Consider the following 130,573-nt stretch of genomic DNA (forward strand, 5'->3'; position numbering starts at 1 on the left):
TTTATACATTATTTAATAGTTTATAAAGATGACTATTAAATAATGTATAAATACCTTAGTTAACATGAACACCATTAGTAAATGATTACCAGACACAATAGTTAACTGTTAATTAAGGTTTAGTTAATGCTTATTAAGCATTAACTAACCCTTAACTTAGTGACCCTTATTGTAAAGTGTTACCGAAAAGGTAATATATTCAAAATATACCAGACTCTGTTCAATAGACAATAAAAAATATTTAAAAATGTGTCCTTTCTGTTTTCATATATAGTGAAGGAAGAACAACAATTTACTGTTACTTTGAAGCCCCAGGTAACAGAATCAAATGTCATTTATGTACAGAACAGAATCAAATGTATTTTGGACTTAATTTGTGGCACACGCAAATATGGATGTGAACTGTTTTTGTGCAAGAACAACAAAGCTGAGAACAAATTCTGCCGACAGGTTGAGCTGAGGCTCCACTGTGAGGCAAGCACACAAAACCACTCAAGTCAAGGTAAGCTAAGGCTCCGGAAGCTCCAAAAAACCTTTGAAATGTAGCTCTAAACCGAGCACAGCCTCCGCTCCAGAAGCTCACATGGCCTCTCCGGAGGTTTTTTAGCTCCATGGCAGGCGAGGCGGAGACAGGATTCCGCTCCAGAAGCAGCACACACACCGAGCCACTCTGAGATTTAGCTCTATAGCAGACAGGCTGAAGGCAGAGATTCTACTGCAGAAGCACAACAAAGCCACTCTGGGGTTTTAGCTCTGTGGCATGGCAGACTGAAGGCGGAGATTTAACACACAGAGGCACTCCAGGCAGGCGGTGTCAGGCAGACAGATCAGAGAGGGGGAGAGAGGAGACACCATTAATACCACAGATGGAAAAGTCTGAGAGCAACTCCAGTCACACTGGTTGTCACGCTGCAGAGACGACCAGACGCAAGGCAGGACAGAGGGAGAGGTGCGAAGAGAGAGAGAGAGAGGGAGAGTTTGACTTCTGATGTTCATTAATGGGAAACACTTTACAATAAGGGTACATTAAGGGTTAGTTAATGCTTAATAAGCATTAACTAACCCTTAATTAACAGTTAACGAATGTGTCTAGTAATCATTTACTAATGGTGTTCATGTTAACTAAGGTATTAATTTATACATTATTTAAGTCATCTTTATAAACTATTAAATAATGTATAAACCTTAGTTAACATGAACACCATTAGTAAATTACACATTAGTTAACTGTTAAGCAAGGATTAGTTAATGCTTATTAAGCATTAACTAACCCTTATTAAACATTAACTAACCCTGAACTTAGTGACCCTTATTGTAATGTTACCCATTAATGAAACCTTTTTTTCTTGAAAATAGCAAACAATAGATACATGTATGAAGAGATGAAATGTAATGAAATGAAACATGAGATGAATGAAGAAAGCAAGAGCAGGAAGAGAGTAGAGAAGAGAGATACCAATAGAATAGATATTTGAAGGTTAAAGAAAATGATATATGCTATATACAGTATGTACAGTATGTATATTATATAGACTATAGATTGCATCTTGAAGACATTTCGGTCTGGTTTTAGAACAATGCACAGCACAAAGACTGTGCTCATTAAGATAGTAAATTATGTTCTTATGGCAGAAGATTTCGGTGTTCTTCTAGAGTTCTATTTTCATCCTTCTTCTTCTTCTTCTTCTTCTTCATCCTTGACACTACAGATCAAAACATCTTAACTGATCACCTGCATTGTTATGAGGGACACAACACTAAATTGGATCAGCTCATATCCTTCTTGCAGAGCCTTCAAATTGGAAACTGGACATCCTCAACAGACATACCTGTGGTGTTCCGCAAGGTTCAATTTTAGGTCCCTTCCTTTTTTTTTAAAATTTACATGCTCCCTCTTGGCCACACTGCCCATAGACACAATATCTCCCTCCACTGCTATGCTAATAATATGCATCTCAACCTACCCTTGAAATCCAGAAAGTCAGATAGCGTTGGATGTCGCAGAATTTGAATGAAAGCAAATAATAAACTTTATTGGTAAAGCACTTTTACGAATACAAGTTAATAGGAAATAGTATTATTTGGCCCTCATTACACCATAAATTTGATTCAAGATGAACTTGGCACTATATCAGCTAATATAAAGCCAGCTGTCAGAAACTTAGGAGTCATCTTTGAAGCTGACATTACCTTTGATGCCCGAGCAAAGTCCTGTTTTGTTCAGTTAAGAACCTTATCTAAAATTAAGCTGTTTTCATCATTCAGCAATCTGGACTTTTATTTCCTCTCACCCAGACGACTGCAACTCTCTTTATTGCTGCCTAAATCAAAAGCCTCCAGTGTCTCCAGCCTGTACAGAATGCAGCAGCCAGGATTTTAACTGGTGCTGACAGAAGAAATCACATCACCCTAATTCTGGCGTCACTTCAGTGCTTACCTGCTAGTTTCACAATTGATTATAAGATTGCTTTAAAGGCACAAATAGCTTTGGCCCGAACATATATCTCTGTGCTTCTTAACCCCGTTAGAGCCTCAGTGCAAACTGAGATCCTTGAGCAAGGGACCTTTGGTAATTCCTAAATCTAGACTTAAGACTAAAGGAGACTGGGCCTTCTGTTCATTTTTTCAAATCTAGATTTAAGACTAAAGGAGATTAGATCTTCTGGTCACTTTTAAATCTAGACTGAAGACTAAAGGACATTGGGCCTTCTGGTCATGTTTAAATCCAGATTTGAGACTAAAAGAGACTAGATCTTCCAGTCATGTTTAAATCTAGTCTTAAGACTAAAGGACATTGGGCCTTCTGGTCATGTTTAAATCCAGACTTAAGACTAAAGGACATCGGGCCTTCTGGTCATGTTTAAATCTAGACTTAAGACTAAAGGACATTGGGCCTTCTGGTCATGTTTAAATCCAGATTTAAGACTAAAGGAGACTAGATCTTCCAGTCATGTTTAAATCTAGTCTTAAGACCAAAGGACATCGGGCCTTCTGGTCATGTTTAAATCCAGACTTAAGACTAAAGGACATCGGGCCTTCTGGTCATGTTTAAATCCAGACTTAAGACTAAAGGAGACTAGATCTTCCGGTCATGCTTAAATCTTGTCTTAAGACTAAAGGACATCGAGCCTTCTGGTCATTCCTAAATCTAGATTTAAGACTAAAGGAGACCGTCTGGTCATTTTTAAATCCAGGCTGGCAGAGTCAGTGTCATCTTTGAAATGACTTCTTAAGACCTATTTATACAGATGTGCTTTTATGTAATGATGTTAGCCTTTCTACTGTTGTTCCACTGTATTGGTTTGTTGGTTCCTCATCATCCCGTAACCAAAGTTTGTATATCCCACCCCCACTCTTAAGGTCTTCGTTTACACCACTCTTCTCTTCCTTGCTTGTGTAATCCGTGTCCCCGTGTCTTTTGTTTGTCTTGGTTGTGAAGCTGCTTTTTTAAACTCGGCTCTTTAAACCTTCTTCCAGCTCGCAATAAATGGTTTTTGCACCGATTTTGAGTTTTCAAATCTATAATTCTCCAGCTCCAGCACCTGAACCAAGCCTTATACCAGGTGAGCAGTATGTTCTCTTCAGTTTAAATTTGGTTTTAAAAAAAGTGCTGTGCAAAATAAGACTGTTATTCCACAATATTGGCCTTTTGGGTATAATTTTACCTCCTGCCTCCCCACCTCATTTGTCACCTCCAATTTGTTTCTGCTACTGTGTTCTTTTACCTTGACTGTGAAGCACTTGGTAAATGACGCCATGCACATAGATATTTAGAGCTACGTATATGGTATTTATATGTAGGAGTATCTGTGAGAGAAAATGTGTCTTTCTCTCACACACACTGCTGCACACGCACACACACACACACAGTCACCCGCCAGAAAGCCTCTGTGTCCCACAGTCAGACAGGAGGAAGCCTGAGCGTCAGCAACCTACCACTGTCATGACCATAAACGGCAGCCCTGGAAACTGTTGGTTTGATTACATCACAACTTACACTCCGAACGCAACTCCCTCCAACAAACTCTCTCTTTACCTTACCGGAAAGACCAGCAGTTTCCATGGGAACAGGACCGAACCGAGAGAGAAAGAGAAAAATAAAGAGACAGAGAGAGAGAGAGAGGGAGGGAGAGAGGGAGGGAGAGAGGGATTCAGAGAAGGAGCGAGGGATGGAAGTTGGGGGAGGCGAGAGAAGGGTTAGCTTACAGAAAAAAAGAGAGAGAGAAAAAGAGAAAAGCGAGGAAACGGGCCTGTTGTTTTGTTTTTGCTTTTCATCCCGGAAGGTAACGTGGCCTCAGATGGAGGTGAGATGGGGGGGGGGTCGTCAGCACATGGGAGAGGGTGAAGTGCGAGTGGGAGGGCGAGAGAGAGAGAGAGAGAGAGAGAGATGTATAATTAAGAGGCAGAATAAGAAAGAATGGGGCCACAGTACGGACTGGCGCTCTGGGTCCGCGTGATCCATCCAGGGTGAAATTATGATGTTTGGTAAGAGAGAGTCCCTGAATGCCCAATCAACCCCTCAGAGCCCTTCTCCCTAGAGAATACAGCGGTGCCTGGCAAGGCTCGGTAAACAGCACGGAGAAAGATAACTCAATCTGCATGAACGACGGTCACAGCGGAGCTACATGCGTGAGGCGGTTGCTATGGCATGCTGTTCCCTCTGCAGCGACTGGGTAAAGATGAGGTGCCACATGAACGACCCCTCATCCATATGAAGCACAGAAATGATGCATATAGATGCATATGGCTGCTAAGAAATTAGATTCATTTGCCAGAGTTTTTTTGCCATGATTAGACTGCCACTGTCTTAATTGTTTAAACCCAGACTGAGCTTAATTTCCTTTTTAGGTGTAACCTTAAGTTGATTCAAAGGTAAAAAAAAAAACCCAACTTTTTCTGTATCTACATCAATGTCACGCATTGTCATGAATATACTTTTTTTTTTTTTTATTACAGACAAATAATACACATAACACACATGACAATATGATGACATGACAATATATCCTCACAAAAAAATAAAAAAAAGTAAACAAAAATAAAAAAGACAAAATCAAAATAATAGGATCCCTTCAGTAATTCAAATAATTAGATTGACAGTACCAGTACATTTAGAAACTGAAATATACATGTGACAGCTAGAGCGTATTTAGAGTTTTATATAGTCCCACTCTTCACTAGAGCAAATTTTTTCCCATTTCATATTCTGTTGTGCTACTTTGTAGTGGTTTGTAGCAATTATTTTTTCCAAAAGAAATTGGCTTTGCACTGTATTTTTTTAAGAAACTTAGATTCAGATTAGTTCTTGATTGAACAGAATAATTTTATTATCTGGGGACAGTTTTTCAAAATATTCAATTTTTTGCTGATTTTCATTTCAGATATAGAATTTCTATGTTGAATGATGCGTTTTAACCTGAGATGCCATTTTGCACCACCATTAAAAATGTGGATATTTCAGTCAAGTACAGACACTCTTTGGAAATGCTGTTGCCCCACTACTGGCTTCGTTTACAAAGTGAATAACTGGATTAAACCATTTTTTTAATACTTGGAGCTGTTTGAGCTTTTTGCTATACAAGTATACTGACAGTATGTGACAGATAAACATGGGTTTTGGTTTGTTGACGGTGGTGTTAAATCAGAGGTGAAAGAAGAGCAGGGGAAAGTTCTCAATGTCAATGTCATTGGTGGAGTTCTCGCATACCCAAAATGCCACCGATGTGGCAAGTACAAGCTATAGTAGAATGCTTGCGACAACACAAGTAGTAATGAAAATTGGCATCTTGCTGTGCTTTAGGAGCAAACAGTGGAGGCTGCATGGATTTCTTCAAATATATCAGTGGTACAGGGATAGACAAAGAGTAATGAGATAAAGGAGAACCCAACCCAAAGCTCTACAACTACTGGCAATGTAATTCTGGGTCCATTCCCTTGATTGGTGTATTTTTCTTATTCCTGTGGATAACTGGCCAAATGTAGATGATGTGACGTCACATCGAGGCATTTCCAGCGGAGATACAGTGGAATTTAATATCAGATTTTTTTGTAACTATCTAAAACCTCAGCGGTAAACGTCAGGTTTTGGTGTCAGTCCCTCAGAATCAAAGAGCGAGGGCTTCTTTCTAGAGTCGCCATTTTGCACCAAGAGACGTTCAACAATCACACAGGGAGAAATCCATCGTAGAAGAGGAGAGAGAGCAATTTCTCTACTGGTGTTAGCCTCAATTGACCAGAATGCAATGCAGCCACAAGGCAAGGCATTTTGAGTAAGGGGCTTGGCCACGATCCTAGACAAGCTAGTAGGCCAGCTAGCTATATTTTTATGCCCATATGCCCACCTTTGATAAACAACAACAAGTTTGCACCCCATTTCGCGAAACGTATGAAATCACTAACTGAAGTAGAAGTAGACAAGGCAGGTCGAGGGAAAGTGGGTACCCCAAAAAGAGTAAATTACAACACTTCATCACAAAATCACTCCTGGAATGCATTGAAGATCACAGATTGAAGATATCTAACAGTAGTATCCAAGGGTGGAGTTTTCCTTTAAAGTAATAGTTCACCCAAAAATGAAAGTTCTGTCATCATCTACTCACCCTCATGCCAGTTGAAACACAGGTGAAGTTTGTCCATATAACACACAGGGAGGCTGCCAGCACAACTCCATAGCAGCCTTCTCCAAAACAACTGAAGTCAGTGGGGACCAGTTCTTCAGAGTTCCAAAAAGACCTACAGTATATTTACACCATCATTTAGTGCAAATCTTAACTACAGCTGATTGACTTGCAACAAATAATGGTGTATAGGTCTTTCTATTCACAGTGTGATTGGCTGTTTTTGTTTTGGAACTCTAAAGAACAGGTCCCCATTGACTTCAGTTGTTTTGGAGAAGGCTGCTACCAAGTTGTGCTGCGACCTCCCTGTAAGTTATATGGACAAATTTCACCTGTGTCTCATTTGGCACGAGGGTGAGTAGATGATGACAGAATTTTTCATTTTTGGGTGAACTATTCCTTTAATATTGCTGATAAAAAAAAGATGTGAAAATCAGCCTGCAGACATTCATCAGGCACGAACACGAACAGCCTGTTGTGCTTGCCGCAGAAGTCAGAAGGTTTATCTTTAGAAAGTCTCTCTTTTGCTCTGCCGTGACGCCATGGAGGCGCTGCCCATGGCAACGGTCGCCGTGCCCACCGCCTATCACGGTGACCGACCGGGTGCGCGCTCGCTGCTAGGTAATTGTCCCACCGCTCGCGATTACATATGGTGTCGACACGCACACGCACACGCACACGACTGATGCACCCTTGATGAAGCCTTGAGACGGAAAGGAAAAGAAAGGGAAGCAGCAGAAGGGGTTTTTAAAAACGAGGACCTGTAAGGGAACACGTCAATAATCTACTCTCTTTTCAGACTGTCTCTCTCAGATCTCTCCCGGTTTACCTTGCCTCTTGGTGCCTCTCTCTCTCTCTTTCTTGCCTGACCTCATGCTCCGCTTCTTTCTCTGCAAATCTGTGTGTGTATACAGCATTTGTGTGTGTGTGTGTGTGTGTGTGTTCATGGACAAAGTGAGGATTGGAAGAAAGGGAGTTGTGCGGGTGGAGGCGACATTTGCAAAGCTGAAGGGAGCGTGCATGTGCAAGTGTGTGTGTGTGTGTGTGAGAGAGAGAGCGTGCACGTGGGCGCGCACGTCTCGAAAACAGCAGTGACAGGCAGCTACGTGGTTGTCACGGCAACCGAAGCCCTCCCTAAACCTCCCCCTTGTAGTCTTCTCTTTCATTCAATCCTCTCTTGCTCATCCTCTCGTTCTGTACTCTTTTCTGTCCTTTTTTGCCCTTGCATGTATGCAGAATGTGTGTGTGTGTGCGAGTGTGTGTGTGTGTCTGTGTCCTCACACGCCTCTGCTTCCTCTGTGTACCCACTGTGCTGAGCTAACAGGGAGGAAAGAGACAAGGAAAGATGGAGAGAGAGAGAGAGTGTGTGTGTGTGTGTGTGTGAGAGAGAGAGAGAGAGAGAGAGAGAGAGAGAGGGGAGAGGAAACAGAAATAAATTGCAGCGCTGACCTATATTCTTGAATCCCGCAACCAGACAGTTCAGCGGCACAGATGTTCTCCAATCCCCATGTTCCTAAAAGACTTGGCCATGAAATCCAGCCACAACACCCAACTGTATGGATCTGAGTCGCTCTAATTGTGCCTGTGTGTCCTTATGTGTACCGCGTACTTCACGCATCAACAGTCACATTTACTTGCTGTCTGTCTGTGTGTGTGTGTGTGTGTGTGTGTGTGCGCTATTGCAGTATATATGGGAGGATACGAGGACCAAGTTAGATTAGGTACAATCTCGGAACCCATCGTCTATCGGTCTGGCGACGATTAGACTCTGGGGGCGACGGCCAATATTTCGGGGTTTCTTGACTTGAGAAAGACACGAGAATGGAGTCGGAGTCGAGAGACGACATCTCATATGCAGATATCTGTTTCTAGAGATTAGCCGAAATGTCGTCCGGACCGAAAACACCTACAGAAAGTATCGATGTTTGTGTATCGTGTGGAGAAACGTAGACGTCGTCACTCAACTCCCGACTCCATTCTCGCGTCTCAAGTTGCTAATCGGACTGTGAACAAGAGGAGGAAGAGGAAGTCTTGGTCCCGGATGTCCGCTGGCTACACCGGAAACCCCCGAAATATTGGCCGTCGCCCCCCCCCCCAGAGTCTAATCGTCGTCAGACCGATAGACGATGGGTTCCGAGATTGGATTATGTAGAATAGGTCATATAGATTGTCTGGGAGATTCTCAGCAGGTAAAGCGGTCTAGTCTGACTTCCGGTCTCTATCAAACCAGTGGAGCATGAAGTTGTGTACAATAGCTTAGACCAGTGTTTCTCAACGTGGGGTCCGGGGACCACCAGGGGTCCTTGAGGGGGTTCCAGGGGGTCCCCAGCAAGTTGATAAATTGTTAAACTTCAGCATTATTTCATTTACAAGAGGTTAACACAATTAGAGAATGCAGAAGAATGACTATTTTGATCATAGTTTCACTGTTATCTATCTACCTACAATACAGATAGTCATGGAATTCTGGACAGAATCATATCTGACATAGATATGATAATAAAATAAAAATATTAATAATATAATAATAATATAATAATAAAAATAAAATAAAAATATTCTCAGATTTGGGTCTGAGAGACAAAATCTCATCAAATGGGGGTCTGTGGTTCTAATGTGTGCTAAGTTAGCGGTCCTTGATATGAAAAAGGTTGAGAATCACTGGCTTAGACTATAAACTTCTAACATTAGCTAAGCTGTCGCTAACCATCTGATCAGACGTTTTATTGACCTACTATTTAGCTTATTCATTCATTAGTTCATATCAAGGTAAGAATATTTCGATCTCAAATATTGTAGCCTATGTGGCTTTCAAATTCATTTTTGATCCACCATGGAACAGGAAGCCGAAGTTGATGTCACATCCGTCAACCGTATATCAGTGTATATTTCATATAAGCAATATGGCTTTAATCGTAGTAAGCATCAACTTGGCTTCATTTCACAAAAATCCATTCAGTATTACTTACAAGAATGACAAAAGTAGTTACCAAACTACACTACTAGCCGTTTAGCTAGTCGGAATGCTGTAGCTAGCTAGCTAGAGGTGAAAACTACTTTGCAGTTCTCCATCGTTAACTCTTTTCTGTACGTTTCTTCGCTCTAAAATAACAGAAACATGCAAATCGTCTAAAAGTGTATGCTACACAGTGTGCCGGTGAATCTCAACACCATGAGTTGCTTTGTTTAGTTGCAGTAACGCATACTACTTTGTGGTCAATGGAAAATCATGTTAGCCACTTAGCTGCTAGTCAACCTTCGGCTCCCTATAGTTCTGTGAGTAGAGACTAGGAAGTAAAGAAGAGATGTGGAGAAGAAAGAAGGGCAGGATTAAGAGAAAAGTGATGAACACAGAGAAGATAGGAGGACAAGAATAAAAGGAGAAGAGGAATAAAAGAACACTAAAAGGAGAGGTGAGAATTGGAAAAAATAAAGAGAGAGGGAGAGGAGAGGACGAATAAAACAGGAGGAAACAGAAGAGAGGCCAGGAGAAATTAATGAAAGGGGGAGAGGAGGGGATTACAGTGAGAGGAGACAAGAGGGGAACAAAAGAGTTGAGAGGAGAAATAAAAGGAGACGGCGGAAAGTGGAGACAAATAACCAGAGACGATAAAAAGAGAAGAGCATAAAAGGAGAGAGGAGAAAAATAAAAGGTGAGTAGGTCGGGGACAGAAGAGAGAGAAGAAAAAAAGAGAACATAAAGGAGAATTATGAAGAATATGAGGGAAAAGTGTCAAAGAGGAGAAGAAAAGGAGACGGGAACAGTAGCAGTGGAGGTAAAGAAGGAGAGGTGATAAACCACTGAATAGGGTGAGTTACAATAGTGAGTGAATGAGGGAGAATCTAATTTTCAATAACCACAAGAGCAGTACATTGAAGTCTCTCAATACATATAGGCTACTTACCCTAATATAATAATATAATAATTATTAAATAATACTAAGTCATTACTAAATTACAAAAACAAGTCCAAAATCGTATCTACATGTCAAATTGCAGGAAGTTGCTAACACTTTAGCATACACTATGTTGAGTGATAGGCTTTATGCTAACACTTTAGCGTACACTATGTTGAATGATACTAGGCTCCATGCTAACACTGTAGCATTGGGTGATAGTAGGCTCCATGCTAACACTTTAGCATACACTATGTTGAGTGATACTAGGCTCCATGCTAACACTGTAGCATTGAGTGATAGTACGCTCCATGCTAACACTTTAGCATACACTATGTTGAGTGATAGTAGCCACTAGCATTATCTCAAAAGTGAGAAAATAAGAACTTGTATTAGCTCTAAGGCTAAGTGGTAAGTCATTTTAAATTATATGCAAGTCCGGCGGTTTTGTGTAGGAGAGCAGTAAAATTCACACAAAATATGATACAAAAGTGGGTGTTTCAGGGGCTCTGTTTACATGCAGCAACTCCCACTTGTGGTTGAATCCATTCAACAGCTAAGGTAATGGCGGATATCTGGTAAAGCATGCAACATACTGTTTGAGATTAACTGGTAACACTTTATAATAAGGGTACACTAAGTTAAGGGTTAGTTAATGCTGAATAAGGGTTAGTTAATGCTGAATAAGGGTTAGTTAATGCTGAATAAGGGTTAGTTAATGCTTAATAAGCATTAACTAACCCTTAATTAGCAGTTCATGAATGTGTAATTTACTAATGGTGTTCATGTTAACTAAGGTATTAATTTATACATTAATAGTTTATAAAGATGACTATTAAATAATGTATAAATTAATACCTTAGTTAACATGAGCACCATTAGTAAATGGTTACAGACACATTAGTTAACTGTTAATTAAGCATTAACTAACCCTTAATTAATATACCCTTATTGTAAAGTGTTACCGATTAACTATGACTCAAAATGGGCATCCTGGTGGCTCACATGTCATCCCTCTCTCTCTCCCAATCTTTCGTGTCTCAACTTCTGTCTAATAGGTTAAAAATGCAAAAAGAAAACAAAAATCTTAAGAAAGAAAAACCCAAACATTATGACTCAAAATAGTGTATGCTGAAGTGTTAGCATGGAGCACCAGAGCCAATGATCTACCGGGGACACACAGGTGATTTTGGTGTTTATGTTCTCATCACTTAATGTTGAAATTGATTATCTCCCCAAAGCTTGCTGTATTCCTTTAAGGTTAGAATCAGTTTTAGGTTAGGGTAAGGATTAAGTTTATGCATAGTGTTAAGGGATAAGTAGGAGGTAAGTGTTAGGGAATAATAACACAATAACACAAATGTGTGTGTGTGTGTGTGTGTGTGTGTGTGTGTGTGTGTGTGTGTGTCCATCCAGACGCGTGATTTGTTTTTATCACTATTTACATTTAAATTATAAAGCGCCTGTGTATAGAAGTGGAAGATTTGCTTATGCCTCTCTAATCTGAGAACAATAGCATGGCAGACATCCGCTCTGTGAGAGAGAGACAGAGAGAGACAGAGAGAGAGAGAGAGAGAGACAGAGAGAGAGAGAGAGAGAGAGAGAGAGAGAGAGAGAGAGAGAGAGAGTGATGGGGTTGCTGAGTAATTGCTTTGCACCTCTGATGGGTGAGTGAACTCCCAGGCAGGAGATTACACCCAACATCGTGAAAGGAGCCACTGGTTCACCTTTTAATCTGGTGTGTGTGTGTGTGTGTGTGTGTGTGTGTATGCGAACATGCACATTTGTGTGTTTGTGTAGGTGTGAAATGTGTGTGTTTATCTACATGTATGTGTATGTGCGTGTGTCCGTGTGTGTGTATATACACATCGGCCAGGCCTATATGTGTGTATGTGTAGAAAAGAGTAAAACTGTATGTATTTTGTGTCTATGTATGTAACTATGGGCATGTTTGCCACTCCAGTTTTTTTTTAAGTCAGCTCAGCCAATCAGCAGCCATGTAACACTCAAATTTAGTCATATCGGCCAATCGGAAGTCATGTAACACCCGCCTGTAGTCAGCTCAGCCAATCAGCAGTCATGTAAAACTACACTGTAGTCAGCTCAGCCATTCAGCAGTCATGTAACACTATTATGTAATCAACTCAGCCAATCAGCAGCCATGTAACACTCAAATGTAATCAGCTCAGCCAATCAGAAGTCAAGTCATTTTTTAACCTTATCTCCATATATTGGTCCTCACTAATACATGCTGTGAGACGGCACCATGTCTGTCTACTCGCTCTGTGTCTCGGAGACGGGCTGTGGGTCCCAAAATTCACCTGGCGATGATGTCATCAGCTGGGATTTTTTTTTTTCTTCAAATATACAACAAATTGGCAATGACAGTTCTTTCTATATCACCAGAGTAAGCTGAGTACAGTGCATATGTGTCAAAGACAATCAAAAGGAAATAGAGAAAACAAAAACAAAACAAAGAGAAAAGAAATAGTAAATTAAAGGGGGAAAAAAACAATGAAATTTACCCCTCTAGTGAATTTCTGTAATTCTGGAATAGACTGTAATTCTTGTCAATTTTGTAATACAGAGGTAGAGACAACAGATCATTTAATTTTTCACTGTAATATTACTCACACTAATTTTTGGTCTAATTTGAATTTATGGATTAAATCTAGCATTGAGGTTCTATCACCATTTCTACTAGAAAATGTCAAATTTTGAATGTTTATAGAAGATAGAAATATAGAATTTTTAATGAATAATTGAATTATTTTGGCAAAATATTTTATACACAAATGTAAATATTGCAAAACACAACCCTGTTTAACAGCCTTTAAAAACAAATTAGAAACATTTTCCAAATCTCTAAAATGTATGAAAAGCATGAATGCCCAAAAATTACACTTTGTATTTGCGAAGTATAAAGTAATTTAACCCCTGGAATGTATACATTAGCGTATACATTCCATTATGTATTAGTGAGGACCAATATATGGAGATAAGGTTAAAAAATGCCAAAGTGTTCCTTTAACATTGGTTGCTTTGCTAAATGAGCCTGCTGGCTAGTTAGCTAGCTAACAGCTTGTTCAGAGTGTTTTGGAGTAGAGACTAGGGCTAAAGACAAGACAGTTTACTGAGTCACAGTAAACTACATTTGGAAACAAATCTACTTCAGCAGACTGTTCACTTTCACTTATTACATTACTGAATTGACCTACACCCACATCACAACAAACTTTTTGAGCTAGCCTCCTGGTTGTTATCGATTTAAACTTGTGCTCAGCCAGTTCTCTAATGCAGTGATTCTCAACCTTTTTCATATCAAGGACCCCCATTTGATGAGACTTTGTCTCTCAAACCCAAATCTGAGAATATATGATATATATATATATATATATGATTTTGTCCAGAATTCCATGACTATCTGTATTGTAGGTAGAGAGATAACAGAGAATCTTTGACCAAAACAGTCATTCTTCTACATTCTCTAATTGCGCCTTGTAAATGAAACTTCTTGTAAATGAAATAATGCTGAAGTCCCCAGACCCCACGTTGAGAACCACTGCTCTAGTGGCACGAGGCTGCTGGGCAATTTGTGACACAGCTGCAAAGCTTCTATTCTATTCTATTCTATTCTATTCTATCCACACAGGCCATATTATTAAGCCGTATAAAGTGCTTTTCGACTCCTAGCATGAGGAAATTTGCAGCCAAGGTCAGCTGGGATGAAACTTATTGGTCAGAGGTGGAGTGTAAATGCTGTATTGATTAAGCACTGATGCTGTATTGGCAGGTTGTATCAATAAGAGGGCAGGAGGACGAGAGGCCCATTGGTCTGACGGACGCATCGTGGGTGACTGATAGATGTACTGATCAAAGGCTTGGTAAAGCACTGGCTTGTACTGTACAGCCAGTTGTCTTTGGGTTGGGGGTAGGATCTAACCTGTCTGTCTGCCTGTTTGTCTGTCTTATCCTGTCTCTGTCTGCCTGCCTGGCTATCGGTCAGCCAGTCTGTCTCTCCACTGGTCTGCTGCCCTGCTAATTTATTCTGACTACTAGACTTGGGCGATATCCAAAATGTTATATTGCAAGACTGTACCGCCAGTATTTTTATTTTATTTATTCTAAATTAGTTTCTAGGCAAAAAAAATGTATCTTACTATTCAAGTATTGGAGGAAACAAAGGTACAGAAGCCAAGAACGGCCGTGTTTGCAATTATTCTTTTTAATGCCGTTATCTCAAGATCACGAGTTAATTATCTCGTTATCGCGAGAAAACGAGCTTTGTTATCTCGAGATAACGAGATAATCAACCCGTTATCACGAGAAAACAAAATGTTGTTTCCTCTTATTACTTATTAATGTTTATCAGAGATCAGGAGTGCCATGCCAGCATGCATAGATGGCGTCTTGACAATTGTAGCAACTGATTTAAGTATCTCGAGACATCGGCCTTTTGTTTTCTCGAGATAACGAGATAAATTAACCCGTTATCTCGAGAAAACGAGCTTTGTTATCTCGAGATAACAAAATAATTAACTCGTGATCTCAAGATAACGGCATTAAAAAAATAATTGCAAGCACGGCCGTTCTTGGCCGTACAAAGGCCATATTTGATACCGTCAAAAATATCGCAGAAATATCACGATATTCGATATTATCGAATGTCGATATTATAGAATATCAGCCCAAGCCTACTGACTACCTGTCTGACTGTGTGTTTATCTGTCTTCCATCAGTTGAGTCATGTAGTGGTAAATAAAAAGGAGGGGAGCGTATCTATGTTCCCAGGGTCCTATGTTTAACCCTAACCCTAACCCATATTGGGATAATACTACTTTCTACTCCAAAGTCAGAAGGATCAGAAGTGCAGTCAAATAACGGTGGATGGCCTGTGCCTAACCTGGATAGCTCTGATAAAAAGCCCTTCTGTTCTGTGAAACAGTTGTGGTCAGAGCTCTGGGTAAACATCTGCACACAACCAACCTAACCCTAACCCTAACTAACCATATTAAGCGAATACAGGGCTGGGGAACATCTTTTTCAGGTTCCCAATATGTGCTATATAGAGCTGGGGAACATAGGACCCTGGGAACATAGGACCTTGGGAACATAGGACCTTGGGAACATAGAACCCTGGGAACATAGGACCCTGGGAACATAGGACCCTGGGAACATAGGACTTTGGGAACATAGGACCTTGGGAACATAGGACCGTGGGAACATAGGACCTTAGGAACATAGGACTTTGGGAACATAGGACCCTGGGAACATAGGACCCTGGGAACATAGGACCATGGGAACATAGGACCGTGGGAACATAGGACCCTGGGAGAGCACATATGTAGAACTGGGGAACATAGGACCTTGGGAACATAGGACCCTGGGAATATAGGAATGACTCCAAAAGGGGAGTATATTATGACCTCAAGTAGGCAAATCACCACCAAAAAAAATAAAAATCAAATCCAGCAAAGCATTAATTTATGCATTTTCCCCTTAAAAGACCCTATCTTCATATCACATAAATCAGCGTTATGCCACTTACTATGATATGAATTTAGGTCGTAAAGGTTTATGTCAGTGTGAAAAGGTAAACTGAGTTTAGGTGGCTTTACCCTCCACTACATCCCATGTCTGTCTGTCTCTCTGTCTGTCTCCCTGCCTATTCACCCAGTCACATTCTAGCGACTACAGCCCACATCGAACAGATTTATTCTTTTCTGTCTGTTTCTTTGATGATTCATTCACTCTGTCTGTCTCTCTTCCGGCCTATTCATTCTGTCACATCTGTCTCTTTTGTCGACATACTAATTACAGGGACTCCAGCCTTTAGTGACAGGTCTCCAGGTCCAGCCCTTGTCAAACTGTCCAACCTCTCATACTCCCCGCTGACAGCTGGATCGGGAACATTGGGACCGATCGCGAGCGACCGAAAAAGGGCAAACACCGGCTATTTGGCGCACAAAGGCCGAGAAAAAAGCAAAAAAGCAAAACGCTTAAAATGAATTCAAAGGCTTTGTTTCTCTGACTAATCAATGCAATCAAAGTACATGTGTCACCTTATACCGTGAGTCGTTGCAATCAAGCAATCTGATTGGTCAACGGTGCGATCCAATGTAATCGCTCTGGGCATAGGGAAGGAATTCAGCATGTAAGAACGACGATCCAGCTACCGGCCTACATCTTACCCTCCTTATATAATATATTAATATATTTTCTGAAGCAAGAAATTAAAGCTGTTTACATTATCTGCAGTATCCATCTTCTTCCAATGAAAAATGTCCCTGCCAACCATCAAGAGAGGAGGATATCTATTACATAAATGGATATCCTCCTCTCGTCTATATCAATATACAGGATCTGCAGTATATTAATGCAGTTTAAAGTCAGAACGAAGATATTTATCTGCTTTATCTGTTCTGCATCTTAACCCCGAAACGACAATTAACATACAGGAAGAGGAGGAAAATCCTGCAAGTTTTACCAGGCAAAATAATCAGTATACAGTGCATTTTGCATTGAAATACCATTTTCAGTGCTATTTAAAGGAATAGTTCACCCAAAAATGAAAATTCTGTCATCATCTACTCACCCTCATGCCAGTTATATGGACAAACTCCACCTGTGTTTCAACTGGCATGAGGGTGAGTAGATGATGACACAATTTTCATCTTTGGGTGAACTATTCCTTTAATGTACAGAATCAGGTATTGCGTGTTCATTTAAAACTTCAAACTTCACTGGATCCGGTTTGTGATTCATCACGAAGCACAGCAGAACTCAGACAGGCATTCAAATGTTATTGTACTCTAATGGTTACCAGCCAGTATGGCGGGAAAGACACTTATTGATTTATCTGCCAAAGACAAATGTTACCAACATGTGGCGCTTTGGCGGGTGCCAGTTTTTGGGGCCCTGCAGACCGCTTCTCTCCCCCCCCCCCCACCCCATTTAAAAACACAAAAACAAAATCCCAGCCGCGTTTTGTGGCTAAATACCCTATCGACTACAGACAAATCCTCCCTATGAGTTCTCGTTCCCACAGATGCGAGCGGCCATATGTTCTGTCGGCGGATGAAGCTGCTGTAAAAAAAAACCAAAAAAACATGAATGAAGGATAAATCTTCCAACCCATTCATGTTGCTGAATGAGGGGAGCAGCCATTTAATCTGCCCCCGGCGTGGCTTGTCTGACCTCTACCTGCACAGGACCAAAGATGGATGAGATGGATGAGAAGGAGAGGCAACTTGACTGCCACTGCTCTCTACGTGCTGTGTGTGTGTGTGTGTGTGTGTGCGTGTGTGTTTGAGTGTGTGGACAGTATGTGTGCGTGAGTGCATGCGATCTCAAGGGGGAGACCACATGAGGCTACATTACAGATGCGGTGGCAATAGGCTCTTACTGGTCTGTGTCGTGATTAACATTAGCCTAGTAAACGCATCTCTTAACATCTGAATAGATGTTCATCGCCCCACACACACACACACACACACACACACACACACACACACACACTCTTCTGCATCACCACCGACCTTCGTCTTGAATTTTAAAGAGACAATCTGTTCTCTCCTATGACGACGGTTTAGACTCTTTCTTTCTTTGTCTCTCTCCCTCTCTCTCTCCCTCTCACACACACACACACATGCACATGCACACACACACACAATGCACTAACCTCCCAAGGGCAAACAGGGGGGAGAGGCACCTGTGGCCCGCCTGATTAACAGCCATTTTACAGAGAAGCACAGAGAGTGAAGGGCTAAGTGTTCTCAACACAGCAGAGCTGAGTATCTTCTGAGAATCCATCCAGGAGTGGACTGTACGTGTGTGTGTGTGTGTGTGTGTGTGTGTGTGTGTGTGTGCACGAGTGTGTATATGTCAACAACAATCCCTCCCTATGTCAGCAACAACCCCTTTGTGAATATAAAGGTCAAGGCCTGAGTATTTTTCTCTCCGTATGCTCTTTCTCGTGCTATACAAACAAGAACATAATATTAAGCACTGTATGTATGTATATGGCCTCCTTATGGCCTCCTAAGCTTGTCTCCTAAAGGCTTAGGTAAGTATCCCAGTGTCAATAGGCAGATATAATAATCAATTATAGCCCTATTGATATATAGCTGTATAGCGGCTGAAAGAATGGCCTCTATGCAGTGAATTGGTCAGGCTTCACTGGATAGATCTCTCTTTGTCTTTGGTCCAAACAGCATTTAGACCATCATGGGACATGAAAACTCCTCTTTGAAACCCAGACTAATGAAATTCGTTTAGGGTTAGCAGCTCTTTAAGGCAGGGTGACCCCCCCCCCCCCCCCCCATACGCCTTTTTCTCTCTCTCTTTCTTACTACAAGTCATTATTCTCATGTCAGCAGATTAGCTTAAATTGCTTTGTGAATGCGTACATGTCTTCCAGAGTGACCATGCGCGGCTTGAAGAACGTCTCCACGACCAGATTGGACCCCCCAGATTGCTTACTGTGCAATCACTATGTTCCCAGTGACTAGCCTTGATCTTTCCTTCTGGAGGAGCGGACCAGATGCACGCCAGAGACACGCCGAGGGAAGTCCGGGTTGGCTGCCGGTTTTGCTGGTTTTCCGACCTTTTTCCCCCCGTACGCCTTCGTCAACACTGACAGAACGGACGGGTGAAATATTGCGAGAAAATCAGGGGCAAAAGTCACGGAATCGCCCCGGTTTCCGAAGAGTTAACCGACCAGGGCCTACAGCTCCGACTGGGGATAGGTAGAGGACCACACTTCGTAGGTATTCTTGAAGGTATTTCTTGAAGGTCTCGGTATTCGGGTGGATGTCTCTGCGGTCTGTCCTGCTGTAAGTCAGCCTCATCCAGCAAGCCGCCAACACTGAGGGGAATCTCCGTCTGGATCGGTGCGGTCTGACTCAGCGGATGTTTCAGAGCGACTTGTACTTCTGGACGCCAGTCAGCTCCGATTGCTGTTTTTTTTTTTTTTTGCTGGATCCTTTTGGCTGCAACCCCCATTTGTGTCTCGCATCTCCACCGATCGCATTGCCGCGGCCCGAACTGATGCAAATGAACGTTAACAGAGGCAGACGCCCGGGGGGCAGTACCCAAGGTCGTCCAGGACAGGCTGGGGGAGTTGAGTTCTACGCATCAGTTCGGTTACCATTTCAAGCAAAGCGTATTTCGTCTTTTCCTTCATCGGTCAGAAATCAGGTTGAGAAAAGTACCTTCTTCCCGGGTAAACAATCGTGGATCATCGCATTTGCTGTCAAACTCTTTGCGGGAATTGTGGATTATCCCACTGTTTATGGACTGAGATTCTGAATAAATAATTGATACCTTCTCACTTAAGATTCTGCTGACACTGTGAACATTTTCGATTTCCCTACTGAACACATTTCCCGTGTTTAACCCGTAATGCACAGCGCTTTCTACAGTTGGGGCGGAACCGCGGTCGGACCGCATCTTCGGTCCAAACAAAGCTCCAGATTCGGTTTGGAAACGTACCGAGAAACCTCCCACTCATCGAGGTCTCGGTCCGATCGCTGTGTTCTCATCTGAACAAACCAACACACCTGAGGAGGAAACCGCTCCAGGGTTTGAAATGACAGCTCCAAACCTACTAGGTGTGATAATGCCCTAAGAGTAGACTGGAACTATTCTAGAAGAAGCAGCCCACAGCATTCCAGAGTTCCGGGTTGTCCGTCTATCCGTCCGTCCCATTCTCGTGAACGCGATATCTCAGGAACGCCTCGAGGGGAATTCTTCAAATTTGGCACAAACGTCCACTTGGACTCAAGGATGAACTGATTCGATTTGGGTGGTCAAAGGTCAAAGGTCAAGGTCACTGTGACCTCACGTCCGTCCCATTCTCATGAACGCGATATCTCAGGGAACGCCTGGAGGGAATATCATTACATCTGGCACAAACGTCCACTCGGACTCAAGGATGAACTGATTAGAATTTGGTGGTCAAAGGTCAAAGTCCAAGGTCACCGTGACCTCACAAAAGACGTTTTTGGGCCATAACTCAAGAATCCATACACTAATTATGACAAAATTTCACACAAATGTCTAATAGGATAAAATGATGAAGTGATGACATTTTATATCCAAAAGTTCAAAGGTCAACTTCACTGTGACATCATAATGTTTTGCTTACCACTGTAGCTGAGATAACGATCTTGGGTCATTCTACAAAAACGGTGGAAGTGCTGTCACTTACTTTTGCAGACACCAAAATCCTTTAAGTTGACCTAATAATCACATTAACTATATATGTTCAATGAATAAAGACTGTCCTTGCAATGATAAAATAAATGCGATTATTTCTAGCTGCTGGTGCTTTATTTGTTTTGAGGAATATCAAAGTTCATGCCCATGCAATTAAAGCGCTAAATGGATGAATAGGGGTAAAACTCCCTACAGTAGCAACCCCCTATTACATGGTGAGATTTTCTTTCTTTACCTCCTGCTTTCCTCCATTGTTGTCGTTACTGTGACTTCCTGCTCTGTCGGCCGCTAGCCTCACCTTGATAGCCACAACCAGCTCACTGCTGGCCACGCCCACACGACACACCCAAATGCTATACGCCCAAAAACATCATTGGAAAGCCAGTTTCAGGCAAATGGGGAATTTAGACATGAACACACAGACTCGATATTGTAGAATATAGTGTAAAAAACAACATATTGCGAGAAGATTTTCCTAAGCTGGTCTCTGAAGAGAAGCCTTTTCTGCTGGTATTGCCTGTATATTGTATAAATCAGTGTTTCTCAGCGTGGGGTCCGGGGACCACCAGGAGTCCATGAGGGGGTTCCAGGGGGTCCACAGGCAAATTGATGAATTGTTAAACTTCAGCATTATTTCATTTACAAGAAGTTAACACAATTAGAAAATGTAGAAGAATGACTGTTTTGATCATAGTTTCACTGTTATATCTCTGGCTACAATACAGATAGTCATGGAATTCTGGACAAAATCATATCTAACAATAAAAAATATTCTCAGATTTGGGTCCGAGACACAAAATCTCATCAAATGGGGGTCTGAGGCCCAAATGTGGACTAAAGTAGGGGTCTTTGATATGAAAAACATTAACCAAGCTAAGAAAGATCGGTGAAAAATAAGCAAAAGAGGAGAACCTAAAAAGACGCATTTCTTCATTAAAACCAACGCATTCCGGCATATCCCTCCATCAAGATTTTGTTGCCTGTATATATTGAAGGCCTCTGTGTTCAGCCCGTCTCTCTCTAACCTGTCTCACCCTCCCTGAGTTTTCTCCTGAGCTGGCCCTGCCGTCCCCACAGTGTCATCTCCTCCCACTGATATGAAAGCACATTCGGGGTCGCTAGGCGATGTAGGGAAGGAAAAAACAGCCGAGATGTTGACGTCCAACTTGCTATTCTCCTGCTGTGAGCCGGTCAGGGCTTTGGTAATGAGAGCCTGGGGACCTGGCTGAGCCCCGGTGTGAGTGTGTGTGTGTGTGTGTGTGTGTGTGTGAGAGAGAGAGAGAGAAAGAGAGAGAGAGAGAGGAGAGTGTGTCTATAATCTTCCTCGAGGACTTTATTGCTCGGTGTGTGTTTGTGTCTGTGTGTGTGCAGCAAGTGTATATGTACATTTGTGTGTGTGTGTATGTGTATAGATATATGTGTGTGTGTGTGTGTGTGTGTGTGTGTGTGTGGGTGTGTGTAGCTGAGGCTCACGGCCTGACAGGCTCAGTCACACGGAGAAACATATTGTGGAGCGAGTGGTAAGCCGATGATAACCATGAACAACCCCCCCCCCCCCCCTCCTCCCTCCTCTCCACCACCCCTCACACCCCACACACACACACACACACACACACCACCCCACCCCTCCCAACCCCTTCTCTCCCTCCATCCTCTCTGCCCCCCCTCCCCCCCTCCCCCCCCTCTCTAATCGGCAGGCTAATTGACTCAGCCAGATTTGGCAACAGGCTTATTAGTGTCATTTCACACAACAAGGAATGACCTACGCAGACGGTGCAGCAGTGACAGTCGAGACCGAGCGCGCCCTGCGACGCTGTGATCACCAGATCCCGTTTCACACACACACACACACACACACACTGCAAAAAAAAAAAAAAAAAAAATTCCCCCTCAGCTGACGCGATAACCTATCGTTTCGTACGAGGGTTCGGGCCGATGCGAGGTTATGAAGGCTTTGATACTGATATTTTTTTTTTTTTTTTTTTTGCAGAATTTCAATATCGTTTTCATGCAGAAAAATTAGTACAGTATTCAGTGTTCAAAATGGCTCATTAGAATCAAGTCGGGTTCAGGGCCTCCCATAGACAATCAAGTGTAGTATTGATCAATTCTACAATACATATGTAAGCAATCAAACTGCATCATATCAGAGGTGGACCACACTGTCTGGACCAGATCTGGTTTTTAATGAAAGGACAATATCTGCCCCATATATCAGTCTTTTTCATATTGCTGTTGCTGTGCATTTAATAAGAACCAGCAGGGATCTCATTGCCTTACCTAGGCCTGCTTGTTTTTAAGCCTTAACTCAACAGTCATGCTGGTTCTCTCATTCTGCCCTTTTCAATCTCTCTCTCCCTCTCCCACACACACGCACAGGCACAAACACATACACACTAACACAGCATCCTGAGGCTGGGGTGAACTTCCCTGGGTAGCTGTGAAATTTAATGGCACCCGCATTGGTGTCATTCAGCAGGCTACCTACAAGTAAGCAAAGTGTGTGTGTGTGTGTGTGTGTGTGTGTGTGTGTGTGTGTGTTTGTCTGGTAAATGAATGGAGCTGCTCCCCAGGGGAAATGCATTGACTATGGTTTTGTCTATTGATTAATCCTTCAAGATTACCCAAATTCTGCTTGATGAGTGTTTGTGCGCGTGCATACGTGTGTGTGTGTGTGTGTGTGTGTGTGTGTGCATGTGCATGACCGCCCTTACCGCTGTGCGCGCTGAACCAGCGGGGTGCGATGTGCAGGGGCAAGGTGTCAGCCAGCGACCCCCGGGACCCCAGATAGAGCACCCCGTCCGTGTGGTGCCCTCCGCCCCCCGTGTCCTGGTAGCCGGTGCCGTGGGGGGCGGCGGTCGTGCCCGCCGACCCCCCTCCGGCTCGGTCCGAGTCCGTCCCTCTGGGGGTGTAGAAGCCGAAGGGCACGGCGGGACTGTGCTCGATGCCCATGCCGGCCACGGAGCTCACCGAGCGGCTCCGCAGGCCCATGGTGCCGCTCGGCCGGTAGTGGCCGAAGTGGGCCGAGGGTGGCACCGCGCTGTCATCCGTCGAGACGCCGGGAAAAGCACCCCGGGGCCGGCCCGCCGTGCTCTGCTTTCCCCCCATCCAAAGCGGGAGGCGAATGGGTGGGGGTTCTCGGCGAAAACAGGCGGGAGGGGGCTCGGCTCGATCCGCAACGGGGTCGAGAGAGCCGACACAGGCTGTCGCCCCCCTCCCCTCGCTCCTGTCTGTCTCTCGGCCTGCCTGTCTGTCTGTCTCGGCAGGCTCGTCAGCTCTGACTCTCCGCAGACGCAACAGCCCGTTTCCCTGCCGAGCGGAACATGAGCCAGCCCCGACGTCTGGATTCACCTCGCCCGCACAGGGGGGAAAAAAACCTCGACACAACCGTGGGGCTCTGGGTGACCGAGTTGAAACGATGCCCGAACCCCCGGAACGACGAGCCGCGGACGTGTCTCACACTCCCCGTTGATCTCCCAGGTAATCGGGACGGGTGTGTGTCACATCAGCGCGAGGCGGGGACGCAGCAGCAGCAACACGTTTATCCCGCCCGGCCCCCGGATCACAGCGAGCGCCGCAATGTTCACTCCGCTGCTCGCGCCTCATCTGATCGCGGACATCGTGACAACTGTTGCTGTCGGTCTGACCGCCGACACGACGGTCTGTCTCGTGAAACGACGCTTGTCTGTCCGGTCCGGTCCGGTAAGGTTTTTCTCCCCCCCCCTTCCCGCAACTCCCGGGCGGTCGTGAATCACCGGAGATCGGGGTCACAGTGAGCCGCTCCCCTGCGCTCTCGGATCGGCGCTCCGCTCCGCTCCTCTCCGCTCTTCTCCGCTCCTGCCGCTGCTGCTGCTGTTGCTGCTGCTGGCTCAGACAATGGAGGCGCCCAGTGCGCAAACTCGGATCATAAATACAGACAGGACAGGAGACAGCGCCGGGGAGAAGGGAGATACAGTTTGTTTGAATTCTCAATCAGGGGGGGGGGGAGTGGGTTTAGAGATTGTCTATAGCTTTATCTTTTCCACAGGGAGGCCTTTAGACGCATGTGGGTTTGCAAGGTGTGGCAGTCCACATATAGGCCTACCTTAGCCCTAAGAGACCAAAATGTCATCTTTTAGTCTTTATCATTGTAATGGGAAGAGCAAAGATCAAGCTAGAACAGGCAGGGATCTATTTGGGAGCCATGTCTACATAGAAAATCACATTTAGAGGAGCAGTTAGGACCAATGTTCCCTTTAAGGATGTGTCATTTTTAACACAGCTGTGATACCTTTCAACATAACCCATAATGTGCTTGTTAGTACCATGTATGCTGTTGTGAAGTAACACATACACACATTATCCCAAAGAAGAGACAGATGTTCAGAGTGACACATCTTACCTATATCTAATCATTTATCACACTGACTAAATAATAATAATATGTGGTCAGTCATTCGTCATTGCTGCACTTTGTCCCCAGAAATTGAGTCTGATTACATAAACACAAAATATACCATATTATGTCATGGGGACTCAAATGGCACCGAATGCTAGGAATGACTCATTTGGAGGTTTTGGTAATAAGTGACATTAGATAAAGGGACTTTGCCATATCTTAAGGTTTAGTGAATTGATACACCAGAGTTTGTTTACTGTTAATCAGGAGGAATGGAGGAACATTGTCTTTTATCATTATCTTCATTAGGCCTGCCTAATGCTGTCAGTACCAAGTTATACACAGATTTGTCCACCATATGTTAAATTATTGGGATTACAGGCTCACATATTTGGCATGGGATTACTTGGTCTAATCCCATACTGTATGTGTGTGTGTGTGTGTGTGTGTGTCCAATTAGGCTGGTTGCTTGGCCTTTTGTTTCCATGCAATAACACACGGTCAATCTTGTGGAGTCCTCTTGGCCTCGCTACCCAATAAGGCAAACTATGGCAAAGTGCTTAACTTCAATAGGCGTTAATATATCCTCCTATAATGACAGCAGGCCTATAAATGGTCTCTGTCTCTTTCTCAGGCACGCACACACACACGCAACAAAGCTGAGTATACAAAAATACTGTGAAGTGGCCCACACACACACACACACACACACAACTGACAGGGAAATACATGCAATCACAGGCTCGCCAGACTTTCAACTATGAAACTGCATAACATAAAAGAGAGAGAGAGAGAGAGAGAGAGAGAGAGAGAGAAAGACCAGGAATTCGGATGTAGAGACACAGCAGCACTAACAAGAGGCTGTACTGTTTTTATTAGTTTCACAATTCATATTCTGCAACAGAAAAATCACAATCGATCCCAGCTTGACTGCATCACATGTAAAATATGATTCAATTCAAATCATGCATTACATTATAAATATAATGTAATATTCAGTTAATACCTACAAGCTGTGAGAAACAAAACTGAAAGGAAAAAAAAACAAACTATTGAGACACAAATGAGTTAACGGCATTATTTTGTCCATCTTCTAATGCGATTCACATGACTGACTAACAGACTGCATTTGTCCTCAGTGACCTGACGGCATGCGGCAGCGACACGCTGCACTGCTGACACCTGCAGGCCGAGCGGGGTACTGCGCCTCCTCCACCGGATGCGATCACACCTACAGGTCGTTTTCTTTGAGGGGAACTAAAGTGAAAGAGTTGACTTGGTTGCATTTGGCGCGTTTAGGTTCACACTGACCGATTGAAAACAAAAGTCACATGACTCACAAGTAGCTGCATCGTGTAATCATGTCAATTCTGGGAAAAGAAATGAATAAAAAAGGAGAAACCCGCAGGCACACAATCACTTTGATTGAAAAGAGCAGAACTGAACGTTGATCAGGAGTTCTATCCAGGTATGCAGGATAATTAAGGAGCTATACTTCCCCTAAAACAAATAAACTCAACATTGTGAAATGCTTCAAGTGTAAAAAAAAAAGTGATTTGAAAACCCAAACTCAGTTCTGTACATCTATAAACAGGATTGTAACCCACGTTTTTCAGGTACAGTCCTCAGTTTACAATTATGAATCATAATTTACATCTATAAAGACAGGCACAGATTGTATTTTACAACTCTGGAAACATTTTATTCACATAAAATATCATATTTTATGTGTATTCTTCTGATTCTGGATCATGAGTAATGCATATTTTATATGCATATATTTACATGTTTTAGGAATGAGGATACAAACAGGCAAAAGTCTCAATGTAAAAAAAATATTCTGTACACCTATGCATCTCCATAAATGGAGATGCAAAATGAGAACTGTCATTCGTAGTCATAACATCATAATAATAACAATATACCATAAGGATTTCATTTGCAAAAATGGCTTACAATCCTGTTTATTACAAAATTGATTTTTTATGATTGAACCATTTCACAATCTTGGGTTTATGTACAATTTGTTTTGGGGTAAATATAGCTCCATATACAGTATAGTATATAGTATAGTTTTGAATGGATATCAGAAAGACATAATCATCAACTTTCCTCAAAGGACATACCTGCCTCAAAATCCTAAATGATGTTACAGTGCATGTGGTTAAAAACAATTGGTCAGGGAGAGAGAAAGCAGGAGCCTAACTAAGAATGTAGTTCCTATGGGTTATATTTCCTCAAGCCGAGATTTAATTAATGTGAATAACAGTAGAAAAATCAATCGAAAGAGCAACTGAATCGAGTTGCTCAAGTCTACTTTGGACTTTTGGCACAGAGCTGCAGCGCGGCTCTTATATCCTCAAATCATGTTATCGTTTAAAAGCTTGGAACACACTACACAAGTCTTATTGTCACTTACTCATGATATGAATTTGAAAATGAGAATAAGATCCATTGGCTATTTAGGGGGGTCAGGGGTCAGATAAAAAGCTTTATATTAGTGTCTTTTCATGAATTCTCACCTCGATTCCATTCAAAACGCATCTCTTAATTAGTACTGTTCTGTGTTTACCTCAAATCCTGTGTGGTTTACCTTCCAGTTCAGTTATGACTTGTGGTGTTGTTGAGCACTGGTACATAAAAAGTTCCAAATTTTTGTGGATCTACACATCATACCATCTTACTGCCTCTCTGGAATCCAATCGACAGAAATCCATCGTAGTCCTCGGGTGTGTCCTTAGTCAGTCGCCCAGAGTGACTATGCTGTCCGTGGCTCTCCTAGGAGTCAGAGGGGTTACAGGACTTTCCCGGGATTCATCAGGTTCTTGGGGTCGAGGGCGTCCTTGAGGCCCTGCATGGCCTCGATGGCCGCGGTGCCCATCTCCTCGCGCAGTAGCGCCTTCTTCCCCAAGCCCACCCCGTGCTCTCCTGTGCACGTCCCGTTCATGGCCAGGGCTCGCCTACGGGGGGGGGGGGGAAGCAAGTTGTGACTTTGTTTTATTGCACCAAAATAACTGAGATAACTGAGGCTCTTAAAGCAAACCCTGCATGTATACTAGGGATGGGGACGATATATCGAAATTCAATATATCGCGATACAATGTGACGATACGTATCGTGGGGCAGAAAAATGAATCGCGATATCAGCTCCGTTTTATTCTGCTGTAGTAAAAAATGTAAGAAAATGAGACGGCTTGACCATCACAATGAATTTTCAATCAACACTTAAAGTTCAGCACCTGGAATCAATATTAGAAAAGTAAAAAAAAAAAAAACAGTATCGGTGCATCACGGAAGAGGAGAGAGAGCTGAGAGTGAGCGAGGTGAATTTGTCTGGGAGAGGTGTGAACAGAGCGGTAAGGATTAGGGAAAGTGGGGGGAAGGATTAGGGGAAGAGAAAAGCGCCGGAGAGTGAATGACAGAAGGAGATAACGAGGAGAAGTCGGGCCCGTCTGCCTGGCTGGGCTCGGGGCGCAAAAATTCACCGGAGCTTGGAGCGTGAACGCCCCTTAAAACACTGGGATTAGTGTTGTCACGATAACGGAAATTTCGATACCAATGCAAGAGATTGAATTCCACAGTGAATTTTTTACAAAAGATACTTTGAACAAATGTGTCCTGCAAGCTGAAATTCCGCTTCAGCATCACCTCTGGAGGACGGAAATTTAAAAGAAGAAGAAGGATAGGATTGGCATCAAACAGTCCACAACGTCTTGAACTGGATCCCAGTCCACCTAAACTGGCTGACCAAACTGGAGCCAAATATGGAACCGACAAAAACCCAACTGACATCAAACCCCCATGTGCTAAAGCTACAAATCTCTCCAAGTAACTATGGTGACACAACGCAGCAAAAGGTCAGAGGTCAGCGGTTCGGGAACCACGCTACCTGGCGAGTCTCTCGGTGAAGAGGTGGACCCTCTGGACCTCGTCCGGGTCGCTGGGGTCCAGCACCATGAGGCAGTGGAAGTTCCCGTCGCCCACGTGGCCCGCTATGGGACCTGAGGGCAGACAGCAGGCACACACTCATCGTCACACTGGAAAACATAGGGTTTGGATGGAAAAGGGGGGATTTCTTAGGTGTTAGCAGGGTATCTTAAAACCTTATGAACGGATTTCCATGAAATGTGGCGGACAAATGTGTCTTGGGCCAAGGAAGATCCAGATCTGGGATTTCCGCCATTAGACGATTATCATTCTTAACCATAACTATGAAACCAACGGAGATAGAGACTTGATTTCAAATCCTAAGGGTATGTTTGCAGGATCAAGAAATCAGTTTAACGTGAAATTGAAGTGATAGGAATGATGCGTTTGTGTGTCACAGCAAATTGGAGAAATGTTCAGCATTGGTGGAGGTTTGCGCTCTCCGAGTGCAAATGTAATGAACAGTAGCTTCTAGTACAGTAGCTAGAAATGTAGCTTGTAATTAGGGCTGAACAATTAATCAAAATTTTATCGAAATCGCAATATGGCCTACTGCAATTTTCAAATCGCAGGAGGCGCAATATTTGTTAAAGGCGAAATGTGTGTCAAAATTGCATTTTAAATGAAATATTGTGGTGCTGCAGAGATGTCCTGGCCTACACATCATATTCTACAGACTTAAGAAAACATCTTTGTTTGGTACAGATCCCCACAAAAATCACACCATAATCATTTTAATATGTTTTTCAATGAAAATGAGAATAATGATGTAAAAATTATCATTCCCTCTAATATCGCAATCATATCGCAATTGCAATATCAGTCAAAATAATCGCAATTAGATATTTTTTCAAAATCGTTCAGCCAATTTAATATCACATCATTCATTAATAAGGTGTTCAACTGCCTAAAATTATTATTATTATTAACACAAATAGATGTTCAGATCACAGATTCACTTGCTGAATTGGAGACTCTCCCAGAGGAAGAAAAGGGAAAGTGACGCACCAATCATTCACATAAAGAGACATTCCCCATATATGACACAATAGTATTGTAGGTGGCATGGTCCCTGATGATGAATCGCCCATAGACATAAAGCATAACTGATGTCTCTACACTCTGCTCACCCGTGAGTCTGTTCTGAATCAGGTCTTCCTTCGTCTCCACTACGATCTGAGGCAGACGAGAGAGAGGGACACACACGTCTGTGGCGTAGGCCTGGGGGACGGACACACACACACACACACACACACACACACAGAGGTAAGGTAAGGTCACAGAATTGGAATTGCATCAAATGGTTGTCTTTTACCATCATTGCACTTTAAAGCGTTCATAAAGTGGGACATAAAATTGCCTCAGGATGGTTATGGGGGTTAGTGTAGCACAGAGATATGAGGCAATCCATATCTATACAGCGTAGTAATTAATTACCCTGTTTTCAGCATTAAAAAGCAGTATGAACAGGACATTTAAGTAGCATCAAGAAACTTGGGCTCTAATGGTATTGAGTTTTCCCCACAGTGAGTAGAGAGAGGTGTAATACTGTGGTTAGCGATAATAATGTAATACTGCCAATTCGCCTTTGCGGAATAGGCCTAATGAACAGTACTACCCATCCCTCACCCAAGGGCAACTTAAAGGAAAAATCCCCCCTCTGATACTTTTACACTGTAAGACATCATCAATCGGTGATGTTCAATGCATTACAGGAGTTATTTTGTGAAGAAATATCAGTGGAGAAATTGGTCTCTCTCCTCTTCTAAGTTAAGAGTTTAGACACTTTAGGGCTATTTTCATATTGGCGTAATGCGGCTAAAGTTGAGATATATTCAACTCGGTGCCCAGGGCAGTGCGCCAAAACGTGCCATGTCCAAAACACATGGCACATAGTTTGAAGAAGAAGTGTGCCACATGCGACCAAACCGTTGAAAATAACTGGAATAAGGCACAGACGCTTTCAAAAAAGTTTCCTATGTGATCACAGCTTGATATAGCTCAAATACAAGAAAAAACAGGAACAGGCTTAGAAATGATTTTAAGAGTAACTAAACCCCAAACCCAAGTATGTGTAAAGCCTGACATCTTAATGGTAAAAGCATGCTACTGAAATCGCCATCTGCTATTGGCTGATCTAATCAACTACACTTGTGGTTTAGTTACTCTTTAAATAACAATAGTATCAAATTTTGTCATTTAGTGGGAAGAAGGGCAATTGTTAAACCAAAATTACTTCGACCTACTCCTATTAAAGTAAATGGGGGAGACACTCCATTACAATATAATTGTATATCTATCCTGCTTAAGATTTGCAAATAGCCAGACTTGCTCACCTTGCAGCCAGGTCTGAGTGCCAGAGCAGCGTACCAGGCGTCATGGCGGGCTTTCCACAAGCGGTCGCGTGTTTCTGCGTCTCGTGCCCATTGGAAATCTGAACCGCGATTGGCCTGAGTGATCTCCTCTACGGAGACAAACACCAAAATGCATGAGTTGTCACACATCATAACGATGCTGTAACCACAAAATCTCCGGGTAGGCTATGTCTGATATGTCTAGTGTAGCATTTTCATTAGGTCCTTGTTGAACTGTCTTACAAGCCTGTGGAAGTTCCTGCTGCTCCTGACGCTAGTTTTCACTGCAGTTGTATTGGAAGATTTGATTTTTCCATTTCACTACAATTCAAATAGCTTGTGGAAGCGTTTGGCTAGCTAGCAGAAGATTCATTTCAAGTTCCCTGGTTTCCTGATAAGGTAAGTCGTGTCGTTTTACAACATTAGATTGTTTAATGTAGGTTTTGCATATTGATTATTTGACTTCTTTGTTGCAAGTTGGCTTAATCCTTTGTTGAGGATGTGACGTTAGCATAGTAGGCCTTGCTAAGTGTATGTTAGCAGTAATGTGGCAGTAGTAGCGAGTACATATTGATTTGATTTGATTTATAACTGTTATATTTCAGGTAGCTTTTTCATCTTCATACCAAACCCTTTGTTGTCTCAATAAGTGGTGTTGCTAAAAGATTAGCATTTGTCTGTATCCATGTCTGTCTTAGAAAAACATACTTGTTACATTTATTTGTGATGCTAACAGCTGACAAGCATGCAACTAGCGCCAAGCTTGGATTTAAAACTTGATAAAAAAGAAACCAAAAAAAAAACATGGCTGGCAACTAGAAACAAATTTCTTCATCCTTTAAAATGTTATTTGTCAGAGATATTCGGTTTTCATCAACAGCAATATTATGCGGCTTCACTTTTTGTTAGAATGTTCCCTCTGCTTTAGCTTGTGACTGAGACACACACACCTGTTGTGTTGACCTGCTCCTCAAGACTCCTCTCGGTACCGTGGAACTCCAGGAAGAGAGTCGGGCTGACGGGGTAGGACAGAGAGTTGAACCTGTTGCACGCATCTATCATCACATCGTCTAGAAACTCTGGAAAACACACACACACACACACACACAGTCACGCACAGGTTTTATCTTTCTTTTATCTTCTACTTCATGCTGAAGTGAGAAGATGACCTGGTTAGCGAGAAATAACCTTTTCACTCATATTCAGATCCCCCCCCGATCCTTGTGTTTTATACACGGGCCAGACTAGTCTCAATGGCCTCAAGATAAATGTGACCCATTCAAAACTTGGAGGGAATCTTGACTGCATACAATGGCAAAACGCAGCTGGTCGAATACAGGTTCTGATGTGATCAGAGATAGGGACTCGAGTCGCATGACTTGGACTGGAGTCACAATTTGAATTGCTTGAGACTTGACTTGATGCATGAAGAGAAGACTTGAGACTTGACTTAGGTTTTGTTGACTTGGGACTTGACTCTGACTTGTACTCTGATGACTTGAAAAGGTTTCTAAAGTCTTGACTTGAGATCTTGTGTTTGTGTAAATGACTTAGATTGAAAGTGATGAGATTTGTTCCAGCAGACGACTGAATTTAAATTCTGTTTTCTGAATTTGTATGGAATGATTGAATTTATTGAAGTTGAAACTGATTATAGAAATCAAACTCATGATGCTCTTACCAAGTTTTTATCCTATTAAAACCATATTGCATTGAAAAGTTTTCTTTAAGATATTAAATTGATACTGGACTCTTGATTTGTTCTGACTTGACTTGGTGTTCTACATTTAGACTTGGGACTTGACTTGAGACTTTTGCCTCAAGAATTGAGACCGACTTGGGACTTTAGCAAAGTTGACTTGGTCACACCTCTGGATGCGATATCTTCCTGCTTGAGTATATACAGATAGATGTGAAAAACAGACACTCAAAATTTTGAGTTTGTTGTTAAAATTGACTTTAAAGGTCTGAAGAAATAGAAAACGTCACGTCCAAGTCCACCATCCACCCTACTGTGCAAGCAGCGGTCTCCACATGTGTGTGGCGGGCGGCCAGTGCTGCCTCGAGCACGCCATGAACAATTCCTCAACTTGCAAAGCTGCAACCTCCATAACGGTTTATGTTTGTTTATCATTTGTCTTGCTGACAAAATAGCATGTAAACGCCACGCTGTTCAGCAGCCGACTTGGAAGTCTCCGATTTTGGACTTTCCCGCGAGCACATGAACGCACCATAATAGTCTTGGCTAAAAAAACGATAATCGTCTAATGGCAGAAATCCCAGATCTGGATCACCACCAAAAAGGAATGAATTGATCCTTGGGCCAAGAGCGATCTGTCCACCACATTTCAGCCCAATCCATTCATTACTTTGAGAAATCTTACTAACAGACAGACAGAGAGACAGACAGAGGTGAAAACATAACGTCCTTCCAACTTCACTGGCGGATCAAACAAATAAACATCCTTTTATGATTCAGCATTGTGGCCTTGTACAGTATATGGCTCTTATTTTCAAGTAGTCCAAATGGTGGACCTGGACATATGGTTTCTGCAGACTTTTTAGTGGATTTTAACAACCTGTTCCAATTGAATGTCTATTTTTCTCAGATTTCGGTCTTAAATATACTGAGGGAGAAAGCCATTGATTGGTTAATGATCGATTCCCTCCGATATGCCCTCCTCACCGATGCGAGCGATGGGCACTCCTGCCTGTAGGACCTGCACGGTGCTGTCCACCGCAGCCTGGACGGAGGGGAAGGAGCAGACGGCCGACACCATGGCTTCTGGGATGCCGTAGAGACGTAACGTTGTCTTGGTGATGATCCCCAGGGTGCCTTCTGAGCCCACAAACAGGTTAGTCAGGTTGTAGCCTGCCGACGTCTTCCTGAGGGACGATGATGTTGTGGAAAGACGTGAACCTGAATTAGAAGCTTTAATGTCTCATTTGGGAACCGGGCTGAAGTAAAAGTTCCATAGTGGGGGCTTGACTGATACGGGTTTTTGAAGTCCAATACCAATATTTATTCAGCCGATATCCAAAATCTTTGAATTTTTGAATTTTCATTAATAAAACATATTAATTAAACAGATTCATGCATACTTGTGTAGAGTCGGATCAAAATACCAAATCAAAAGTTCAGGTTAAGGTCTTCCCATAGACAGCCAGTGTAGTATTGATCAATTCTACAATAAATATGTAAACAATCAAACTGCATCATATCCATCATATCAGAGGTGAACCATACTGACTGGACCAGAACTGATTTTTAATCAATATTGGCCCCATATCATGGCAAAACGATATATCAGCATAAGCCTATTGCATAAAGAATACGGTCCAAAGCTCATCACATTGTACACTCACTGTCCATTTAAAAAATTAAGCAAACAGATTCCTAGCTGTGCTGCCAAATTTTGATTCAGCAATACTTGGGCCATTAAGCAACAACAGAACGCAACTGGCTACCGACAAAAAAAAAATTTTAATCAAAAATTAAGCAGTTCAGCTGAAACTTTAAACAGTTGCTTGCAGTATGGACATTATGTACATGTCTTAATCTTATTTCATTATGAGCTAAATGGCATAACTGAAGCTAGATTTTCTCTCTCCAGACAATAAAGCTTACAGACTTTTTTGACTTTGTTTTTGTGTTAATATGTTTTTGTTGTTAATATGGTTCTTCACTAGAGTTTGAAGTATAAATGAAGTCTAAGTATAAATATCATGTGACGTATAAATATCAGTAGTTCATAGGGTCTTACAGCAAGGAACTGTTTACTTGGGAGAATTGGTTATTAATGAATGTAACAAGCCTACAGGAATACCAAAACTACTGAAAAAGTAATATTAACTCTTTAATAACCAATTAAAGAGTAAATTATGCATGTCAAGGTATACGCCATAATAAGATCCTCTTTCCATCTGCATTGTTGCTGGGGTACCTGGGTCGTCGGCCCTTCCCAGCCGTGTGCACGACCGTCCCGTCAGCCAGCACCACCTCCAGGTTCAGGACGTTTTCTCTCATGGTCCCGTAACGCACTGCGTTGGTGCCGGACGCGCTGGTCGCGGCCATACCACACAGAGACGCGTCGGCTCCGGGGTCTGGGGACGACAACAGCACATCGCTAGCGTTCCTTTAATTATTAAACAGATGGAAGGAAAATAAACATAAGCACAAAATACATATATTCTTACCTAATCCTATACTAGTAATACCGTAGTTCCTCTAATAGTCAATTAAAAGCCGGGTCTCCGATAATGTCCGGGGCCGTGGTCGACACGGACAAATAAAGGCCGGCCCCAAATACAGGCCGGGGAAAAAAAACAAAGGAAAAAACAACGGTGGATACCAGTAAACTCCTGGTGCCTGTTATATAATGTAACTGTAGTTTGTAGTAACGTACAAGTGCCACAAGATGGCAGTATGCCACAAGATGGCTCACCCGGCTGGAGTCTCTGGAGCGCGTTGCAGTAACAAAAAAACGGCTACCTAACGAACCCCGACAGAAGCAGATCAGAAAACAAGGAGGCTTCATACTAAAATATGAGCAAATATACTTATCAAACAGAGGGAATTAGAAATAAAGGCCTGTCTCTAATATAAGCCTGCTTCCAATAAAGGCCTGGTACCCTCTGCAGTTGAGGTAAATAAAGGCCCGGGCCAATATTAGAGGAAATACGGTAATACAGTCACTATATGGAAATCTAATTCTATTTATAGGGAGTGGCTAGAGGTTAGAGCAGCAGGCTTCTGCCCTTAAAGAGTAACTAAACCCCAAACCCAAATCTGTGGTGAAGCCTGACACCTAACGGTGAAAAGTAGGGTACTGAACTGGCCATCTGCTATTGGCTGGTCTTTGTGCCACCTGGAACATTCACTTCAACATTGAGAAAAAGCTTCACATGCATTCTTGATAGATGTGAGAATGCACAAGATTAAATATTGAGAAATGCTTTTTACTGTATGTGACTGACCAACAGGGAAATGGCAAAGTGAAAGATTTCCGCATGCTGGATTGATGCTCCTGGCATACATGACTGAGCAGGTTTTCTCTGAAACATTGCTGAATAAACCACAAAGACAGCATCGGTCCAGTACAAGGGGCTTTTTCATTATCCTCATATCCCCTTTATATCAAACACCTGGTCAGGTCTTTGGATGTGCATGCACTACTTCCTCATTCCAGTCATTGAGGATACTGTTGAGAACCTTGCACGTCACACCCAGGACTTGAGGGAATGGATGGGGATAGAGAAACGTCTATGACGAAATAACATACATCAGTCAGGGTGGAAGTCCCAGTGATAAGCGAGGTCGTCTCCCAACAGGAGGGCGGGGTTCAATCCCCCGTACGGCCATACTTGTCAAAAGTATCCTTCAGGAAGATACTAAAAGGTGCTGCGTGTAGCAGTTTAAAGGGACAATCAGTAATATTTTACTGGCTCTTTGCACAAAATGGCCATAATATTACAGCAGGGGTTCGCAAGTGTTGTTGATCAATGCCAGTCCCTCCACAGTCCGGTCTGTACTCTCTGTTTTGGTGGAAATGATCCACACCCCGCCTTGTGTTCGGAACTTCTTTCAGTTTCATTTGCGCAACCATGGAAGAACCAACTGCAACAAAGCCTCAAAAGCCCAACAAAGCCCGCAATGAGAAAGCCCGCTCCAAAACCAAGTGAACACTGCTGCAGCATTACAAAGGTGGAGACAGCTTAAGGACTCTTCAAGACCGATGTGGAGTTGGCCTTACATTTGTTGGACAGGTAAGCAACCTACGATGTAGCTAACGTTAGCCACACAAGCTACATAGCAAACGTTATCTCCAGTGTTTCCCCTGTAATTTTTTTCGTACAGTGGGGGGCGGGGCTTGTCGCTCTGTCCCCTCCCACACGTCGCTATTTGTCACTTAGATTATGAAGGTGCATCTCAGTAGAAATACATTTGATTTAAAAACATCTTGTGCATTTTCAGCAGCAGCACCATTACTGAATGACTATAGAAACACTACATAAACTTTAGAAAATGCTTTAGCATGGCAGGTCATGATTTTAGCGGCGGTGGCCCGTTACAGTGCAATATATATAGGGGATACACTGGTTAGCTTGCCACAGCTTTGCTGCGCATAAATAAATATCTGTCAAGCAATATGCTCACAAACAAACATGTGGCAAGTAAGTGGCTGAAGGGTATTGAGACTTGGGGAAGACACACATTTGCCGATGTTGTTGTAGCTCCTGTGGCTGCTGTTAGATATTACTGATTGTTCCTTTAAACATCAATATATTGTCAAATTAATTCTGATACCTTGGTACCGTAAAAAACATGAGCTCATGGTAGAGACGATCGGTAGCCTCTATCTCACACCAGTGGTATTGTTAGAGCTAGTGTTTCTCAAACTGAAGAGCACATTTCCTATAAATGACCCTGTAGCTTCCTGTTGCAAAGAGGATGTTGCTACTTCCCCCGCTGGCAGTTGAAGAACAGTGCCCTCTTTCTGTTTTGTGCTGTAAAGCAATCCAGCAGATTTCCCGCCAAATCTGACCTGGTGGCACACGTAAAATGCAGTGTAGAGGATGACAATCTTTTCTGTGATTGTCTTGTCTGTTTAAACTAACGTCTCAAAATTAATTTGGTAATGATTTATCGATGAAAATGATACACATAGCACGTAAGTGGCAGTAGCAACCAAACCTGTTACTTTTTTTTTCAAAATTATATTTATTGTTTTTTTGTTATTTTAAACCTGTTACTTTAACAGTGTTATTACCTTGCTCTACCCACTATGGAAGCCCATTTCCACCAGTGTGATGAAAAAAAAAAGATCCTGTAAGTCATTATAATGAGAAACTTTCTCAAAATAATGACTTAGTATCTCAAAATGAGTTAGTATCTCAAAGATACTAAGTCATTATTTTAAGAAAGTTTCTCATTGTTTTGAGATACTAAGTCATTATTTTGAGAAAATTTCTCATTATTTTGAGATACTAACTCATTGTTTTGAGATACTAAGTCTTTATTTTGAGGAAGTTTCTCACTATTTTGAGATACTAAGTCAAAATATTGAGATACTAAGTTTCTCATTATTTTGAGAAAGTTTCTCATTATTTTGAGATACTAAGTCATTATTTTGAGGAAGTTTCTCATTATTTTGAGATACTAACTCATTATTTTGAGAAAGTTTCTCATTATAATGACTTACAGGACTGGCAGAAATGGGCTTCCATAACCCACCGAGCTACAAAACATCAATGCCACTGACCGACAGGAAACCACAGGCCAGTGTCTCGCAGGTAGGAGTTGAGGGCCTTGCGAGTCACGCCGGGCTCCACCGTCACGTCAAAATCCTCCTGGTGGAGATCCAGAACCTGGTCCATGTTCCTCAGACTGAAGCACACACCACCCTGAGGGGAGGGGGAATAAACTTGTAGACATACAAGTACAAAGGCACACAAATGTATTTTCATACTGCCTACATTTCATAGTTCTGGTGCATTTCCATATGGTACATATTTTTCATTCATGTTTTCTTTAAGTATGTTCTACTGCTGTTATTTTGCACACTTCATACATCCTGGAATTCATATATTTTCATACTTTTCATTCACACACAAACAGAAAGGGCGTCTTCTCTCTCACCTTCAAGGCGCTGACCCCTCCCTCCAGGCCTGTTCCGGTGCCAAAGGGGATGATGGGAAGGTGGTGGTGGTAACAGATCTTGGCCAGGGCGCTGACCTCCTCCACACAGCGAGGAAACAACACCACGTCTGGGGGACGACATCTGGACAGCAGCAAAATCACCCACTTATTATTCTCCATAATGTTTCCACTGTCTGAGCAGCACATTTATCCCATTGTAGAATTCAGTTGGAGAGAGTGTATTCATAGAGGCTTTGCAGTTGCTTCACAAATGTCCTATCAACCACAGATGGCGGCATTGTGGAGGTCCATTTGACAACTGGCTGTGCACAAATACTGTGTAAATATGTAACAACCAGGCTAGAAAAAGAGATACCTGAAAAAGATTGTTATGGTGTGAATACTCTGATGAGGTGGATTTGTTTCCAAATGTAGGTTAATGTGACACAGTAAACTGTCTTGTCTTTAGCTCTAGTCTCTACTCCAAAACACTCTGAGTTGTAGCTTGAGAAGAGTCAGCTCAGTTAACCTGAACAAACTGTTAGCTAGCTGACTAGCCAGCAGGCTCATTTAGCAAAGCAACTGATGTTGTTGTTAACATGTGACTAACTAGCAACTATTAACATTAGCTTGTGCTACATATGTTAGCAAATAAGATGCGTTACAAGAAAAAAGTATGGTTAGCTAACCAGATACTATGTTAGCTAGCTATGATACCCAAATGATACCTAAATGTATCATTCACTTGCCATGTTGTTGTAACTTTTCTTGTTTTCTTTTTTCTATGTGTAGACCTACATACATTATATATACGGTATAGAGTAAATGTACTAAGATACTTTGTGTAATACAATTTTGTGTTGCTTATGTAGTCAGATGACTTATTTCTCAGAACTAATTGGTCATTCGACATTGATTAGTAGTCAAGTCAAGTCAAGTTTATGTATATAGCACAATTCATACACAGGGCAACTCAAAGTGCTTTACATGATTAAAAGAGAGAAATAAAAACAGAGATGGATAAGATAAAAGTAAATAAGTAAAAGTAAGAAAATTAAAAACAAGAAAAGAGTTTCTGAACACTTAAAGTTAGAGTAAGGGCAACATTATAAAATCAGTAAGAGTGTTACAGTATAAAAATCTAAGTTCTGTCAATACAAGTAAATACATACATAAACCGCACGCACGTATTTACATATATTTGGAGTTAAAGTGCTAAGAGTTTAATTATAGGCGATGGAGAACATAAAAGTTTTAAGCCTAGTTTTAAAAGTGGTTACAGTTGGAGCATGTCTAAGATCATTTGGAAGGCTGTTCCAGTTGTATGCGGCATAGTAAGCGAATGCTGCCTCACCATGTTTTGTTCTGACTCTTGGAACGGTTAATAGTCCAGACCCAGCTGTTAGTAGATGAGTTGCACCTGTCTAGACCCATGTTTATTTATTCAGCACTGCAAAGCATATCTGGATACTTACCCTGATGAAGGAAAATTTGTGAAAATACAATAACATATGCATTATGATATATAATTTATACATATTTTGCATCAGAGTTACGCGAGTGGGAATCCCAGGTTCATCTGAGCAGATGAACATGGGATTCTACTTTCCCATATCCTCCACCTTTGAGATCCTGTGGTTGTCTCCTGTCCTAGAACCCTGATTATCATTTCCTTTCTTCTATTGTCACACCACTTGTTGCTGCATAAGTTTCGAATAAAATGCTAATCATAAGAAAACAGTGAGAGAGAGAGGAGAGAGAGGAATAGGCATTAGCACATAACGTCTAACTGACTGGTGTTTGTTATGCAATGAGGGAGAGTGTGTGGCTTTGTGTGACGGAGGGAGAGAGAGAGAGAGAGAGAGAGAGAGAGAGAGAGAGAGAGAGAGAGAGACTGACCTGTGTACAGACTCGTCCTTGCCGTGTTGCTCTCGGACAGCTTCACCCAACAAGACGGCATCCTCACCACATACAGACCTGAACGCAGAGACCACCCTCTGCAGACCAGCACTCTGGACACACACACACACACACACACACACAGGTGGAGAAGGAATCATTAACAGAGAGTGGGGTGGAGAGAGAGAGAGTGAACATTGTACACTGTTGTGAACAGTACACTACAGCTGAATTGAATAGTACACTGAAAAGTAACACCAATATGTTCTAGGTGTGCATCAATATATTGTTGTCATATATTGTTTGGTTTTGCTTACCATAGAGGTTTGGAATGACTAAATTTGGATTCATGGATATGAGATTTTGCTATGAGAATCATCAGATTAGTAATATACCAGTTTTCCCAACTTTTTCACATTAGAGATATGCATTAGTTTGTTGCTGATGTGCTTACTGAACCCAAACAATACATTTTCTGGACAAAGGAGTGAAATCAGAGTCAAAGTTTTCAATCACTAATGTGCACAAGCAGATGTGCGTGTATGGGCACAGTCAGTGTCTGGAGAAATGGTCAGTGTCTGGATAAATGACGCAGTTTCCCGGGTTCAAACGGGTCACAGGGGTCAAACGTGGTCACTTTGTCCCTTATCTTATCTTCCCTTCCACTGGCTTTACTGTATACAGTCTGTACTGTGCATGAGTGAACACACACAACTCCCAACAGTCTCGCGCTGCTGTTGCACTGCATTGGCATTGACTTTGTTGCTTTAGGTTAACTTTCATACTCGTATGAAAGTAGCTAGGCTATTTTAAACTGCACTTACTCTTGCAGTGTCTCCCGTTCTGATGCTGCGACACTGCACGAAAGCAGGCAGGTGAGGCAGCAGGCGCCGGGTCGGTGTCAAGCCGAGCAACATGGTCACCGAACACCGAACTACAAGCAACAAAGCTCAGCTGGCATGACGCTCCCAGCAATTCACCGACTGTTTGACAGCTGAAACGTCGCTAGCGAGAACAAAAACGAGACTTCCGGTATGGTTTTTCAGAATAAAAACCTCAAAAACGTACAAACGTCCACATCACTCAAATATTGACTACAAAAACAAAAAAACAACAAATTAAGAAATAAAATACAACTTCAAATGCACCTCATGTTTTCATAGGGCAATAACGGTTCTATTACTTTGATAAAGTTACCCTTTAGATTTAAATAGAGAACATTTTTGGCTACACCGATGAAACACTACACAGGTAATTTTTCATTTTTACCGCACCTGTCATTGTTGTTGCTTGGATAAGATTTTAATGTGCTTCCGGAGCAGATAAGCAGCTACAGTACAACCAGTGTCAAGCTAGTCACAATAAATAAATAGCAACTTCCGGCCAGAAATCTTCAAAATAAATCCCTTATAGACTATTACGTTGTGACTTTTTTTTTATATATATATATCCACTATCTTGAAAAAGTAGCTTATAATATGACCAATAGCACTAAAGGTTATAGAATGGAAACTCCAATGGCTATGCAAGATGCCACATATGTAGGGCTGCAAAAAGACATAATTTATAAAAAAGAAAATTGAAGGATGTCTACTGTCCTGAAAAGAACTGAAAGCTATTCAAACCTGGCACACATGCCTTACCTCTCTTCAACAGCTTACATCAGTCAGCAGTTGACTCCTTCTCTTATACAATCTGTGCAGAAATGTCTGGTGCTCCATCATTAACTGTGTGATCTTGGTCTGAATATGGGCCATATCTTTAAACTAGCATGCCATGTCAATATCAAAAAATTGATCATTAAAATGAAACTTCACTTGCAGCCTACTAGCCTACAGTTTCACCTGGAAATCTAAGCGCAAAAAGAGAGGAGAGAGGAAATTTCAATTACTGAATACCATCACTAGCTATTTTGTATAACTGAGTGACATAAAGTAGAAATACTGTAGTACTGGCTGAGTGCTTTCTTATAAATAAATTAAAAAAAAAAAAAAAAAAGGCAAATGTTATACTTTTATTTTGAAGTGTACATCGCATTCTTTCCGGCCTTATGCTGGTAAACTCTGGCTATCTTGACGGAGCTTGCAGTAGGACGGCATTACGTCATGCCTCTTTCCTATCAGAGGGTGGCGCTGCAACTCAAGAAACACGAGACGGATTCGAAGTGAAAATACAGTAGGGAAGTTGCAGGCAGAACTGGGAGCCTCTTGTCAACATCTGTGAGACTTTACCATTCCCATTTTTATTGACTCGTAAAGTAAGTTGACTCGCAGGGTGTGATAAAGGCTTACCGAACTAAGCCTACATGTGGTTGTAATGGAGTGTTGTAATAACCTGTTGTTAGCAGATCAAAGTACATACCTGCCCAGCTGTAGTCCCGATACGAGCCGTTCTCGCGTGTGTGGACAGGCTGTAAAATACGCCAAACTCTTGCCAATTTAAAGCGGCCTTGCTTATCGGCTGAAGTACATACCTCATAAAGTATCATTCCAGACCTTTTCTGAATCGTTAGGAGGCACCTCTTGATTCGGCATTAATATAATCCACCAAGTAGTTTTTATTCCAATAGAATATCAACTTTTATTACACCTTATGCCCACAGTCTTCATCCACCGAAATACACCGTGGATGGCGTTAGCGAGCAATGTGAACCGATTCAAAAGTTTAGATTTTCTAGAAATAAAGTGCAGCTTCGTGGATTATCTAGGTGCCGAATTCACCAGAAGACGCTAACGATTCCTAAAAGATCTAAAGTAATCTTCTACCATGTATGTACGTTTCCAGATAAGCAAAGAAACATTAAATTGCCAGATTGTGAACGGAGCTTGGCGTGTGGTTGTCTCTAGAAGAGAGAACTGAGCGTATCTGGACTAAATATACAGTCAGAGATGATTGTTTATGATGACACACGATCCCTGTTGAAATCTTTGCATCTATAAATGTCAAGGAAGTATATTTGTTTCATCAGCCTGTTTATTTTAAACTGTAACTGCCACTTTAACAGTGTATTTGCGTGAGAGGGGCCATGTATCCCATTGACCTCCTGCCAGCTGTGGATTACAGTGACTTGACCTCAGCATCTGAACAGTGCCTCTCTTCTCTGGAGTCAAGACCAGATGGAAATGAATGGTTTCAATCATCACAACCCTCAAAGGTACTTCTCTTTTTCATGCATGATTATGAATATTATTAGTATTATTAGTAGTAGTGGCTTTAGTAGTAGTGTGGTTAAGTCAAGTAGTATAGTCAATTATACACTAATGTCTGAAAATGAATATGCTGATAATGTATTGATGTTAAAATGATACACACTTTAACTTGGAGGTAAAGTTGATCTTTCGGCTCATTAAATAAGTAAGTTGTTTTCATGTTTCATCAGGTGGAGATAACAGGAAACAATGTGAGCCGGTTGCAGTTGTTTGAAGACGATCAACCTGACTGTACTCTCCTGGCGCTACACCCCCCTGATGATCAGACACAAGGTTTGGGAGCTACACACACACACACACACACACACACAAAGACTAATGCTTTTTCTCCTCTACCTTCCAGTGGTGGCCTTGTACCTGCATGGGAAGTGGTGGTGTGTGGACGACGTTTTACGGACAGACAGCACATCCAGGACTGGCCTTGTGCCGGTAATCTTGCTTTGTGTGTGTGTGTGTGTGTGTGTGTGTGTGTGTATGCCAGTGTCACTGCAACTGGTCTTGAAAAGTTTAGAAATTGTACAGCAGGTTAAGATGAGTTGAAGTGTCCCATGATGGTCTAAATGCTGTTTCAGAGGCTTTTCCACCCTGACAAGAATACAATTCTGGAGGAAACACTAAATATGTGGGATTTTCTTTGGCATGAAAATGGTCAAATTTAAAGATATTGAATGTTGGCAAAAAGTACTGTCAAAAACCCATATCAGTCAAACCTTACTATAGAGCAATATGACATTGTTAATAGGGCCTGGGCAATATTACTACTAGTATAAATCATATTGACTGCCAACCAAAATCTTCAAATAAAGTCAAGAAATAACGATTTTACATGATATCCCCTATCGTGTAAAACAGGATTCCCCTTGCCTCTTTGATTATAATATATATTTATTATAGAGTTGGATGGTCTATCTAAACATGGTGAAAGTATCAAAACGCACGGTCACCAACTAAATCCACACAATCCATATTAGTGCAGCGAGCCTCTAAACGAGCCGTTTGGACTTCCGTAACTTTGTGGCGTCACAAAGGTTCGCTCATTATCATTTTTGTAAGAAATAATAGACTAACAAAGTGTTTTTTTCAAAGCGGTTGAGCCGTTGTTACCGGAGAGTTTTCCCTACCTGTAGCTGCTGAGCTGCTGTGTGAGGGGTCGTTAATATTAATTAGCCTTAAAGACACGGCGACAGAAACAGCCTGTTCTTGGTAAGGCTCAGAGAGATGCTGGAAAATGAACGTGGAAAAATGGATTGAGAGTGTTTTTGGTACATGACACCACACACACAGCTTTGAATGGACCTCAAGACATAAAATAATAAATAATAATGGTTCCATTCTAAGTCTCTCTCTCTGTTCTCTCTCTACAGGTGCAGTCGGTGATGGAGAGGGTGATTCTGTTCCTGCTCAGCCAGCTGGTGGACAGGCTGCCGGGGGACGAGGCGCTCTTCTCCCCTCACCCCCGCACCGAGTCCGGGAAGCTGCTGTGGAGAGACGGGGAGGCGGTGGGCTTCTACACCCTCAAGCAGAAAGGTGAGAGGGAGAAGGAGGAGGAGATTAGAATAAGAAAGAGGAAGAGGGGGCGATGATGAAGGAGGAGGCGGAGGAGGAGAAGAGAAATGAGACGGTGGAAGAAGAAGAGGAGGAGGTGGTAGAGGAGAAAGAGGCAGTGGAAGAGGAAGGGGAGGTGGCGGATGAGGAGGACAGGGAGGAAGATTAGAATAAGGAGAAAGTGCAAGAGGAGGAGGAAGAGAAAGAAGATGAGAATACAGATAGGGTGGAAGGAAGAGGAAGAGAAGGAGAAGAAGAGGGTGGAAGGAAGCGGAAGAGGAGGAGAAGGAGGGGTGGAAGGAAGAGGAAGAGAAGGAGAGGGTGGAAGAGGAAGAGAAGAAGAGGAAGAGGGTGGAAGGAAGCGGAAGAGAAGAAGAAGAAGAAGAGGGTGCAAGGAAGAGAAGGAGAGGGTGGAAGAGAAGGAGAGGGTGGAAGGAAAAGAAGGAGAGGGTGGAAGGAAGAGAAGGAGAAGAAGAGGGTGGAAGGACGAGAAGGAGAGGGTGGAACGAAGAAAAGGAGAAGAAGAGGGTGGAAGGACGAGAAGGAGAAGAAGAGGGTGGAAGGAAGAGAAGGAGAGGGTGAATGTTTTTCAGTGATGCGAGGGGGAGAGAGAGTGTGAGGAGCTTGTTTAAAAAAAAAAAAAGGAAAAGCTACGACTCGGGCCGAACGTGACAACAAGCTTTAGAAAAGAGGTGAAAACACAGCTGGCCCGCGTGTGAGGCTGTTTGTTTTTTATCATTATTCATTCTCACGGAAACCTCCACGTAGCACAGGTTAGTTTTCAGGATTGGTGACAGGGTCTGAAATCGCTTATTGCGGGTTTAAATAAAAGCAAAAGTAAGAAGACACTTCAAACCCTCAGCAGCACGTCTACGCTCCGGTTCTTAAGACAACAGAAAGACAGTAAAGGAAAGGCTGTAAATATGTCTCCAGCTGATTTCCATCTGTAGTGAAACCAAAAATCAAAACCAGAGCGCTCTCCTTATCACCGGGAGTCTCGGAAAATCCTCTGCCTCCGGCTCACTGCGGCCAAATGGAGACTCTACACCCCCCCACTGCCTCCTAAGTCCCCAGGCAGCTCAAAACCTAAATTAAAAGTGTATGTTGGATTGAGTTTAAATCGATGAGTCATGTTAGTAACGAGCCCGCGCCTGGGGCCTCTGCTTTTATGCTCAAGGTATTCAGGCTTAATCGAATCTCCATATGTGCAAAATGAACTCAAGCCTCCCTGCTGATGTGTTTGGGGTTCATCTCCGTGTAGCACTGGGGAGTAACAGCTTACACGTATATTAAAAGCACACAACATCGGCCAATAGCAGATTGCAATTGCAACAACATGCTTTTTTTTAACCAGTAGATGTCAGTCCAACCTGAAAAATAGTCACATTAAGGGGAAAAAAGTAATTATAGACATGAATATCATTTTCCATAAGTTTAGATTAAGGTAAACTATTGCTGTAGATGACAATAATAACACTTCATTAATTCCTGCACATTTTTTGGTTTAACTTAAAGCTGCAATAAGGGAAATGTTCGGACCTCTAGAGGACGACGGAAGCCGCAATACATTTGTAAATAACACACAGCAAAGCCACTGCACTACGGAGGCCTACCAAGGACATACATTGCAAAGCACTGTGCATAAAGGCTAATAGCTAAGCTAAACGTACCTATGGAGAAGTTCCCAGACTCACTTAGCAGGTTTACTAGTTTAACAAGTTTACTAGCTTAACAAGTTTACTAACAAGTTTACTAGTTTAACAAGTTTACTAGCTTAACAAGTTTACTAGTTTAACAGGTTCACTAGTTTAACAAGTTTCTATCTTAACAAGTTTACTAACAAGTTTACTAGTTTAACAAGTTTACTAGTTTAACAGGTTTACTAGTTTAACAAGTTTCTAGCTTAACAAGTTTACTAACAAGTTAACTAGTTTAACAAGTTTACTAGCTTAACAAGTTTACTAGTTTAACAGGTTCACTAGTTTAACAAGTTTCTATCTTAACAAGTTTACTAACAAGTTTACTAGTTTAACAAGTTTACTAGTTTAACAAGTTTCTATCTTAACAAGTTTACTAACAAGTTTACTAGTTTAACAAGTTTACTAGTTTAACAGGTTTACTAGTTTAACAAGTTTCTAGCTTAACAAGTTTACTAACAAGTTAACTAGTTTAACAAGTTTACTAGCTTAACAAGTTCACTAGTTTAACAAGTGCTTGCTTCATCGATGCCGTCATTATGAGAATTTTCTTCAGGGATGGGAGGGGTTGAGGGACGCTTTCAAACAGTGAGGGACGAGACAAGCTAGTTTTAAAAAAAAATTGACAACAGGCTTTAGACAAGAGGTGAAAACAGTAACACAGCTGGCTGCTGTGTAAATATTGGTTTATATCATTATGTCTCATTGAAATCTCCACATAGCTAGTTAGTTTCAAGATTGGTTATAAGGGCTGATGTCGCTTATTGCAGGTTTAAAATTTGATTGATTTGGGCGGGAGAGCAACCCATAATCAACTGAAACCAATTGCATGACATCACTCTGTTGAAGCGGACTGCGCTACAGATGGTCATTTCACGCAGGTAATCATGAATGTGTGACGGATCACATTTAATAGAGTATCTGTTTTAGGCAGTTTGTGCGGCCGGTGGACCAGCCAGTGCTACCTGCTGCCCGTCCTGGACACCGTGCTGGTGAGGAGGCGCTGGAGGAGGCGAGGCCTGGGCCTTCACATGCTGGAGGACTTCTGCTCCTCGTTCCCCAGGGAGGAGGTGCTGGGAGTCAGCTCTCCGTTGTCACCCAGCATGGCGGCAGGTCAGTCAAGGCCCTCCTGCGTTCAAAAAACCCATCCATTCGCCTTCGTTCCTTGAATATGCCTTTGACTACATTTAAAGGGGCGCTAACTAATCTATGACTTATACTGATCTCTATCAGCAACTAAGGAATTGCAACATTGACAGATCTCTGGCATCGTTTACAGTGGCCTGTAATTGACATAAACAATGAAGTCACATTTTCACTCATTTTCAAGTAAGCTAGCTAATCAGAGCAGAGATCCAACAGAAACATCTTGTGATGAGGTAATTCATCACCATGCTAAATTTTGGAATAACACGCAGGATCTGAAATTTATGATTGTGTGGAAAATGTTACGAAACAGAGTACATTTCACCTTTAATGACTACAAACTATGACTGTATTTGTAGATATGGTATCATAGTCTGCATACTGCATGATGCTGCATGGCTGTGTTCATTGTGTTTTCATTGTGTAGGAGAGGGTTTTTGTCGGATGGCTATATTTGGGGGAAGAAAGAAAAGCGCGGACATTGGTTTTCTTCACTCTTCACTGCAATGTCAACCACAAACCAAAAATCCAGCAAGGAGTTGTCATCACAAAATGACTTATGGGATGAAAAATGGTTAAGTTTGTTGGTTTTATTTGAAACAAACCTATCATTCCCTAAACTCGACTACTGATGTTTCCTTGTTGGTTATGTCAGTATTCGGTAAGTCCTCGAAATCTGCAACAGCAAACCCCAAGTTCCTCGTCTTTACCAGCTGAAAGTGGAGGTGAATGGTATTTCAACTAGAAAGCTTGCGTTTCCCATGGGATGGGAATGCAGCATCATGGCCTTTACCTTTGCCCTACTCCTTTCTAGAATTCGGGATGTGCGATCAACCTCTCCGTCCTTTGTATGGGAGATGTAGCTGTACAGGTTATGGGCTCATGTCCGCTGTGTGTCCAGTGTGTAGGAGGTTCCTGCAGCAGCACGAGGAACAGCGAGAGCGCCTGTACGAAGTGGAGGCCCCCGGGGGCTGGACCCAACGGCGAAACATCTGGCTCAGCATCCAGCTAGGCCGCTACGCTCAAACAGAAGGTTCTGTTGGCATCCCCCTCTCTCTGCCCTGTCTTTCCTGTCTCTCTCCACTAGTAATACAGAAATGGCAATCTTATAACCTCATTTGACCTCTGTCTTTCCAGGTGTAAATGAGAAGAACTGCACAACATCAGGAGAAACGGTGAAGAATGAAGGAGATGACTCATCTCCAAAGGTGAAGATCTTAATTAATCTTTATGGTTGTTTTAAGTTAAAGGAAAAGTCGACCCTAAAACACTTGGAACACTGTGAAAAAACACTGGATAACTGGCCGTCATGCTGAGATATTTCCAGCAGCTACAACAGATCATCAACATCAGCGGTAAACATCAGGTTTTTGTGTCAGGGCCTCAGAATCAAAGAGCGAGGGCTTCTTTCTAGAGCTGCCATTTTGCACCAAGAGACGTTGAACAATCACACAGGGAGAAATCCATCATAGAAGAGGAGAGAGACCAATTTCTCCACTGACAGGAGCCCCAGTAGACCAGAATGCAGTGCAGCTGCAAGACATGATGTGTTTTGAATAAGGGGTGCAGCTCTGGGAAATGTAGGAAATCACTAATTGAAGATTAAGATAACAAAATACCTCACAGATTGATGATGCATCCAAGGGTGGACGGCAAATGTAAGTGAGTATACTCTCTTCCTCAACATGTTTACTCTGAGGCCAGCTGAATTTCTAACGTTCACGAGGTCAGAAGAGGTCAGAGGTCAGGTGAACCCATAGATCCGACATATCATCTCAGGATTGTGAATCATAAAGTCAATAAAACTTTATTTCTCCGGTCATTGCACCTGCATTACGTATGCAGAAATTCAAACAGTTTCCCTGAGCGTAATCGGTCATCGTGTCGCAATGTAGCAGTGACAACTCTTAGGGTCTTCTCGCTCTCTCTAGGAGCAGTATCGACCGGACGCCGGCTCATTGGAGAACACCTGCGATTTGTCCGGCCAAGTCCAAGTCCCCCTGCTAACAGGCTCTTCTGAGCAGCACACTGAGCCTCGTGACCCAAGCCGAGGAAGGAGCAGGTCGGCCGGAGCGGGATGCAGCCCGGCAGCCCACGCTGAAGATCCGGACCCTGGACCTCCCCGCGGGCAGCCGCGGTCCCCGAACGGAACGCGACGTGCCCGAATGTTTTCTGGCCCGCTGAAATCCAAACACTGCGAGTCTTCGGACCCTCTGAGACCGAGACCACAATCGGAGGAAATGCTCAAAAGTGCCAAACGCGCCAGAAGGACGTTGAGTTAAACGTCGGACACACACGGAGGCCTCGTGTTGTCAGCCGACCCTTAGAGAGAAGCCATGCAGCCAGGGATGTAGTGGAGCAATAAGCCAGTTTTTAACACCTTTTTATTTGTGGAATATAGTTTAACAACCTCTGTAGACTAAATGATTTTTGTTCATATCGGTGGCTGTTTGCCTTATGATGGTAACTGGCAGGAAGCATAGTTTTCCCACCTTTTATTTAGCGCTTTATCACGCCACAGATAAAGCTGGGCTCAATTAGGCTTACTTTATCAAGCCAATCGTGCATGCATTCTGAGGACAGCTAGGGAACAACAAGGGATCAAAAGCATCATGAAATTGGACAGTAGCCCAGCAAGTCTTTCGCAACAGTTGGTATGCATGTTTCATATCTTGACTCATAGGCCATGGTTTTCAGTGTCTTTGAGCATTCTAAATAAGTACAAATAGGCATACATACATACATACATTAAAAAAACCCTTAAGAAATAATGTCCATTGACTGTCAGTATGCATTAATGAGGAAACATATCTATAGGACCATCATGCAAATCACTTTCTAATGTTAAAGATGCAAATATGTTCATCATTGAAATACATAAGTAAAGGGGAACAAGCTGTTATGTGACCACTAAACAGTATTGCTGTTACATCCACACAAGATGCAAGAGCTATTCTCATTCATTTTTAACGACCAGTGTCAAGATTTTACCCAATTTTTGCATGTCGAGGACCAGGTTAAACATTTTAATGAGGTATGCTTATCAGCCTTAGATACTTAAAATCAAAACTCTATCCGCCATCAACCCCATTCCTTGGATAAATGAGGACATCCATAGTCTGAGGAGAGAATGTAGGAGGGCTGGAAAAAAACGGCAGGTCCATTATTTGCGCATGACAGATCTTCTGTCCTCCTTTTACTCCAACATAAAGGATGCATATTTTGCCATCCTCATATCTGTTAATAAGCATAACCCCAGGTTTCTCTTTTCCACCATTAACCATCTGCTCAATGGTAAATCCCTCAAAGACGTCGCTGTAACCGTTTCTCCTCGTCTACTCATCATTGTGAACTCCTCTCTCACCTCCGGCTGTGTTCCAGAATACTTTAAGATGGCTGCTGTCCAGCCCCTGTTAAAGAAACCTGGACTGATCCGTCTTTTCCGCAGAACTTTAGACCAATTTCTAAATTAACCATTCCTGTCCAAAGTCTTGGAGCGAGTTGTAGCAAAGCAGCTTTTGGAGCTAGCTGAAGGCAATAACATATTCGATAAATTCCACTCAGGTTGTTGCCAGCAGCACAGCACTGAAACGGCTCTTCTTAAAGTTTTAAATGATATTTGAATGCATGCAGATGGTGAATGTTGCTGGATTGACCATGCCATTATGGTTGATAGGCTCAAGGATTGGGTATAACCACCCAATCCTTGAGCCTATCAACCATAATCTATATCTCTGGCTCAGCTCTTGAATGGTTAAGGTCATACCTGTCGAACAGAAAATTCACTGTCTCTATTGGAGAGCATGTGTCCTCCAGTGCTTCATTGACCTGTGGAGTGCCCCAGGGTTCAATTCTGGGGCCTATTTTATTCTCTTTATATATGCTTCCCCTGGGCCACATCATTCGCAGCTTTGACCATATTTCCTACCATTGTTACGCCGACGAAACACAGTTGTACATATCCGTTAAGACAAATTACCGCAATAAGATTGCCTAACTGCTATAAAAGTCTGGATGGCTCACAACTTCCTCCAGCTGAACTAAAACAGAGGTTTATCATAGCTCCTAACCATAAATCCAGCTCAAGCAGTCAGCACCTCGGTCCTTTAGCCAGTAATGTCAGGTCATCTTCCAGAAACCTGGGAGTAATTTTTGATTCACAATTAAAATTTGACAAACATCTCAACACCTTGGTTCAGGCGTTTTACTTTCAACTGAGGAACATTAACAAAGTCCGCCCGCTTTTTTCCTCCCAAGACACGGAAAGACTTATCCAGGCATTTATGGCTCGGGTTCGACTGCTGCAATTCCCTTTTCACATGCCGTAGCCAAACTTCCTTGACTCGCTTACAGACAGTTCAAAATGCAGCTGCGTTTTGAACTGTCCTTTTGAACTTTTGTTTTGGCCTCTCTGCATTGCTTACCCGTTAAGTATCGAATTGATTTTATTTTTTTTTCAAACATTTATTAAAACAGGTTCCTTGACAATGCGTCTCACACAGCATGACATAGACACAAATAATATTGGTATATAAAAAAAAAAAAAAAAAACTAAATTAACAATACAAAGACATAAGATAGGAGAAGAGGGGGAGGGATATCCTTCTTTGTATGTTATATATACTTTCACATTCACCCCAAATTATCCAATTAAATGTTTACAGTATGTTTACTTTGCTAGATACATTATAACAGAAGACCATTTTTCTAAATAAATGTCCATCTGGAGTTGTAGTCTCGCCGTTATATTTTCCATACAGTTCACAACCTTAAGTCTTTGGGTCCATTGGTCCAAGGTAGGTGGGTGGGGATTAAGCCAGTTTATTGTAATCATTTTATGGGCTATTAACACAAGAGCTCTGAGCATATTGTATCGAATTGATTTTAAGATTCTTTTAATTACCTACATGGCTCTGCATGGTCTGGCTCCTTGTTTATATCAGTGACCTGCTGATCTCACTAACACCAACTAGACCTCTTAGATCTTCCAACCAAGGGCTCCTTGCTGTCCCAAGGACCAAATTGAAATCCAGAGGTGACTGTGCATTTTCTGTCGTGGCCCCTAAACTCTGGAACAAGCTCCCCACTTCAGTATAAAATGCTACCTCAGTTGAAAGTTTCAAATGAGGTCTCAAAACTCATGTTTTTGCTGTGGCCTTTTATTGAATAATGTGGACTGTTGTGTGATTGTACTGTTGTTGTACAACAGCATTCATTGGTTTGCCCCTATGAATTTGCCTGTTTGCATGTATATGCAGATGTGTATTTTTGTGTATATATATATACAGTATAAATGTGCATATGTGTACGTGTGGGCATGTATGTGCATATGTGTACATATATACATATATTTGTGTATGTGTATCTATGTATGGAATGGATATGATTATATGCACGTATGTATGTATGTATATCTGTGTATGTATGTAGGATATACTTGTATGCATATGTATACTTTTGTATATGTGCATGTATACATATAGATACATACATATCATGTATATTTTACTCTTTTTATTTAGCTTTTATTCTATATTTTCTCTGTTGTACAGCATTTTGTAAGTATTGTTTTGCAGGGTGCTATATAAATAAAGATTTAACAAAGATCCTCTATACACTCCCATGGCAATCCGTCCGTCGGCATGTCGCGTTTCACAAACCGAGCGCATCTTTCTCACGCTCTCGCGTCTAGGAACAGGAAGTCGGTAGAGAAAAATCTTGGAGAAGGGGGAAAGTTCTAAATATTATGAAAAATGAGCCGCATTTATCACAACACGTCCTTACAAAATAAACCAGTACACAATGAGAAAATAGACCGTGTGTGGTCTCCCTCTGCGTATGAAAGGTAGGGGCGCAAATGTGTTTGTTTTGAGGGTGAACGGGGCTGGCGATGGAATGAAAAGATTTTGCTGAAGTCGCCCCGATGCGCTCTGTTCTCTGTTGGATGTGGAGAACGTCACGCCAAAGTCCTCTCAAAAATCTGTCAGGTTAAAGTCGCCTTGCTTCTCCTTAAAGATACACACCTTGTATAACATTACTTAAGACCTTTTACGAATCGATGATGTCTTCTGGCCAATTCGGCAGTGATATGGTTCACCAATTAGCACTTAATTTAAATAAAAATTTAACTTTTAGAGTTGATACACGCTGCTCGTTAACGCCCTCGATGGTGTAGTTCGCGTGTAGGAGCAACACACGAACCAATACTAGAAGTTCAAATTCTATTGGGGAAAAAGTGATGCTTGCTGTGTTGGATGCATGCCGAATTGTAGGATGGATACTAATGATTTAGAAAATATCTTAAGTCCCGTTCTACCAGGTATGCAATTTTGCCGATAAGCAAAGAAGTGTTAAACTGCCCCATTCTTTTAATGGAACGTGGTGTAATTCTCTTATCAGGAAGAGAGAACGGGGTGTATCGGGGCTAGAAGTTGCTGCATGTTTTTCCAACAAGTGAATCAAACATTGGAGGTTGTTTATGTAATATGCATGCATACATATGATTGCGTATAGCTGACACTTTTGCCTCAGTGAGCAGAGAATTTGCAGTGTTGACTAATCACCCAAACTAACTGGTTTTTATTCCTGCCAGTGGCCCAGGGGTTCTTCTAGAGGGAAAGCTGCTGGATGTTTCCAGGCATGCCATTACCGATGTCAACAATGACAAGGTACTGTAGGCCAGTCTACCACAATACAAAATCCAGCCTGATAAATAAGAACTAATCAAGAGCCTGTATCTATGAGTCTGGGCTGGCACTCGTCTCGTCTTGAGATAACCACTGGAACTGATCTGCATGCGGAAGAAAGATCTTTCTTTGAGTTCTCACATTTATTGAAGTTAATGAATACATGCAGCTTCTTTGATCCCTTTATAGTCTGCAACAGGAAAATTGAAATCATTGCTTGATGCCAAAGTTGCAAAGTTCACCATTGTGTGTGTGTGATTTTAACGATCATGAACTAAAATAGTTGAGAACCACTGCATTATAAGTAGAGCTGCAACAATTAATCGATTAGTTGTCAACTATTAAATTAATCGGCAACTATTTTGATAATCGATTAATCGGTTTGAGTAATTTTTTAAGAAAAAAAAAGTCAAAATTCTCTGATTCCAGCTCCTTAAATGTGAATATTTTCTGGTTTCTTTACTCCTCTATGACAGTAAACTGAATATCTTTGGGTTGTGGACAAAACAAGACATTTGAGGACGTCATCTTGGGCTTTGGGAAACACTGATCCACATTTTTCACCATTTTCTGACATTTTATAGACCAAACAACTAATCGATCAATCGAGAAAATAATCGACAGATTAATCGACAATGAAAATAATCGTTAGTTGCAGCCCTAATTATAAGAAGCGTCATACACTGGCAGAGTGAAATTACCTCTAATCTAAAGTTGAATTATGTGCAGCACTGTGTTAGACTGCTATTTTTTATGATAATTATAGTCTCAAAATGAATGTGGTGGTGATTTAATAACAAAATATCAAAGTTAGCATTTTTGACAGAGTCCAGACACAAACACAGACAGACAAACCAGAGACCACACAGTGTGGTTTGCTGTCTTTGGCAGGTCCGTCTCTATGTGTTGTACATCAAGCCCAGCCGTGTCCATCAGCGCAAGTTTGATGCCAGCGGGAAGGAGATGGAGCCAAACTTCAGTGACACCAAAAAGGTCAACACCGGCTACCTAATGTCCTCCTTCAGTGAGTTGATAACAACCGTTAATGTCATCAGAGCTAGACTCGTTTCACTATCAATTCAATCAATCCGAAATGTTGATTTGAACTCAAATTTTACTTGTTCACGATAGAGCATTCCTTCTTTTCATTCATGGCAAACCTTTCATTTAAAAGCGTTTGAATTATGCATTTTTGTTGATTATGTTGTATTGTTTAAATCATTGTGTACTTTACTCATAATGCTATGTGTGATTCCTGTTTTGAGCTTTGGGCATTCTGGGCATTGGACCTAGGCTATATGTAACTTTATATTCATGTTGGGTATGGATTAGAACACACATCCACAACAGCTACAGACCCATTATAAGCACCTCAGTGTTATTTTGTTTAGACAGTCACTACAAAAATGTTTTCGGTAACATTTTGAACTTTTGAAGAAAAACCCACTCACTGAATTGATTGAAGCCAAGTCTGGCAGTTTTGTGTAGGAGATGCTAGGTCAAATTCACGTGAGATATGGCACAAAAGATAGTAACATTATATCCTATGAATACAGCACAGCAGATGAATACCTGAAACACTTCCCAAAATAAACTTGCTACATCAGATATATTGATGATATTTCATTTTTAGGTTTATATGATTTAGGAATTTATGAATCTGCATTTTTTTATTGGTAAAAGGTCAGTCTTTCTACTTTGGATTATGATAGTGGCTACTATGACTCAACATAGTGTATGCTAAAGTGTTAGCATGGAACCTAGTATCACTCAACATTGTGTATGCTAAAGTGTTAGCATGGAGCCTACTATCACTCAACATGGTGCTTATCATGGCTAAATAAATGGGACAATCTCCCAAAACCTAGCCGCAACCTTACCATACATCTAACCACTGAACCAAAAATGGAGAATGTGTTGCAAATGGAGGGAAATGATCTCACTTTTTGGGAAGTGTCCTCACTTCTCCAGTGCTAAACTGGTCCTCATGCCAGTCCTCACAACTTGTAACACAAGCTGACAGTACTTCTGGATGTGTGCGTTTGTCTCCATACACTTAACGTGTGTGTTTTGTCCCCATGCAGAGGTGGAGGCTAAAGGGGAGTCGGACCGCCTCTCTGAGGAGCAGCTGTCGGCGATGGTGAACAAAGCGGAGCTGGTGAAGATGACTGACAAACACCGACCCAGCGGGGCCTTGGCCTTCTGGTACCCGGAGTCAGAGATGGACAAAACGGAGCTGGAGACGGGACAGGATGTGCGCCTGAAGACCCGAGGAAACAGTCCTTTCATCTGTGAGCTTATTCTTCAGATCAGATTGGGCTTTCTTTTGACTTGGCACACCAAGTCTAGTCTGGAGTTCATCGTAGAATGGTGTATGTTTTTTCCGGTCTCCTTCACAGTGACTTTAGTAATCTCAAAGGGGGACATGCTGAGTTCAAACCCTCTCATATTCAGTAGAGGCATTATCTCCTTTGATATTCAATAGCCAGTTTGGGTCGGAGTGGAATGCTTTGGGCTGGGTTTTTTTTGAGTATCTGAGTAATCCACTGCACTGTGTATGGCCTCTACTTGTATCTTTTACACTTTTTTACCCAATACCCATCGTGAGGTGATGTGACTATCGACCACAAGCAAGCGCTACGGTCCCAAGAGCATAGGTTGAAAGTCTTGAGCTTAGACAGATGGCTTCTCTGTGTTATTTGTATTATAGAGTTATGTGTTATGGATGGGAAGTTGATGGGCTGGTTAGGAAGGGTACCATGTAGTGAAAGGGTTTCTGGTCCAATCTTTAGTACCCATAGCGGCCAATACTGCCCAAGTGCCTTGGGGCAAAGGCACATATCCCCCATGTAGTACGTGTACTAAAGGACAGGGATTGAAATTCATCTTACAATAGCTGAACATACTGTGATAGAACTTGGGTAGTTGCTTGGAATATGTACGATTCCTCATACAATATACAGTAAATCATAAATGTTTACTGTATTGTGACTTCTACTGTGACTTTGAACAAATTAGTGGAGATTTTGCACCATTCAAAGGCAAAGCTGCTGTTTCTTTTGCGCTTCCAGTCTCCTTAGCCAAAGTGGACGGAGGCACGGTGACCAAGTGTAACTTTGCCGGAGACGAAAAGGCCGGAGCATCGTGGACGGAGAAGATTATGGCCAAGAAAGCAGACACAGACGGCACTCCGAAGCCTGGAGGAGAAGGGGAGGGAGCCGAGGAGGATGAATGGGTGAGGACCTAAGTAATGCGTACCTGACCTTATACTCCCAATCAAGGCTGGATTGTACATATTTATTCAACCTGTCCTAAATGGATATTAAGTAATCTATGGCCTGTGACACATCTGGCAAATGACAAAGCAGTAGTTGCGTATGTTTGGGTGGGGAGTTTTTGGGCCGGAATGTGAGAATGACTCAATAATTTGCATTAGTTTGCCAGAAAGTAATTATTGAGCTACTGATATTGATCAGCAATCCCCAGTCAAATCCCCACAGATGCTGTATATCAGTGATTCTCAACGTGGGGTCCGGGGACCACCAGGGGTCCTTGAGGGAGTTCCAGGAGGTCCCCAGCAAATTGATGAAGTGTTAAACTTCACCAGTATTTAATTTACAAGAAGTTAACACAATTAGAGAATGTAGAATGACTGTTTTGAGCATAGTACAATACAGATAGTCCTGGAATTCTGGACAAAATCATATCTGACAATAAAAATATTCTCAGATTTGGGTCCAAGAGACAAAATCTCATCAAATGGGGGTCTGTGGCCCCAGTGCACACTACATTAGGGGTCCTTGATATGAAAAAGGCTGAGAATCACTGCTGTATATTATGGCCATTTTGTGCTATGGGACAGTAAAAACCTTACTAACACTACCATACTAATTGGCTCTGCTCTGTTACTTAGTAAAATCGTATTCACTGCAGCCTGGCCAGAGGCAAATGGAACTGCATTCTGAGAGCAAGGAGAGCTAGAGATGAAACGGCAGGTTGGTCAAGAAGGCCACATAATAGTTGGAAGGTTGCTGGTTTGATCTCCACTACTGACACTGAAGTGTCCCTGAGCACTAAAGCCGGGTGCATAACTTCAGCTGGGTGCACACTACACAACTTTAGGCCTGATTTTAGCTGTCCCAGACAAGTTTTTGAGATCTTGAGAGACAAAATCCCCATGTCGCAGCTGGGCTTTGAGCTGTCTCCAGATATGAAGACATTTTGAAACCATGTTTGATTTTGTCTGCAATGATCTTGTAGTGTGGAATCTGTATTATTTAGGCTCAATTTAGCTGTCCCAGACAATATTTTAAGATCAGAGAGAAAATCTCCAGCAGGTCGGAGAAGGCCTGACCCAGTCTTTGAGCCGTCTTGGACATCCAGAGGTTTTTGTCTTCAACGCTCTTGTAGTGCGAGATATGGGAAAGTGTTGGTTTCTCGACAACAGTGAGCAGCAATAGCCAATGAGAGCTCGCTCAGCACTCTTTAGCTCTTTTGATTGGACTTCATTATTTGGGCTTCAGAATTTACCTCCAGCTCTCTGTCCAGAACAGACAACCCCTGCTGGCCGCGCCTCCCCTCCCAAGTTCCGCGTCTAGCCCTTTCGGCACGAGTGCAACCACAGTAAATGCTGTGTGCTCTACCTTCTCCAGCTTCATTTTAGCGCAACCGGGTGGGGGGAAAAAAGTCACGTTTGCCGTTTTGTCTTGGCGAAACAGTGGGGCGGGGTAGCGAGATCCATCGCGACCAAATCCGAGTGAAGAATCTTTGAACGTGAGACCCCGCCGCGACATGCGCCACGTTGTTTATTGCGCGCACCACAAGACAAGAAGCTACAGAAAAGAAGGTTGCTTCATGTGAGTACTACAGAGAGAGAGATTTTAACAGCTGTGTAGTAAGGAAACTCAACCTGCGTGTACATGTGACCCAAGGACAGGTATGGAAAACAAGCTAAATGCTATAACACAACATAACGAGAACTTGCCCGCAAAATCCCAGTGTGGTCGCATCTGTTCTTTAGAATATATACAAAGCAGGTGGTGACTAGGGCTCACTTTTCCCTCTTTTCGTTTGTGTGTCTCCCAGGATGACTGAGGAAGGAATATGACCAAACCCTCTGTGTGATCAGCCTGAACTCCCGGCCCCTGCTTCAGTCCCCCGCTTTGAAATGGTCGAAACTTGGCTCAACTCGTACCATCTGTCTCACGATCGGGCCCCTCGGTCTCACTCCGGGACCAAACCTCTGTTCCAAGTTTGCACCCTGTGGGATCGGAGCCGGATGCCTTCTCTCACTTGGAACCGGACTCTTTGTTTTGCTCTCTGGCTGTGTGGGATTCGATCCAGAGTGTCTCTGCGGAACGGAGAACGCTCGTTTCCTGTCTTATCTTGGCTTGGACCCCTTACAGCGGAACTGGATCTCTAGCTCTAGCTGCTTTTTCTATTGGCTTTTGTCCTCTACTCCTACCTGCTTGCGATTGTCTAAATGTGGTTTGTACCAGGGTGAAAACATGTTACTTAGAACAGTGGTTCCCAACGTGGGATCCGGGGACCACCAGGGGTCCTTGAGGGGGTTCCAGGGGGTCCCCAGCAAATTGATGAATTATTAAACTTCACCATTATTTCATTTACAAGAAGTTAACACAATCAGAGAATGTAGAAGGATCTGTTTTGATCATAGTTTCACTGTTATCTCTCTACCTACTATACAGATAGTCATGGAATTCTGGGCAAAATCATATCTAACAATAAAAATATTCTCAGATTTGGGTTTGAGAGACAAAATCTCGTCAAATGGGGTCCATGACTCTAATGTGTACTAAATTAGGGGTCCTTGATATGAAAAAGTTGAGAATCACTGGGTTATGTAATAGGGACAGCATATCGAAATTCAGTATATCGCAATATATGTGACAATATGTATTGTATTGTATTGTTACTTCTGGATATATACAGTGTACTCTAATGCATTTATACCGATTCTCTTGGCCTGGACCATATTGTATTATAAACATCCTGATCATCTCTTTATCATAGGTAAGATTCAGTAAATCATATGAACTGTGTTGTCTCGACTATGTAAAACAAAAATGACAGTCGACTGGATTAAAGCATTGGTTTCAACGTGGGGTCCGGGGACCACCAGGGGTCCTTGAGGGGGTTGCAGGGGGTCCCCAGCCAATGGATGAATCATTAAACTTCACCATTATTTAATTTACAAGAAGTTAACACAATTAGAGAATGTAGAAAAATGACTGTTTTGATCATAGTTTCACTGTTATCTCTCTACATACAATACAGATAGTCATGGAATTCTGGACAAAATCATATCTAACAATAAAAATATTCTCAGATTTGGGTCCAAGAGACAACATCTCATCAAATGGGGGTCCGTGGCCCTAATGTGGACTAAATTAGGGGTTCTTGATATGAAAAAGGTTGAGAATCAATGGATTAAAGAACACATTCTTAACACAATGTTCATGTTTTATTATTAAAAATAAGAATTTCAGCAACTCAAGAAATCATTTTGGCCCTTGATTATCACATACAATAAGACACACATAGGTATTGTTTCTATAGCTAAATATAACACTTTATTTACGCACTTAATTGTCATCAAACCTGAGAATGTTCTGCCTTTTTGCTCTGACACTGGTCAGTTTTAGCTGTTGCTCACTAAGCATTGATTCCACTAACCTGTGTTCAGTCAGTCTTTTTTCACTCTAAATACTTATTTGCTAGGAAATGTATCTGGCTGGTGAGATTCTCAATCCACCAGCCACTGCAGCCAGTTGACAAAAAGTTATTGATTTTAAGATGATTTTGATAATGAGCACCCACAGGAAGACAATTTCTTGCTTGATTTTTAAAAGGAAAATAAGTTATAATTTCTATACGGTGGATAATGCACAACACATGTATTTTTTAAAACATAAGAACATACTTCATAAAATAGTGCAGCAACTGGGTAGTAGTGAAAACTGAGAAGAATGATCTCAAATCAGATTCACCAGGCATATACGTAAACTGCTGAGTAAAGGTGACTGTTGCTTTGAAAGTGTTTTTTTTTTTTAGATAAATAGTGCACATTGAGTATATAAATAACCTTCACCTTTTAGTCCACTCAAGTCTCAGATGTCACATTTCTGTCACTATATGTCAATATAATATGTCATTCTTTCAGTCGGGTCGATTTCTTTGGCGACGTGACGAATTCTCATTTCGGAGGAGGGATTATTTTTCGGATCCTGGCAAAGTGCGATTCACTCTGGATCCTTTCTGTTTGGTAAGGTGAATTCACTAGAGGGAGGCGTTTCTTAAACATTTTCACCCAAGCAATTGAAATACCCGGGGACACAGAATCCTTAAAAGTACTGGCACTCTTGATATGTGGCGACCCAAAACAATGAAAGTTGTTTTTTTTCTTTTTTCAGGCAGTTTCTCTTTGGAACCACTCCAATACTGTCTGTTTGTTCTCCTTGACCCACTGGATGTTGGCCTGGGTTCGCTCTATGGCCTGTTCCACCGCCTGGCTGGCAGAACCCAGCTCCTCCTCGCTGTGGTCCGCCTGGAAACGCTTCAGCTGCGGACACACAAACAAACACAGCAACAGAGGACATAATGAAGTTAGAGCATCGTAGGTTGGCAGCAGTATTATACCAAACTATAAACTGAGAGGCATGGCTTAGGGTTAACAAAAAGAATAAGAACTCCAGCTATAAAAGGGACTTTGAGATTCAACCAGGATATCTGGGTGTATACAGTATAGTGGGTAATTTGACATGGGTCAATTAAAGGTACGTGACTGGACAGATGGGAGGTTTCCCTTGACATCATTACCCATTAGTAATATCATTCTAATGTAATAAGAAATATAGCATCGATAAATTACCTCCGCGAGTTCAAAGTCTGTTGAGAACCTCTGGGTCACTCCCTCAATCAGTCCACCAAGGGGATTCATGCCTCCTCCGTGACTAGGGGAGGGCAAAGGTATGGGTGGCCACATGTCAGCAGCATGAATGTCGCATTCACAGATGCAGGGCAAAATACAAGAAATGGAATTGCATTGGGTAACATTTTCTGACAAATTTTCATCTTCCATAACGTTTTCTGACAATTTGAATTGCCTTGTGTAATACGGAAGCGTAATGCATTCACTTGAGAAAAAGAAAATTGCCCTGTTTTTCTGAATTAACGAGATAATTATCTCAGAATTCTGAGAAAATTTTTCATGGCAAAAAAAATTCTGCTCTGTTTTTCTGAATTAACAAGATAATTATCTCAGAATTCTGAGAAAAGTTTTCATGGAAAAAAAAAAAATTCCGTAGTGTAACGTTTTCTGACAAAATTGAATTGCACTGTGTAACATTTTCTGACCAAATGTAATTGCATTACGTATTGTTTTCTGACTAAATGTAATTGCATTATGTAACATTTTCTGACAAATTTAATTGCATAGTGTAACGTCTTCTGACAAAAAGGTGACTGTATTTCATTCTGGAAGAACGTTTAGGAAAGGTTTCACACTGATGGAGCCCTGATGGATGAAATGTCTGTTTTTAAATCTCTTCTAATTACGTAATTCCAATGAATCCATACACCACCAGTAAACACAGCTTGGTGTTTGTCAGATGCTCAAACTGCAGCTCCCTCTCTTATAGTTCACCACTATAAATAAACATCAGCCCAGCTACCACATTAATGTCAACGGTCTGACTCCCACTGGGCTCACCCATACTGTAAATGTGTACAGTCAAAGTCCAGTAAAGGCACCCACCAAATGGCATATGTTATGTCAATTGAAACCGTGACACTGACCAATTCCACTTCCTAGTAACAACACAAACATTAAGGATTATTAGAGGAGAGCTGACGGTAAACACTGATTGTATGAGAGGACCTTTGTACCTGATAATGCTGTGTGAGATTTTTATAAGCCACTGTTCATTATATTCTGTTTTTTTACAGCACTGGCTGTTTATTCAAGTGCTCTGATTGCAGGTAACTGCTGTGTCACAAGCCAAACTGGATTCAATGGTAAGCATTTCCAGTAAACACAGCCTGTTTCTTTAAATTTCCAATTTGAGCGCCATATATGGGCTTTATTATTAGCTTTATTATTATTTTAACCATACATATCATTGTCAAATTAAGTGTGATACCTTGGTATAATCACCGTAAACAAATGAGACCATGGTGGAGACGATTGGTAGCCTCTGTCTCACACCAGCGATATTGTTAGTGGTAGCGTTTCTCAAAATTGAGACTACATTTCCCATAATCCCTGTTGCTTCTTGTCCCCTCAGCATCTTTGTCTTTACTGGAGAGGATAAACATGTTAGAAGTGATTTTTCCATCTTCCTTTCGCTCCTTCCACCATCCAAGGTTATTATCGTTAACGAAAACGAAAACGAGGTGTGAAAAAGCATTTTTGTTAACTGAAATAAAAATAAAAACAGTTAGTTTTCGTCTTTGTCAATTTATTTCATGCATGAGCCTAGATGTGGATATGAAATCTATCTTCCAATTTTTTTTTTTTTTTTTAATTTTCTTTTACCTTTTTGAATCTCGCCCCTGACAAATACCCCATATTACAAAAAAAGACTAATAACAACTAAACTAAAACTAAGCATTTTCAAAAATTAAAAACTAAACTAAACTAGCAAACCCACTTTAAAAACGAATTAAAACTGAACTGAAATTGAAAACAAAAAATCAAAATGAAATAAAAATAAAAATAAAAAAAAATAAAAACTAATGAAAAATTCAAAACTATAATAACCTTGCCACCATCTGCCATTGCCAGAAACTCTGAAAGCTTTATCTCCGTTTGCTCTGGAAGAACAGCGCCCTCTTCCTGTTTTGTGCCGTAAAGCAATCCAGCAGATTTCCCGCCAAATCTGACCTGGTGGAGCACAGGTCTTCGCCATCTTGTTTGGATACTGTGATTATACTAATGTCTCAAAATGAACGTGGTAATGATTTATTGATGTTAAAATGCTACATGTAGCACCTTTAAATTTAAGGAGGATGTTTTTTATTTCACTTTAACCCCCTTAAATCTTTTGTTAAGATTCTGCATAGCTTGCATTATCAAGACAAATGCCTGACAGTGCAGGACATACAAGCAGGCAACAATTTGATGCTTTTAGGTAAATTATAGTTTGAGCTCGCATTGGGACCATTACTAGTAGACCAGACTAGACCAGTATAGGCCACAGTTTGCTTTGCCAACAGTGCCAATGAGGCTTAACCACAGCATTCTTTCTAAAAATTTTATCAAAAAAGCTCTGGATGCATCTCATGGACCAGCCCTGGTTTTGTCAGTAAACAACTCGCACAGCATCAACTGTACAAGTAATTAAGTAAACCCTCTCTAATCCACAGCAGCCCACAGGCAGGAGGAGGTCCTCATGTCCCTGTAACATGAGGCGGCATGAACTGCAGTGCTACCCCGCTAGAGAAAACACTGAAACTGTTTCTCAGCTGGCAGCTCATGAGAAGTGGGTCAGGAGACAGGGTCATAGACAAACAATAATCTTGATAAGCAAATATTGGGTTCAGGGTTAGACTAGTGTATTAGTTTTGCTGATATATGAGGCTGATATTGGTCTTTTATTAAATACTGGATATCGGCCAGTCAGGGTCGGCCACCTCTGATATGATGGAGGTTCCTCCCTGATCACAGCTACAGAAAAGCTACCATTGAATAGGTGTGGTGGGTCACCCTGCCTTAAATAGCTGTTAACACTAAAACAATTTAATTATTATGGAAATCAGTGGGTTTCAGTGGAGAGTTTTAGTGTCCCATGATGGTCTAAATGCTGTTTCAGATGCTTTTCCACCCTGACAAGAATGCAATTCTGGGGGAAACACTGACGTGAAAATGGCCAAATTGAAGCATATTGAATATTGGCACAAAATATCAGCAACCAGGAGCTACAATCCAAAAATACTAGTATTGTATTAGCCTTCAAAAACCCGTAGCAAACCAATTTAAGAGGCACTAGAAACAACAAGAACGTCAACCTACTCCTGGCTGAGGTAGGTCCAGTGCGCTCGGACAAAGTTCCAGGCCAGCGCCTGCCCCGCCACATTATCGGCTATGGAGTTGATGGTAGAAACGGTGTCCATCTTCCGTATCTTGGCAGGGTCCAAAGTGTACTCCAGGCATCTGCAAGATAAGGAAGGCACCGGCTGATTTGGTAAATCGTCCTCACTCAGTAAAAACACTGTGGTTGTAAGTCATCTTATCATGGGCGAGTCTGTAGTGAAAGCAGTCGCTACGGAGACTGATAGGAAAAACAACATTGATAATCATTCCGTATAACTCATTAGGTCCAATGGGGAATACAAAGTTAGTTTAGCATTGAATGTTTTGGCTTGGGTCTGTTCCGGGTCTAAAGGTTAATATCAACCATGTGTGAACAGCATGTTACAAAGATGATGTAAACGTCAAGGATCCTGCAGTTTGACAGTGGGTTGATGGTGGCTGGTGTGTCAATGCGTGTCTTGTACAGTATGTACAGTACTGTGCAAAAGTCTTAGGCACCCAAGAGTTTTTATATAAATTGTGTCTTAGATGTTTATTCATTTGTTTTCTGCATTAGTGTGTCAGTAGACTGCTTTTTATAGTACATTTTTCTTAGTCTTAGGGCCTAGTCTTAGGCCCTAAGACTTTTGCACAGTACTGTATGTGACTATCTTCATGCCATAGCTTTGCATAGTATGCAACTGGGAACGCTTAAATCTTGTGTCCGTTATCCAACTCCCGGACTGTTCCATTGGTCTCGCCTTACTAATTTCCCTGATTTGAATGAGGATTCAGTTGAAAATCTTAATTGTGTCGTTTATTTGTTCATGCATTATTATCAGCTACTCCATGATTTGTATTTATTTATAGATATGGCTTCAAAATAGATTTCTGGTGATTTTTGTTTGATCTTTTCTCTGCATTATAATGATAAAAACTACAAGATCAAGTTTGGACTCATTTACACAATTGATGTAAACACTAAAAAGATTTGAGGAACACTGTCATAGATGATAAAATATGCATGTAGATAGATGGAAGAGGCAGTTTATGTGCTTCACCTGTTGAGCAGCCAGATTTTCTTGGTGCAGGTGAGGGCATAACGGAAGTGGTCTCTCTCTGTGGCGAAGGTGGAGCGCTGATACATCTTCCAGACAAACTCCCACTCTTTCTCCCCGCCGGCGGCCACGGCCTGGCAGTAGATGACAAGCCGCAAGTTGGCATGGATGCTGAGAGAAACACACACACACGCACACGCTCAGACACTTAGAGGGTTCCATAGAACACATGCAAACCTATACTGTATATACTGTAAGTCCACATGCAGACGCAGGCACGTGCAAATGCATGGACACACACACACATGCACCCACACACATATTTGTATATGCTGAAGGCACACGCACACATACACACTATATTTTACGAATTGTCACAATGTCTTAGTACTTAAAGCTGCACTAGGCAACTTAGGCACATTGAGACGCTCTTCTCTGTTGCAGCCCCTCTTTGTCATTTAGGCTGATTAGACTGTGTATTTTTCCATACAAAATTTCTTACTTAATAAAAAATCTTGCCTAGTGCATCTTTAAAGATAAGAAGTACAATGCAAAGTGGTCGCAAACAGCCACCAACATTTGAAAAAAAAATTTAAAAAATAAATCACACCTACCTTTACAAAATAATTGCTGGCATGAAACTAAAGCTGTGGAGTATGATTACAGCTATTACAGTGTCTTAAGACCCTTGTTTAAAAGCTGGTAACTCCATTGAGAATATAATCATGTGTTTCCAAAATATTGAGCAGATGAAGATCAGGCAACAACAAGTGTATTTCAAAATGAATATGGATATACGGAGATACGAAATGAAATCCTTGGTATGCAAATAAATGGTGAATGGACAAGAGAGGGGAGAGAAAAGGCATTACGTTATAGGCAAGGCTACATTATGTCCAGTTTACTCAGGAGCAAATACATGTAATGTTTACATTCAAATGATAAATTATACATGCTTATCCGGTAGTGTCCATACCTGCTGTTGGTGTCATTCCGCATCCAGTTGTCAAACATCCTTGTAACCATCGCATGGCATTCTGGGAGCCCCTTAGTACATGCTGTCATTATGGCGTTGATCTGGTTGTGCCTTGGGATGAATCACAATTACATATTATATAAAGGTAGGGGACTAATAGATTACATGTAATGAGGGTTTAATAATCTGACAAATCTGACAAAAAATAGTAACTGTAATCTGTTACTGAAAACCACAGTAACCAGATTATACTTAGCACTGAAGATTGGTGGTTATGATTACTCACAAATATTTTGGAATGGAAAATTAATTTGGTCATGCATGATTAATACAAACATCATTTCACATAATTTTACATTTGCAACAGTTAATCGGGGTTTTAGATGATAATAATAATAATGCTATTCAAATTCAGTCTGGAAAACTGAATAATTTGTCTATGTGAGTTCATATTGTTTACATTACTGGTTAGGGTTAGGGTTAGGGTTAAGCAGTTGTTCAATAATCTGTAACTTTGGTGGTGATATGCTCATTTCAAGACATTCCCAATTATTATTCCAGTATGTAGCATGGTGATGTATTACCTCTTCACTAGGTGTTTCTGTTGGATCTCTGCTCTAATTAGCTAGCTTACTCCTCTCTATTGTGAAAATGTGACTTTATTGTTTGTGTCAATTACAGGCCACCAGTAAACTGTGCTAGAGACCTGTTGATGTTGTTGCAATTCCTACTGGTCACCAATACAGGTCAATAACAGTCATAGATTACTTAATGAACCTTTAATGCACCTTTTGGCTGCAACATTATGCAGATGATACACAGCTTTATATAGCAGTCAGACCCAAGGATCTTGACAAACTAGCCACTCTGCTCTACATTTCATCTTCAATTTATTCATTGTACTGCTATCTTTTTCCTATTCTTTGCTGCTGCAATGATGCAATTTCCCCTCAGGGATCAATAAAGGTCATCTTACTGTTGTGAGTGGTCAGATGGGACTGTTGAGGTGTCTGTGTAGTTCTGGAAGAAGCCGTACAGCCCTCTAACTTGCTCCCGTAGGTACGTCTGCAGGGAGAAACAGCTTCACATCAGGGTTTAAATAAGGGATGCACCTTTTTCACTGTTCATCAAGATTCTGGGTACTAAACTTAAAGTATCTTCTGATAAGGGAGGGAAATTAACACCAGCTACCAAATCAAATTTAGACTGTGATTCCACCAACCACATGACAATTCTGTCAAACCTTGGAATCCATCAGCTAGTTTCCTGCTTCCTGCTTTCCTGCATCAATCAATCATCAAGTGGAAGTTTGTGAGTGAGTGAGTGTGTGTGTTTCATCACACATGCCTGCATGGGTCCCCAGACCTCGGAGCGGTCAAACATGAGGGTGAAGTAATGGAGGTTCTTGAGTGCTGAGTCCCAAGGGAAGTACGCCGTCTCATTACGAAGAAACCGGGTAGAATTCAGTGCCAGTGTCACGTTAACAAGTTTGGCCCTGAGAAAGACAGTGATCAAATTTTATTTTGGAAAGATGGGAGAGAGAGAGAAGAGGACAGTGATCACGATTTGAACCCAGGACATCGCAGGTTGGCCTTATTTCAGATTTTATTTCGGGACAATATCACAGACATTTTGATTAAAGGATCGCAACAGTAAGATAGTGGGCAAAGTTCATGCTGTAGTAGCCTATGTCGGTCACCTGAAGCATGGCACTACCTAGTGTATCGGGTAACACTTTACAATAAGGGTACATTAATTAAGGGTATTCATTTATACATTATTTAATAGTCATCTTTATAAACTATTAAATAATGTATAAATTAATACCTTAGTTAACATGAACACCATTAGTAAATGATTAATTAATGATTAATGCTTATTAAGCATTAACTAACCCTTAATTAATGTACCCTTATTGTAAAGTGTTACCGTGTATCGATACCAGTATAAAATATTGGCCATTATCGCTCCTGAAGACAATGTGAAGGCCACAAAAACCAATAGCTAAGCACTAGTACAATCCTATACAAAATAACAAAATTCGATCACAGTATGACTTTTGATTAAAATAACAAATTCTGTAAAATGTAAGTCTTTCACAGATTTCTATAGGATAAAGTAGCATGGTAAAAAATTTTCAATATCATAAAGAGTGTGAATATTGATGCTCAGATTTTTACTTAATATGATGATTAATGAAAACCTGATCTGTAGAAAATGGTATTGTATACCTCTAACACTAACACTGTAAGGAATATGGGGTTGATTCCCAACTGAAGCCATGCATACTAAAAATGCAGGCTAAGAGTTTCAAAGTTACCATGATAAATGCATTTGTGAAATGAACATTAGGTCCAAGGTTCATTGAAAAAGGTTAGGAGTCAAAGGTCAAGGGTCATTACCTCGCCAGATTAAAGGCATCATCAATAAGCTGCCCTCTGCTGATGACTGGAATGGGCTGCAAACAGGAACAAGATGAAAGTTCAATCTCCAATTTCAGTTTACAAAGATTACCAAAAAAATATTTTCTACAGCCTCAAAATACATCTAAGACTCTTGTCTAGCTGTCACATATAGTACAGTTAGTCCTTCTATCAAAAACATAATCAATCAATCAATCAATCACAAAAGTGAAAAAAGGCCTCTGTCCAGCGAATCAAAACATAAACAAAGCTGGTGGCGGGGCAACAGTGGGGCAACATAATCCAGCTATGAAATGGGGATTGAAGGCAATGAATTCTCTACTGAAACTGACTTTTTTTCTCAAGGATCAAAGTCACCATAGTAGGAATTCAACCCAACAGTGAGAGTAATTAACACTATCTTAAAGTTATCTTAGCCAAAACTCTACTTTATGGCTGCAAGAGTGTTTGTTGCCTTGCAGCATCAGCTTATTGAACATAACAATGGGAACAGAGATGACCCTAGCCTCAGTGATGACTCATTTTGCTTTTCAGCGGAAATCTCCATTGAAAACTCATGTTCATCAAGGACATTACTTAATCCATCTCTGTGAAACCAACCAAATAAATCTTCATACAAAAACAAATAACAGAAAACGTGACCGACATGGATTTAAAAAGAATACAGCTTTTTTAAATTTCTGCCCCCTTCCTTTCTTATTCAGTCAAAATGAAAAATGCCTAGATGGAGGTTGGATTCTAGATACCTCTCGAATGAAAGGTAGAGGCAGAGTCATTGATAACTCATAGTTGGACTCAATGGTACTTACATTTGGGTTTGTCTCCAGTTGAATCAAGAGGTTCCTCCAGTTCTCTGGGTTGTAGTTGACCCTGAAGTATCCGGTAGCGTTGATGTTGGCCAGAATCCACTCTCCGGGCTTAGCAATAAAAGTTTCCTTCTTGTCTATTGAAAAGACACAATATGAGCTTACTGTACATGGGTTGACAGGTAACTTGCAAATCACTGGCACAAGGCTACTAAAACAAAGAGAAATAGGGTATGGATAGGTGACAAGCAAGATAACATAATTCATATCATAATACAACACATTGCTACAGTCACATGTATCTCCAATTTTGTGTTGTTTTCCATGTTTTTACTTGAGGTTTACATGATCATTTGTCATTTGAGCACGTGCCATGATCCTGGGGTGTGTGACACACAGTCGAATTCCAGTGTATAATTTCAGAAACTGATGGTCGTCAAATCTGAAAATATACTTTTTGGAGATACAAGGTTTTTATTCGACAGCATTAACACATTGACAAATCATCTTGTATATTATGTTACCTGTCTCTGTGTCCAATGGGACCACAGTGGGTTCAGATGTCTTTGACATGACTTTGATTGGGATGCGCCATAGAAGACTAAATAGATGGGAAAAATGAAGACACAGAAGAAGGTACAATCAGCAAAAGTCAGAGTCATGTCTACTTCTGGCATGGAATGTGTGCAAACGATCCAGGAAAAGACCATTCAACTTCAGCCTAGTAAGTGTTTGCGAGTCAAGATCAAGATTCTCTTGATCTTTCAATACTTTCTCGTCATGACAATAAGGATAGGAGAAAGGTCTGGCTATGTAAGAAAACCATGTTGTTGAAATGTATGTTGAAAAGAGAGAGAACTACGGACTAAACCAGGGGATCTCAAACATTTTCATGATAATTTTTGTCATTGGGGAAACCTTTTTGGAAAAAAAGGTGACAAAGGGTAAAATGATGTGACATTTTCAGTGCTTGAGGATAAAAAAGGCCCAAATCTAGTAGTAACCACATATCTACCATCATGCCAAAGGGTTTAGAGTCTAAACCCTTTGGCATGATGGTAGATATGTGGACCAATATATAACAATATATAACCAAGATTAGTCAAACCTTTTGACTAATCCTGGTTTGGACATGACAGATGCTAAGTAACATGATTGTATACCAGCTAGGGTAAAATATAAATCCCTAAGCGTAGTCCGAATGGGTCACATTTGGACTCACGATGTAAGCAAATGCAAATGAATAGTACAGGAGGAAGCCGTCACATCAGAACCCATTTTTGACCAGCCACTTCATACTAGCAGTATATGGTCAATACTTTCTCCAAAGTTTTGCATGGCTTGGGTTTGTACTCAAGACTCAAGTGATTGCAAATGAACAGCAGCAACATCTAAGCTAGCTACCCAAAGCCTTGCTCCTGACACCCAATGCCCAATAAATACTGCGCTGGTGAAGTGCTCCCTCTACAGGAACTTAGGATGAACTTTTCGGCAATGTTAATGCTAAAGCTTGCTACGGTGTTAGCTGCCAAGCAAATGCTACATTGGTGTCTTATGCAGACTACAAGGTGCGATTGGTCTGTAAAAGTGTAAATGCACGATGTTCTCAATAAAGTGCAATTATGAGTGTAAATCATAACATCTGTGTTACTTTTTTTTTGTCTCTATTTCTCATGTCAAACTGCCATTTCGCAGAAAGAAATGGAGATTTTTTCTCATAGTCTGTAAAAGCACCTATTGGCCATTCATGACGTACCCAGATTCTGAAGTCTGGTTGAACAGGAATTGCCTCTGGTTGATCTCTCCATTGGTGGTGTTGATAGTGATGACAGGATAGCCGATCTGATTGGTCCACGTGTCCATCACCGTGGCAATGTTGATGCCGCGAATACCATCCTCATCCGCTGCCTGCAAATACGGCACCAATGCCAATTAACATCTCATCATATAAATGCCATACCCGGATCGAAATATGGTTATTCAGGCAATGTCATTACTACTGTCGTTATTATGGCTAACACAACGCATGTTTACAGTCTGCGGCTTGGAAAGACAGAAAAGGCCAACCGAATCTTTTAAGATCCAATACATTTTGTTCATGTGCCAACTGCCAAGGCTTTACCTTTTGTAAATACTCCCAGAGGTCTTTCTGCTCAGTGTTTCCATACTGGAAGGCATTGAGATACATCTAAAAACACATGGAGGGAGAGAGAGAGAGAGAGGGAGAGAGAGAGAGAGATGTCAATAGTAAACACAATTTCAATATGTACAACCATTCTTTGTTGCCTGAAGCAGATAGTTAACACATGTTTTTCTGTACTTGTTACACCACATTCCCACATTCATTTTGAAGACCTCGTCTAAAAATCTGAAAAATATTAGTAGATGAGTAGATCCATGTAATAATATTATATCATCAAGAGAAAATTTGCCTCTATTATTCACACTGAGAGCTGGAGAAAGCACCCAAACAACTGCTGGAAGCGGATCCCCAGAGCATCAAATTTTGGAAGAGGACTGCACCTCAACTTCGATGGAAGTGTGTATGCTGAAGAGTCGAAAGATTCTACTAAAGTGAGGTATCATTGAAGAGCCTTTGCCTCTGAAGACAAACCTTCTGAAGATATTGAAATCCCAATTAACCATGTTTTCAGTGTGTACCGACAATTTTATGTTGGAAGACACAGATTCACACGACAAGCAGGTGCAGATAGCTGTAGTACAGCAAAATGTGTTTCCACTATTTTGTCGGCTGCTTGTAATTTGTGAATGGAAAAGGTTGCATTCAGTCATTGGTCGAAAAATTGATATCAAGGGAAACAGGCAAACATAGCATTCATAAAAGGGGTTTATGTGATTTCCGAGAGGTTTATGTGCATGTGCACCGTTGCCAACTAAAGCCGTGAAAAAATTCCCCCATAAGTGATGTCATGGTGAGCCATGAAATGACTGAAAAAGTGCAGGTTGTGGGGGGATCCGCTCGTGCCCGATGAAATTGCCGCTTTGGCGGGGCAAGGTCACTGCACTTGATCTGTGCCAGCATGAAAATAGGGCCCTTAGTGTTGGAGTCCAGACTGAGGGACGGTCAGAGGAATTTGTCAGGCTCTTGCCCAGTTCACTGCACAATTCCAGCCCGTTTAAATTATGTGCATACCGACCACAAGCAGTTATTGCTTACTCTGAGCCCAGCTTGGAAAACCCTTTCACCCAGGAAGTCTGCCAGCATTCTCAGCATAGTTGCCCCCTACAGAGGGAAGACCAAATACATGTGCGTGTTAGTATTCATAGTATGTTGACTTTGTGTGTGTGTTTCTGTGTTGCCCTACCTCGCCGTGTTAATGAGGGATACTGTGTCTCTCTCTCTCTCTTTCTCTCTCTCTACCTTACTGTAGGATATGACATTAAACTTCTGGGTGATCTCAGCAGGCGTCTGGATGGCATCCAGCCGGGAACTGAGGGGTTCGGACGAGGCCAGAGCGTCCTCCTCTAACGCTGCGTGGAGCTCTCTCACAGGAAACATGTCTTTCTGAGGAAAACAAATACAGACGAGATCACATGTGGCTTGTTCGACTTGAGGGAATCATGATGAGAAAAAAACAGCAAATATCTTTTGGGAACCACATTCAATCCTTCCAATCCTGCGGTGGCCCTCAAGTCCCACTTTGAGCAAATACAGCCAATTTTCCATTATTTTATGGAGATATCTGCCAGTAAAGCAAATGGGAGAACGAGAGCGCGAGGCCCTTATTTTGCTCTGATGCTGAATGAGTCAACATTTTAATGTAAGTGTGAGGTTAATGTAGTATTTCTGATTTATTCCTGTATATACAACTAGACTATATACAACTAGAACTACAGTTTATGGAGTAGCAGCTCCATGAAGAAACTTCAGTGTGAAAAAGAGAAGTGTGGTCCTCAACAAAGTTACACAACTCTTATCTAAATGCCCAATCCATGATATTCATTGGATAAAATGCTTCAAGAAACATCCTTCTGCTTTGAAAAACTCAAAGGTTTGGTCAAATACATCAGAAATATTTTAAAACTATGGAAACGAATAACACACCTTTGAAAAGTGTCTAGGCTGTAATTATGTCTTAGTTGTTTGCATCAGGCTTTCTTTTCATATGTATTTTTTGTACACAATGACTGTGATTGAAACTGAATGATAATTCCTCACAACAGAATCCTCATTAGAAATAATCAGAGGTGTGACCAAGTCAACTTTGCTCGAGTCCCAAGTCAGTCTCAAGTCTTGAGGTACAAGTCTCAAGTCAAGTCCCAAGTCTAAATGTAGAACACCAAGTCAAGTCCAAGTCATTAATGTCAAGTCTCGAGTCTAAATGTAGAACATCAAGTGAAGTCAGAACAAATCCAGTCCAGTATCAATTAATATTTTAGAGAAAACTTTTCAATGCAATATGGTTTTAATAGGATAAAAACTTGGTAAGAGCATCATGAGTTTGATTTCTATAATCAGTTTCAACTTCAATTAAGTCAATCATTCCATACAAATTCAGAAAACAGAATTTAAATTCAGTCGTCTGCTGGAACAAATCTCATCACTTTCAATCGAAGTGATTTACACAAACACAAGATCTCAAGTCAAGACTTTAGAAACCTTTTCAGTCATCAAAGTACAAGTCAGAGTCAAGTCCCAAGTCACCAGAACCAAGTCAAGTTGAGTCTCAAGTCTTCTCTTCATGCAGCAAGCAAATCAAGCAATACTCGAGTCCAAGTCCTGTGACTCGAGTCCCCACCTCTGGAAATAAAGACTAGCCTACTTTTGGTTGAAGTGAGCGTGTAAAGACATATCTGCTCTTACTATGTGCCAGGTCGGCTCAACGTGATCCACTGCCAAGTAGGACAAGTAGGAGGCAAAGCCCTCGTTCAGCCAAACTTCGTTCCACCACTTCATTGTCACCAGATTTCCAAACCACTGCCGGGACACGAGAGAAGAAAACGTCAACCAAGCTGGTGGCAGGGCGGCCTAGTGGTTAGACTGACAATCCCATTTCCCAATCCCAATTTCCTAATCATTTCCTAGAAAGGAACTGTTAATTTCTTGAGAAGTTTCCTGGAAAGAACGATGAAATTATGTAGTAGTTAGATATTAGATAGTTAGATACATATAGAAAATGTAAGCAGCCTGGTGGAGTCGATAAGATACTGTAAATTTCCTGCATAAATAAATAAAACCATCCCTGTATAAATAAGGTTACAAAAAAGGTGTGTAAATGCATTTTTTTTTTTACATGCAATCATTAATATTCCATTGTTAATTGCATCACTGCATCACTGATCTAATTGCGCTAACTAAACTAAAAATAATCTCCATTCATTGTCTTTTTTTCTGTTTTTTACTCTGGGTAACATGCAAGACAAGTTCTACTCTCCGACCTGATGTGCCAGTTCATGTGCGATGATAGTGGCGACCCATTCCTTGTCGAACAGTGAGGACACTCCATCTTCATAGAGCAGGGCCGGCTCCTGGTAGGTGACCAGTCCCCAGTTTTCCATGGCTCCAGCACCAAAGTCTGGTACGGCAAATTGGTCTGGAGGAATCACACAGGTATGTGGGCAAACAACCAAAGAACATCCATATGAGAAAAATTCATTAGCTTGTACATCCACAGATTGGAGTTTTAGTTGTACAAACATTTCTTGGAGGCAGAGCTGCTCTGGAGGAAGAAATAATCTCATTGACCTTATTCACATGGTGGCCATTTTGAACACTCGGGGTGGGAAACTGTTCCTGGAAGAGCAGGTCCAGCTGCTCTACACTTAGTATTTCACAGATTCACACTGAAAAACATATCAGAAACAAATGTATCTCAAGAATCAGAGGGATATCGGTTCACATTTTAATGTATTTGGCCCATTATCTCTGCCTACCAGAGTCTAGTCTAGGCAGCTAGCTAGTAGCTAACTAACTAGTCAGCTAACTAGCTAACTTCCTGCTAAATTCAGGCAGTTGTTGTCGATGTTGCTAGTTAATCTGGTAACTGTTTGTGTATCTGAAGTCCTCACTTGTGTGTTGAAGTAACGCAAGATTTATGCCGATCTTCCAGTGTTCAAAATGGCCGCCGTGTGAATAAGGTCAATTGGTTGAGTTAAACCTCAGTGGGCGGAGCCAAAGAACCACAGTTTTTCTGGCTATGTAACTTTAGACTGAAGCCCAGTGGAAAAAGACAAGAGGTAAGAGAGGAGAAACCTAATATGAAGCCTAGCGCTCTGCTGCTAACATACAAAAAATACTGTTATCTATGTTAGCTAGTTAGCCTAGCTGACCTTCCAAGTTCAAACTAGCCATAGTAGCCTATCGCTAGCTAGGTAAGCTAGTTAGCTAGCTGCTGACCTTCCAACATCATGAATGCCATGGTACTGAATGAATGAAAAAAGAAGTCGTTACCATTTATATTTCTTATCCATGTGAGTTCCTGCTTTGCCATTCAAGTTTGCCAGTTAGCTAACTTGGAAAACTGGTTCTTTGGCTTTTTACTCAACCAATCAGATAATTTTTTTCCTCCAGAGCAGATCTTCCGTTCATTCATTACTTCATTCATTCATTCACTCACTCATTCAGCTACTGCCTGAGCAATTATTCATTTGTCACATATTTCATAACATAACAAGTTCCTTTATCCTCATATGTGGAATTCTTTATGCTGTCTATTATAACGTTAATGTAGATAGTCTATATTGCATCATCCATTCCTCCATTCATTTGTCCTTCATCCATCCATGCGTCCATCCATCCAATCATACGATCCAGTGCCATACCCAGCTTTCTCTGAGGGAACTCAATATTAAAATAATCCTCATAGTACTTGAGGATCTTTCCAGTGATATCGGCTGCATAGTCAGCTTGTCCTGCTTCAATGGCTTCAGGACGAGCATATGTCTGTATACAAAACACAGAGGCAGATAAAGATGAGATCCATTGAGATTACTGGGGACTTCCCTACACAACAACAAATAACAGTTCCAGGAAATATGTGAACGGTTTAAAAAAGTACAAGGAAAGAGTTTGGGTTTATGGCACAGTATAATGGTGCGGATTGAAACTTTGGCTTGTGTGACTGTAATTCAGCCAATTAACTTTGTTCATTTTCATGTTCGGAGAAGAAAAATAAAGTCATTGCTTTCAGTAAAAGCAACAATTCATCTGCAGTGTACTTACTCTAATCTCCACTCGCCCGTGTTCGGAGGGGGTAGATTTGAACTCTGACACCGTGAAGGCGAGCAGGTACGTTGACATCTTCTCTGTTGTATGGAAACGGGTGAACGTCCAATTCGCGTCTATAATGCTGGACCCTAAAAGGGGTGGAGAGAGGGCAGCCCAGGAAAGATTTGCTTTATCTCTGATATTACTGTATAACTATGTAATAGTTGGTAACACTTTACAACAAGGGTCACTAAGTTAAGGGTTAGTTAATGCTTAATAAGGGTTAATTAACAGGGTTTAATTAACAATTAAATAATGTGTAATTTACTAATGGTGTTCATGTTAACTAAGGTATTAATTTATACATTATTTAATAGTTTAAAAAGATGACTATTAAATAATGTATAAATTAATACCTTAGTTAACATGAACACCATTAGTAAATGATTACCAGACACATTAGTTAACTGTTAATTAAGGGTTAGTTAATGCTTATTAAACATGAACTAACCCTTAACTTAGTGACCCTTATTGTAAAGTGTTACTGAATTGTCATAAAGCCAGCAGCACAACACACAAAACATATTCCCTTGTTGCGGTGTACACTGCAAAATCTATAAAACTTTGGCTTGAGAGGACATTAAGACATGGGCCACATTGTACAATACAGCGGCCCTGACAGCTTGTTTGCATTTTATTTTTTCACCTGACTGCCCCCAATTTCCCAGTGCTGTAGTGCCTCGCCTATGGATGATGGTCACATCAAACTCAGCCTTCATCGCTGGTTCATCAAAACAAGGAAATACTTTCCTGGCATCCGTGGGCTGCATTTGGCTGGCGGCAAGGAATCTATGAATACAGATAAAGACATTTACTTGTTAGATATTATCAGTGCGGCGGTATTACATTCAAGGCAACACAAGATAAGCAATGAATTTAGAAGCGACTTGGATTGGATAAAGCAGAAACCCTGTTATATTACTTGGAATTATGGATTTCCAAAGTGTGGGGATTGTTTCCAAATCAGGGGCAAAACAAACAGGCTTGATAAACAGTAGAAAGCAGATGTGAACAGCAGAATGGAAGGGAACATCATTAACTTTTACACAAACACGGGTACCCATGGGGTTGGATGACTGTCCTCACAGCACCCAGCGGGCCTGTATTGCAGTATGAACTTTGAGATTCTGACGTCATGTTGTTGCTATATAGTTTAAGGAGGAAATTGTCTTGGAATGCAAATGGGTGGATAGTGTTTGTTCCAAAGAGTACGGGCCACAATGCTTTGAAAGACAGAAATGTCAGCATCTGGTCAAATAATCATTGAGTCATGGTATCGACCAACATCCCTATCAATCCCTACAGATATATGATGGTCATTTGGTGTTATGGGGCAGTAAAAATCGTACTTATTGCCCCTTTAACAGTTACAGTAGTCATAATGTTCTAGTGGTTTTAACGTGACTTCACGAAGGTAACCAAAAGTGGAACCAAAGCTGAACAAGATCTAGCAGAAAACTGAATATATCAGAGACAGGCATTCACTATTAAACTGAACTGCACTGTATTGAACTAAAATGTACTATACCAAATTGAAATTTACTGGAAATGAGAAGATGAATGGGATTCCTATGTGCTTGTACAGCATGGGCCTATGATAACACCACAGTTTGAAACATTTGCATCGACTACAATGGATGACCAATTTCAATATTGAAGACTGGGAAACAGTGGTCTAGAACAGTGGTTCTCAACGTGGGGTCTGGGGACCACCAGGGGTGCTTGAGGGAGTTCCAGGGGGTCCCCAGCAAATTGATGAATTGTTAAACTTCAGCATTATTTCATTTACAAGAAGTGAACACAATTAGAGAATGTAGAACAATGACTATTTTGATCATAGTTTCACTTCTTTACCTACAATACAGACAGTCATGGAATTCTGGACAAAATCATATCTAACAAAAAAATGTTCTCAGATTTGGGTCCAAGAGACAAAATCTCATCAAATGGGGGTCCGTGGCTCTAATGTGAATTGAAATGTAAATTAGGGTCCTTGATATGAAAAAGGTTGAGAACCTCTGGTCTAGAACACTGTCATTAAAATCAATCTGTATGAATCAGAGCAGAGGATTGGATTGAAACAACAAGGGAGACAAATGTTAAACAAATATGTCCAAATGAGTGTGCAGATAACAGCTAGGAAAGGACAAATTGTTGATGTACGTTATGATCCAAGTGACTGCTTAGAGGGATCTCGTGTTTCATTCTTCAGAGTTTCCTGGGACCGGACACAGTATAAATAATACTAAAAATGCTGTGTGTGTAAACCCCTGCTAGCACAGTGCTTATGTACACACACGTGTCTCCACTCTATGATTTCATATTCTTTAACCCCATAGGCCTGTCACGACGAATGGATCAATTAATCAGAGGAGGGAATAGCAAAAACAACATACACTTTGATTACTCTGAATGAAATTTATGTTTCTTATGTCAGCAAACATTAAACTGGGATATTAGGAGATCCAAAAAAAACAGCCATCTCCTCCCCAACAGCCGCCTCTCGTCTCCTTTCAGACCACAAGGATGTCCGATGCAGTTTGATATGAGGGGGAACGGCAGAGCCAAGGCTATTACTGTCTTGCATTTGCTATTAGTTTTTGCTTTGATGTTGCTTTTGATTCTGATTTTTGTTTCATCTGTCAGTTTTTAGACTCGGTGACTCTAATTCAGACGTAGTTTTATTGTAGTTTCAATTACATTTTTGTTTACTTTTAGCTTTTATGTGGTGTCATTTCAGCTCAAGTTTTAATATTTCAACAGTCAAACAAGCGAGCGATGTGTTGGGGTCAAGTCTGTTTTCTCAGCACACTGATAAAAATTGTTGTTATGTGTGTATAATTTGTATATTTGTATGTTTATGCCACCTTGTGAGGATGGCGTGGAAAAACGAATAAAAAGTTGGTCACAAAAAAAAAAATTGGAGGCCTGTGTTGGACTCAACAAAAAAGTAAAGCCCTTAAAATGGCCTCTCTTGGGTGCTTCTGTGTGAATGATCAGATTAAGCTAATATTTTGTTTTATCACACTTTGGCAAAGATTATAGTTTTTTTCCCACACACATTGTTTTTGTCTCAGTTTACTGCCAACTTTTGTCATGGCTAGTTTTAGTCTTAGTTTTTACTTAACTTCAAAGCTGCAGAGAACTTCACACTTTGGTGGCCCTAAGCAGCAGTGGAGGTTTTTCGAAAATTTGAAGTACTTCATTACCCAGGAATCATATAACTTGTCAACCAATCTCAGAACCCATCGTCTATCGGTCTGACAACGATTAGACTCTGGGGGCGATGGCCAATATTTAAGGGTTTCTGGTGTAGCCAGTGGACATCCGGGCCAAGACTTCCTCTTCCGTGTGCCGGTCATTGTTTACAGTCCGATTAGTAACTTGAGATGCGAGAATGGAGTTGGAGTTGAAAATGTGCGGCTCCTGGAAGTCAGCAGCCTCTTACAGTTTCCTGCGCTAACTTTAGCTACATCCTCTGTTTCTGAATGGACTCCTCTTCCTCTTCTTCAAGAGCAAGCAGAGCTATCACGAACTTTCTCTTGTCCATTTTTATTTTCAACAGCCATCCCATTTGCTATGCCAGGTTAGCTAGCTAACGCTAATTAGATAACTGCATTACAACAAGAACGATGTAACGCTCCTTGCATACTTTAACCTTTTGCTGTCTCTGGTACCAGTGAAACTCACAGCTGCACTTTGCATTTGAGCAGAAGAAAAAAAATCCTATGATCACGGCCCTAGAGCAGTGGTTCTCAACCTGGGGGCCGGATGGGGTTCCAGGGGGTTCCCAGCAAATTAATGAATTATTAAACTTCACCATTATTTCATTTACAAGAAGTTAATACAATTATTGAATGCAGAAGAATGACTATTTTGATCATAGTTTCACTGTTATCTCTCTACCTACAATACAGATAGTCATGGAATTCTGGACAAAATCATATCTAACAATAAAAAATATTCACAGATTTGGGTCAGAGAGACAAAATTTCATCAAATTGGGGTCCATGGCTCTAATATGGAGTAAATTAGGGGTCCTAAATATGAAAAAGGTTGAGAATCACTGCCCTAGAGGGGTGTATTTTTTTATATAAACATTTTGCCTAGAGCAGCTTTAATATCCTTAGAGTTCATTCCCTGGAGACTTTTTCAAAAGGAGCTAGCAGCCTGCCCTTGCTATATATTTATTTGTTCATTTAGACAAACAAAGCAGAGAGGACTACAGATACCGAGGGACCGAGAGACGTAGATTTCCTCCACCTCGGCCCACCTGCAGGTACCCACACATGGGATAAGATTCGGCTCTGTGTTGCTCTGTATAAACCCATTTTCATATGTCTGGCTCCATTTAAGCCTCATCTTGTGGCAAGGGGAAGGAAACAAGCTGGTTTGATTCCCAGTATCATCAGTGTCCAATATTTACAAAGTGCCCCTCAGCAGTGGCAGTGTCTTGAAATTCCAATGTGCAGGGAGATTTTGTTCCACAACAGAGTCCAGGCAGCAAAGTGAGTTTAGAGAAAAAAAACCCAGTTCCTGGTGAAGTAATCGCTGAGTCATTGGTATTGGTCAACAACCCTATCAACCTCCACAGATATATTATGCTCAATTTGTGCTATGGGGCAGTAAAAACCTTAGTTATTGCACCTTTAACTATTGGAAATAAATATTTTAAATAGGAAGGATCTATAAAAATCATTCTAATCCTTAGGCCAGTGGTTCTCAACCTGAGGATCGGGACACCACAAGAGGTTGCAGGATGATTTTGGCGGGTTGTGGGATGATTAGTGGAATGTGGAATGTATCTTTTTTGTGGGTTGCTGAGGGCTGCTGGTGGGGGTCCAGCACTATATTGGATAACATCATGGCCATGATGTGGTCATACTGCTGCAGATCATCATGTATTGGCCTGAACCACAAATGATGAGAACTTTGTTGATGGTGATGCGCTCAGCAGCATCCGTCATGGAACATCTGTAACAGGGCACTTCCAGCTTCTCATCCCATACAACGGCATCTCTCTTTTTTTTTCTTTTTTCTCTTAAAGACATCTTAAAGGAGTAGTTCACCCAAAAATAAAAATTCTGTCATCATCTCCTCACCCTCATGCCAGTTGAAACACAGGTGAAGTTTGTCCATATAACACACAGGGAGGCTGCAGCACAACTCCATAGCAGCCTTCTCCAAAACAACTGAAGTCAATGGGGACCAGTTCTTCAGAGTTCCAAAAAGACCTACAGTATATTTACACCATCATTTAACTACAGCTGATTGATTTGCAACAAATAATGGTGTATAGGTCTTTCTATTCACAGTGTGACTGTTTGGCTGTTTTTGTTTTGGAGCTCTAAAGAACAGGTCCCCATTGACTTCAGTTGTTTTGGAGAAGGCTGCTATGGAGTTGTGCTGGCAGCCTCCCTGTGTGTTATATGGACTAACAAACATCACCTGTGTTTCATTTGGCATGAGGGTGAGTAGATGATGACAGAGTTTTCATTTTTGGGTGAACTATTCCTTTAATCACAGTTCATGAACTTTCTCATGATGAATATCGTGTACTTTGGCTACTTCCTTGTGTTCCAACAGACAGCAGCCTATAATCTACCTGCCTCTCCTAGTAGATCCTTTCATAGTCTTTATGTTTTTTTTCTTTTCATACACATTGCGTATTTTATATATTTTAGTATTTCAGTTTATGCTGTTGTGTTTGTTATTTGCCCCTGTGCACAAGGCACATCTCTAAAAGTAGCGTGTTTAACTATAAATCATGCTTTATGCCTATTTTTCTCATCTTATTTCCTCTTTAAAGCTTTAAGGTTATGTATCTCATTTTTCTTTACTTACCTCTCTGTATTATCTCCATTAGCCGGGACTCCTTCGTTGTATTTGCTTATATACAGTCCGACCAGATCATCCATCATTTCTCCCTCAAAAGCCACAAACAGACTATAATTCCCTCCTTTCACCAACACGTCATCCACCTTGATCTCAAGGAAGTCACTTTCATCCTTGTGGAGCTTCACGCCGGCAACAGGCATCTTCTCATTTGTGTCCCTGTTCGTCACCTTCACCACAGGCAGTGCCAGCTCCATCTTGCTGTGGAGGAAGATGGTCTTGGTGCTCTGGACGCAGTGGAAGTGAACCGTGGAGTTCCCAGTGAAGACCATCGTCTGGTTGGGGCTGGTGACGTTCACCTCCTCCATAATGCGGGTGTAGAAGTGAGGCCAGAGGTAGAGCTCGTACCTCTCGGGCACCAGGTCTCCCGGCAGCCTCATGTTGGGCGGGGGTCCCGTGGGGAACGTGGGGCTGGGCGTGAAGGTCGGACGGGGCGTCGGATTCAACTTGGCGATCTGAGTCTGGTACAGGATCACCATGGTGACGATGCCGGCGATGGCCGTCACGGTCAGGATGACGGTGACGATGGCGAGAGCCTTGGATATGTAGAACCCCTTCGCCATGGTGGCCCGCTCCGCTTGGTCAGTCCTGGAGGTCCCGGTGCTTGGAAGAGACGAGTCGGGACTCTGTACTCAAGAGATGAACCTGAGCTTCTGTGCCTCTGGCCTGCAATGCTCAGACTGTACGTGTCCAAGTCACCTCCCTCCCATAAACAGGGCTTGGCCTTAGCAATTAAGGGCCCATACTTAGATTAAGCATTAACTTGGGCATCGGTGAAGGAGCAAAGAGTACGCGCTATAGTGTGAGGAGGGCGATGTTCATTGGCCTTGCTGTAAATAATCAGTCAGATTGCGCTCTCACACATCTGGAGGCGGTTAGTGTGGTCTTGCCACTAATGCAGGGGTTAGGTAAACCTCAAGGAACACTCTCTCCTCACACTGCCCTCTCCTAACCATCGCGCACACACACCTCCTCACATTCCCCTATCCGAAACACAGCAAACACTCCCCGGACAGTCATAAATCATATGCCTGACTAGGCAGAAAAGGGCCGCTGGAGAAAAATATCCTTCAGGAGTCACAAGAATGTCAGCGGCATCACCCCTGGACCCTGGAGGCGATCTGAGTCCCGGAGTTGCGGTGCTCCTTCCTCCACCTCCTACCTTCCACAGTCAGATCCGATTTCAACGCAGGGGGTCGGATCTGCTGGCGCGCTAAGCTACAGGTCCGTATGGATCCCGGACTCCTGACGAACTCCCCCAACAAACAAGAAGCATGTGTAAGGAGGAGTACCGAGAGGCTCGGGGAGGAGTGCAGGAGGAGGGTGGAGAAAAGAGGAGAAATAGAGGGGGGGGGTGATAGAGAACAAAATTATTTGGGAATCATTGAATCAATTGGAAAGCCCCCGCCACCACCACCACCACCACCACCACCACCACCACACACAAACACATGCTTCACCTCAGGAGGGGAAGCACCGGGACAGAAATGGGCAAATGGGACCAGTCTATGAAGGAGGGCTTGAGCTGGGTGTGGTGGGGGTGGTTATTTGTGCTGAGAACAGATGTTCCTATCGCGGGGTCAAGCAGATCAAAACGCCCCGACCATATTGGAACACTAAGACGGCCAATTGAGGCCATTTTCCTGCTTTGCATTAAGTATGATCTAGAATATATGGGCTGTTAGTGATGCACTTATGTTTATGACAGTTTCCCATTACGCACGGCCACACACTGTAAACCTTTTCCACATGGAGATTTTGGGGGTGGCGGTCGGCCTCGAAGAATACAAGTTTATTTTTGCTGTCAGATGAAAAGTCATCACGGAACTGAAGGAAACTGATTTGGACTTGGCAGGTCCTGGGGTCATTGAACTTTAATAGCCCATAACGGACCATGCAAACTTTCAATTCAAGATTAGAAATTTTAGAAATAGTCAGTTATGGGGTTTTCACGTGACACCACATAAAACCGAACTAGCTGATTAGATTGTCTCTTAGAAAAATATAATGAAGACACCAAATTATAGGCTACACAAAATCACTGCTGCTGACATAAAGAAAAATGGACCATAATATAACAAAGATTGTAGTACATAAGTCTTCCATAACTTTTCAATACATTATATCCAGAGTCAAACACACACAACAAAGTAAAAGCAAAACCCTGAAACTATTCTCTGGTGCCTACTTTTCCCCCTAGTAAAATTTTTTGCGTGAATGAACTCATACCAGAAAATGAAAATGCTCCATTCTTTCATTATATGGAGAAACGCGGTACAGAACGGGTGTGACCCTAAAAGGTTACACGGCCTTATTCTCAGGGCCTCCCATTCACTACTGGTCAGAAACGAGTGTCTGCAGATTGTGTATGTACTTAAAAAATACAATTAAGCCTCTGCAATAGAGGTAATTTAAGCTGTTTTAGATGAATGTAGTGCAATATAAGTGATGAATATTTAGGTATTGTAAGTGCTTCTATTGTAATGTACCCCCTTTGTGTGGGAATGTATGTAATGGGAGTTAGTTTCATTTATTTATTTTTAATCATTTTAATATTGTTTGTTCATTAATATGTATGTATCTATGTATATATCATGTATATGTTTATATTTTTATAATATTGGATATTTGTAAGTATGCCTACATAATGTTTTTTTTTTTTTTTTTTTACTTTTATAAAATGTTGAAAACTCAAACATATTGTTGAAAAAAAAAAATACAATTAAGATTTAGTTTGGGTCTTTATTCTTCATCCTTTGAAATGTTCTAAACTCAAACTTTCATCATATCACCAAAAATCTCAAACATACACTGATATATTTTGAATAGCATAAATACCCTCAAGCAAACATCTGCATCTCTTTGTTACAACACAGAAGCAAAAGTAAGTGGAGGCAAATCTATTGGAATTCGTTGGTCGAGGAGACAATGTTACACTAGTGCAACTGTAAACACAAGCATGTTTCCTGTTGTAAGACCTTGAGAGAGCAAACTTCTGGGCCAAAAGAAATCTTGGAGAGCAAGGACCTCTATTGGTTAGAAGGAAGACTGCAACAGCATTGATTCCATTCCTCAGATGAGTAGCACATGATTGAGGCCTATGGTAAAAAGGAATAAAAATAAAACTGTACAAACTTGCTATACATGTGAAATACATTGAAACCATTATCACAAGAAGACATTTTACCCACAAATAGAAAAGGCCAGAATTCAGTCAGTCACTTGCTGCGGGTATTTGAGGAACAATAACCCTCCCGTGACAGGAATGGAAGTGTCCGAGGTCCAAGTTTCCAGGTCTGAAGAGTAATTGAATTCCTTCATTCAAAGACAGACACGTCAAATGTTCAAATCCCACACAATCACATCAGCTCTCACTGCTTTTTGGGGGGGAAAAAAAAAAACACCACACACAATGAAACACAAGGACCACTCAAGTCATACAGTCATAAAACAACCTAAAAAAGGGGGGAAATCAAGTAAAATGTGTTTGGTGCAAACTGGTCCAGTGCTGGAATGAACCCTGATTAGCTGTGCTGCATTCCTGACCGTCTATGATTTGAATTACACCAGCTTAATAGCGGCTCTTTTTGAATGGACTCTGTGCCAAGTGTCCAGCGACCATTTCAGAGCAGTGATATGGGACCGGCAATCAGCGCTCGTCATTTTGCGAAGCCTTCACGACTAAGTCTTTCATATGCCACATAGATTAATGTCTGTGTTTCTGTATTGCTGAAATTTACATAGATCAAAAGTCTTGCTTTTTACCGTCCATTTTATGAATGGATTCTACAAGCCCATAATCAATTTAAGTCCATTATAAAACATTTACAGCATGTGCATAACTGAACTTATTTGTCCCAACTATAATCCCTCTGTTTGTGCCATTGTCTAGCAGAGGACTTCGTTTTTCTATGGTCTTGTGCATTCATTGGAAACAGTAGACGACTGTATATCTGTACAGCTGGGGCTAAATGCAACTGAGTTCAGCTAACGACATCCAAATGTAACAGCACTAGTTGAATTTATGCATCAGTTTTCTCACTAAATCGGCTGCATTTAAAATTTTATTTTCACAACAACTTGGAGAGACTACCACGTTCTCTTATCTGGTTTTCTTTTCACAACTCATGGGCTGCCTAGAACCAAGCGGACCCGGCTCGGGTAATTCTTGTCAGTTTGGTCATTTTTCCAGCACAGAGCTTTGAGTGGATATGAATCTAGGCTAGCACCACACAGTGCAATTAGCATGAAGCACCTTTGCTTTTTGGAGATATCAGACTGGAACAGCAATTAGTTGTCTGCTTGTTGGAAATAAACCTATTGTCCACATTTGGGGAAACAGGTTCTGTTTAGGAATTGGAAACAACAGCCCACAATCCTTTGCTTTCACTTCATGCCTCAGACCCCTCCTGGTAAACAATCATTTAATTCAAATGTGGACACAAATTGCTGCATGTAAAAGCAATGTACTGCTCTGTTCTGGCATCTACCAGCCAGAGCCCAGGTATGTATTTATTGTCCAATCCAAACAGTAGACTACCAAAGCCAGCTATCTAGATGCTGGACACAGTAACAGGACTGCTCTAGGATGGCCGACAGCTCCCCGTAGCTCTCTTCTCTCCAGGTGGGGAGGAGTCTCTCATTGTTGAGGGCCTGGAGCTTCGGCGTCCCCTCCCGGAGGACGTGGTAGAGGCACGGCCACCGGCTCTGGATCCTCAGCCTGGTCCTCCTGTCCAGCGTGATCCCGCGGACGATCTTCTTGGCCCGGAGCTCGCGCAGCGCGGGCAGGTTCAGACGGGAGAAGACCAGGCCGCGGCTGGGCGACACGTCCAGGAACTCCAGGGACTGAGACTCCAGGGTGTAGGAGATGCCGAGGTTCCTCAGCGGCACCAGGATGTGTAAAGTCAGAGACTTCAAGTTGGGCAGGGATTTGGTGAGGGTCTGCAGCGTCGCGGGAGTCACCCCCTTGAAGACCCAGAAGTACTTGAGCTCGAGGACCCGGAGGTGCTGGAACTGGGTGAGGAGCGACACGGAGACGTCGGACCAGTCGAAATGCAGCCGCATCTTGGAGATGCGCGGGCAGCTGTGGGTGAGCTTGGTCAGCAGCTCCTGGAAACTGGCCACCTGTCAAATCAATCAAACCGTTAAACCATCTCCCTATCGATTTGTCTATATAACAAATGACATACACTAGCAGAGATTAGACAGCCTTCCATATCCTCACAAAGGCAATTAAAACATAATCACAATCAGACATAGTGATCAGGTAAGAACAGGCAAGGCCTTAAGATTTTTATGTGAAAATCCACCCATCGTATCAGCGTAATTCACAAAGTGGGGCTGGGACAGAGAAAAGTGTCACATCCTCATTAATTGAGATGCCATTAATTAGGGCTGGGCGATATGGACAAAATCAAATATTTTTGACCTAATACCTCGATATCGATATTGTGACAATATTGTAGGGATGACTATTGGTGCTTTCACAAAATATTTACACAATGAGATTTTTGATAAATAATCATCAGTCATGTGGATATAATGACTAAGTGGGTAAAGGCATGGTAAGTTCAGAAAATTACATCACTTTACTGTCACTTATGCCATATCACGATATTACGATATTCAAAATCTAAGACGATATCTAGTCTCATATCACGATATCAATATAATATCGATATATTGCCCAGCCCTACCATAAATCAACCCTACTGAAATTCTGGTGTCAGGTATGGTCACTTCTCCACACACAGAATGTGACAAATCTAAACATTAAAGTAAAATCCAAAGTGTCTCCTAAACACTCTTGTTTATTTTATGCACACCTTACAGGATTTCTGGGTATTGAAGTTCAAATTTTTGCTGCCATTTGGAGCCGCCAACATGCAAAGTTGCCTCGTACAGCTTTAAAAAAATTTTTTTTTTTTAAAAACCCTGATAAAACAGGCTACCTGATCCATCTTGGTAATGCTGTCCTGGTGGGAGCTGGAACTGGAGTGCACTCTGAGATCCAGGGGCTCCAGGAGCGTAAAGGTCCAGTTGAGGTCCAGGTGGCTGAGGTCTCGGCAGTGGACGTTATCCAGCAGGTGGCTGAGCAGCTCGCCCCACTTGTTGCAGCGATCGCCCAGGTCGAAGCTGGCCTTCATGGTGAGCAGGCTGGCCCGCCGGGAGACGAGGTGGTGGGTGTAATGGTGCACCCAGGCCTTCCATCGCTCGAACTCCCGGTTGGAAACCAGCAGCCCCTCCTGGCCCAGGTGGAAGACGCCGCGGCGGGAGTAGTCGGCCACCCGCCACAGCTTCCACGAGCGCACGAGGCAGCTCCAGCTAGAGCACACCAGGGCGCAGCTGCACTTGTCCACCTCGTTCAGGAAGGACAGGACGTGCAGCTGGCACTCCACCGGCAGGAGGTTGAAAGGGAAGAAGTCGTCCGCCGCTTTCCTGCGGCTGCTCACGGGGACCAGGGGCCTCTTCCGCGGGGACATGATCAGAGACGGGGAAATGATGTTGGTGGTCATTGGTGGAGGTCAGATTCTCCACCGGGAAGTCTTGTGGTCTGGCTTTGCCATAAATGTCTCTGGCCTGGTGGAGTCTTGGGTTGGAAAGAAGGAAAAAAAAGAGATGGAAAATTAATCTATAATGTAGGCCAATGCTTCTCGACCTTTTTCATATCAAGGACCCTTAATCACGTCCACATTAGAGCCACGGACCCCCATTTGATTAGATTTTTGTCTCTCAGACCCAAATCTGAGAATAATTTTATTGTTAGATATGATTTTGTCCAGAATTCCATGACTATCTGTATTGTAGGTAGAGAGATAACAGAGAAACTATGATCAAAAATAATGCTGAAGTTTAACAATTCATCAATTTGCTGGGGAGCCCCTGGAACCCCCTCATGGACCCCTGGTGGTCCCCGGACCCCACGTTGAGAAACACTGATGTAGACTTCAGGACTATACCGACTTTGGGGAAGTTGGCCCATTGGTCAATTTACCCTTTATGTGACGAGAATTGGAAAAAAGAAAAAAAAATGCCACCAATTATGGATTACTAAGAGGCAGAGGTGGGGACTCGACTTGAGTCACATGACTTGGACTTGAGTCAGACTGGATTCACAATTTTAACTGCTTGAGACTTGATGCATGAAGAGAAGACTTGAGACTTGACTTGGGTTCTGGTGACTTGGGACTCGACTCTGACTTGTACTTTGATGACTTGAAAAGGTTTCTAAAGTCTTGACTTGAGATCTTGTGTTTGTGTAAATGACTTAGATTGAAAGTGATGAGATTTGTTCCAGCAGACTGAATTTAAATTCTGTTTTCTGAATTTGTATGGAATGATTGAATTTATTGAAGTTGAAACTGATTCTAGAAATCAAACTCATGATGCTCTTACCAAGTTCTTATCCTATTAAAACCATATTGCATTGAAAAGTTTTTTGTTTTCTTTAATATATGAAATTGATACTGGATTGATTTGCTCTGACTTGACTTGGTGTTCTACATTTAGATTTGGGACCTGGGACTCGAGCAAAGTTGACTTGATCACATCTCTGCTAAAAGGTCAATCTTCTTACGTCAAACAAAGCCAGTTACTGTATGCTAATGTTAGATATCTACCAGAGACACAAGAGATGATTTTGGTGGTACTCCTAACATGTAAAAAGTATGATGAAAAAACAGCTAATTTCCCCAAAAGTCGATGTAGTCCTTCAACACATCCTGCTGGACAACACAAAGTATGTTATGTGTGTATATACAGTATACACGTCTCTTCACTTTTACCAAGACGTTCTAATAAAGTCGCGGAGTGATACAGGTGGTTAGCCAACACATCAGTTTCCAAACGTAGGTCCTTCGATGTGACATTCTGTTTTATTGGTGATAGTTAGCTGACTGTAAGCTTGTGTCAAAATAAAGGCTGCAGGTCTCTTAGCTGCTAGCTACATTATCTGGACTAGCTGACTGTGTTACGCCATTGTTCAGAGATAAGAAACGTATCGTTACCTTTTGCTCGAACAAGCTGACGTCCCGTCGCTAGTTAAAAAACTAACCTAATGCTACTAGGTAGCACAGAGAGGAGACACGGCAGCTTACAATTAAAATGAATTTCTTTGTATTGTTGTGAATTTAACACGCTCAGCTTGATATAAAAACGTACTAAAACATATAGTCACTTAGACAGAACCAAAGTACAAAATGAAAAGTGGATATATAATCTAGCAGCTAGGCCAGCTAGCTAGCTAACAGCTGAGCTCTGTTGTTGTTTTTGTTGGGGCTCGCTGATGATGGCGTCATCAGCATGCGCTGTGCCGCACGTTTTGTAGTCCGACGTAACACCGCCGGGCGGAGTTTCGTCTTCCAAAATGAGAGTTTCTGGATGTATTTTTTTCTCCTTTTTTTCAGAATAATGGTTCATACGGAGATGCAAAACATAAACTGCGTTGCAAATCAAAACATACGCCATAAGACATGACGCTGCCTCAAAAATATGATTTGAAGCGGATGTTGCAATAGTGAAGGAGCGTCAGTGCCCCCTGCTGCTTGCATTTCAAACTCCAAGACAAAACACTGAGGGAGACGATAAGACGTTGGAGTTTACCAACTAGTACCATAATGATGCTGCTGCTCATGATAATGATGATGATGATGATTATTATTATTATAATTATTTATTTTGGTAGAAGTAATGGCAGTAGCAGTAGTAATGAAATCTATCCTAGGTGACTAGTAGTGGAAATATCTAACGACACAGATTTGCGTCTATAATGTAAATTAACTTTCTTCATTTTCCTATTTTCTCTCTCATTTGTATGTATTTTTTTTTTTTTTTTTTAACATTCACTTATGCTTATATGTTTCACATTTTTTGCATATGTTCATATTATGCATATTTTCATTCAAATTGTCTTTGTCTCAGTATCTACTGCTGTATTTTGAACGCCCTCATAATAGTGTCATTTTTATATATTCATTTCCACTTCATATGTTCCTGACACTATGGAATTGCTCGATGCATCATGTTAAATACCCCGATTTGTATCTAAAGCATTTTCTATCTTTTCTACTTTGACTGAAATGAATAGCAGCGTATCAGATTCCACAAGTAGGTGGCGCTGTCTGCATATCAATGCCATAGACAGGTTATGTGAAAGTAGGCTTGTAACACGAGAGAGCAGAAGTTTTGCCACCTAAAACTTCGACTCCCACTTATATAAATTGAGTCAGTGTGATAAATCATTAGATGTACGTCACCAAACTATCATCTTAGAGGGAACTTTGCCCATGAATGCTCCTCTGGTGTGATTTATTTTCAGAGATATGACTTCCAAATAGACTTTATTATTATAATCATATAGTTATAATGATATTATAATGATATAAGGAGTCTTAGTCCGAGGCTGTACTGTGACACAGTCTGGATAGGCCACTGACAGTAACTGACCGAAAATAACCTATAAATGACAAGTAGGCTATGAAAAAAAACATGTCCTCAGGCTCCCTTTTTTTTTTTTTTTTTTGAGGCACTGAGGCTGAATGTGCGAAGACATTTTGTAATGACCAGACTGAAATAGAATAGAATGGAATAGAATAGGAAAAGCTCTTATTTTCCTTGAAACAACAGAATTTGATTGCAGGCTTGCCCACCATTACCCTCTAATAAATAGAATAGAATAGAACAGAATAGAATCCGTCCTCTATGGATTTTCGGGCCAAGCCTACGTGACGGAATGTGAGGGTAGAAATGTGCCAGATGTTTATGCTGCCTTCACTGACTCCTCGGGAAAATTCTTCTTCTGATATTCAGAAGTTATAGACACGACTTGTCCCGCAATTGGTCAGAAAAGAACAAAATGGACACGGCTTCGTTTATAAATCAGTTTAGATAGTAGCTCTGATATCTGCGTTTGTTAATCAGAAGACAATTTATAAAGCAACAGTTTTGCACGTCAGACTTGTATTTAATTCTTTAATTCATTTCTTAAAAACAACATGCGTGACAAGTCGCACAAAGACTGAAAATACAAACATACAACAAGAATTAATATTTCATAGAAACAACATAAAACACATCACTTCTACCAGTAATTGTTGACACAACTTTTATGGTCTAACCCTAACCCTCTAAACATCACATCTCGGCAACTCAGGTATCAGGAAAAATTCCCACTTCATAAACTGGAGAATTCTTCTGACAAAACTTCACATGCATAAATGTAAACACACCAAGAGCAAATTGTTTTTGCCAAAGAATGTGAGCAGTGCACTGTCATTATTAATACCTCAAACAATGTCAATGCTGTGAAAACTGTAAACATTTGTAATCTTTACAAAATGTGTGTATAATAAATATATAGATATTTAAATAAGATCATCTAAGGTTTCTAGCCCTATTTTTTTTTTTTTTTTTATCTCCTGTTGCCTTCCCTTTTTGTGTGGATATGGTTTTTTTTTCTATATACTTGATGTATAGCCTACTTGTGCCAGCACTACTACTACTACTACTGATAATAATAATAATAATAATAATAATAACTTAATAATAATAATTAACGCTTTCCCAGTTTTATATACCACTTTGTTTTTTTATTTATGTGTAGCTGAATTTGAAATCCCTATATTTCCCACAGCACGTGAAGGCAGCATCAGGTTTGTTTTGGTTCCTGCTGGGCTGTGTCTGCTCCAGCCAATGGGGAGAGAGAAAGGGTGCGGACGTGTGACGTCACATCGACCCGGCCCCCCCACCCCCCCCTTAACCCCACCCCGCCCATCCTCTCCGTAAATCGGCGCGTCCCAGTTATTTTATTCATTCGCTGCCAGTGAACGGTCCTGCATCTACTCTAGCTTGTCTCCGTTGTCTCTCAGTTACAGAGCTCGAGCGCATTCTCACCTTCGAACAATAAAAAAAAAAAAAAAGAGTAGAAAAATCGTATCACTGTTCTTCATAAACCCGGTTGACGTCCAAGAACCAGAATAAATCCTGCTTCGACACAAACCAGAAGATACACGGCACCTTAATCACTCATTTCTCGTTTTTCCAAAATGAAAACCAAATTCATCAACGGGGTTTCTTCGTCTCCCTCCATGTCGCTGGGGCTGCTGGTCACCGAGAACGCCCTGCAGGTCCAGCCCAACACCGAGGAGGACTGCAAGGACCTGACCCGGCCCGACCAGCCCGACCTGGACACCCAGCGAAAGGCCTACCTGTGGTGCCGGGAGTTTCTGCACGGCGCCTGGAAGACCGTGTCCGAGGACCACTTCCACATCACCATCATAAGGTAACGTTACAGGCGCGTGTTCGCCATACTGTCACGAGACGTTAGAGGGGGGGTTCTGCTTGCTACGCGTCATGGCTGGATAGCTATTATATATCGTTGCTATGTGGTGTGGGGGTGCTATATGCAAATATTAACCCCCTCAGTATAGTCAAGTGCAGTGGTTTTCAATGTGGGGTCCGGGGACCACCAGGGGTCCTTGAGGGGGCTCCAGGGGGTCCCCAGAAAGTTGGATGAATTGTTAAACTTCACCATTGATTTGTTAACACAATTAGAGAATGTAGAAGAATGACTAGTTTCACTGTTGTCTCTCTACCTACAATACAGATAGTCATGGAATTCTGGACAAAATCATATCTGACAATAAAAATATTCTCAGATTTGGGTCTGAGAGACAAAATCTCATCCATGGTCCATGGTCAGTAGCTCTAATTTGGACTAAATTAAGGGTCCTTTATATGAAAAAGGTTGAGAATCACTGGTCTAGTTCTTATTCATATGTTGTCTATCCAGTTTCATGTAGCTATTTTACGGTAAAAAATGTCAGAAAATGTGGTCTTTATGCAGCAGAATCTCCCAAGAGAGGTGTTTTTACATTGGGTTGCTGCTGTTACTATTATTATTATTCTTCTCCACCCTACTGGATAAACAGCACAAAGGGTATAGGCCTAGGTAAAGCTACCATACCTGTACTTCTGTGAGGGAATAGGGCCCCATCGGATTTTGTAGTTTTTCGCATCATATTAAATGGCAAAGATCCAGCGAAAATCCCCAGAATTCACGACAGCAAAGTCTGACTGTGCAGAATAACGTTCATTTTCTAAGCCACAAATCTTTCTAGCGATGGCATTGGTTTGCTAGAATGGAAACTGCAATGTGAAAAATGTCATCACAAAGTGACAATAATATAATATAGATGGAGAGCTTGTGAAACTGTGATGTTTCAAGCCGTCACATTTGTGATTACTACAGCAGATATATTGAATTTCAATATATCGTTCCATCCTTAATCATTGGAACATTTAGGATCAGTGCTCCCCTCTAAATTGATAGTTTGGTGACCTAGACTTATCACAAATATGACCAAATATTATCTCATCAGTCCCAAAATCGAACAAATATCAGTCTTGTTTTGCTGACAAATGATATTAGATGTCGCGAGTTTTTACGATGATTCCGTCTCATATCTCTTTCTGACCTTTTGCAGGGGTGGTCTGAGCAACAAGCTCTTCCTGTGCAGCCTCCCCGACAGCCTGGACAGTGTTGGGGACGAACCCCGGAGCGTCCTGCTGCGCCTCTATGGGGCCATCCTACAGGTGGGACGCAAACCTCTCGACACTACACCATAACAAACAAGAGGCCGCACCTCTATACACACACACACACACACACACACACACCGAAAAAGTCACGAGTCGAGCAAACGCCTCTAGGGTGTGTTTTCATGTCCGGAGAGCAAATTTCCCAATGTGTAAGCAAGTATATTGTAAGTGCTTAGTCAGTATTAAGATTCAGCAGCTTTTTAATGGAGGAAACAGTGCTGCAGGAATCTAAAAAGCAAACATTGATTGTCCTGTTAGCTAAATCTATGACCATGTTTGGAATGTCCACCATTACACAATGATGAGTCATGTATCTGGGGTGAAAGTTCACTTTAGTATGCAACAACAAAAAAAACAAACAAATGTAACTGTGATGTGACAGTGCCACCACCACAGATTGTTGTGTGTGTGTGTGTGTGAGTGCTGTGTGTGCGTGCAGATCATATGCTTATGTGAGTGTATGCCTGCATGTATTGCCTTTACGTGTGTGTGTGTGTGTGTGTGTGTGTGTGTGTGTGTGTGTGTGTGCGTGTGTATGCGTGTTCGCCATTGTTGTGCGCGGTGATGTACCCCCATGGCTGTACATGCATGTGTTCTTTGCCGTAGGCTTCCCAAAGGAGCGTGCCTTGAGCACTCTTGTTCCCAGGTGAACCCACCAAACAAAACACGGTACAGTATGAGATCTCTGAAATCTCAGCCTACTACAAAGACGTAAACACACACTCAATGTAGCAGAACCCCCGGCCGCCCCCGCCGGGAAGACACAGTATGGAGGGGGGGAGGGGAAAAGAAAAAAAAAAGCGCTATAACACCTCTCCTGTCTGTCTGTTTTTTTTCTCTGTCTAAATCCTTGGCTTGTGATTCTTCCCGAGAGTCCGAGAACGAACTTCAACTTCAACTTTATTCTCCCCGAGGGGAAATTTGTCTTGCAGCCGGATAAAACATAGAACACACATATACATCAAGTGACAACAGGGAACCTAGAGTATGTTTAGCCATCGCTAAAACCATCATCAGCCCCCAGTAGTTAAATGGGAAACTAATCATCAGCTCGGTCATCATGAGCATTTAACAGTTTGGTGGCCTGAGAAATAAAAGAATTATTCAACCTGTTAGACCTGGCCCTTGGTAGTCTAAATCTCCATCATCTACTCACCCTCATGCCAAATGAAACACAGGTGAAATTTGTTAGTCCATATAACACACAGGGAGGTTGCCAGCACAACTTGGTAGCAGCCTTCTCCAAAACAACTGAAGTCAGTGGGGACCAGTTCTTCAGAGTTCCACTTCACCTGTGTTTCAACTGGCATGAGGGTGGCTAGATGATGACAGAATTTTCATTTTTGGATGGAAGTATTCCTTTAAGGGCGTGTAGGGCAATGCCGAATGTGGCTGGGATCATGAACTCTGGACACACGGACACGTCATCTTGGGAGATAAAAAACGCCTCTATCACTGGATGTTAACGGTATGCACACAAAAATACATGATCTACATTAGCTCAGCTGGAAACACCAAAACAACAACCCGAAACAGTCATTGCGTCCGCGCCGTTCGGCTTCTTGTTGCTCCACGGTGTGCACATAAGAGGGGAGATAATGTATTTTTGTGTGCATACAGTTAACACCAAGTGATAGAGCCGTTTTTATCGCCCAAAGATGACGTGGCTCGTGTGTCCAGAGTTCACGATCCCAGCCCCCCCCCAGGGCCGGACACATTCTGCATTTTAGCTAATGTAACCAAAACTGCTCTAAAGGTAGCAGCTTTAGTCACTGTCCGAAACCGCAGCGGATTGATTTCACTCCCACAAAACATCGAGCGACTCGAGTTCAAGGACTTCAAAACATTTTCACAAGACTTGCGAAAACAACACATTCTAATCGTCCGATAGCAAGAATGCTGGCATTTCAGTTTGAGGCGTTTTTTTTTTTAGCATGTACTGTCTGTTTGTCCCACTGTGAAGCAGAGGTGGGGGCTCAAGTCACATGACTTGGACTCAAGCCAGACTCAAGTCACAATTTTAACTGCTTGAGACTTGACTTGGGTTCTGGTGACTTGGGACTTGAATTTGACTTGTACTTTGATGACTTGAAAAGGTTTCTAAAGTCTTGACTTGAGATCTTGTGTTTGTGTAAATGATTTAGAGTTTAAGTGATAAGTGAATTGTTCCAGCTGATGACTGAATTTAAATTCTGTTTTCTGAAATTTTATGGAATGATTGAATTTATTGAAGCTGAAACTGATTATACAAATTCTGGTTCAAACCATATTGCATTGAAAAGTCCTTGATATTTAGTGTTCTTTAAGATATTAAATTGATACTGGACTCTTGACTTGACTTGGTAATCTACATTTAGACTTGAGACTTGACATGAGACTTGACATTAATGACATGGACTTGACTTAGTAATCTACATTTAGACTTGAGACTTGATTTGACATTAATGACATTGACTTGATTTAGTAATCTACATTTAGACCTGGGACTTGACTTGAGACTTGACATTAATGACATGGACTTGACATGAACTTGACTTGGTAATCTACATTTAGACTTGGGCTTGACTTGAGACTTGACATTAATGACATTGACTTGGTTTGGTAATCTACATTTAGACCTGGGACTTGACTTGAGACTTGACATTAATGACATTGACTTGATTTAGTAATCTACATTTAGACCTGGGACTTGACTTGAGACTTGACATTAATGACATGGACTTGACATGAACTTGACTTGGTAATCTACATTTAGACTTGAGTCTTGACTTGGGACTTGAGCAAAGTCGACTTGGTCCCACCTCTGCTGTGAAGTGATAAACAAGACTAAGAAAATCCCCCAAAAAGCCAAAACAAAGACCCAAACATGGCCAGTCTGTATTGTTCTCGGCCCTAGGTCGGTCCGCCGGATCGCTTAACGCTTACCCCGTTCTCTGCCTTTTTAAAATTTGTCATTTGCGGCCATTAGGCTAAGCGATTAATTTTCATGTACGCATTAACCGCCGGTCCAATGCGTCCTACATTAAGTATTAACTGAAGTCTGCATAATTGCTAATGGATGTATAACTCGGTTAGCTTTTATTGCTAGGGATGTCCGAGAGAGCAAAAGCACTGTGTCCTTCACCAAGGTAACTGCAGCCGTCTCCGTCAGGCCAGAGGAATTAGTGATGTCTAATCAAAAAGCTAATATGATTAAGGAAGCTAGAGATGGTTATTGTCAAAGGGGAGTTTGTCCTCAATGACTAATGATTAAACAAACCCTAAAACACGCTGGAGATGATGTTTCTCGGCAATGAAGATATGCGAGTAGCGAGTTGGATAGTGAGCAGATGCACCAAATACATACGTTCAATTAATACCTACTATCTCTGCACTATCTGCCTTTTTTTCTCTGCTCTTCCCTCTCTTTCTGACTTGTTGCGTCATGCAGGTAGTCGGGGGGCCTCTGCACTGTCATGTCCTAAAGACTCGGTGTGTGTTTGAACTCATACTGTACTGTCTGCACAGCGGGCATGGTTAGGTTTGTGATGTTAACGGTCTCGGACGGCTTCACCTGTATTCATGGATAGTTCTTTCCTCTTTCTTTTGTTGATAGATGTCCTGTAATAAAGGGGATTCCCGACAGTCAAACAAAGAAAATCACTTCCAAGTAAGTAACTGATGGGGCCACCGTGTGTTTCTCTGCACCAGATCCACCCAGCTGTTTCAGTCCACGCACCACTCACCATCTCATGTTTCAGGTGCCCCCCCCCCCGATGTCTGAAAATGTTCTTTTTTTTCCCCCCTTCACTAATAAGTCTCTTGTTTCACATGTTCTAAGCTCTCTGTCCATATGGTTTTCATTATGATCTGGCCAAGTCGTGTGAACTCCTGAGGCAGCAGTCACTTCGGGGGGAAATCGCTGGGATTGGCTGAACCTTCATCCCCATCTGGGGTTTTTGAACTCCAGTTCAGAATCGATTTATCGCCTGTCTCCACCTTCCAACTTCTGCCGCAGCAGAATTGTGTAAAGACTGAGTTGGGAAATACTACAGTCATTTATATAATTCAGTGGAGGTAGCTAAGTCAGCAAACAAACCTGACTAAAGTACTCGGATTCTGATAAAATGAGCCTGTCTGGCTGACTTGAACCCATCTGAATTGTCCAAAATGGGGAAATCTTGGAGACGGGCTTGTTCAAAAGCATCAAAATGATCTGAAAAAGACCTGTGAACCAATTCGACGCAACGCCTGAAGTGTTTATTCATGTTTTAATATGTTCAGAGAGTCACTGTAAACCTCACACCCAGTGACTTAGAAATCCCTTTACCCTCCATCCCATCATGTGATCACGACCCTTTACCCCGTACAATGCGAGGGTGACTCACCGATCCCCCGTTATGTGACCGAGGTGAGGTCATCACTCAGCTATTGTTATCATTCTGGCGCTCGAGCAAGACGTTAGCCCGGAGCACTGACTTGGCTTCAGCTTCCGTCCCCTAAATCCAAACAGTTTATATAGTAGTGAGGGTAGTGCAGAACTGATCCCGTGTCCGTCTTAGGGTAACCTCGCCTCAATCCACCTCCTTAAAACATAGTTATGTACAATTGAAAAACCGCCATGGGTAGAATTTACCCTGTCGCGGTTCTAGTGTTAAACAATGATGTCTGGTCATGGTAAATCCTATTTGGACCTAATCCCTCAATTTAACGTGCTTAACATTGACCTGACTGTCTGCTGTCCACTGTTTCACTTCAGTCTTAACAGTACCTGTTTGCAGCCTATACAGGTATCCCTATCACATTCGTCCTTAGAAATGGGTTCACTTCTGAGGATGGATGAGTGGAACAAGGGCATCAGACTGGTTCGAATGTGGCATGTGGCAAGACAGTCTAATATAATCTACCCCTTATGGGCTTATTGACACACATAACAGAATAGATAAGTATTGAGGACAAAGCAGCAGCTGGTGTGCAGTTCACGGTGCACCTGCTGCATCACTCCAAGGCCAGTCACTAATTATCTCAGAGCAGCAATGGTGATATGAGACCAATGGGATTTAGACTCAAAAAGATGCGACATGGTCACAGATCCTAGATCAGCCCTCGGATTGGTACTCTCTGCTATTCATGTTTTGATGGTGCTATGTGTAGCATTTTTAAACATCAATACCATATATCATTGTAAAATTAATAGTGCTACCTTGTAGTTACTGAACAATTCAAAATTTTATCGAAATCGCAATATGGCCTACTGCAATTTTCAAATTGCAGGAGGCACAGTATTTGTTAAAGGCGAAATGTGTGTCAAAATAGCATTTTAAATGAAATATTGTGGTGCTGCAGAGATGTCCTGGCCTACACATCATATTCTACAGACTTAAGAAAACATCTTTGTTTGGTACAGATCCCCGCAAAAATCACACCATAATCATTTAGTACGTTTTTCAATGAAAATGAGAATAATGATGTAAAAATGATCATTCCCTCTAATATCGCAAATCATATCGCAATTGCAATATCAGTCAAAATAATCGCAATTAGATATTTTTTCAAAATCGTTCAGCCCTACTACCTTGGTACAGTAACCGTAAACAAATGAGAACATGGTGGAGACGATTGGTAGCCTTGGTTCCCATAAACCCCATTGCTTCCTGTACCCCCCTCCCCCTTCCTGAAGAGGATAAACCTGTTGGAAGTGATTTTTTCATTGGCCTTTCACTCCTTCCACCATGTGACATTGGCAGAAACTCACAAGAAACTAACGGAAAACTTTAGCTCCGTGGAACCTCAAATAGGACACTCTTCTTCCTGTAACACAGGAAGTATCTGTTTCCTGTGAAAAAAAACGTTGCATTAGAGGAAGCAGGTGCCTGTTATGAATGATGAAACTCTTCTGTGTCTGAATGGTGAGCTGGTTCCATAGCTATGATTTGTTGATAATTAACTTTTAAATGGCTAGAAGACTTGGTCTCAGAGAGTGAGCCAAATCAAACAAACCGCCAAACGAACCCTGCCTGGTATTTAAAGTAGGTCAGAAATGAAACGGGGGTGGGGGGGGGGGTTAGTGGAGGACTGCCAGTCAATATGTGACCAGTCGGGTCACATGCATGGGATGCTGTCACAGTCTGCATACAGTAACTCAAGGTGATGACTGGCACAGTCTATTCATGTAACTCATCTAGAAGCGCCATTGTCTATGACCAGAGTATACATAATGGAGCTTAGTGTAACATCTAATGCCCAAAAAGAGAAGTCTAGGACAGGAGTAGAATTGTTTTTAACATTATGCCAAAGAACCGCAGTTGAGAAGTAGCCACGTGGCTAACTCTGGCACATTCACAGGCCCACTGAACGTTGCCCCTGTAAAAGTAAACGTAATTGAGTAACACTATTTGGCATGCGCCCAATTTATCAATGCTGCGACAGGCTGAATCGAAAAGCGCCGCGCTCCACGAAAGCACAGTCAACATTGCTATCGCCGGCACAGTTCTGAACCGAGATAACAGGTTACCGCACTGCCACTGGTATATTCTGCAGCGTCTGTCTTCAACCCCCCAGACTACACCGCGTCTGTTAAGATTAGCACTATAATAGAGATCATGTAGCGGCAGAATCCCCGCCTCGATACTTCGGTCTGATCCTTTATCGTCGACTTGGCACATCCGATATGTAGGTTAGTTTATGCTTCCGTAGGCTCTGAATGTAGGTTAGCCCACAGTTTGCGCTTTCTGTGCCAGTGCAATTACCGTAATCAAGATGACGTACTCGCGTGATGCGTCCTATAAGCTGGTCACCCCATGGGGTTTTGCATCTACTCTCTGCTGCGCACACAGGCCTGCAGTCTGGCAGTATGTGTGTCAAGATGATTACGGTAATGGGGATCACTCATAGTGGGGATTTGAAACGGCATGTGATCAGCACTCTGCAGATCAAGTATTACATAACATGGGTGTGTATTCTCTGAGCATTTCCCACATGAATTAGACGGGATGTGCTGCACATTACTCAGTTCGATAGTGATATATGACTCTGCTGTGTGGTTATTTGCCTTAATTTTTTGCCTTAAATAAAGATGTAACTTGACTTGATTCAGATGATTAATCTACTGGATAGATCTTTATGTATGTTAATCTGGCGAGGCACACATAATCCTGAAACTGGTGACTCCTGCAGGCAAAGATGTGCTCATTGATTTCATTTGATTGAAGTTCAAGGTGTTTTGTGACAGTCCATTTACTGGTGATAGATGGTGCCTCCAAATAATTAAGAGGTTTGGTGACCTGCCTGGAGAAAAAAAAGGTCAAATAAAAAAAAAATACCAGTCTATAATATCTCCTAAGGCGAGAGATCCATATTGAGTTTCTCTGTAGGCGGCGCAGTACATAGTTTATTTTTCAGAAATATGCTCATAGCACGTTTCCGAATAACGTGTAGCATCTAGGAGGCCACAAGCCGGGCAGTATTGTTTCCTTTGAGCTGGTTTCCTGCTGGACGGCCTGCATGAAGCGCATTCCCTGGCTCATAGCCAAAGAGTCCAGGTCCAACTCTCTGTCTCTCCAACAATATATCTGAGTGTTATTTACTCTAGTTAAGATAGGAATATGGCCTACAGTAACGTATGCCTAGGTTATTGGAGCGCGATTTTATCACAGCTATTTAGACAGTTATGTAAGACTCTGTTGCTGGGTTGTAGACCTGTAGAAGCATTCAGAATTTTTGAATCCAAATACTTGCAGGACTTGGAAAATGCCCTTAATTTGAAGTTTGTCTGACTAGTAATATATTTTAAGAATCATCTGTTTGATAACCTTAAACGATATGGACTTGAATCTCATAATGATCGTCACCTGACTGCCATTTAATTAATATGACAGCTTAAGTCTATACATTTGTCAGGGCTGGAGTTAATTCACTTTCAATTCAATTAATTCAGGAAGTAGATGGAAATTCAATCACTAAAAGTCTTTTGCCGCGAAATAGGTTCTTAAAACCAGTCAATGAAGAAATGATTGAGGATGAAGGCTCTGTCGTTTCAATTTATATTTTCAGTAGAGCACACACTGAAAGGGAACAACAGTGCATTTGTGGCGATCACATATAGATCTAATTAATGAACTTTAACACAGATAGATCATAGTCTATCTAGGCATATATAGCTTTTGGCCTGTGTTCTGTCAAAGATAATCCCTCCTGTCACATTACATGTCAATCTCACTTTTTTTCCCATTGTGAGAGACTGTTTTTTTTCCAGTTGTGTGAACATTTCTCGAAGGCAGAAATAATCTTATTGGCTCAATGGGCGGAGCCAAAGAACCACAGTTTTCCAGAACCCAAGTTAGCTAACTGGCAAACTTGAATGGCAAAGAAGAAATTCTGGTCAAAACATGAATAAAATATAAATGGCAAAGACAAAGATAAGCAGGCTAGCTTGCTAGCTAACCTAGATAGTTATAGGTGTGTTTGGCTAGTTTGAACTTGGAAACTAGCTAGTTAACCTAGATAACTTAGTTTGGCTAGATTGCATTTTTTTTCAGTTAGTAGCAACAGTGCTAGTCTTCATAATATTAGCTTCCCCCTCTTACCTCTTGTCTTTTTCACTGGGCTTCAGGCTAACGTTACTTATGCTGCCTTCAAATGGAACTCGTGAGCTCGTGGTTACGACATGGGAAGTCGTGTACACGATATGCTTGGTGTTCAAGTGGTTAAGTCGTGAGAGCACCGCTGCTAGGCAACGCTGCTAGCGTTACTGTCGGCATCTAGAAGCCACCGAGGCTAACAATTTAGCTAGCTAGAGAGCGGGTAACGTAATGCAGGAAATGCAAAGGCATAATGACAGAGGAAAAAGATGAGGCCGTTGGGAATATCAACATTTTCCTCAGACATATTTTAAAATTACTAAGAAAAACTCTACGACTAAAATTACAATATATTAACTTACCATCCACCGAAAAATGAACTTCCATGGCCTCCGATATTTCTGAAAACGTCAACAAACGTGTCACAACTCTTTCAGCTCAACAGCTTTCAGAAAATGTCCACTTCCGAAGTCGTGAATACCACAGGAGGGGGGGGGGGCATTCATATGGACTCTTCTCGTGAACACGGTAAACGCGACCCCATTTGAAGGCACCATTAGCCAGAAAAACTGTGGTTCTTTGGCTCTGCCCACTGAGGTTTAACTCACCCAATGAGATTATTTCTCCCTCCAGAAGAAATATTTGTAGAACTAAAACTCTACATACATTTCGGTTGCTCACAGAATAAGCCTGCCATATAATGAGTCGCGGATCTGTTGGCCTCGTTAGCCTCGTTCCGCTAATTAGCTCACGATCCCAGTCCTCTCTGTTAATGACCTCCAGCCCATTTGGTACGAAGCCCAGTCCTCCGTCTTCCCAACACAACCGAACCGAGTAAAACCAAGCTAGTATAGAAATCAGTAGAGCTGTAGAGTAACCTTTCCGCCAGCAGGCTCCTGGTCACATGTTTGTGTCGGTGGGAGAGAGGGTTTAATTTCCCCAGTAACCTTGGGCGCCCCATTGAGCTCATCCATGTGTGTATGTGTGTGTCCCACTCTTAAGATAGAAGGGAGAAAATACAAAGCTGTCTTCTCCGCTTCGGCAGCTACAACAGTGACTGGTGCGCTCGGTGGGCCAACTCGGCCCCCGGAGTTTACAATCCACCTCTTGTCTTGTCCTCACCGGCTCCCGACGGGCGAACCCAACTAACCCTAACCACAGCATTTCTCCTTGTTCTTCCTCCTTCACCCTCCTCCTCCCCCCCCCCCTTTTGTCTGGGTTTCCACTTAATGTGGCTGACAAAGAGAATGTCTTCATCCGTGGCTGTCAATCCAAAATCTCACTCCCACCTTCCATGTTTTCAGACATCGCTACCAGTAAAACCTCTTTTTTTTTGTGTCTCATTTCTCATGCTGCTTCCCATTGCAGTTTATAGCCCTGGCGGTGGACTGCAGATGTAAATGTTGTTGTACTGTGAAGGTTTTTAACTCTGTGCATGTGTGTGTGTGTGTGTGTTTTCAGGGGGCAGAGGCCATGGTGCTGGAGAGTGTGATGTTTGCCATCTTGGCGGAGAGGGAGTTGGGACCTAAACTTTATGGCATTTTCCCTCAGGGCCGACTGGAGCAGTATGTCCCTGTAAGTGACCATGTTGTTTTTCTAGCTGCTGTTTGTGTCTACATGTGAGTTTGTGAATGTTTACTTATATTACTATTTTATCAATATACAGTACCCTTCAAAAGTTTGGACACACCACATTTTTCTTTATTTTTACTATTTTCCACATCTTAGAATAGCAGTAAAGACATCAAAACTATGAAATAACACAAATGGAATTATGCAATGACCAAAAACGTATTAAATCAAAACTATCTTATATTTTAGATTCTTTAAAGTACCCACTCTTTGCCTTGATGGAAAGGCAAAGGCTTTGGAAAGAAATTCATACAAAGGCATCAACTTTACTGTTTATATTTGTCTAAGACAGTGGTTCTCAACGTGGGGTCCGGGGACCACCAGGGGTCCTTGAGGGGGTTCCAGGGGGTCCCCAGCAAACTGATGAATTGTTAAACTTCAGCATTCTTTCATTTACAATAAATTAACACAATTAGAGAATGTAGAAGAATGACTGTTTTGATCATAGTTTCTCTGTTATCTCTCTACCTACAATACAGACAGTCATGGAATTCTGGACAAAATCATATCTGACAATAGAAATATTCTCAGATTTGAGAACGAGAGACAAAATCTCATCAAATGGGGGTCTGTGGCTCTAAAGTGAACTAAATTAGGGGTCCTTGATATGAAAAAGGTTGAGAATCACTGGTCTAAGAAACACATTTCAAGCATTTAAGCAGAAGCCTTTAGATCAAAATGGCTTTAAGAGAATAAAAAACGTAGTACATTTAATAAGGTGAGTCCAAACCTTTGACTTGTAGTGTGAGGACTTTTTTAGCTCGTCCTCACTATGAAAAAAGGCTCATTTTAAGGTCAGGAGTTAGCCTTAGGGTTAGAATTAGGGTTAAGGTAAGGGTAGGGCAAAGGTTAAGGTTGGGCATGTAGCGGCAAGGGTTAAAGTTTAGCATCAGGCGCTTGGGAACGAATGATACAGTGCAACTTGTGTGCACGATGTTCTGTTCAATGATGCACGATTGATTGATGTTCAGAGGAAATTAATAAACCATAAAACATCTGCTCTCCTGTAGCGAAACAGTCATGTGTTACGCAATTCATTTTACACACAGAGGATAAGAACATTACCTGGACTCAGTCAGAAAGGAATGTCTCTCGTAGCAGTCAAACTGGTTTTTAAGCCCGTCCAATTTTTTAAACCCAGAGATCTTTGTTTTGTTTTGTTTTAAATGCAGAAAGAGTTTCGTTTTTAATACAAATGGTTCTGAACATATTATTTTGACCTGAGCTGACTACATGTAAGGATGTGACACTTATGGGCAGAAATATGTGTCACTAGAAACTGAAATTGAATTATTTATATTTGAATTTGAATTGCTCAACTCGAATAATTGCATTAAAAAAACTGAATTTGAATCACATAATTTGAATTTGTATTGTTTAACTTGAATAATTGCATTGAAAAACTGAATCTGAATAGCATCATTTGAAACTGAATTCCAATAAACTTGAAACTGAATGTAATATTATGGAATTGAATTCATTTGCTCTGAAACTGTATTCAGTTCTCACAATACAAATTCAAATTATGTGATTCAAATTCAGTTTTTTAATGCAATTATTCAAGTTGAGCAATTCAAATTCAAATATGAATAATTCAGTTTCAGTTTCTAGTGACACATATTTCTGCCCATACGCTCTTCTCTGTTGCAGCCCCACTTTGTGATTTAGGCTTATAAGCCGGGTGTATTTTCACATAAAATTCTTGCCTAGTGCAGCTTTAAAAAAAAAAAATACAATCTCACAGAAATCAGTGGTTATGAATGAAACAAATCACCTGTTCTCATAATCTGTTTAAACGACAGAGCCGTAAACTGGACACCTGCGAGTTAAGTGACCCCAGCATCTCAGCGGAGGTTGCAGAGAAGATGGCCAAGTTTCATGGTATGAGGATGCCCTTCAACAAGGAGCCCAAATGGCTGTTTGGAACCATGGACAAGTAAGTCTTTTAAACTTTTTCTTTTTGTTTCTAGTCTTCTTTTCTAGAATTTTCTAGAAAAGTAAAGAGAAAGAAAAGAGAAAATACTATATACACACAATCTGTTATGAATTCTTATGGCAGACGGTAAGAAAGACCTGAAACATTCAGTGGAGCATGGAGGCAAGATGAGGCCTTAAGTTATTAACCTGGCTGCCAGGTTAATAACTTAAGGCCTTCTATCAGTATTTGAATCCTCAGTTAACACATAATGTCAAGGTTTACTTGCTATTGTCAAATAAAGAGGTCGGGGTTACCCCATCATAATCCATTTCTGTTTAAATTGCGTTAAAGTCTATATTGTTGGATGTTTACAAGGCTTACATTGTACAATGTCTGTCAACAGGCAGTGATAAAGTTCCTGATCCCCTTCCTCTGACCTTCCCTGTAGGAACCCAAACACTAGTTCACTACTGGCCTGTGTCCGGTTTGCAAGATTACCAATGTTAGTCAATTGTCTGGCTTGACATTTTTATTGGAGAGTTTTGTAAAGATTAATGTTAGAACAGGATGAAGCATAGAAACATAAAAGGTAACATTAGTTTGTCGGACCTTAGGCTGGGATTCTAGTAGTGATTTTAGTGACAGAATTTAAATAATCGCAATTTTATCGAAATCGCAATATGGCCTACTGCAATTTTCAAATCGCAGGAGGCGCAATATTTGTTAAAGGCGAAATGTGTCAAAATAGCATTTTAAATGAAATATTGTGGTGCTGCAGAGATGTCCTGGCCTACACATGATATTCTACAGACTTAAGAAAACATCTTTGTTTGGTACAGATCCCTGTAAAAATCACACCGTAATGATTTTAATATGTTTTTCAGTGAAAATGAGAATAATGATGTAAAAATGATCATTCCCTATAATATCGCAAATCATATCGCAATTGCAATATCAGTCAAAATAATCGCAATTAGATATATTTTCAAAATCGTTCAGCCCTAGATTCAAGTAAGAATAGAGCAATAGGGCAATATCACACCTAATAAATGACAATTACAATAGTAGAACGTAATGAATAGAGATATGATTGTCAAAAGATCTAGCTGTATACGATATATAACAAATGAGAACATGAGAATTGGAATTAAAAAGGTTTTGAGCAAGGAAATCATGTATTTTCACTGCTGTGGTATTGCCTTTCATAACGTTACATTGCTTTGATGAGTTAACGTAGCTAGCTAGCAAGCGCTAATTAGGTAGCGTTAATAAAAAAATAAACACAAAAAACTCCAAGTGATTCAGAGCTCACCAAAAACGATCCTTGGAGAACGGTTCCTTGGGGTCTGAAGTGTGTTTATTTTTGACTAATGCTATCTAATTAGCGCTTGCTAGCTAGCTGTGTTAATTCATCAAATCAATATCAAAGCAGCGAAAACCACATGATTTCTCTCAAAACTTTGTACTTGGACCACTACGTAGCCTTCAGAGCCTGTCACACCACCCACAACCAGAGTCAGCCAAGTTGTTTGCAGTGTGAACACAGTGTTTCTCACAACTAGGACAGGGAACTATTTTGTCAATGTGGTGATGGTGTTAATGCCTCACCCTGCCCACTGTACATTTCCTGAGTGCTCTTTGTCTCCATGTGATGATTTGTCCTCCAAGTCCAGTATAGCCAGGGGTTCAGGTTGACCAACAACTCTGTCTTATCTGAGAGACATGTAGGTCAGAGGAGAGATTACCTGTTTCACCTGTTTTATGACTCACAGGAACAGTTACTTTTATCTCTGATATTGTTTCCGTTCCACTGATAAAGCCTTCTTGTAAATCCCTAAAACTGTGCTAACTCTATGAATCATACCATTTGCCATGACCTTGTGACTGGTGATGTATCCAAATGGCGTTTGTCATACCCTTGTGATCGATGATGCATCCAGACCCTGAATGCTACTTGTTGTTGTCCCTGACTTGAGTTTAGTGGACTAGCCCGTTTATAAAGACCTCTTGGTTTATCAGTGTCTGTGACTGGGCCAAGAGATTTGAGTAAGCTCAAACCGCCCTATACTGTAAACTCAGCTCAGGCTATGTGGTCATACTGATGTTGTCAAAATCTTTAAATGTGACATATATGATATTAATAGTGATAATGATACTACTACTACCACTACTGCAACTACTACTACTACTACTGCCACTGTTACTACTACTAGTACTATTGTTACTACAACTCCTACAAGTACTACTATTACTATTACTACTAGTGCTACAACTACTACTGTTATTACCACAAACACTACTACTTCTACTATTACTATAATTACTACTACTATTAATATTACTACTAGTATTACAACTACTACTATTATTCACAAACACTACTACTAGTGCTGTTACTACTACTACCACTAGTAATATTACTATAACTATTGCAACTACTATTAATATTACTACTAGTATTACAACTACCACTAATATTACTACTATTATTAATTGTAATTGTACTGTATGTATACTGTACATAGTCAAAATAATGTGCATCTAGAAGTGGAAAGACAAATTTCCATTGCCTTGTGTGATTGATAATAAAGAAATCATCTTTTTTGTCATGTTCAGTTCAAGTCGGGCCTTTATTAAGCTCTTTATACTGCACAAAGCGCATAAACTGCCTCTCTTACTTTTATTCTAGTGAGTCAGGATGACATTAAAGTTTCTTGAGAGTGCACTCTTTCCTCCCACATGCGTATCAGTCAACATGATTTTGTTGTATTTCAGTCACTTTGCGATATCAAATAAAGCAGAAATGTCATAGAAATGAATCATTGAGAGAAGTAGAGGGGTAACTGTGTGACTGGAACACTCTCACCAGGTACCTGAGCCAAGTCATGAGGTTGAACTTCACCAGAGAGTCCCACCTGCGTCGCTTCAACCGCCTGCTCAGCTACAACCTGCCTCAAGAGATGGATATGCTCAAGTATGCAAACACAAACAAACAAACACTCAACACATGCATGGAAAGTTTCTACTCGTGGTGTTATGTAACCAATGTCTAGGTCCTATGATGTTGTTTACCTCAGAAAGTAGATTATCTAACAATAATAATTCCTTTCCAGTCAAGGTCTGTTTTGTGTGAGTGAGCCAAAGAGCTGAGATCACATTCAAACAAACCACTAATTAATATCACGAGAACTGGTTATGCTAGCGTTTTAAAAAGTGACGGTTCATTTATGTATGGAAATGCTTGCTGTCAGTATGCCTCCATAAAGGGAAACAGGGTCGTGCAGCTAGTCAGCTAGTAAAGTGAGAAAAGGTTGATTTAATAATAGGCTTGGGCCGATATTCGATAATATTGAATATCGCGATATTTTCTGCGGTTGTTATGTTGCTTAGGTCATCAATTGTGCTAACATTTAAACTTATAAAGCTATAATCTACTAGTGGTAGGATAGTAAAAACAAATCATAATTGTAGTGAAAAATGTATCATTTTATTTCAAGTGGGTTCACTTCAATCACATGGCTCACACAATCAGGCCATATTCCTGGAAATGGCAGAAATTAGCAAATTACACCAAATGGCCATTGTTTTTGCTTGAATACTAGGTAATTATTATTATTATGAATAGCCTAGACATTTGATGTAATTTAGAATAAAAAAAACCAAAAAAACCCTACTTAATCATGTAAAACATGCAAACCTGGTGACGATTTCTCAGCTGCCAATCTTTCCCACTTCCACATGTCCCAGACTGTCAGGTAAATGGATCAGGCCTCATGTTTGTTCCAGCTCCTCTTTTCACTTTAAGCTGAATTAATCCAGGCCTGGCTTTGTGCTTTACCAGACGCAAACCAAAACAACCACCATCTGTTACCTTTTGCTTGCATCACCGACACATTTTTTAGCCTTTGTATATTCAGTTGTACAGTGTTGTCACCTTGGCGAACTTAGAACCTCGACATAAGTTCAACTTCCTTGGTAATGTTCAGAATATTTTGTTTGTTCATATTTACAGGGATAGTTGTCAGTATATGAAGTTCTTGAGCAATATAATCCAGGACACATGAAACCCCGCTGATTGAGTTCATTTTTCCTGAGTTGTAAATCTTCCTGTTTATCTGCAGGTCTCTGCTGGAGTCCACCCACTCCCCTGTCGTGTTCTGCCACAATGACTGTCAAGAAGGTAAAACACCCCCTTCTGCTGTACATTTGCTTGTCACTTGAGTGACTTAAATGTCTTTTTATGTACTTTCTTTTATTTACTCCAACTGTGTGTTGTTTTCAGGCAACGTCCTACTGCTGAAGGGCCGCCAGAGCTCAGACAGACAGAAGCTGATGCTCATAGACTTTGAATACAGCAGCTACAATTACAGGTAAGTTAGCAGCATGCGGTTATTGTAACAGCTGTAACACAACTTACTACCACACCACATCTCTGATAAAGTATATTGAAGACCTTCCATATAGCTAACTCTGTTGTTAATTGTACAGTTTGTTATATCATTAACAATTTATTAAGTTTTCGCATGTGATTTTTCAGAGACGTGTTTTTAGCCCCATTGACTTACACTAGCATTGTTAACAACACAATTTTTTGGTTGGAGTTGGAGTTTGGTTTGAGATTTTGCTCTTTGAATCAACTGAAAGGACACCAGCTTGTGATAAATCAGAGAGGCTTCTTAAAACTCTGACCGATCCCTTTAAGTGCCAAATTTGCTCTGACCAATATCTTCAGAATTTGCGTAGGATGGGTCTGAGTGGTTTTCTTTGCACTGATTTTGGAGCATCAGCAGAGAACCCAAATCATTTCTCTGGAACAGCAGTAGCCAAGTAGCCGCTTTATGGCAAAGTTACTTACAACAGTGATACAATGAATGCAAACTAAGCGCATAATTTTGCCACAGTAGGGGCATAAAATTCCAGGTGTATGGACAATATACTACTACATAGTCCAGCTGGCCTCTAAATCACACCCAATCATAAATCTCACACTACGGGCAATGTGGTACAGCGGTGCATTTTGTTTCCATTTTTGTTTCCTTTTCCTAAGACACCGTGGTTGTGTCCCGGTGGCTGGAATTAGAAGCGTCAATTCACATGGCGGCCATATTGAACACTTGGGTTGGGAAACTCTACCCGGAAGTTTGGCATATATACAAAAATAGCATTACTTATACACATAAGTGAGGACAAAATACAGATAACTGTTGCCAAATTAGCTAGAAACCTCGAACAACAACCACAACGACTTTTTGAATTTATCAGGAAAGTTAGCTAGCTTACTAGCAAGTTAGTAAGCTACTAGCTGCTATGTAGGTTACCAATAATGGACTAAATACATCTAGCACACTAGCTACTTATCTAGTTGTAGCTACTAGTCGCATGTTAACATTAATATCAGTTACTTTGCTAAATGAGCCTGCTCGCTGTTAGCTAGCTAACAGTTAGTTCAGGTTAACTGAGCTGACTCTTCTCAAGCTACAACTCAGAGTGTTTTGGAGTAGAGACTAGGGCAGTAACCTACATTTGGAAACAAATCCACCTTATCACACTATTCACTTTTACTCTTAACATTAGGCTACTGAATGGAGCTGCAGCCACACCACAATTGTCTTTTTCAGCTAGCTCTCTTTTTCTAGCCTGGTTGTTGTAGACATTAACAGCCAATTCTCCACCTCCATAATGGAGCCAGACCTGGTTGATAGGAGATTTGTGATGTAACTTGCAAAACCTTGCCTCTCGATTCTTGAGCTCCATTCATTTCAAATACGTTTTTCAGTGGGAAATCTGTGAAATGATAATGTTATATGATGTATCTTGGTACACAACAGTAGGACAGAGCTGGCTGCACTTTGTTCTTCCAGGTAGAGTTTCCCACCCCGCGTGTTCAAAATGGCCGCTGTGTGAATAAGGTAAATTGTGTGAGTTTGTCGCAGGGTGTGAGGTTAGGGCAGCCCCCATTATATCACCAGTAAACAGTAGCGGTATTTTTTTTAGCACCTTCATTATCCACAGTTCCCCATTAGCTTGCATCACACGTTTGATATCATCAGAAGCCCTGGAATCTCTGCTTCATTTACAAGTACAAGTGAGTTTAAAGTTGAGTTTAGTGGGTAAAAAAAAAAAAAGTGTGTGAATAAAACGCCCTCTGCAGACTGCGCTAACCGGAGGCCTCGCTTACGTCATGGGGGGGGGGTTAAATCCGCCTCTGCTGTGTCACCCTCGCTTCGTCTTCCACTTTTCATCTGCTCATCTAAGCATCCCAGCGGAGTAGACCGGTGGACCGCAGCCAGTTCTTTTTCCTCCGATCTAATCTTGGCTCTGCACTCCGGGGGAAGAAGAAGAAGGGGGGGGGGGGGGGCGGGGGGGCAAATGGCGAGCCAAATTGTGAGAGAAAGAGAGAGAGACAGAGGGAGTAACCTAGATATTGAGACGGCGAGCAAGCAGAACAAGAGGGAAAAAAGGCTGGAGCTTGGCTTGTGGCTGTCCTCCATCCATATTCCCCTCTGGCATCTATAATTCACGACCGCCTTCGCTCTGATGAAATATTCACCGCAGCGGTTATGTAACCGTGATTTGGCAGGCCAGCGGGAGCAGACAGGATAGAAGCAATGGAAATGTTATTTATGGACAAGGTGCTCTAGTACATTGTCCATCCTGTACATTGTTCATAGTCTCTAGCCAAAGATACCAGAATAGAATAGAATAGAAAAAGCAAAAGCAAAAGCAAAAGCAAAAGCAAAATTGCCCCTGTTGAGAGGAAACCAGTAATTCCAGTAATTTCTTTTTATCTCAGGTTTCAACTTCCATTGAAGGATTACATGCGCCTCTATGGGTTGAGAAAAATCTACAACCTTTGGGTGTATGAAACCTTTTCAAAACCAAGTAGATAAACTCAAAAATGCATCGTGATCAAGCTGAAAACATAGCTCCTGAAAGGTTGAGATTTTGGAGATACAAAGTTTTTACCTGACAATAGCAAAGCATTGTCTGCACTCTACTAGACAACTGCTTTACTGCTCGTACCTCTGAGTACATGTTAGTCATTGTCTTCAAGTGTGTGTGTGTGTGTGTGTGTGTGTGTGTGTGTGTGTGTGTGTGTGTGTGTGTGAATTCCTGAGTGGCTCATTTATGGGAAACAGCGTAGCTCACACTGGCCTTGGTTCACAGCCGATTCCCCAGCAGGGCAGCTCCCCCTGACAAAGCACTCTCTCTCTCTCTCTCTCCCTCTCTCTCTCTCTTACACACACACACACACACACACCCACACACTCTTCCAGGCCCCCTCCTTTTCCCCTCAGCCCTTAGTCTCTTAGCATGGCCCCTTTAAGTCTCCTCACGTGTTACACGGCAAACACGTGTTCCTCTGTGTGCAAATGACATACTACCCACACACACACACCCAACATGTGAACATATGTACAGTAATGCATGTATAGGCACAACACACACACACAAGCAAGGATGCACACATTGATACACACACACATTTTCTCTCTTTTTCTCATTGTCTTGACATTAAATAGATGTGGAGACAGAGCCAGATGAGACCAGTTCATTGCATCAGTTAGGGCTCCTAGGCAACAGGCCTGGCAGGTGTGGGAGGCTTTGTGTTGGAAAGGTTTCTCAGCTACATGATAATACCGCGGGAGTCATCATGCAAGTGTGCAGTTTGAGCATTTGCATTTGCTTTGGTGCAAATCAGTTACTCTGCTGCATTTACGCATTGCAAAATTTCATAAAACCAGCAGTCATTTCCTTCATTGGTCAGACATTTGGTGCAGGAAAAGAACTTTCTTCCAGGGTGAAACTCGTCCTTAACCCATAACTCACAGCATGCTCATCCCATAATGCACAGTGCTTCCTGTAGTCCGGTGGATCACTCTGAACAAAGCTGTGAGAAGCCTGCGTCAAACAAGGTTTCATGTTCTCATATAGACAAACAACCCGACTACTAAGTAGGACAGCACTCCTGAGTTTGAGATAACAGCTCTAAACCAACTAGGTGTGAAAACACTCCCAACACACACACGCACATACCTATAGCCATGTTTCCAATTCAGGTTTTGCATAAATTCGAACCAAATTTTTAGAAAAGTTAACAAACTTAAAATGCAAATCAGGTGCGTTTCCATTAACGGCTTTAAAGTGAATAAGTAGGTTTGCGTGTGCGGGGTGAGACAAGATCACAAAACTCCCGAACAAAAAAATAAATAAATAAATAATAATAATAATAATAAACTTTATTTGTATAGCACCTTTCATACAAGAAATGCAGCTCAAAGTTCTTTACAACAAATAAAATAATATGCACCAAGTGCTTCACATAAAACTTGATAATAATAGTAAAAATAAGATAAAGATGAGAATAGAATACATAGAATGCATCTTCACATGAAAATAGACATAGAATGAGCATAAAAACAGGGATAGAATGCCATAATTAATGTAAGATAAGATGGAGAATATAACCCACTTGATAATAATAGTAAAAATAAGATAAAAAATGAGGAATGCATAACATAAGATGGAAAATAAAACCCACTGAATAATAATAATAAAAATAAAGTTAAAAAAAAAAGTACATAGAATGCACATAATCAAGTAAAATACAACATTTTAAAAGAAGTGCAGCAGTGCATAAGTGCGAAGCAAAGTGCAAAAAAGAGTTTTAGGCCTGTATCAGGAAAGTCAGAGCTAGTTAAAGGCGAAAGTGAAGAGATAAGTTTTTAGCTTTCTTTTAAAAATATTTAGCGATTAAAAAATGGAGAGAGAGGCTTTCCAAGAGTTATTTGCCATCAAAGTAATAATTATTTTTTCATGTAATCTACTGGTGGCCGTATTTTTTTCCTTCCTGGCGGCGAAATTTTTGCGATACTCTGGGATTTTTTTTTTTTTCGAAATTTGGTGTTTTTAAGGCATTTTATATCCTTTATCTCATTCACATCATTCCTATCTTCCCAGACACAGTGAGTTATGTAACATAAACCCCAATAGACGCAACTGACAACCAGATAGCTTTACCTGTCTTGGTGTTGACGGTTGATTTTTTCATTTATGGTTTCTCTCTCTCTATTGTATCTTACAGGGGATTTGACATTGGCAACCATTTCTGTGAATGGATGTATGACTACAGCTGTGACAAGTTCCCCTTCTTCAAGGTTGATGCTCAGAACTACCCTTCCAAGGCTCAGCAGGTGTGTATGGAGGGAAGGCTTGCGTCTCTGTCCTGACAGTAAATGACAAATACTATTTTCACCAGAACTTCATGGTGGACCGTGTTCAGATTTATTTTGTCATTGCCAATCCTCCTCACTGCTAGAAACAATAGTCAACTCAGAACTATTTGCCAGTGTGCCAAAAAGTCACGGTTACACTGTTTCTTATGTAACAAATTAAAAAATAATGAAATTACTACTACTAGTAGTAGTAGTATAATTTTAGAATTTATTTTTAGAATTGACTTTGTATTATTTTTGATTTTTTATATTTTTATTATAAATTTATAAGTAACACTTTACAAAAGGGATCACTAAGTTAAGGGTTAGTTAATACTTAATAAGCATTAACTAACCTTTAATTAACAGTTCATCATTTACTAATGGTGTTTATGTTAATTAAGGTATTAATTTATACATGATTTAATAGTCATCTTTATAAACTATTAAATAATGTAGAAATTAATACCTTAGTTAACATGAACACCATTAGTAAATTTCACATTAGTTAACTGTTAATTAAGCATTATCTAACCCTTATTAAGCATTAACTAACCCTTAACTTAGTGACCCTTATTGTAAAGTGTTACCAATTTATATTATTGTAATTATTTATTATTAGTAGTGGTAGTAATAGAAGTATATGTATTATTTATTTTTAATTACATTTTTTACATTATTTTATTATATTTTTTTATTTAATTTTTTTGTCTGCTATTATTATTATCATTATTATTAATAGTAGTAGTAGTATAATTTAATTTTTTTATTTTTTACTATTATTTTATTATACTAATTACTCATAGAACATAGCTTGTATGTATGTAGGTATAGGCTCCTGTTAAGCCAATTACTACATTAAGAACCCAAAATGACCTTTTGCCATCTATCTACAGCTGCATTTCATTGAAAGCTACCTGAGGGAGACTGACAGAGGGTTTGACAACCTGAGTGACGAGGACCAAATGAAACTGAAGGAAGAGCTGTACGTGGAGGTCAACAGGTGAGCACTGAGATAGGATATAATGTGATGTGACATGACATGATATGAGACAGTATGGTACTTTAATAAGCCTACTACAAAACAAATTGTATGGTCTGTTTGATTATAGGTTCTCCCTGGCATCCCATTTCTTTTGGGGCTTGTGGTCCATCATCCAGGCCAGGATCTCCACCATTGAGTTTGGATACCTGGTGAGTGCCATTGTTGGTTGTTTAGGCTTCGTTAGGCTTAGTTAGGTTACTTGTATGCTTTTTTGTTATTTTTGATGGTTATTCTGCATGAGGGCCAAAGTAAAATATACCACACACAGTTGGCTGCAGTTGACGTAATTTCTGTCAATCCTTTGGTTAACTTTACCCTATGTCAATGTATGGGCGGTATAAGCAATCTAAAAAGATTTTAATTTGATTTTGATATATGTCGAAGTAAGCATCAACACATCTTGCTTGGCTTCATTTCACAAAAATCCATTCAGTATTATTTACATGAATGACAAATTGGTTAACTATACTTCCCAGCAGGCTTTTAGTTAGTGGGAATGTTCCGTCTCCTGCAAAGGGAACAAGCTATGGTAGCTAGCTAGCTAGCTACAGCTTCACAGGCTGCAGTGAACAAATGTCAGTAGCAAGGTTATTATCGTTAATGAAAACTAACGAAATAACGAAAACTAGGTGTGAAAAAACATTTTCGTTAACTGAAATAAAAATAAAAACAAGGCTTTACAAAAAAACGATAACTAACTGAAACTGTATTGTGTGTTTACAAAACTAACTAAAATAAACTAAAATTATAGAGAAAATGTCTTTAGTTTTCGTCTTTGTCAATTTATTTCATACATAAGCCTAGTATTTTGAATTTTTGAATCTCGCCCCTGACAAATACCCCATATTACAAAAAAAGACTAAAACTAACACTGAAACTAATAAAAACTAAACTAAAACTAAGCATTTTCAAAAAATAAAAACTAAACTAAACTAGCAAACCCGCTTTAAAAACGAATTAAAACTAAACTGAAATTGAAAACAAAAAGTCAAAACGAAATAAAAATAAAAACTAATGAAAAACGCAAAACTATAATAACCTTGGTCGGTAGTTACTATCATGAGTCTGAACTCATACTTTAGTGAAGTGAGTGTGTCTAGAGGTGAATCTCAACACCATTTGTTGCTTTGTTTAGTTGCAGTAACACATGCTACTTTGCGGTCAATGGAAAATCGTGTTAGCCACTTAGCCGCTAGTCAACTACGGGAAGGCTTCAGCCTACACTTGTTGAAAGTTGCCCGACAGTCAGTCTTGTCCTGTAAGATGATGCAATGTCAATATTTACTGTGTCAACATTAAGAACAGGTCAGAGGAGGTTAGGTCAAACTGCCATACCAGCCTGGCAAGATATCAGGGAGCTAAATAGAGGAAGGTTGGCTGTTTCCATCACAGCTGCCACCACTTGTTATACAGGTTACCAATGGTCCGAAAGATTGTAAGCCCATTAGAAGCAGAGATAAACTTTGGTTACAATATCATTAGACAAGCATCATAAAATTCCATTCAATATGTCATTAACTATGCAGTTCCCCCATAGTGTTCATCCTCCATGTGTGTTTATTGTATCACGCTCAGTAATTATCATTCACTCACAGTGTGCTTATTATGCGCTAATGAGCACTGCGAGCATTAGCAAATATTGGTAGTAGTTGGTCTTTTTTATTAATTCCATTGTTTAAACACGGTTCTTTTTTATTATATTTTAAAAGCAAAGTGGCTTAAAGACGGAATGAATATTGATCACAAATACATCTTTCATTTTAGACGTGTCACCACCTAAAACTGTAACTTAAACTCGCTGTGCCATTATTTTTACTCTTGAATGTATTTGTATGTGCGGTTTTGCATATATGTACATATTAGACTAATGTATATTGGATTGTATTCTAGGATTACGCTCTGGCCAGATTTGATGCCTACTTCCAGCAGAAGAAAATCTGGGGTGTCTAATGGAGGAAGATGCAAAGACCTGGACTGACAACACATTCAGCCAGTCGGCGAGAAGAAGAAGAAGTGATAGATTGAGAAGAGTCCACAACCATGCTTTACTTAGACTCCCCTGCAGTGGGAGGATTTGCTGGCTAGTGTTTGTGTTGTGTTGACCAAAGCCAAAACTGGATCTTCTGGCTAGGTGTTTAAAGTACGCCCCACAATCCACTGCAGCTCAGAGTTTACATTGCGTAGCTCCCAGAGGGCCAACAAAAAAACAAGCAAACGAAACATCGACTAATCTTCATCATTGGTCAGAACTGCTCTCTGCTTCTGCCTTGTTAAAACCATATCACTAACACGAGGGTGAAGCTGTTGAGCTGGAGAGTGGGTTTCAGTTACAGGTAGATTCCCATTTGGAAATGTTAACATTGCATCAATGTATATCGATCTATCATTCCCATATGGAAATGTGCTGTGGGAAAGAACCAAAATGTGAACGTCTCTTGGTAGAGCCTTGCTTTCTGAAGCAGCCGATAGCTAACTACATATATTATATATAGATCTCAATGTGCCAGTAACCTGGCCCTATCTGTTACTGAAGGGCTGACTTGTTGGCTGCCCTTGTCACCAAACAGGGTGCAATCATGACTGCACTTGTCTACACTTCTACACACACTTTTACACACTTCAGTTATTCATTGGATTTGCTTTTTGGTTGCTTCTATTTACATACTCATCAGGCCAGGGCAAATGAAAGTTTACTGTATTTCATATGCTTTCAAATATTTGAACAATTGCGGTGTGCTTGCTTTTCTGGGCGGTTGGTTAAACTCCACCAAATCAAGCTGACATCAAGTTTTAAGTGTTTCACTTGTCAGCAATCCGCATAAACCAGGTCTGATACTGGTTCTGTCTGCCTTCCCAGCTAATGCAGCTGCTTTATGCTCTTGTTCTGATCAACTGTGACTCTTGTTAGACGACCTGTTTACGCTTTAAGACATTCTCAACCGTCCTGTGAATATTCTGCGATCTGGGGTAGCTTCAGGCAGCGCCCTTATGGTGCGCTTATATCATTAATATGGAACATTGTACCATGACAACAAGCGGAGCCACGTCACTGTGTGGTTTATACACCGGTTAGCTCCAGCCACATTATTTGTTTCAGCCTTTCATCAGCTTTATGAGGGTGGGAAGTACATCTAACCAGGCTAGTGGTAACAAGGGAGCTAATTAACCATCTTTATAGCTTTCACTTGTTTTTTTCCACTCTTATGAAAACTGCATGGAAAAACTGTATGGAAACCGTAATATCCTCGAGGATGTTCCTTACTGTGGTAATGGATTCTTTGGTGATGCCACTGGTACTGGCGCGAGTGCCTTCTACCAAGTTGCCTCATCATTGTACCCATAATCCAGAATCATGAAACACTTGGGTATTATGACTCAAGTATAACCTGAAACACACAGCTACCGCACCATACAATACAGCTGAATTTTGACTGTGACAGATTGTGAAAATGACTTTGAATGAGTTGTCACTGGACAGCTGTATAGTAACTCTGTTAAAGGGGCATTAAGAAATTGATGGCTTTTATCAACCTCTATCAGTCACAATGGAATTGCAGCATCATCGACAGATGGCACAAGTTACAGTGGCCTGAGATATATACGGTGGCCAGAAATATAAAACTCACAATAGAATGAGTAAGCTTGCTAATTAGAGCAGAGATCCAACAGAAACCTCTAGTGAAGGGGTAATATATCACCATGCTAAATACTGAAATAATAATACTGCTTAATACTGAAAACAAAATGTGTATGATTATGGACAATACAAATCTTACTTATTGCCCCTTTAACAAAGGGATTCAGCACATGCACTGTACTATAAAAAAAAACTGTGCTCTGTGTGCGTCAGCCTTACCTCTTTCAGTATAAGCTACTACTCTGCTTTTAGGCTATCTTAACAAGGGAATCTCATTATTTGTAGATGTTTTGTGCTCACATGGGGGATACCATCCCCCTTCAACCTCTGTCAGATCACCCTCTGCTCTTATGCACTGAGCCTTGTACTGAGGTGTACTGTGTCTAGCAACTCCCAGTTCATCCAAAGATCCTGAGACTAGCTCATAGGTCTTACCTTACCACAACAAATCATCGTTAATACAGTGAACACTCAAATATTGCTGCCAGGAAAGCCCTCAGTTAGCCTATAAATGAATACCTTGATATTTTGAATTTGAGCTTATTTTCCTTGCTGGGCACTTGTCACATTTTGGTGCGAAAGTTTCTGTATTAGGAATTTAGTTAACCAAAAAACAGCTTGTTGCCGTTGTTAGCATTCCGCATTCAATCCAACGGGTCTGGCTAGCCGCAAGCTAGTTTCTCAGCTTGCCGCTACAGTAATGACGCCAATTAGACTCAATTAGAAATGCTAACCTGTTGTTAGCATATTCCTCATTCAATCCAACGGGTCTGGCTAGCCGCAAGCTAGCTTCTCAGCTCGCCGCTACAGTAAAGACGCCCATTAGACTCAATTAGAAATGCTAACAATGACAGCAAGCCTTTTCATGAAAGGAAAAGGCAGTTTATTTAGTCAAATTATTTATGTGAAATGCAAAATCAAGGCAAGGTAATCTGTCCACATAACCAAGGACATTGCTGCACACGGACTGCACTTCACTGGTAACAAATACCTAGCCTCATTTGACACAAAATGTATGGCTATAGCTAAAATGTATGGTGTAGCAAGTGACAGGAAGAAATGCAGTGCGTAGGGCATTGGCTGAAAAACCCTGTGCTATACTGTGTGTACTCTATCTGCTGCTACACAAAGGCGGATAATCATATCCACATTCCTTCCCAGCTTTATAAACCCCAGCGTACACCACCAATGCGTGTACCTTGTTTACCCGTCAGGCACCTGGATTTAGCACCAAAATTAGCGCACGACTGTAAAATCATGGCTTTTGTCCCAAAGTGCGTGCTAGGCATTACCTCTTACCTCTAGTGAGGGAGGTCCGCTATACAGTGTTATGCAGTACACAGAGCTAAGGGAACTGAGCTGGATGGAGAACCGTGAAACGAAACCAGATTACTACACCAGTCACCTGATACTGGGATCCTCATCCAGTGTTTGAATGTCTACTGTAGCACCTTTGATCTGAAGAGTGAAAGAATTCTTATGTACTTGACTGTTTTCATGTTTAAATATTTTGGGGGTTGTTGAACTGTGATTATTAGTTTTATTTTATATGCAAATGTATTTTGTTGTATGTTTTGTTATATTTTTTTCGGGATGTTTTTAATGTAGAAAATGATCTTTTTGAGACACTATGAGACCGGGGATGCACCAGTAGCGGAACGCATCCCTGCTGAGCTTAGCTGATAGGATATTGGTATTAGAGAATTTCCAATGGATTGGATTGGTACTCAGTACCAGTCGATATTTAAAGTTTAGCACTTGGACTTACTAGCAGCAGTGAAAACGTGTTATTGGTGCATCCCTCTTGAGACAATAATCACTAGTCTAGTGCCCTTTGAGCTGCCAGTGGTTTTTCAGTACCATGCAATGGCACTTTTCAGAAATGTTACAGTAGTATTGCAGACATTTTTCTTCTTCCTCCTCCTTAAATGGAATTAGTATTTTTCTTAATAAGAAAGTTTTGTCTTTCATTGTTGAAACGAGTGTCTCCCTATCGCTACATGCTACATCAAACTCCGTTTTGATTGTGATTTTTACATTGCATTCCATGAACAGAGTCATTAATGGACATCCATTTATAACTGCTGTACATTCCATAACCCATATATATATATTTATGTATATACTGTATGCCACTTGTTGTTATTCAGCTTCCATAGCATGTACATTTCGGACCAAAAGAACTACAATCTTAATCTAATTGGTTCTTCCAATAAACTGTAGTTTGTCCCCAATGGAGACCAACCAGGTTTCAGAATAGACACCCTCACTTCTGTCTCTGCTTCAATGCTATCTAAAATTCACTAATACAAAATGTAGAGGGTACATTCTATAAAATATCCAAATATAAGGAATGACAAACGTGTACCTAATCACTTTAAATATTTTTGAGAATGTACATTGTGTTAATGTAATACACTGTGTTATATTATTATTTGAATAAAGAACGTCCTACTATTAATCAATGCTGTGACAGGACCCAACTACGCTATTATGTGACTTACAATGTTAACCCTTGCTATCTATGCAGCTATACTGTATGCACATGTACTCTTAGAAAAGAAATACTGTGCAAAGACTTACTTTGTAACTGAATCGGTGAAGGGGGAACTGCATTGTGCCACTACAGCACAGAAAGGACCTTGGCTGTAAATGTACTTTTCTGCTTTGCACAAATACAAATAAAATAAACAGAAAACAGTTGAATCTGGCTCCGTTCTATATTTTTGGACACGTGGACATTGGGCACATTGTTGCATACATCCAAAACTGGTAAAACTGGTATTCTCACAATGTGTCTTCAACATGTGACTCTAAGATGGGGGATATAAGAAAGGCCCTTTGTTAATACTGGACGGATGCTGTCGTAAGTAACTCTTTGGGAAGAATACTCATAGATATAAATGCTCAAAATTCTCATTAGCTTCATTTACTCAGACAATGTTGATTTTTTTACCTCAATGTCATCTGCTCATTGATGTTAAAGCTGCTCTCGGCAACTCCATACTTTGGCGTCAGTGAGAGATTAAAGTTTACATTTTTGGAAAATTTGAAGGACTTCATTACCCAGAAATCCTGTAAGGTGTAAGTCAGTAAACTAAGTGTCTTCTTAGTGTGTGGTGGGGTGGAGGTGGTGAAGCTTTCTCTGAATGGAGCGCTCGTTCACTGCTGTTTAGGAGACAGTTTGTATTTTGATCTGAAGTTTTGATTTGTCATTTCCGGCGGGAAGAAAGACGGGAAGAAGTGCGAAAGCCTATTCCATATCTATACGCAAAACAGTAAATCGATATTTTCTGTGCTTACTTGTTCTATGTTCTGATAATGTATGTGAAATGTATAGTATATGGTGTAAATAATTTGGCCTTTTCACAGTTATCAAAGAACTACATGATCATTAAAATGCTTATTTTCTGGAAGTCACAAAATGCTAGCAAATGTTTGCAAACTACCAAACTTCCGTGCAAACTTCATGCTAGCATTCTGAGACTTCAAGAAAAACATTTTAATGATCATGCTGTTGTTTGACAACCGTGAAAATGTAATGTCAAATTATTTACACCATTTCACAGAAATTATTAGATTATTATTAGATTGGATTACTTTGCAGGTGTACCTTTTGCCGCGGCATCGCCCTTCTTATCTATACCAACACCAGAATTTCATTTGGGCAAATATGGTGTATCTACAGCTTCTCAATTAGTGGCAATGGGACACTCTTCGCCCCACTTTGTGATTCCGGCTAATAAGACGGGTGCGTTTAAAAAAATAGTGCAGCTTTACGCAAGAAACCGCTAAATGGAATCCGATTTTCGCCGGTGAGACAACCGTGAAAAGATCCAAAGCTATCAAGATATTTTTAAGGAGAGCCCCGAGGTGCGCACAGGGACATTCAGAACAGATTTAGGAAGAATGCTCATTGAGATAATGGACATTGAGATGAGTGGGATGGTGGAATGCTGCAGTGAGAGCAGAATTGAGGCAGACTTGGCCTGGCGGACTGGAGCTGCAGCCTTTGTCCACTGCCAACTGCACCATCCATCCAGAGCCAACGAGATCATCTCAGCCAACATCGTGATTCTGCCAAAAACAGCATCCATTCACGTTGTCCTCCTGTCCGACACGTTGTTAGTAGACGCTTTGTACTTTGACGGCACAGTTAGATCAAATTCAACAACAAATGTAATTTTCCCCCTAGTAAAAGTACATCTTGCATTTTTATTTTTCAGATAATTGGAAATTCTCCCCTAAAATTCAGACAGAAATATGTCATTTCTGTCTCCTTCAGCTTTCTGGAGCTTCATGAAAACATATCACATATTGTGCAACTCGTGAAAAAAGTAGGTTAGATACACATTTGCCAGTGTTTGGTTTATGTAATGGCTTAACATCTGCAGTGATGTAAGCCAAGCCACTCTCTCAGGAGGATTTATTAGTGGTTGACTCTGTACTTTTCCCAGCAAGGACACTAGGCCAAATGCCCATAATACACAATAAAGCTGGGTTGGTCACTGGCAATGCCGCTCTTATCAAATTGGCTTGAAAAATCCTGTTTATAATACAACCCTACAATAACCCTACACTATAGCCAAGTGTGATGACACAATTGGGCAACTGGACCAACTGACTTCACCTCTATCTTCTGCTGCTGTAATCTTATCACTGATGAATATCTGAATATGTTAGCTTACCGATATGGAATATATATGGAATTTTTAGCTTTTAAATGAACGGTAACGCTTTACGATAAGGGTACATTAATTAAGGGTTAGTTAATGCTTAGTAAGCATTAACTAACCCTTAATTAACAGTTAACTAATGTGTCTGGTAATCATTTACTAATGGTGTTCATGTTAACTAAGGTATTAATTTATACATTATTTAATAGTCATCTTTATAAACTATTAAATAATATATAAATTAATACCTTAGTTAACATGAACACCATTAGTAAATGATTACCAGACACATTAGTTAACCCTTAATTAACGTACCCTTATTGTAAAGTGTTACCAATGCATTTTACCATAAAGCAGATCCAAGTTCTCACTCACACTGCACCAATGGAAAGTTACTGTGCTAAGACAAAAGTCAGAGAGAAAGTCTGAAAGCCAGACACTTGGCGCAGTAATAAAAGGGCTGTAAAATATGTGTGTGTGTGTGTGTGTGTGTGTGTGTGTGTGTGAAAGGTTGAAGGTGCTGCTCTAGTAATCAGCATGAGTAGGATACGCAGGAGCAAGCCAAAAAATGTGGATGGATGGATGCATAATTCCACTTCAGTGTGATATAGATGCCAATGTCATTAAATTGATGTGCTCGCATTTTGGCAGCAGAAGCACTGTTTTGCCGCAGCCAATGTAACGGAGATACATTGAGAAACCTTGCTCTAAACACTGAAATCGATCGGTTTGGAAGGAAAAATGGCATCCGGCACTGCTCATGTATTCATATTTCATCCCTGCCATCCCCTCTTTCTCATTCCCAAGTTCGCTGTCACTCCATACTGCCTAATGAAGTAGAAATGCTTAAAATATGCACCAAAAAAGGGGAAGAAACGGGGAAGAAAGGGAAGAGGGACAAGGAGACGGGATGGTGGGAGCAAACAAGGGAAAGGAATACTGGGGGGAGGATGAATATTGGAGGTGTATGACTGTGTATGTGTGTGTGTTTATGTATGTGTTTAGGTGTGGATTGATAGGAATGCAGACAGGCGGAGCAGGGAATGGGGGAGGGGGAGGTGAGAGGTCAAAGCCTGACTTCTACAACTTACTGAGGGTTGGAAATTCTTTCTTACCATATAGCCAGTATCCTCTTGCTGCATGTTTGTGGGCGTGTGTGTGAGTGTGTATGTGTGTATGTGTGTGTGTGTGTGTGTCCTATATATTCTGTGTTGTGAATTCCTGGTAGTCTTAACAGCTTAGCGTGAAAGCCCTCCCTTCAATGGAAAAAACTGGACACGTCCTCTTCGTCTTCATCGTCGGCTCGGCGTTTTACTCACAGAGCATCGCTAGCGTTCCAGACTGATGACATCACCGAGGCGGACTCCATAAAAGGACAAACAAAAATGGGAGGGGGGGTCCCGAAATGCTGCAATAACACTGGATGTACACATTGGGGTAGAGCACGTGTTCATGAGCGTGGAGGGGGCCCATGTAAACACTGCTGAAGAGGAAAAACACTGAACCAAGCATGCTTCCTCATTATGTAACAGAGTTGTACTGTACTTTGGTATGAGATCCAGCACCAGAGGTGGAAAGTTACAACTACTGTGGTAACTGTATTTTAGTGCGTTCTTTCATTAAAGTCATAATCTGCAACATCTTCATATGCTACTCTTCATTGCCAGTTGCTAAAACCCAATAGTGATTCAACCTATATCCAGTTCATGAAAGCTTTTCCATTTGTTGTTCTAAACACTTGGTGTCTGGTAGCTCTTTCCAGGGAAAAATGGTAACACTTTACAAAAAGTGTTCATGAACTAATGTTAACTAATGTACTAACATGAATTAAACATGAATAACAACATTAACAAAGATTAGGTAACGTTAAATGCTCATGAACAACTGCATAAATTAATGTTATGTTTATTAATAATGTTAACTAATGTGTTTACTAACATGAATTAGGCATGAACAGTGACATTAATGTGTTTACTAACATGAATTAGGCATGAACAGTGACATTCATGTGTTTACTAACATGAATTAAACATGAATAACAACATTAACAAAGATTAGGTAACGTTAAATGCACATGAACAACTGCATAAATTAATGTTATTATACATGTTTGTTAATAATGTTAACTAATGTGTTTACTAACATGAATTAAGCATGAACAGTGACATTAATGTGTTTACTAACATGAATTAAACATGAATAACAACATTAACAAAGATTAGTTAATGTTAAATGCACATGAACTGCATAAATTAATGTTATTATACATGTTTGTTAATGTTAACTAATGTGTTTACTAACATTAATTAAGCATGAACAGTAACATTAATGTTTACTAACATGAATTAAACATGAGTAATGACATAAACAAAGATTGTTAAATGCACATGAACAACTGCATAAATTAATGTTATTATACATGTTTGTTATTGTTAACTAATGTGTTTACTAACATGAATTAAGCATGATCAGTGACATTAATGTGTTTACTAACATGAATTAAACATGAGTAAGAACATAAACAAAGATTAATGTTAAATGCACATGAACAACTGCATAAATTAATGTTCTTATACATGTTTATTAATAATGTTAACTAATGTGTTTACTAACATGAATTAAACATGAATAACAACATTAACAAAGATTAGTTAATATTAAATGCA

General features: G+C 41.1%; 7 protein-coding genes across 8 annotated transcripts; 3 read left to right on the top strand and 4 right to left on the bottom strand.

The window, feature by feature from the left end:
• Window positions 1–20,966: 20,966 nt before the first annotated feature.
• On the bottom strand, window positions 20,967–23,839 carry znrf1 (zinc and ring finger 1; the record flags this gene model as incomplete). The annotated part of the gene is made up of 3 exons (XM_071547082.1): window positions 23,446–23,839; window positions 21,766–21,928; window positions 20,967–21,084 (listed from the first exon to the last, which is right to left on the bottom strand). Coding segments are annotated over exons 1-3 (675 nt in total), but the record flags the coding sequence as incomplete, so codon positions are not given.
• Window positions 23,840–27,094: 3,255 nt separating this feature from the next.
• Window positions 27,095–41,898, bottom strand: ldhd (lactate dehydrogenase D). Its single transcript, XM_071547086.1, has 11 exons — window positions 41,753–41,898; window positions 40,929–41,041; window positions 39,030–39,171; window positions 38,653–38,794; window positions 35,335–35,494; window positions 34,077–34,276; window positions 32,341–32,469; window positions 31,373–31,500; window positions 30,167–30,257; window positions 28,999–29,110; window positions 27,095–28,069 (listed from the first exon to the last, which is right to left on the bottom strand). The coding sequence occupies exons 1-11, from the start codon at window positions 41,843–41,845 to the stop codon at window positions 27,904–27,906; spliced, it is 1,476 nt and encodes a 491-aa protein (XP_071403187.1). The 5' UTR covers window positions 41,846–41,898; the 3' UTR covers window positions 27,095–27,903.
• A 1,274-nt stretch (window positions 41,899–43,172) lies between these two features.
• Window positions 43,173–51,249, top strand: fam169b (family with sequence similarity 169 member B). The gene is made up of 9 exons (XM_071547088.1): window positions 43,173–43,185; window positions 43,933–44,082; window positions 44,308–44,410; window positions 44,481–44,566; window positions 45,502–45,664; window positions 48,310–48,492; window positions 49,427–49,558; window positions 49,663–49,733; window positions 50,457–51,249. The coding sequence occupies exons 2-9, from the start codon at window positions 43,954–43,956 to the stop codon at window positions 50,805–50,807; spliced, it is 1,218 nt and encodes a 405-aa protein (XP_071403189.1). The 5' UTR covers window positions 43,173–43,185; window positions 43,933–43,953; the 3' UTR covers window positions 50,808–51,249.
• A 2,972-nt stretch (window positions 51,250–54,221) lies between these two features.
• Window positions 54,222–61,685, top strand: arpin (actin related protein 2/3 complex inhibitor). Its single transcript, XM_071547081.1, has 6 exons — window positions 54,222–54,370; window positions 55,118–55,193; window positions 56,103–56,235; window positions 57,296–57,502; window positions 58,283–58,446; window positions 60,297–61,685. Exons 1-6 carry the CDS (start codon window positions 54,279–54,281, stop codon window positions 60,303–60,305), a joined length of 681 nt encoding a protein of 226 aa, XP_071403182.1. The 5' UTR covers window positions 54,222–54,278; the 3' UTR covers window positions 60,306–61,685.
• Window positions 61,686–61,835: 150 nt separating this feature from the next.
• Window positions 61,836–85,222, bottom strand: anpeplb (alanyl (membrane) aminopeptidase-like b). The gene is made up of 20 exons (XM_071547080.1): window positions 84,579–85,222; window positions 79,381–79,523; window positions 78,690–78,823; window positions 78,290–78,410; window positions 76,907–77,061; window positions 76,332–76,445; window positions 74,889–75,032; window positions 74,685–74,750; window positions 73,629–73,694; window positions 73,263–73,414; window positions 72,031–72,107; window positions 71,510–71,643; window positions 70,680–70,735; window positions 69,625–69,772; window positions 69,254–69,342; window positions 68,278–68,388; window positions 67,305–67,472; window positions 66,244–66,384; window positions 63,103–63,184; window positions 61,836–62,793 (listed from the first exon to the last, which is right to left on the bottom strand). Exons 1-20 carry the CDS (start codon window positions 85,190–85,192, stop codon window positions 62,641–62,643), a joined length of 2,868 nt encoding a protein of 955 aa, XP_071403181.1. The 5' UTR covers window positions 85,193–85,222; the 3' UTR covers window positions 61,836–62,640.
• A 2,150-nt stretch (window positions 85,223–87,372) lies between these two features.
• Window positions 87,373–92,890, bottom strand: LOC139667595 (uncharacterized). Its single transcript, XM_071547085.1, has 3 exons — window positions 92,636–92,890; window positions 90,581–91,218; window positions 87,373–89,753 (listed from the first exon to the last, which is right to left on the bottom strand). Exons 2-3 carry the CDS (start codon window positions 91,142–91,144, stop codon window positions 89,166–89,168), a joined length of 1,152 nt encoding a protein of 383 aa, XP_071403186.1. The 5' UTR covers window positions 91,145–91,218; window positions 92,636–92,890; the 3' UTR covers window positions 87,373–89,165.
• A 2,570-nt stretch (window positions 92,891–95,460) lies between these two features.
• On the top strand, window positions 95,461–125,927 carry chka (choline kinase alpha). Of its 2 annotated transcripts, none has more exons than XM_071547084.1 (12): window positions 95,461–95,907; window positions 97,112–97,220; window positions 100,434–100,436; window positions 107,246–107,359; window positions 109,219–109,352; window positions 112,204–112,308; window positions 113,456–113,514; window positions 113,617–113,704; window positions 118,420–118,528; window positions 119,446–119,552; window positions 119,662–119,743; window positions 121,485–125,927. In XM_071547084.1, exons 1-12 carry the CDS (start codon window positions 95,672–95,674, stop codon window positions 121,542–121,544), a joined length of 1,206 nt encoding a protein of 401 aa, XP_071403185.1. In that variant the 5' UTR covers window positions 95,461–95,671; the 3' UTR covers window positions 121,545–125,927. The 2 variants fall into 2 exon arrangements, with proteins under 2 accessions (XP_071403185.1, XP_071403184.1); XM_071547083.1 differs by lacking the exon at window positions 100,434–100,436 and adding an exon at window positions 100,822–100,875.
• Window positions 125,928–130,573: the final 4,646 nt, after the last annotated feature.

This window comes from Centroberyx affinis, unplaced genomic scaffold (genome assembly GCF_046629955.1).
Source record: "Centroberyx affinis isolate AG114_WGS23_722 - 3 ecotype Tasmania unplaced genomic scaffold, CSIRO-AGI_Caff_v1 ptg005652l_1, whole genome shotgun sequence".
Lineage (NCBI taxonomy): Eukaryota > Metazoa > Chordata > Actinopteri > Beryciformes > Berycidae > Centroberyx > Centroberyx affinis.

Coding starts and splice junctions, on each gene's coding strand:
- chka (XM_071547083.1), top strand. CDS start 95,672: ATGAAAACCAAATTCATCAACGGGGTTTCTTCGTCTCCCTCCATGTCG. Junction 109,353..112,203: donor CTGTTTGGAACCATGGACAA/GTAAGTCTTTTA, acceptor CACTCTCACCAG/GTACCTGAGCCAAGTCATGA. Junction 119,553..119,661: donor CTGTACGTGGAGGTCAACAG/GTGAGCACTGAG, acceptor GTTTGATTATAG/GTTCTCCCTGGCATCCCATT.
- fam169b (XM_071547088.1), top strand. CDS start 43,954: ATGTATCCCATTGACCTCCTGCCAGCTGTGGATTACAGTGACTTGACC. Junction 44,567..45,501: donor CCAGGACTGGCCTTGTGCCG/GTAATCTTGCTT, acceptor CTCTCTCTACAG/GTGCAGTCGGTGATGGAGAG. Junction 48,493..49,426: donor GTCACCCAGCATGGCGGCAG/GTCAGTCAAGGC, acceptor CTGTGTGTCCAG/TGTGTAGGAGGTTCCTGCAG.
- anpeplb (XM_071547080.1), bottom strand. CDS start 85,192: ATGGCGAAGGGGTTCTACATATCCAAGGCTCTCGCCATCGTCACCGTC. Junction 79,524..84,578: donor AATGGAGATAATACAGAGAG/GTAAGTAAAGAA, acceptor CTGTATTCATAG/ATTCCTTGCCGCCAGCCAAA. Junction 75,033..76,331: donor TTGAGCCGACCTGGCACATA/GTAAGAGCAGAT, acceptor TGTTTTCCTCAG/AAAGACATGTTTCCTGTGAG.
- LOC139667595 (XM_071547085.1), bottom strand. CDS start 91,144: ATGACCACCAACATCATTTCCCCGTCTCTGATCATGTCCCCGCGGAAG. Junction 89,754..90,580: donor GCATTACCAAGATGGATCAG/GTAGCCTGTTTT, acceptor TTGATTTGACAG/GTGGCCAGTTTCCAGGAGCT.
- ldhd (XM_071547086.1), bottom strand. CDS start 41,845: ATGTTGCTCGGCTTGACACCGACCCGGCGCCTGCTGCCTCACCTGCCT. Junction 39,172..40,928: donor AAGGACGAGTCTGTACACAG/GTCAGTCTCTCT, acceptor GCTGCTGTCCAG/ATGTCGTCCCCCAGACGTGG. Junction 38,795..39,029: donor GAGGGGTCAGCGCCTTGAAG/GTGAGAGAGAAG, acceptor CCCTCCCCTCAG/GGTGGTGTGTGCTTCAGTCT.
- arpin (XM_071547081.1), top strand. CDS start 54,279: ATGAGCCGCATTTATCACAACACGTCCTTACAAAATAAACCAGTACAC. Junction 55,194..56,102: donor CCGATGTCAACAATGACAAG/GTACTGTAGGCC, acceptor TGTCTTTGGCAG/GTCCGTCTCTATGTGTTGTA. Junction 56,236..57,295: donor CTACCTAATGTCCTCCTTCA/GTGAGTTGATAA, acceptor GTCCCCATGCAG/AGGTGGAGGCTAAAGGGGAG.